The sequence below is a fragment of the Melozone crissalis genome, unplaced genomic scaffold (genome assembly GCF_028551555.1).
Source record: "Melozone crissalis strain CALT ecotype California unplaced genomic scaffold, PUWL_Pcris_2 ptg000019l_1, whole genome shotgun sequence".
Classification (NCBI taxonomy): Eukaryota; Metazoa; Chordata; class Aves; order Passeriformes; family Passerellidae; genus Melozone; species Melozone crissalis.
This window is the reverse complement of record NW_026535797.1, coordinates 6,064,169-6,208,347: the sequence shown is the minus strand read 5'-3', so window position 1 is coordinate 6,208,347 and position 144,179 is coordinate 6,064,169. Positions and strand designations below refer to the sequence as shown.

General features: G+C 41.7%; 2 protein-coding genes across 2 annotated transcripts; both read right to left on the bottom strand.

The window, feature by feature from the left end:
- Positions 1-14,485: 14,485 nt before the first annotated feature.
- On the bottom strand, positions 14,486-15,558 carry PRLHR (prolactin releasing hormone receptor). Its single transcript, XM_054277388.1, has one exon. The coding sequence runs from the start codon at positions 15,541-15,543 to the stop codon at positions 14,509-14,511; it is 1,035 nt and encodes a 344-aa protein (XP_054133363.1). The 5' UTR covers positions 15,544-15,558; the 3' UTR covers positions 14,486-14,508.
- A 57,302-nt stretch (positions 15,559-72,860) lies between these two features.
- CACUL1 (CDK2 associated cullin domain 1) lies at positions 72,861-116,670 on the bottom strand. The gene is made up of 9 exons (XM_054277190.1): positions 116,333-116,670; positions 110,193-110,319; positions 105,873-105,975; positions 97,087-97,182; positions 92,577-92,679; positions 81,449-81,538; positions 78,897-79,035; positions 76,761-76,804; positions 72,861-76,350 (listed from the first exon to the last, which is right to left on the bottom strand). Exons 1-9 carry the CDS (start codon positions 116,592-116,594, stop codon positions 76,310-76,312), a joined length of 1,005 nt encoding a protein of 334 aa, XP_054133165.1. The 5' UTR covers positions 116,595-116,670; the 3' UTR covers positions 72,861-76,309.
- Positions 116,671-144,179: the final 27,509 nt, after the last annotated feature.

Sequence of the window (144,179 nt, the reverse complement as noted above, 5' to 3'; positions counted from 1 at the left end):
CTTTTATCTGACAGAGAGTGGGTTTAGATTAGACATTGCTAAGAATTTCTTCCCTGTGACACTGGTGAGGCCCTGGCACAGGTTGCCAAGGGAAATGTGGGTGCCCCATCCCTGGAAATGCTCGAGGACAGGTTGGACAGGGCTTGGAGCAGCCTGGGATAGTGGAAGGTGTCCCTGCCCATGGCAGGGGGTTGAAATTAGTTGACCTTTAAGGTGTCTCCTAACTCTTTTCATGTTAGAAATTTTAGCAGGCTTCTGATGAACATCTGAAGCAACATAGGGAATGACATTAAAAAAAAACCCAAAATCACACAAACAAACCACTAAAACACAGGCATAGTCCTAGAACTTTGAAAACTAGAAAGTATGATAATTCTTACGGTAGGTTGTTTATGTTGGTGTAAAGTGTTCTTGCTCTGCCAAGCGACAGAACAGAGCCAGTCTGATAGACCTGAACGTTTCCTGCACTTCCATTTACATCAGTGTTTGTGCTTTTGCAAGCACTAAGAGCTGTGTGCAACTGAAAATGCCTTTCCAGGATTATCTCACAGCATCCAGCTCATAGCAGTAGAAGTCTGAAGATTAGTAAAAAACTTAGAGGTCTCTACAAATAATTATTACATTTAGAGTGCTGCCCAGCAGGGGCCACCTAAGGTGACGGTGTTTTTTGGGGTTTTTTCCTGGTAGGAATGGAAGGGCGGTTGAATTTTTGGCTTAGCATCTTTTCAAGTTCATGTAAAGCTTTTATCATCTGGTGGTTGAAGTCGCCCCGGTGGCATCCAGGAGGTGGCAGTGGAGGAGCATCCATCGCTCCACGAACGCGGGGCTCGGGGCTCGCAGTTCGGGAGTCCGGCTTGGGGCAGCTTGGACACATTTGCCAGGTCCTGAATGGCGGAACAAACCGTGCCTGGCTCAGGGAAAAGCAGTACCAGAGAGGGAAATACAGCCCAGGGGTTCTTACGTGTCCCCTACCGAGTGTGTCTTATTTTCTGCTAAAGAAAACAGGATCACATTGATGTCTTTTTATAAATAAACACTAAAAACCCTCCTATTTTGTGTGTTTCAGGGATATTTGGGGTTGCTTTAATTTTCTGTACAGTAGTGCTCAAATGGAAGTTTATTTCTAAAATTTCCCTTTAAAAGGAAGAAAAAGACATTGTTGTGAAAATTGTTGTGAAAATCTTACAAAACCCTCGATTCAATTTAGCTTTTAAAAAGTAGGTGTAGAAATGAAGAAAAAAATGTCATGGGTAAATGAGCAGTGTGAAGCAGGGCAGAACTCTTAGACTCCAGCTCTTTTTTTGAGCAGCACAGGGACACTGACTCCTCAGCACATCACAATCGAAAAACAAGTGCTGGAGAAGATTTTGAAATATAAGAAACAAGTCACAAGTTCTTCAATTTAAAAACAGAGAATTCGCCTACAGAATGCAGTGACAAAATGAGGCTTCTGTCACAAGTATCAAAGAACAACAGGAGCAAGCAGAGTCCAAATTTTGAAAAGTGAAGGAACAGAAAAGGATTTTACAAGTGATATCAGCAGTAGCAAGAAACAATTCTCAATATACTTTGAGAAAGGGAAAGAGACCACACAGGTTATTAGTTCGTCAGCAAATAAAGGGAGGGGTCATCAACAAGTAAAAAACTAGGAAAGCCAAAATTCTCTGTGTCTTTTTTTTGTGTTTTAAAGGGGAAAGATCAAGTGCAAAGGCTTCAAGCAGCAGCAGCAGAGCAGGAGGAAATCCACATGGAAAAGCACAGGGAGGCAAAAGCACACACAGAGAACTGGAAAGTTTCACACTGCCTGAGCCTGATGCATTTCATCCCAAGATGCTGCAGAAGAATATGACAGAATTAATGTCAAAAGCACTTGGGTTATCTTAGGGAAGTCATGGGGTGTAAATAAGCATCAGAAAACTGGAGAGGAGCAAATGTATTCAGTTTCTAAGAATGGAAGGAAAAGATTAATCTAGGATTTGTCTATCAGTCAGCTTGCCTTCAAATGCCAGAAAATCCTGGAAAGCACAAAATCTTTGTGAGCAGTGCAAGAGAGCAAGGCAATGAGGAAAGTCAAAATGGATTTTTCAGCTGCAAATCCTCTCACAGCAAACTCATCTCTTTTTATGAATGGGCCCTGGACCTGGATGGAGAGGAAACAATAAACAGCATCTAAAGTCACAGAATGAGCTTTGATACCTTCTCATTCAAAAGGGGAAAAAGTGGGTTCTGCATCAGACTCTGACATGGCACAGGCTCAAAAGGCTGAAAAACATGCTGGACTGATGAAATGCAGCAATTTTCCTGCAATCCAGGATACTCTTTTCTGAACAAAAGCCATGACATGTGCCTTTAATGGAGTGACATTCATGCAGCACAGCACTCAAACACCCCTTTGAGCCAGAGCATGATGATCCATTGCCTAATGTCCTGTCCTCTCAGAGAGCAATTAAAGGAAATGTTCTGTGAGAGCCACCCCTGCTGGAAGGAGCTGTGATAAAGGAGGGATCTGCCTCCACTAATGGCACTGACTCACTACCCAAAAGCTGAAATCCCTACCTGACCATCAGTAATTAAGGGCCTGACACATTCTAAAATTCCTTTTGCTATAACGGCCAGGACTGAACCTTCCCTCTGAGCTGCACATGAAGCCAGTGCAACATTGATTCAGCACTTTCACAAACATTTTAGCATGGGCACAAAAACCCCAGAACTTTCTGCCATAGCTTGTGAGAGGCAACCTTTACTAGTAAGATTGCTGAATTTTAACATCATTGCTCTTATCTAGTTACATAGAACACAGGCTTAGCAAAAATATCAACCATCACAAACAATGTAACCTGTTATTTACTACAGAAATAGTAAATAAAGTTATTTACTACAGAAATAGCAAATAAATTCTAGAACACAAATCACAGCCTATGTTAATGCAATTCCTGTCTGTGCTGGCAGATTAGGGTTATATTTCTGAAAATATATTAGAAATAAATCACAGAAAAAAAAAAAGAAAAATCCAAATGAAATGTAGTAAATATGAATCTATCAAGTGTGAAGGGACAAAAAAGACTGCCTGAAGTCTCTGTGTGTCCTGCTCATAAAAAGCAATGAGTTGGTAGAGTCACCTTCTTCCTCCTCTGCTGTAAATATTTCATTAATTTGTTTTGCTTGGAGATGTACAAGGGAATTTGCACTAAAGCAGATTAAAAGAGTCAGGAGAACAGGTAGAAAACAGCTTTGGAGAGCAGTGGGGAGACTGGATGTGCTGCTGGGAAACACCAGAAACACCACTGGTGGGAACCAGTGTGGTGCTCCTGTTGAGTCTTGAGGGGTGGAGCAGGGTGGTCCTGCATAAGCACAAAACACATTGTGGAATACACAAGTCCTGTTTTGTTCTTGGATGCAGCCCATTGGTAGGGGGAGTTTTGATTGGGGTTTTTTGTTTGTTTGTTGTTTTTTTTAATTTTAGTGATCCTTCAGTTTTGGGGGTTTCACATTGTCTTCCTGGTAGGGTGAATGTGTAGGATAAAAGTGAGCTTTATGGGTTTGTGCTGCTTTGATTTGCACAGCTCTATTTTGTGTCTATGCCAGCAGACAGAGTTCTGCTGGACAAGCACAGATTTCCTTGGGGATGAGTGCTCCTAGGTGTGCAGGAAGAGGGAGTGGGGGAAAATATAAAAATTTATGATCTCTGAGAAGCTCAGCAGATGAAATAGTTTAAAGCAATGGCAGTAAAATTTCTGAGTGCTGGCAGGGATTTGCATGGTGTGTGCAATGGGCTCCTTGAAGATGTGTGATTGCATCCAGAGGGTGAGGCAGACTTCAGTGGGGACTGCTGGCAGGGAGGGAATTGCAGCATGGCTGGAAAGCCACACAACAGCATTAATGTTCACATTCCCTGTCCCAGGCTTTGCAGGGTCAGCAGGGCTTGGTGGTGAGGCAGTGAGGGGTTTAGAATTAGGAGCTGTCCTGAATTGTCCTTCCTGGCCTAAAGTGGCCTCCTTCTGCAGGTGTGGACCATGCTGGGGAGGGACTCTGAGCTGTCCTGATGGCTTCAGACCCAGAACTGCTCTGTGCTGCCTGGCTGTAGAGCTGGCACCAAGCCACAGTGCAGTCACAAGTGTCACAGCAAACACCTCTGTGTGTTCCCTGTGCCCTCTCTCTGGTACATTCTCTTCTGCAGATTTTGGGTTTTACTTAACATAAATCCTGTATGATTTTACTTCTTGCTGTCCGTTTGACAGTAATGGACCATTAACTAACTGGAGATAAAACTGAAAGCATAAATCCCTCTCCTGTAGGGAATTAGAGAGCAGGTTGAGGATGCAGACTGTGAAAGGCAAGAGTTCACTGTAATCTCAGACAAAACCTGATAACTGTCCCTGCCAGGCATCCCCATCTGTGCCAGGTGAGGAACAGGAAAGCAGAAGCTGAGGTTTGTGCCGCAGCACTGTTGGCATCTGCCAGGGGAAAGCCTTCAGTCCTGATGGTTGTTTGTTTGCCAGGGTCATCCCTGTGAGACAGTGAGGGCAGTCTGGGCTGCTGAGGAGTTATCTGCAGAGACTGGTGCTGTCTCTGGTTGGAAGCTGGGTGTTTTTATCTTTTTTGAGAGAGGGTGAGATGAGAAGACCCAGAGCTTTGCTCATGTCAGAGGTGAGGGAGGAGAAAGCACAAGGAGTGTCTGCCCCAGGGGAGTGCCCAGACTGCTCCCAGCCAGGCAGTGGGATGAGGAGATGATGGGATGAGATGATGAGGCAGCTCTGCAGGCTGGGGTGTACCAAGTCCAGTTCCCAGCCTTTCCCTGGGGTCTCCAGTAATGTAGAAGAGTTCTCTGCTATGTGTCTGTGGGAGTGAGTTTGCTGATGACTCCCTTCACCAGACCTTGAGGTCAGCCCCTACTGATTAAAAAAGTTAATTACCTTCCTCTTGCAGGAATGACTCTGTTTTCAAGGTCTCCCAGGCCATTAATCAAGCATCTTCTTTTGAAGGCAGTTTTAATTAAAAGTAAGTCATCATTAGGGCCAGGTGGCCAAGTCAGAGGGGGATGTCTTCAGAGACCTCACTGGCTCTGTGTGGTGAAGGGAGTGGTTCATGTTTGTGCAGCCCCCACCCACTCCTGGTGGGTTGTGAGTATCCTTTTTTAAGTGTCAAGCTGAATATTTAAACACTGTTTAAAATCTATAATTTATAGGCATATCTTCAGAAGAGTTCAGTCATCTCTTGGTGCTGAGGGTGTCTCTGTAGCCCCCACTTGCTGTGCTTTGGGGTCAGACTCGAGAGAATGACTTAAAATGTCCAAGTTTGTGCCCAAAATTAGATATTTTGTCTTTGATTTAGCATATTTTCAAGTTCATTTAATGTTTTTATTACTACATCTCTCAAGTGCCCTGGTCATGTCCAGGAGGTGGCAGTGGAAGAACATCCATCACTCCACAAGCATGGGGAGCTCACGGTTCACCAAGGGCAGGATCAGGGACTGCTGTACAGCACAGCACAGCAAACAGCTGCAGTTTGGGGAGTTTTAAGAGGTGCCCCCATCTGGGATGCCCCAAGTGCCAGAATCTGTGGCTCCATAGTTAATAGCCTGGAAATGTGTAAGGAAATTTGTTCGTTTGAAAGCCAGGAGGAGAAAAGCTGTGTGTAATTGCAAAGAATTGGATTTCAAAGCAGTTTTAATCATTTTAATTACTCAAATGAGTAAAGCATCTGCATATCAAATCCACTACAACTGACTAAAGAACATACAGGATTCTCAGAGTGAAGCAAAGTAAACAGAATAGTGCCAACATCATGCTTTAAATTCATATTTGTTAATGATTAACATTGACATTTGTTAATATTAATGTAGCCCCCTTTTTAACTGGGATAACTGCCTCCCTGGAAATGCACAAGGAGGTATTGGAGAACTGGAAAGTTTTACACTGCCTCAGCCTGATGCATTTCATCCCAAAATACTGCAGAAAAATATGACAGGATTAATGTCAAAAGCACTTGGGGTTATTTTAGGGAAGTCATGGGGTGTAAATAAGCATCTGAAGACTAGAAAGGAGCAAATATATTCCGTTTCTAAGAATGGAAGGAAAAGACCAATCAAGGATTTGTCCATCAGTCAGCTTACCTTCAACTGCCAAAAAAATCTTGGAAACCACAAAATCTTTGTGAGCAATTAAAGAAAACAAGGCAATGAATCAAAAGGATTTTCCTACTTTAAATCCTCTCAGAACAAACTCAGTTCTCTTTTGAATGGGCCTTGGCCAGGACAGAGAGGAAACAATAAACTGCATTTAAAGTCACAGAAATAACTTTGCTACCTTCTCATTCAAAAGGGAGAAAGTAATTAGTATAGATTGGTCTCCTTGCTCAGGCACATCCCAGGTTTGCAAACAGGGGACACATGGCATGGTCTGAAGCTTGTGTGGTCCTCACCTGCCTGTTTCAGACAGCCAGGGCAAGAGGAAATAGGTGAGGTAATATCAACAGGAGCAAGAGACCCACTTGGAACCAAAAAAGGGGATAATAAATCCATGGGAATGAAACCTGAAACTTTTTTAGAAAGAACATAGCAACTGTGGACAGCATTTTAGGACTCTGAGAGAAATAGAGAGTCTAGAATAAGCAGAATATCAAATTCTTCATGTACCCACAAATATTTTTTATCTATTTTCATTAATTCTTTTTCTGCATTAATTTTCCAGAGAGATTAGGAAAGACTTTTTTACTCTGTTGTAATAGGCTGCTTTATTAGTATCAGATACTTATTTTAATCACTGTCTTGCATATGTGAGCTCTGCTTGGCTTCGTGTAATTGCGTCTCCTGATGACACAGCCTTGGGAAACTTCTTGTTTAATGAGCTGAACCCTCTCTAAAGCACCCCCACCCACCCCAGCCTGCAGCAGCACTGTCAGTTTTTGGCAGGGGGGGCGTGTGTGTGTTTAAAGGCTCTGCCTGCTGGGCTGGGGGCAACTGATGGTGGTGGAAGGACACCATGTTCATCAGAGGCTGAGTTCTGCTGGGAAATGGGATGTAAGGGATGCTGGAGGTTGGGAAAACAGGTTTTGTTTCTCTAATGAGGAGAGAATTAGTGAGAAAACAGCTGACTAGCAGGTTCCAGGGGAACAAGGAATAATTTACAAGAATATTTTGGTGAATAAAGACCTAGACACTTTATCAAGTGTTTTAATGCTGAATGCTGAAGGGAAAATTATATTAATTTCTTGTGAAGAGGTGGTGCTTGATAAACCTACTAGCTCCAATTCAGAGTTTAGTTTTTGCTGTATATTAGGATGATAATTTCATGTATTTGTGCTTAGCCTCATGGTTTGTGCCACATGGACTCCAATCTCCCAGAGCTGTTAGCAGGAGATAGATCTGGGATTCTTCCTCCTCCTAGAAACTGTACAAAATGTGTGGAGGGAGGAGCTGCTGCATTCTACGGGCTTCTGATCCAGAGGGGGAACAAAACAAAGTTTTTCTAATTCCCAAAAGGGAACTTGGGAATATTTTCTAATGTGAAACAGGTTGGAACTTCCCTTGTATTCTATTTCCCCTCTGTAGTTTAGAGTAATCTGTAGAGTTTGCCATTTCTGCAACTATTTTTAAATAGGTGAATCGTGAAACTCACTGTAGCTCTATATTACCTTTTATCCACCTCATTGAGTCTCAATATTTGAATGTAAATAGCTTCAGATTTAGAAAGCTGTACTGACATTCTTCATTTAGTTTTCATTCACAACTGTTAAAAATTTTAACACCATTCTTGTTTCAATCCAGCCTTCTCCAAACCCACCTTCCATCCCTGTTTTTAAATACCTCATGTGAGAGCTGGAACAGAAAGTGCTTGCCTAATTATCCCTATTTTCAACACTGTAAATTAAGCTGTTTATGTGAACAGTTTCTTCATTTAGCAATAAGCAAGGAATGTTAAGAACTGTGAAATAATGCAAATTTTGTCAGACACTGTACACAAGGTTTTTTGGGGGGTAAGCACTGTTTGGAACAGTGCTTTCCACAATGCCTTAAAAGCAAAAAAACCCATATTTTTGTCACTAGAGCAAAACACAGGTCTTCAAAATCTTCACATTGTCTGTGTTGTTGTCAGAATTTTGACAGGTGATGATTTGCTTTTCCTCTGTCCTCAGCCTGTGACAGTTTTCCGAGAGGAGGCAGTATCAAAGCAATCTAGAATTAGCTGTGACAAGTGACAATTGCATGGGAGGCACAAAAGGCTTTTACAATTAGACATTATTTTATGCAACAGACATTAATACATGTTTTAATGAAGGAGTGATTCACAATGATAATATTATTGACTTGTTAAGATTAAACAGGTTTGCCATATGCTAAGTGCTTCAGATGGTTTCAAATTTATCTTTATTTTTTAATCTATGCATTTTAACAGATGTTGCACTTTAAAATGATCCAATAATCAAGGGGAAATCATTCCAAAGCTGAGTGATAAATTTGTCATGTAATTATTTGAAATACCTTGTATGTATTATATATAGGTTATTTAGCTCATACCTAGCTCCTGCACTTGATATTTTTTGTCATCTTACTTCCTCCAGAGTTTCATCCAGTAGCTGAGGAGTGGGTTGGTTGAACATTTGCCTTGGAACTCCATCCCTAAACTTTCTTTTTTTTAATTAAAAAACCCTTTCACAAGTGCATCTGCCCTCAACTCCTGTGCCTCTGGACTGTACAGAAATGGGATGTTCCTGCTTTTTTCTGGCTTGCCCCTGTTGCACTGAGGGAGTGAGGGGAGTGAAGAAGAATACCACAAAGCAAATACACTGAGCTGACACACCACAGGTGAGGGACCCTGCCCTCAGAAGGATTGAGTGGCTCCTACATTAGTACAGGAGCAGCCTCTGAGTGGTTACATATTCACCCTTTAGCTGGTTATTGATAGCTTGAAGAGCAGAAATTTGGTTTTTTGCTTTCTTTCCTGCCCTGCCTCCAGGAGCCCACGATGGGGTTGGTTCACAGCACAGTCTGTTCCTTCTCCTTCCCACTCCCGAGCACAGCAGGTCACAAACCCATCTGTGGCTGGTGGCAGCCTGGGACAGTGCACCACGGCTCCCATGTCGTTTGCTCTCACTTTTTCACCTGTCTTGTGGTTGTGATGGAGTAAACAAACACATCTCCAGTGGCTGGGAAGCTCTAGGAAGAGAGACAACACCTCGAGCTGATCATCCTCCCCAGAGCAGAGCTGCCCTGGGCTGAGCTGTCACCTTGTGCTGATGCTGGGGAGAAGCTGAGCTGCACTGGGAGATGCCCAGCCCCAGCTCCTCACAAAGCACAGCACTAAAACCACTCCTGCTGCTGGGAGCCACCAGCTGCCTTTCCAGCATGTTTTCTGGAGACCCAGAGCTGTGCTCAGCAGGAGAGGCAGAGATCATGTCCACATTCAAAGCTGCAAGCTTCTCCTTCCAGTCCTCCTGCTGCTGCTTGGCTCCAGTGCCTCATGGAAATGTAGGAATTGTAGGAAGTGTAGGTGTAGAGATTTTTGGCATCATCTCCTTCTGGATATTCCCTGCAGAAATTTAAAAAAAACAAAACAAAACCAAAATGACAACAAAAACAAACAAGCAAACAAACAAAACCCAACAAAAACAAAGAACCACAGGAAAATTACAATGGGATAATTAACATAAGATGCAAAGGATGGAGAGCCCAGTCAGTTTCAAATAGGTAGCAGTGATCTCAAATTGATTTCCAATGGACTGGAGACATGAATCAGGGAGCTCTTGAGTGGGTGCTTTATTATTTGTATAAATTACTAACTTCATTGACTTAATTTGGCAAAGCAAGCTGTAGAAAGGGAAAGGTAATCCCATCTGATTCTTGGGGAAGAAAGTAAATTTATAGATCCTAAAGGGACATAACACCCAATGAGATACATTTGAGCTTCATGCCCTTTACCTCTCACATTTTGCCCTGTAGGGAGGCAGCCTGACTATCAATTAGTTAGTTCTGAATCATTTAGGTGGGAAAACACCTCTAAGATCATCAAGCCCATCCCTTAATCCAACATTGCCAAGACCACCACTAAACCACGTCCCCAGGTGCCTCATCTACACATCTTTTAAATCCTTCCAAGGATGGTGAGTCCCCCATTGCCCTGGACACCCTGTTCCAATGCCTGACCAGCCATTTGGAGAAGAATTTTTTCCTAATATCCAATCCCTGTGTAATCCTGTGTGGGTTCCTAAAAGACAGAGTGCTTAGATATCTTTTTCTTCCCCAGGGAGCAATGAGAAAATGCCAATATTCCTGATTTCAGGTGGCATCAACCTTGAGGGTCCAGCTTCCACTGAGTAGCTGATCAATGGCTTCAAAAGTCTATGGGAGAGTTAAGAGAGCAGGGAGCAGAGAAATAAATAATACAAAATTTTATTGAGATCAGCCTGGGGAAGCCTGTCCCATCTGCTTATGTCACTACACAGTAAGAATGGACTTCAAACCTGCTCTTGAGACAGGGATTGTGGAAATGATTTCCAAAGGAAAAGTCCCATTAGTATAGGATGGATACCTCAGATGCATCTGCAGCTCCTCTCTGGGACTTTCAGTGAAGCATCTTGTTGCTGTGGAGGTAAATCAGGTGCAAAGGATCAGAGTTAGTGATGGTTGTGACCCAAAATGAGGTCACTGAGCATGGGGAGAGTGTTTACTTGAGGTAAACACAAGAGCCAGAGCTGCAAGTGTCACGCCAGGTCAGCTGAAAGTCCACACAGCAAATGGTTCAGTTCAGAGCCTGTGTGCCTTGCAGAAAGATTAGAGAAGAGGATATTCTTCATTTTAAGAAACCCTTTTTCCCTTTAGAAAGCTCTCCCTCTCTGTATGCCTTCCATGAGGCAGAAATGTTTGCTTTCACCCTTGAGCAACCTTTTCTCCAGGGTAAAGAAGAGGAATGTGATTATTTTTTCCTGAGAAAAGAAAAGCAGTGAGAGGGCTTTTCTTTTCTCAGGAAGGGCTGAAGGTAAAAGTTTGCACTACATTTCTTCATGCAGAAATGGCCAAGATGGCAGTGGCTTTACCAACAGAGTATTGTTTTTGTCTTTACCTTCTTCTCATCTGGTGGGGAGATTGATTGATTGATGCATTGTGCAGTTCTCTCTTTCAGACTTTTTTATCTCCAGATGCAGGTGTACCATTTTCAGCTTCTGTCACCTTAAACAACTAATTACAACTTACCATTGACACCTCAACAAGGAAAATTTGCTGAATTAAAGCTGTTCAGAGCACCTGTTGTCCAGCAGGTATGAAAACCCCCAGGTCTCCCCAGTCCATCTGTCAGCTGTGAAAGGCTCACCCTGCTCCTGTGAGTGATGCCCTTATGGCAGGAGCTGCTTTTTCCCCTCAGATAAACTGACATTCCCCAAACATGGTACAAATATAACTCAGAGTTTTCTGCTGTCAAGAACAAGGAACATTTATTTAAAGCAATGCATTGCACAGACAAGTTGGTTTTTGGTGACTGTTCTGAGTGGATATCCCTGAGGTGGGGGAAAGACCAACTCTACCTGACCCTAAGTGAGGTTTTATTGTTTTTCTTTGGCTGCCTGATCTCAGCTTTAGTGAGCTTTGGTCACTTTATAATCTAATTCCTGATCAAACACTGGCTTACTTTTCTATGTGTTTCATGAGTACATTGCCTTTTAATGCCAGCCCCACTCTAGACCACAGGGAGTGGTTTATCTTTGATCAAGCACTAGTGTAGTTAATAGGTTTATCAAGTTTTGAGCCGAGCTACTCTATAAAATAAAAACATGCCATGATTTCTTAAACTGCAATTAAAAAATATAACACCAAAAATGCCTCAGTGATGAGCCCTGGTCCCTCCAAGAACTGCAGAAGTTCCCTGGAGAGGGGTGGAGATTAGCAAACACGTTTCACATGACAGCTTTCAATATATTTATTTGAATAACTGGATTACAGAAGTGCATCAACGTGCCTCTAAATCTCATTACTGTTTATTACTCTGGATATCAGACAAAACAATAATTAAATTGGGCAGAGATTCTTGGGGCTCAGTTAACAGTTAATGGGAGTTCAGTGAATGTGGCTGTTCTTTGTTTTCTGCCCTATGGAAACCCCAGACCTCAAGCTCAGGACTGGACCTCCTTTGTGGAGGGAAAACCTGGAAAAATGGCATTACAGGACCACTGAGGTGGACCAAGGGGGGCTGTGGAAGACAGAGAAGGATTTTCAGGAGCCCACAGCTGGGGAATGCAGATAATTTCAGGGTGCATCTGAAGACCTGCTTGTGAGGAGGGCCTGAAATGAGAGCAGGCTCTGAGCTTTCTGCTGCAAATTCCCATCCTGACAGAACCAGGGCATGTACAGGTTAAACCAGCTCTTAGATGAGGGTGCCAGCTGTGCTGGGCATCTCCAGGAGCTGCCAGACCCTGGCACTGCTCTGAGAGCAGCTCCAGAGGCAGCCTGAAGAGAGATTGCATTTTTCACTGTGGGAACAATCTGTGCACTGAGCAGCTCTTCATTTCTGTCTCAAGGAAAAGCAAATAGAGAGAGAAATCCTTGTTTGCTTCATGCAGCTCTTGGCAGTCGCCATCCCCAGTCATTATCGTTCAAGAGAACATGAACAAGTCAAACTGCAGTGATGGCAAATGAGGGGAAAATATGAAATGTAAGGAGGAAAAGATCCCAGGACTGCTGTGGTTTGGAAGTCTGGGAGGACTCCACTGGGCTTTGAATCTCTCTGGGTGACAGCACTGTCTGTATTTAGTGCAGGAGGTTGTAGACATTATGAGCCACAATCAATGTTAATTGACCTTTACAAACTGAAAAATTAGCAGTTTGAATTTACTTCATTTCACAGAAGAAAAATCTCTGAAAATCAGGATTTTTTGTTATTTGAACCTGCTTTCTGCGTTGTTGTTTCAGTGCTGTCTTGGTGTCCTGCTCTCTGTACTCTTTAAAAGAGTCCTGAAAATGAGATTGAAAAGCTTTTAAAATTAGGTTGGTTTGTTTAGAAGTGGTCTTTTTGCCTTTTCAAAGTGACCAGTTATTCCAGTAACTTACTATTTTGGGCTTCAAGGAAAAACAATTTCCTGAAATTCAGCAAAAGCAAAACATTCTTTAGAAGGTCACTCAAATCTTTAAATAGAGGTAAGAAAGGCAGGCACACATAATCAGAGAGTGAATGCAAGTAATACCCAATTTAAATGGACCTTCATTCAGTGTCTCTGTAATCAGCTTTTAATGTCCTCATTACCAGCAGTAAAACAACTTGAGATTGTAGCAAGTTTGTGAAATGGGATTTCAAATATTTTCCCAACACTTTTCACAGGATGTGCATACTGATCCAGGGGGTTTTTTATCAGATTAATTTTACTGAAGCACGATGAGCAAAATGATTTTCACAGATTCACAATAGGATCATATTTACAAACTAAAGCAGCCATCCTCTCTCTCCCCCTCCCCTCCTGTCCATTTTCATTGCCCCCAGCAGAGAAGTCTCTGTGCAGGTAAGGTCAGAGAAATGTCCTTGCTGACCATGGCCAGAGCTACCCCTGGACTGTGCTGCTTTTTTGGCTGATGGCAGTTCAGTGCCAGGAAGTTTCTCGTGCTATCCCCAATTGCAGCTGAGCAGGCTGGAAGAAACCTCTCAGAACTTTGTCCTGTGCACTTAACTGTTATACCAGATATTTTCAGGGAAGAACACACTAGAAACCACTAGGCTGATTATAGCTTCTAACTCCCTTTGAAAGGTGAATGTCAAAGGAAATTTTTTCTTCCCAAAAGACTCTCCAGAGTAGAGTGTCTGCCCCTCCTCTGTGTTTGGCAGCTCTTTCTTTGACTGGCCATGCAATGCTCATGCTTGGCTCAATATCCACAGCCCCTTCTGTGTCCTGGGGCACCTCCAGAAGGGCAGTGCCAAAGGCTCTGGCTCTCTCTGGAGATCAAAGCTGATGGCAGCATTGGCACATGTCAAAATCAGCTCCTCAAGGAATGATGAATTCATCTCAGTGCTGTCAAGGCTGTGAGGACAACACAGCTGACTTGCAGTAGGGTCAGCGAATTGGGGCTGCATGAGGAAATGGCCCTAACCCAAAAAGGACTACAGGAATGCTGTGAGTCCTCTACCCTAGAGCCTGTGCTAAGGAATGGACTCTGGGCAGACACACAGATTTAATTTCTACCCAATCCAAAACACTCCCTCTTTGAGGTATTTAGCTTTCCTATTCATCCTTGCTTCTCTTTGTCCCCCAAACCCATGTCTGTACTGACAGTAATATCCAACACAGCTAGGAAGGATCCCTGTATCTTATTGTGCTTACATCTCCTTGGCTTCTAACTCCAATCAAAGCAATAAAGATATTATTGAGGCATGACATCTGCCTGCCATTCTCCATTAGAAGTGGAGGTGCACATGGGACTTGTGTTGCTATAATTGAGCCCTGAGGGCAAATGTCAGGAATGAGGACTAATTAAAAGCGGAAAAGACTTACAACGTTCACGCACAAAGGAGGTGCACTCCCACCAGCTCTCATTTACAGCACCACACTGGCCATAATGCAGTTTGTAGCGGGTCCAATTTTCTTCTTCCTCCAGGCGAACATTTTTTTCAGCTCTCCCCTGAAGCTGTCATGGAGCCAGGCATAGAGAAAGGCATTGGTACAAGCAGACATCATTGCAAACCAGTGGCACAGCAGCTGGATGAAGTTGAAGTACTGCTTGTCAATCAAGCTGATGTCAATGTCCTTTATCATGTTGAAGATGTGCAGGGGCAGCCAACAGACTCCAAAGGCTGCCACCACTAAGACCAGCAAGCGAAAAGTCTTCCTCCTCCTGGCTCTGTCCCACTCAGCTTGGCCCTGGGTGACGTTGCCTGGGACTACACGGTTCTTCAGCTTGACTGAGATCCTCAGGTAGGACAGGGAGATGACAGCCAGAGGCAATACATAGGTGATGATGAGGGTGCTGTAGGCGTAAGCCAAGCGATCTCTCTTCATGTGGAACCAAAACTCCTCGCAGATGGAGAAGTCCAGCTCCGGGAACTCGGCGTGGTAGGTGTGCACCAAGGCTGGGGCAGCCAAAGTGCAGCTCAGCAACCAAATAGCAGCCAGGATGTAAGCACAGATGGGGATGGTGAGCCTCCTGCGGAAGGGGTACACCGTGGCACAGTACCTGTCCACAGCTATGACGGTCAGGGTGAACACAGACACAAACACCGTGACAGGTTGCATCAGGAAAACAAAGTAGCACATGAAGCGCCCGTAAACCCAGCCCCGGGGCTCAAAGGCGTAGGCCAGGGTCAGGGGCACACAGGTGGCACACATGAGCATGTCTGAGAAAGCCAGATTGCCTACCAGAAAGTTGGTGACGTTGTGCATTTTTTTTGTCTTGCAGATGACATAGATGAGAAGGTAATTCCCGATGACACCAATAAAAACCACCAGCGAGTAGCAGGGGATGATGAGTGGCTTGAAGGACTGAACGAACTGGAGCCCTGAGAATAAATTGCTGGTGTTGCTGTGAATCGCAGAGAGGAAGCTTTGGGAGGTTAAATTGTCCGAATTCATCATTTTCCTCCTTTTGTTGTCTGCCGTCAGCTGAGTGAAGTAGTTAGCACTGCGCTGCTCCTGCACTCAATCAGGGGGGATAAGGGATGGATCACTGCCTGTCCAGAGGTTGCCACATGGATAGCAAACAAGCATCTGGAAATGTAAAAGGTGAACTTGTAACCCTCGAGAGGCAGCTTTCAGCAAATCCTAAGAAAAATCAAATACAACCAATTTCCATTAAAGTCCTCCTGTATTTACTATTAAATCTAGCTTTTGACAGCATGCCACTTAATAAACATTTAATACAGTGAGTACTTACTGCTGGGGGTTTTTAATCCCATATGATTTTCCTGTGGATGCCAAGAAGTGCCCTAGATGTCTGTCTTCTGCAAATCCAGGAGCGTGTATGTGTGTGTGTGTGTCAGAGAGAGAGAGAGAGAGAGAGAGAGAGAATATATGAGTGAGAAAGAGGGCGATGTGCATTTACAAGCTAAGTGGAGATCACTGTTTTTAAACAGTCTTCACTACTAGGTCATGACAGATTTATGTATAAGCTTTTATCCCCATTGGCTGCCCTGAGTATTACGTTGGTCTTTGTGTGTTTTTTACTGATAGTAATTAGTTCTAGAATATCCTTTCAAAAATTCCCCTTTCCTTCCAGTGCATCTATAATTGCCCCTCACATCTAAAAATCAATTTACTTTCATTAACATGAACCTGCACAGTATCTAATCCTAGATCAGCTTTTCCAGAGCCACCAGAGTGTCCAAAAATACTACCTGTAATTTTGTTGCTATAATATGACGGTAAAATAGAATTTTAATCACATGCTGAAGGCAAATAAATGTTTATACCACTAGAGGGTCTCAGCTATGTACCTGTGAATGAAGTTAGGATTAGAAATGTGCATTTATCTTGTAGCACAAAGGATCTTATTTTACTTAAATTTATTTTCTACTAGTGCTACAATGTTTACTCACCCACTATGGCTATTTTCAGTAGGATTTACACATCTTTAAAAGTAAACAAACATGTGTGAGCATCTCAAAGGAAATATTAGCATCCAAATAAGTTAGATGTGTTTACCTGCAGAGAACTACAGCAAACTTCCACTATTATTTCAGCTACCTAAAAATATTTGGGGTGTTTCTTCATTCCTGTGTTAGATTCGTTAACCTTTTCTATACCAGACAACAGGTGCTAACTGGTCTGTAAAACAATCTATAGTTGTTTTGCTTGGTTCAGATATTAGAAAGCAGAAAACTCAGGATAAGTGCTTACAGAACATTTAATTAGACATCCCCAAATCCAGTATAGGAGAGGGACCTGAGGGGAGAGGTTGCAGAGAGGCAAGGAAATAGGAAATTCCTCCTGCTGTCACCACCCAGTGCAACCACACTGCTTGGTGATAAGCAGCATGTTCAGAATTCCTAAAACCCATCAATTCACTAGCTCCATTTAATGGGGGAGGAAAGCATGGCCTAGTTTAAAGTAGGATTGCAGTAAGCTTTGTATATGGCCCCTTGAAGCAGACAAAACATAGAAAAATGAAGGGGGGCACACGTAAAAGGCTTTCATACTGCCCACATCCCTTCATACTGCCCACATCCCTTCATACTGCCCACATCCTACTGGAATGACAAGGCTTATGCCTTGGAAAGAAGCTCACAATAATATCATTGCACATGAACTAATTGAAAATTTCATTTTTAACTAAGTGAATTTTTTGTTTCATTCCCAAGAGCTGCAGAGTAGATCCTGTAAATATTGTATTCCTATCAGAAAAAGGCTTATTCTTCACTATGTGAGAAAAATCGAACACAGTATCATCTCAAGAAGCCTTCAAGGTCACCTTAATGCTCAGGTCACAAAACCAACCTTATATATTCTTTTATTTCAAGCTGTACCAGGCAATGTTCCTGCATTTTCCCTTGTCTTTAAATTTATTTTTTTCACCTCTGAAACCAGTAACCGATACACCTTTTGTTTGAAGGCTCCCACCTATTTCTCTTAGTGATTTTCTGTTTGTTTTGGCTTCAGGCAGAAAATGTCTTCAGTTCTGCTGTATGCCACAGTCAAGGTCTGGAAAGATAATATTTAATAAGGGCTTGAATAGAAAAAGTATTCCAGCAATTTATCCCAAGGAAATCTTTTCTCCTTCTAAAACGACAAATATTAATTTTGTTTAGAATTTCCAAGGCTATCTGACAGAGTCCTTCCTGAACAGACTCTAAGTCCTTTTCACATGCAGAATTTCCTCATTAAAAGAGAAAAGGTCACAGAAACTGCATTACTGTCATATTAGAGCTATTTTGACATTCCAAGTGTGTAAGGGTGTCACGCACAGGAATGATGATGAGTGTCTGGTTAAGCCCTGGTTGTCCTTGATGTTATGTTATATTTAGAGCCAGACCAACACTTCACAGAAATGTTTCACAGCTGAACTTTCATAATCTCTTATGGTAACCTGTCCAGCTCCCCAAAGAAACTGAGTACAAACATCGGAAGTTGCTTTAAGCTTTACAAACCAAAACATTTTCTTCTGCCATTCAAGTCTCACAGTTTCAGCTGTTAGTTTTCCATGCTCCTGTTTATTTGCCTCTTTTTTTTTCCCATAAACCACAACTTTTTTATGCATCACAGATCTACTTTAACAATTCTTTCACATTCTTCCAGGAATGGTCTGTGCAGAACAGCCCAGGTAATACTTGCAGAGCCTATAAAAAACAATGATTTGCATATTTTGAATGATGTCAGGATTGGGGTTCCTTTACCAAGTTCTTCTTTTGGCCAGCCAGGGAACAAGATTTTATTTCAGACAACAATTTCAAGTCAGGGAAGTTTGTCCTTCACCCATTTAAGCATGTAAATACATCCTGTCTGTCCCTATGAGAAATCACAGTCCCTAAATTCTAAGAACCATGTTTACAGTTTTTTTGTTTGTTTGTTGTTTTGGGGATTTTTTTTGTTGGCTAGGAGTTTTCTAGTTGTTTCTACTGGTTTTCTCAAATTCAATGCATCAAACTGTGCATAAGCACAGGATTTAGATTAAAATAATTTACTATAGATGAAAAAGAGTACATAAAGTGGAAGTCCTGTAGTCTGATAGCAGTTTTATAATAGGTTTTAGACTAGATTTACGGACAGAAGAAAGGACAGAAGGGAGAGAGTAGACAGAATAGGACACTAAAGGAAGATTTTGTGAAACTATCTTTCCATCTATGTTGTTAAAATTATTTTCTCTGTATAGAATATGTAGCAGTTTTCAGTTTGGGTTTGTGTAACTGATGAGAAGTTATCATCTATATCAGAGGAAATATCCTAAGAACTGTGAGGCAGGCAAAGAACAGCAGCACCTACAAAGAAATTGGACCAGAAGAGCTATTTGTGGTGCTCAAGAACCTTTTTTAGGATTGACCAGCCTTGGCAGCTCTTTTCATTTTACCATGTTAACACAAAAGTAGGACTGCACCAAGTAAATTTGGTAGAAACACCAAGTTTGGAATCAGAGACAACATAGCAGATGACAGCACAATTAAGCAGTGAGACTTTGAAAGCCTAAGGGAGAATAAAAGAAAAACCTGTTATAAAAGACAAAATCAAGTTCACCATAATAATAATTTTCACTGTGGCTTAGGACATAGCAAATTGTGTTATGGGTCTACTGAAAGGAGCAGGCAGTGCATTTGAAATGCAAACAAAAGAAAATCTGCTGCTCTGTGAGAGTTCTCAGGCTGAATTCACCTCTACTTTCTACAACCTCTGGACAATTTTGTTGCTATAAGTGTCTATTCACCAGGGCAGAATTGCACTGTATTCTTTAAAAGCACCGGGGAGGATAGTAAACTACAGGGCAGGAAAACACATATTTAGAGAAAGGAATAATGAAAGAACAAATTCACTTTGGGCAAATTTAGGATGGAAAGTAGAACACTTCTAGGTTGGAGGGCAACAAATTTCCCCTTGTATTTGCTTGCCTTTTGAACAACCAGTGTATTATGGGAGATAAAAACATCCATGGGGACTGATTTCTTTCATGGGGAATAGGTTTCAGGAAGTTCCTTTCCATCCTTCATCAACACAGGCTTCAGACTGTTCTCACTCCACTATTTGAAAATATCTCCACTATCGCCTTTTTCAGCAGTGTTCCCATTGATAATAGGAAGATAGAATTCAAAAGATAGAATTAAAATTTATATTCCTGCACACCCCCATGCATGGGCACAGCTCACACTCAGTCTTATTATGTTTGTAGCATTCTTTGTCATTTTTCAGTGGGGAGGTTGTTGCACTAGTGCCTGTGAAGATCTACTAGAACAGCACTTAAATATTTGCCAGACAGACTTTTCCTTTTGCTGGTCTCAGCACCTGCTCAGAGCAGCTGATTTACAAATCAGACAGAAAGGCAGGGTCAGCACTGTTACTGTAAAATCATTTCAGCCACAAGGCTCTTCAGTCAGTACAATCACTGATTCTTCTTTATCTGATCTGCCTTCCTACAAAATTACTGCCAAGAGACTTGATACAAGCAGACCTGATTCCCCCACGTCCCCAAACCCTTAATATTTTCTTTCTCAGCCAAACCCATGCAGGAACTAATGACCAAGAAAAGCTGATTTTTTGTTTCTCAAAACAAAAAATGTGTGTTTGTGCAGTTGCTGGGGGAGGAGGGGGTTGGTATTTTTTTAATTTCAAAGTAAGCACAGGAGACATAGGTTGAACATTAGGATGACTAAAGAGGTATTTGTGTTTAATATGTTGCTTGAGCATGCTAAAGTAGAATTTTGCTGAAAAATAGGGTCTGACTAACAAACCTGACAATCTCTGAGTTGACTGGACAGACAGTAATAGAATTTCAGATTTTTACTACAGATTCTTCTGTAAATCCATGACTGAAATGGACTCATATCATGTTACAGTAAGAGATAGCTGTTGTCTTCAGCATTCCCATGGATAGGACTAGGAAACAAGCAAACAAGCAAACAGACAAATCCCTGGGGCAAAATCTTTAGGAATATCAGAGCTAGAAGTTTTCTTTTTCATCTTTAATGTAATATTAGGCAATGCTGCTGACACATTGTGGTAAAATGCTGTTTTGTTTTTATAGCTCAGTCAGAACTCACCTGGGAAAAGGTATCTGAATGTCTCTAATCTAAAGGCTGTTACAAGGAAGAATAAAAATGGAAAAGTATGCAGGCAGATTTGCATACCCATCAGATCCAATTCCTACCTCTCCAGAAAAACTGGCATTTCTGCTCTGCTCCCAGGTCCTGAAGGGATGCACAAAGCAATACAAACATGTGCCCCAAGCCAGAGCAGACCGTGGGAATTGGCTGCCACAAACATCTGCAGATTGATGCTAAGCCCTAGAGAAATTTTGTTTTCCAGCTGTTCCCTGCAGCCCTGAAGAGCCGGGAGTCAGGATCCCTGCACATCCCAGGGTCCTGCAGGCTGTTCAGCCTGGGGCAGCCAAAGGTTGCTAAAAAACCCCAATAGCTGGGGCTTTAGGGGACAAAACGCTGCCCTGCCTACGGCACTGCTTTGCAGCACCACGGAGAAACACCTGTCCCTCTGCAGCACCCTGGGTGTCAGTGGAGAGGGGCTTGAACGCCTCCAGGAGGTTTCCCGGAGGCTGCAGTACCAGGGACAGCGGGGCAGCACCTCGGACAGAGGGACTCCAGGACGACGGACAGCGACACCTCCAGGACCATGGACAGCGACACCTCCAGAACCACGGACAGCGACACCTCCAGGACCACGGACAGCGCCCGCAGAGCCGCAGCTTCACCCCAGGGTTGCAGAAACCCAGGGCACCACAGGGAATATTTCTCTGTCTGCCCTGGGGTGCCCTGACCCCCAAGGGAGCACTGACTTTGACCCTCTTTCATGGAGAAAGTTTCTGAGACTTCACAATAGACTAGAATTCACAAAAATATGAACTAGATTATAGAGAGTAGTGTTGGTGTATCACTTGGTGAGAAACTTAGGTTTTAGGATTTTTAGTATGTTGTGGATGGAAGCAAGATGGAGGGTATTGTCCTAAATTTCTTCTTCATGCTTCTTCTTCCTTCTTCTCCATGGGTTTGGGTGGCACTCTGTAATTGGGCAGAGGAGTCCCCATTGTTGGCTCTGTGGAATCAGTTATTGAGTTAAAAAGAAAATTAATCTAGGTGTCAGTTCTTAATTGGATAGTTTATTCTTAAAAGACTTTGTAACAAGAGATTGTTGGCCATTTTGTGCCTTCTAACTAAAAGCTGCCAAACTCACAGTAGTGGGACTGTTTTACTGGTAAGAAATAATAAACACCTGAGTCTGAACATGAATTGCTGTCTCAGTCCAGACTCAGAAAAACCAGCGACTGGTACCCCCACACTGGGTGAGCTCATGTCCCTCTCCATGTGATAAGGCAGGACAGCCCATAGCACCCCTGAAAGGCTCATTTATCAGCACTGCTTCCAGCTCAAATCCAACAGCCCCTATCAGGTACTGTGAGGAAAAACAGCTCTATCCCAGCAAAACCCAGCACACTGCACCATCCCAAAATTTTCATTTACCCTGGTGATGGGTAAAGGACAGAAGAGATCAACAGCTACCTGATGTTCTTTAGCAATCATGTTGCCATGAGCAAACTTGCTGATTTCATGGAACAATGAGTTCAATTAATATTTGTCAAATAGAAATGAAAAAAACCCAGAGGACCAACATCATTCCAGCTACCCTATGTTGTTTATAAAAAGTAATAAAATCCAACTTCCATTTAATTAACTGTCCCACTAACAACAATCTGCCTGGGAGCTTTAAAAGCTCTTAATACTGAAGGTTTGTCTAGAGGACTGTCATCTAGTTTGATTATAGTTTGCATAATAATGTTATGTAGAGATAAGAACACTATTTAGAATTGAGTTGTTCTGCTCTCTCATGCAAATTCCTGTTTATAGAAAAAAAAAAAAAAAAAAGAGAGAAAGAGGATAAGAGAGATTGGACTTTTATAACCTACATTATCAGAATAAAATTTAACAGAACTTCTAATGAAGGTTTATGCATGTTTTCAGTATGGTTACATTAATAAGGAAAGGATGTTTTAAACAATAAAATAAAACTTTTTATAGCATCTTCACAGCCAGGCTGTTTTATGATCATCTCCCCTCAAAATGTAGAGATCTATATTTGCTCTCAGGACTATTCCCTCACTCTGTGTGTATGTGTATTGATCCTTCCTACCTACCTGCACTTCAGCACCTGGGTTTATTCTCTTTCTTTGTCTGCATTTCTCTCCCACAGTAGAATTTGGTTTTTTATTTTTCTCTGCTCACAGCAGTCATTAAAGGCCTTTACTGTCAGATGAGTAAAATAAGTCAAGAAGGATAAATGTGGAAGGCATTAGAGGAACACAGATGAATGATCACTCCATGATGACTCCTACTTCCATGACTTGCCCCCACACACCACTTTTGCTGTTTATTCTTTCTTGCTATTCTGATGTGTATAGCTGGTTAAAAATGGCAATATTACTGACTAAAGATTCTCTTCCTGTGAAAACCAATGTGAATTTTGCTGCAGACTTCAACAATATCCAGTTTCTTCCATGCCCTTTTCTTTAACATATTTCCTTTTGAATGTTTCTCTCCAGCTCTGCCAGCTTCCTCAATTTTTTATTGAACACAGGAAGTTTGAAACCACAAAGACCATCAGATTTCCCATACTGTGACTCCTTCTGTCTCACCTTTTTCAACCTCTCCTTTGTCCTTTGGATACTCTTCCACTCTTTAATGAGTCTTACTGAGTCTTACCAAGAAGGAATCCAGCCTTATCTGCAGAGTTCCTCAGCTCATGTTTGTAAGTGCTATTATTCTCATGGATGCTCTCCCATTACCTGATTGCCCTTAGATTAAGAGTTTAATCTCATAGTAGCTTTCCCCTAACGTTTTCCTAAAGAATTGTGGGTTTTTTTTATTTTGTGACAGCATTTGTGATGGGAGAATAGTTCTTACCCATGGGCTCTGTCAAGTGCATGAGCAGCACTAAGAGTCATGGTTTAGCTCTGATTTTATGAACACTCTTGTTTCAACTGAATGCACTGATTGGACTCCCATCAATTAGAAGACTTCAATATGCAGTTGCTGCTATAAATACCTATCCCATAATGTATCCATCTTTCCATGGGTATTTTTATTTAGAAGAATGAATTTGTTTTACTTTGCAAGATTTCTAAGTGTTTTTTATTCATGGTCATTCATTTCAGGGCTGGATGTGACCACCCTCTGACGATGATGAATTATAGTGAAATCATACTCATCAAATAAAGCAGTTGGGAGACTTAACCTGGAAAATTATTTTGCCAAAAACTTGCAGTTAAGAACTGTAATGTCAAAATAACAAATGGATGAGAGCTTGGCTGAAATCTGTGAGGTCCAGCATGCCCCAGGTGTTTAAAATTCTTACATCACTTTACATATATTTTGTTTCATCATGGCAGCAAAATAAATCTTTCCTATTAAGAAACATAAGTGTTGTTCCAGACATTTCATTCCCAGTAGTAGTGACTCATGAGAGCCATATCCTAATTAGAGTAATCTAAAAAAGCCCCATAAAAATTATCTGCTGCTTGTTATTTAGGACTCATTTATTATTTTAACCCTATTGCTCAAGTAGTTCTCCAGGTGTGCAGAGGGACTTGCAATAGGACAAGGCAAGACGTGCACAAACAGAAGACAACTTAATCACTGCAAATGGAACAAGCCCAGAAACTGACAGCATTTTAAACACGACAATGAACAGGTCTTTCTGACACCAAGCAAAGATCACTGTCAACTCCTCTCCAGGGAGGATGAATCTGAGGCTGGGTAATTTTTACCCTGGAGCAGGATAGAAATTCCTGGTAGAACTGACAAGGGAATCCAGATCTGCTGATGTCTTATGTAGGCAAACCACCTTTCCCTACTACTATGTGAGGTGTCATCACTCAAGAGGAACACGAAGATAAAAATTTCTAATTAACCATTCTCCCTTTCTCCTGTTTCTTTTTCAACATTCTAAAGCCAGGTTTGAGCAGACAAAATCAAAATACACAGCTCTAGGCAACAAACTGCTCCAAAGCCTCTTCTGAAGATGCCCAAATTATTGTACTTTCAAAAAGGCCAAAATTCTTTTCTATATCAATAATGGTTCCTATTTTTGTTCTAGTAGGAAAAAGAGCTTTTAAGCCTGGCTACAGTTTTACTCAGCAAAACTATTATACAATATTCTGTCTAATAGAAAATGAAGACGGAAAAAAGCCCTGCTGAATTCTTGCCTCTCAATTATACTTTTAGAGCACTGAAATATTATTCCTATTCTTTCGAAAGCTTGGAGAGAAGTGGTGTACCTCAAAAACAGTAAAAAAAGCATTGTTATGGGGAATGATTATATAAGATGTATACTTAAAAGCTCAGAAGGACTGAAGTACCTGTATTTATTTAAGCTTTTCTTTCTTTCTTTGTTGTTGTTCCCATTGGGTATTTTAATTGAAAAATACACAAGAGCTTCTGAAATATTCAGGAAGACATGCCATCAAATGGTAACTTTTTTTATTCTGTGGAATCCTGAAGGAACAGCAGCAGTCTGATTCCATATTGAAGGAAGTGAAACAGGAGGAGTTGTGGGATGACACTGCCATTGACACAGAGGTTTTCGGTGAGGCCATAGGTCACAACTTTTGAAACAGAGTGAAAGGCAGATCTCAAGCCAGAAGAAATCAAGAGAGCTAGTGGACCAATAGACCAGCGCTCACACCAGCTGTTTTAGAGTGAAGATCTCATTTTTCAGGGTACAGTTTGTAAAATCTCAACCTTTGTTCTAATTGATAGTGAAAATTAGGAGCTTTGAAATTATTCTTAAACCATTTTTTCTCCACTTCCCCTGAAGCACGTTACCCCACAAATCTCCAGTGAAGTCAGCAGCTCAAAGGAATGTGCTTCAAATCTCTTCATTTGTATCCTTGGGAAAATGGAGCTGCCATGAGTCTGGAGTATGAATACCTGGGGTGTATTCCTCAGCCAATAACTTCCTGCATCTACACAGACTCAAAATCCTTTTTTAAACTGAAAACTCCATCTTTGCCATAGGTGCAATAATAACCCCCCTGCACCCTGGCTTTAAATATTCAAGGCTGTAATTCCCCTTCGCATGACCTCTGAACCAAACCTACACAGCCCTGGGTTCACACCTCACTTCATGACAGAAAGTTTTAACAAATTAAATGAAACCTCAATAGCCGAAAGCAAGACAAAGGCATCTTTTAACCATCAAATTAGCTGGAGGGAAGAGCTGGAACTGCTTTCAGTCAGGAAAGAAGGGGAAATCATTAAAGGAAATCATCCCCTTTTCTTTCCCCAAGTAATTAGAAGAACCATCTGTATGTTCATTTCACTACAGTGAAGGGTATGGATTAGCATTTCAGAGAGATTTGAGTTCAACCAGCAATACTTTGATGTGTTAAAGTGAATGATGGTAAAATTTCTAAGGCTTTCAATGTTATACAAGTTAAAAAGGATACGCATGTCACTTTCCAGTCATTCTTTTTAAATTACTATTGAGCAGAGCCAAATTTACATTCAGAGAATTTTCCTTTTATCTCCAAAAGCATATTTAAAAAATAATATGTTCCCATTAAAAGAAATGTATTGTTTACAGAATACCCAGCTATAACCCTTTGGATCTGTAGACTTTACAGCAAGCACTGACAGAATGAAATGAAAATTGTACAAAAGGCTGATAAAAAGAATCCAGATGTAAAAAAAGCTAAATAAACCTTTTAATTATGACTGCTTTTACTCAATGGGAAAAGTAACCTTTCAGATATTTCTTTGGTTATTTACAAAGGCATAGCAAAATTTCAGGCACGAAATCATAAAAAACTAAAGCACACTGAAAAGTGAAAATTAAAAAGTTCTACAGGCTTGGTTTCACATATATAAAACAACAATCTCTGGCGTGGGACCAGCTCTGGTTAATCTGGAGACAAATCTTTCCCACTATTAGTTATCCAAGCACTATAGAAATCTGCACTTGACCCGAGGCAGAATGGAAATTATAAGATAATATAATAGACCCTACAGACCCCATAGATAAAAGGCCATGGGATGTCTAAATTGTTCAATCAAGACCCCTCCATGATTGAAATAAAGTCCTATGGATAAGTGAAGCTGAATTCAGATTTCCCAAGATCCCTTGTTCCCATCCAGTTCTCTTAATATACTTGTTCAGGTCATTACACAAGGTTCTGTCTATTTATTTACCAAGAAATGGTAAACTCCAGCTCCATCAAGCTTAGAATTGCCCTCCATGAGCCCAAGTCTTCCCTCATCATCCATCATAATAACTAACCAGTTAAATGAAAATAAAAATGCACATTTGAGGGAAAAGAGCTTTGAGACTTGTCCACATCTTTGAAATTCCCAGCCACATCAAGAAAAAATAGCATCTTTTCCCTTGAAACAAAATGAAATTTCCAAGTAAAACCACAATACTCTAGGTCTGGGCATTGCAAAACTCTAACAGCTCTCACCATGTCTTACAGAAATAATTAGGGAGGGGTCTCAACCCCCCACTACAAATCTCTGCAATATCTTTGCTCCATAAAAGAGAACAGAATATGGAGGATGTTTTGTCCAAATGGCAACAGTTCAAAGCAAGAAGAATCGCAGGGGAAGATAGAAGAAATTTATTTTGCTGCATTAATTTTATAAAAGAGCTGATGTCATGGTGTCATTTTACCACCATGTCAAGTCTTGTTCCTGGGTTCTACAGGCCAAGGATTTTACCAAGACAATATTAAAATGAGGTGGCTATAGATTAATTAAATTTCAATTAAATGCTGCATTGTGGCATATCGACCTGATTGAATTTGAACACGCACACATACCCAAAAAGAAATTATAATCTGTAATGCCTCTCAGTGTCCATGAGTCATAATAAAGAGTTCTCTGCTAAAATAGATGTCCACTAATACACTATGATATTGTGGCAGAGGTTCACAAGGGCTGAATTTATTCCAGTGACCTGTATCTCCCTGGGGTCTGCCAAATGTGACATTGAGAGAAGGTAGTTAAAAAGAAGCAAAATTCATCTATTGATGTGTTTGGAACCCAAATTTATCAGTCAACCTAATAAAATAGGTTTTTCTTAATTCTGGGGGTTTTTTTCCTATTCTGTTAAAAATAATTTCTTTAAAACTTAATAAGTTTCATGGTTCTATTCTCTGATTAACACACTTGATTCAATTACTCAGACACTCTTTAACACACTTTATACTGTACATCATGTAACTTCAACCTCAAAAGGGTCAAGAAGGTCACATCTGAATGAGCAGAGTACAATAATTTAGTATAGCCACAGTGCCTGCCCACACAAAATACCCCATTACCAATCGAGTAGTTTCCCTTCTGTCCCATTTCCCTCTGAAATTAATGCTGCTTGACTACGATGAATCACAGTAGACAGTGCCCCATTATCAGCAAAAGTAGTCTATAATTCATAATAAAGCCATTTTTGACCCACTTGAAATGCTTTTTGCACTTAGTTATTCTTTCCTTTTTCCACATTCAGCATGAGTTGCCTCTATCCAGTCTAGCAGCTTGGTTGCTGTGCACAGACTTATTTCACAGCACTGAAATTACCCAGTGCTCCAAAGCTACCAAAATGCTGCAGGAGGAAGAAGAGATGAGAGGAGCAGAGACCAGATGAAAAACATGCTTCATGTCACTGGGGCTTGCAGGAGACATCCACAGGCATTTGTTAAATGTGAGAGGGGAACAAAGCTCTGAGAGCCTGAAATGCAAAGGCTGGGACATCTGCACGTCCTTGCCATGGAAAAGGAACATCCAAGCTGGGTGAGGGATTTGTAGGTACCAGATTGTCAAACACTTTGTCCGTGAAAATGAGAGGTCTAGAAGGCTCTGCAGAGGAGTGTCTTTGGTACAAATGAGAGGGCAGAAGAAGGTGTGAGGATTCCCTTAATTTTCACTACACCAGACTGATAAAATCTTCCAAGTCATCTACCAGGGCCACAGCCTTGCTGTTTATAGCCACCATCACCCTGAGAGCACAGCTGGAAACAGCCTGAATCAGCTGCCACAAAGGGCTGCAGCTCAGTGGCTCCCAGAGCCTGAATGTGTGGCAATTATCCAACTGGGGAGTCTAAAATTATTCGGGACATTAACTCCAGCCAAAGAAAGAGTTATCCTGCTGTAAGGCTCCTGAGGGGAGGCTCAAGCTGCTGGAAGGGTATTTTTGGCACCAGGCAGGCATAATGTGGTCTGCACTGTCCCCACACATGTTGAGGTTCTTGGAGTCTTCTTTTTTAGTGATCTTCTGTCACTTAACTTAGGGTCCTCATTATCACAGACATCTAATAAGTTGCTCTATAAAAAAAAGAATTACCAAATCCTGCTCACATAGATAGATCTCTTCAATTTCACACACCACAGCAGCTGTCTCAAAACTCATGTCCTTTATGACCTTCTCATTGTTGAGCCAAACCACATTGTTTTGGCTCCCCATTAAAAGCTCCAACTGGTGAGGACTCACTGGCACTGGGAACTCTCACAGTAAAGTTAATATTAGTGATGGAGATGAAAAGACACTGAATAACAAACTCTGCTGTGGAACTCATTTGTTAACCAGATTTTTGCCAGGTTTTCTAATCCCAAAGTAACACAATCTGTCACAGGAACTCCCTTCAACTCCAACACACAAACAGCTGGTAAAATTTACAAGTCAATAAAAGTTTGGTGTTGAAAATTTGATATTTCTGCCCAAAATTATGATGCATAATTATTTTATACAGATATTATCCATTATCTATTATCTATCATCTATCATCTATCATCTATCATCTATCATCTGTCATCTATCATCTATCGTGTACATGGTTACTACATGTACAGAGTTACAATATCCACACACTGAAAAGAGAAAAAAATACAGAAACTAAACAATAAGTGATGTAGATAATTTTGGGTGGCAAAGAGGCACAGTGGTGAGTCAAAAAAAGGTCTATGAGAAGGATCATGAAGAGTAATGCAGTTAATGGAATATATAAATTATTATTCATATGCCATATATAAAGTATGACTCACACATGCTTTCAATACTTCCATAATTTGAGCTCATGTCTCATTAGGAATATGATTCAGGTATATAAATGAGACTTCAAAGATTTTAATGTGGGAGGAGAGAAATAGTCCCATAACAGCAGGTTGAAGAGGCAAATTGTGACTCTCAAATGAGGTGTGGCAAGGTAATGACAAGCCACCACTGGCCAAACCTTTCCCCTTTAATAATGTTGTGATTTTTGGAGTCACAAACTAAGTTTGTGATTAAATTAATTTTAATTTTGTAGCAGAAGAATTGCAGCACTAGGTTGATGTATCTACTCCAGCAGCCCATCTCTCGTACTGACTTTTGGGAGAAGGAAAAGGAGAAGAGAAAAAGGATATGTTGATAACTTCCCTGTAAAAAACCTTCCAGTGATGAACATTCCACGTTCCTCTAAGGCAATGGTTTAATCCAGAGAGATTTGTTCCATGGGGTTTTCTCCCACAGATTTCTCTGGGTTTTATTCATCCATATTCAAAACAAACTACCAAAAACTTGCCACGTTTTCACTTTGCAACTTTGGGTTTTAAGCTGACCACCTGATGGATAACTTTATGGTTTGTTTCCTAGTTTCTGCTGCCTCAAGATCTAACACATAGTTTGTTTGCTACACAAAGTTATCCACTAGGCAATAGGCTTAAAACCAAAGCCATGCGATTAAAATTTGGCACTTTTTTGGTAGGCTTCGTCTCTAAATTCCTGCCTTCTTTCACCAACAGAAAAAGCCAAAAAAAATTATTCTTGAGCACTGTCAAAGATGCAATTTGAACTCCCAAACAGGAGCGTATAGACCTACATACCAGGCATTTCTGCAGAATTAGAAAAAAATAATGTTTTGATGTTGAAAATTGATCAGCATAACAGATATAACATGAAAAACAGATATCTAGTAGTGAAATTTTAACAAGCTTTTGTTCTCCATCCCTTCCTCAGCAATTTTCTCCTGCCTTCATTAGTTAATTCATTCTGCCTGAAGCAGTAAGCTTCTTATGCTTAAGAAAAAACCAGAAAACCAGTAACTCAAGAGACCCTCAGAAGCTTTGATCATTTATTCACTCATGCTAACCTACAAATCTTGCCTTTTTCCACTTCGAAAACTCTTGCTGTAAATTCCTGTGGGAGTCTCACACTCTGCTGCTGGGGTCCTTCCAGGTGAACTTCTTGTAAACATTTTCAATCCCAGGTTGCTGCAGAGAGTTCTCCAAAGCAGCTGAATGCCACAGAATAAACACATTAACCAGAGAGTCAGAGCTCCTCCTGATCATTAAGATACCAAAGATGTGAATAAGTTCAGCATTTTTGACTTGTAATTTCTCTCCCTCTGCAAAAACCAGTAGAAGGCAGCCCTGAAACTGTGTTGAGCTGGAAAGTTACTCACCAATGTTACCCCAGCACTAAATTACCAGGAGTCTCATCCAAAATCAATGGCAGTGTTCATTTCTTCATAAAGTGATCACTCATCATTTTTCCTCCAGTAAATTTATTAAGTCGTGGTTCAGTAATTAGGAGCATCTTGTATCTATTATTCATCTTTTAAAGATCAGATGTTAAATCTCAGATGAAAAGAAACTTAATATTTTTGAGAACTCCTGGCATATGATCTGGAAACAATATTGATTTAGTTAGCCTGGTTAGTGTTAACAGCAATAAATACTACTGGGAAAACAGAAAATAAGTTTAAAAACATTTCTTCCTTTTCCAAGTAATAAACTGCATCATTGATCTTTTTCTTCAAGTGCTATCTACATGAGATTCACACATTTCCCAGCAGAGCCACTGCTTTCAAATTAGGCAATTTATTGGAATTTAATTTGTAATTTAAAACTATTCATAACAGCATTAGGATTATTTTATTTACTGGATGACTGGAAAGTTAATACTGCAATGATGAGTGTCTCAAACTGTTTACAGAATAATAAACATGCTGCAAAAGTCTGAATGTAACTGTCTTAAAATACATTTCCAACATCTCCAAGATTTATTTGTGATATCAGTCTATTAAAACATCAGATTGAGGCCAATTGAGGAGAGCAGCATTAGGAATCAGAAATTCCTCTGTTGTCCTTATTATACCTTTGCTTGAACCTAAAGAGAAAGCTGTCTTGTAAGGTATTTTAAACATACAGAGTGCCTCAGGCACTTAGCCCTACAGCCATTAATCACAGAATATTCTATTCTGAAGTACTAAAAGAACAAGGATTTATTAGTACTTTATTCTGAGGATGTACAGGAGTGACTTTGCTTGGGAAGCCAGCACTCCAGATCCTCTCATAAACCCACCCAAACAGCATCTGACCTTTCAAATATGTGTGCTTTGCTAAAGGTTACACATTCTGACCTGTCAGTGGAGAGGAATTTGACTGACTCAGCACTTGAATTCCAAATCTTTGAAAATCACCTTCCTTTTCTACATTCAATCTCCCTGCCAGCTCATGGTGACTGCATGACGAGTGTACAGCTCGATGGAACAGTGGAATAATGGTTTATGTTGAAAGGCACTTAAAGATCACCTTGTTACAAGCCCCTCACATGGGCAGGAACCAGGAACACCTTCCACCTGACCAGGCTGATCAGGGCCCCATACAACTTGGTGTCAAACATTCCCATCCTTCAAAGCCTCCCAGCTCTGGTGCTGTGCTCAGCTCTGTTAGAAGCAGGGGAGAATTTTTCTCTTTTGACATTACAATCATGTCCAGACCCAAATTTCCAAAAGCCTGTGCTGAGCTAACCATCCAACCAGTTGTAATGTCACAGCTGCCATTAGAGCTCAGAAGCTGTTTTCCTTGGAAATGCAGAATTCCCCTAAATAGCAGATCCAGCTGATGTAGCTCCCAGTTCCAGCAATATTCCTGCCCCTCAGGTCACCTGCTGGAAGTGTTTGGGCAGGTGTCCAGTGAGCTGGGTGGGGAAACTGATCTCATTGAAAAAAAACAGTGTCAAAAACAAAATTATTAATAACTGTGGTTGGTTCACAGGCTGTTCTCAAAGCATTGCATCTCTGACTCACACCAGAGGGGCTGGAGCTGGACAGACCATGACCCTGACACCATCCCTTGTGCAGAAAACATGTGGGTGTATGCAAAGCCACAAAAATCCAGGGTGCTCACAGTTCTGGTAGAGGTCTCCAGACTGAAATTCAGAAGATTCTATTAACAGCTCACTGGCTCCCATGAAGAGCTTATTTAACCAGATTATTTGCCCCCACTGCCCACATTTCCGTGTTCACATATTTATCTTCTCCCTGCACGTATCCTATCCCTTCCCAATGGGTCCAGCTAATTTTTGCAACATCCCACATGCACACATATTTTTCAGCAACTGGCAGCCAGATCCACATGACTCATGCTCAGAAATTATCTTTTCCTACAAAGCTCCAAGGGCACAGAATTCCAGCTGTCTCCTAACAACCGGCCCCGTTGTCGATCCCTCTGGTAAGTGCTTGCTTCAGTCATACATGTGGCAATTAGTGGTGATGGAGAAAGAGCCTTTAATGCACAATTCCCAGCTGTGAGCAGAGTGATTCTGCCTCTTGGCTGAGCTTATTGACACTCTGCTCGTTTCCCTCTCCACACATGGGAATGGAGAAGGAGATGAGGGCTGTGTTAAGGATTCAGCACAGGCTCGATGCTGTTTGCAGCAGAGATTCAGCGAGGCCACAGCAATATTCATCTGGTTCCACGTGACTAAATCACTGTATAGGTAAATAAATATGATCTTATAAGCTTCCCAGAGGAAGCATTCTGAAAAGTAGAGGTAATACAGAGCTACTATGTCTGCAGGGAGTAAAGTTCTGCCTGTTAATGAGACAACTAAGAAACAGGAAAACCTTTTTTGTGTGTGCATGACACAAAATAATTTCTAATTCTTCTCTCTCCCCCTCTCCTCCCAGCTCATCAGCACTCAGAAATAAGAGGAACTTCTAGGAAGGTTTTTCAGACCCTTTTGTCAGACAACAAATATTTTTTTTTTTTTTTCCTCCAAGGCATTGTCTTCCCCAAGGCTGTGCAGGACAGCAAGAACTGGTTGTAATTGCAGAGGGAACAATCAGCCATGCAGAATTTCTGTCCTCCCACTAGTCATGGCCACACTGAGCCATGCTGGGCTCTGCACCAGCCACACTCTGCACCCACCTTTGATCACACAAAGGGGCCTTCACAAAGGTTGATGGGGCAACCCACAGTTTGCAGAGAATCAGCACAGAGCAGACATCAAAGGGCACACAGCAGTGTCCCATTGAAAAAGTCTTGTCCCATAAGGGAGGAACCAGATTTACCAATATGCAGCCTTGAACAATCAATAGAAATCCTTTGAACAGTTTGATCTGAAGTTCAATGATTGCACTGGATGATTTATTTTTCTAATACTTTACACATTAGCCTGTCATCATTATTTTTTTAAGCCCTGGCTGCCCTGTGTAACAATCAGATTTAATGGGTACAATCAGGTATAAAAAGGACGTTCATTTCCTCAAAAAATGTCACTAAGGATTTAAAGTGTCCTTGAATAAAAATAAAAAAAAAAACAAAACAAAACAAACAAACAAACAGAAAAGTAAATAAAAAGAGGAAGTGATTACAGTTGCACTTTAAAAATATAATCCTATTGACATCCATAGAAATTAAATCAAATGGAGAACACTGAAATGAAAATTACCCTTTCATCTACACAAATTATTGGAAAGCAGTTAGACAAGGTGATTGTTATGCAAATGTAGATCCAATGCAATCACAAGGCCTGGGAGTATTTTCCAAGAAGGCATGTTAACTCTTTCTAACACATTATTTCTGCTTTGTGCAGAAGCCCTTGAGTCTGGCTTTTCTAATCATCCCATCTTGAGCAGAAATATTTACAGTTATGAGCATTCACACACAAATATATCTGATGTTTTTCATGAGTTACAAATGCGGTTGATGAAGAAATGGGTGTTAATGTATATAAGGTTTTATAAAGCATTTAGCGGCATATGGCACTTGGATTAAAAAAGCAGAATATACACAAAAGCAATATATTGCAGAAAGTGAGCTCAGATGTAGCTGACATATACTTGAGACAGTAAGAGGTTATCACAACATCTCTGGGGAAAGGTTTATGCAGTTGTTTCCTAAAATAAAATTTTGTTTTATAAGAGTCACAAGGGATAGGTTTGTACCTATAAGTTTGTACCAACATTTATAGCACCATTGCTGGGTGCTGGATATTTTTGGGGCTATTTGCTCTCTCTCAGTTTCTCCACACCCTCTAAAAAACACCAGAAAACAAAATACTCTGTAGTTGCTTTTCCTAGAATTCACTGTTGTCAGGAAAGCCTCAAGGGACCTCAATATGAGTGCATGCAAGAGGAGGTTAAAAGGTGAAGATGTTCTAATTCATGCAGACATGATGGGAACATCTGGTAATGGAGGGACTATTAATCAGCAAAAAGCATAATGAGAGCTGAAGGCCAAAGCTGGAGCTGGATAAATTGAAGCTAAAAATAAGGCACAAAACATCAGGTATGGAGTTTATTGGGCATTGGAGAAACGTTCCGAGAATATGGGTGTTTTGTTGCTCAAAGTCTTCCTAAATAAGATTTAAGAGCTTGTTGACTTTCTAGAAGAAATTCTGCTCCTCACTAATGGTTTACAGGCTTTAAGTTATGACTGAGGCTGCTTGTGCCACACACAGCATCCAATTATGCAGAGAAAGTTCCCCTTTCCTGAGGAAAATGCACTCCTGTGGAAGTGAGGGGAGGATAAATTGCTGCATTAAGAGTTAAACCCTGCTTTGCTGTCTGAGGCACATGCCCTTCTTCCTTGCCTGGGATTTGATTGTGCATCTTGCAAAAGAACTTCTCTTTAAAGCCATGGGCAGAGATGCTCATGAGCCACATGCTACATCCCTGGGTTGCAGGGACACGAATTTCAGATTGGAATAAATGGATCTGGAACAAAATGGAACAAAAATGGAAATGGAACAAAAACCCAGGAGTGAGATTAATTTAAACTACAGGGACAGAAGCTGAGCGTTTCCTAAACAAAAAGCTGCTCTTGGACCAAATATTGACACATTTAAAAGCTAGACAGAAGGAATCCAAGAGCACTGAGCGTGTTCATTGTACTTGCTAAAGGCAAGCCTCACTCCTCATGCTATTTTAATCAGGCAGCAGTACACAGAATTAAGACACAATTCTCCCACCAGACTGTCTCTTCTCTGTGTGCCTCTGCTTCTGCTCCATCTGTAACTCTTCCCACCATAAAGAGAAATTGCCACACAGCAGAGGAATGATGCAGATTTTATTTTAAGGTGAGGGAAGGCAAGAATTCCAGCTCCATATGAGCTAAACAAGGGATCTGGTCCCACTCTGAGGGATGATCATGAAAATGCTCCTGCTGCTGACAGCACACTGTGTATCTGACCTGCACTGCTGTACCATTATTTTAAATGCAACATATCTGAAACAGCAATGAAAATTATGTGCCAAGTTCAGTTTAGCACTCCAGTTTGGTTTTTGTTTTGTTTCAACACCAGTTGTTAAAAAAAAAATGTAATTTTTCCAACCCATTGAATTTATTCCTTGAATGCCATCCTAGAGGGGAGTTAGAACTGTGTGAAAGCCTTAAATGGATCCATAGTTAGCCAAAATAAAAGCTCTGTAACATAAAACATGTGCAATTCTTTTTATTAGTATTAAAAAATAATTTTTGCTTTCTGTCTGTTGCACACCTACTCAAATCCCAGTGCCTGAACCTTCACAAAGGGGTCCATAGTCAGTTTTGAGGCAGGAAATTAAAAAATCTCTTAAAACTTGGCCTAGGATGAACTTTATACGAAAAAAAAAGAAAAAAGAAAAAAAAAGAGGTGTTTGATTGGAGTAAAACAAAAAAGAATCTACAAAAATTTCATTTTGGGCCATGTTTTGCCCATCTGGGGTTACTTCAACTTTTCATCCAACATCAAAATATAACATGTCAGTATGAAAAGCCGAGATTGCTTTTTGAGAAAAAAAACACAGCAACATGAAAATTACCTATGTGCACAACTTTGGAGTGAAGCTTTTTCAAAATACTGAGGAAAAGCAGGTTTTTAACATTCCTTCTCCTTCTCTTCCCCTCTGGCAGAATCTGTTTCCTAAATTCAATTGAAATTCACAAGTAATTTCTCTCCTCCCTACGTTCTCAAGAAACCCTCCAGTCTTGTGAATCTGCTACTCACAAAACAGACTTGAAAGACATAAAATGTGTAGGAGTTGCTGCTGCTCAGAGCTGAAATAACATAAACAGGAAGAAGTTACATAAATGAAGGGAAATTACTTTTCCCATGGTCGGGTAATCATAGGAAAAGGGGAAGGATTTTTCAGCTAAAAGAGGAGAGATTTAGATGAGATGTTGGGAGGAAATTCTTTACTCAGCAGTGAGGCACTGGCACAGGTTGCCCAGGGAAGCTGTGGATGCCCCATCCCTGGAAGTGTTCCAGACAAGGCTGGATGGGGCTTGGAGCAAATTGGGATAGGGCAAGATGTCCTTGCCCATGGCAGGGGGTGAAATGAGATGATCTTTGAGATTCTGTGATGACTAGGATCTCCTCAATGTAGTAATCCAAATAAAAGCCCAAGTGTTCTCCTGATGGGGTTTGAGCCCTCAGCCAGGGGTTTCCAACTGGGTTTTGTTAGATGGTCTCATGGAACACAGGATCAGGGTGGAACATCCTCTCCTTTCCCATTCCTCCTGACACTTTTTTCAGTGTTATAAAAGAAAGGACATCTGTAACACCAGAAAGGGGGAGATGGAGGGAAGTGGCTCCATCCTCACAGCTACACCTCCTCACCCTCCTGGCAGCCTCCCCTCAAGATGATGGCCATCAGTACACTCTGTGCCCATCCATATAAACAGATCTACTGCCCATAAGCAGTAAATCATGCTGAGGCAGGAGCTGGGACAGTGAGTTTGATGTCTGAGTTCATGTTCCTGAATTAACTTTGATATTCCCTGGGGCTGCCATGCCTGCAGAGCCACGGCGCCACCGGGATAATGACTCTGCTCCATGCTCCTGGTGACCAAACCCCACTGCCTGGGGCAGCCTGACAGAGCCCTGCTGAGGTCAGCAGAGCTGGGCTGACCATCTGATCTCCTGCCTGCAGTTCTGTGCCTGCAGATCAAGGGTTGTACCCTCAGACCGCTGCCAAGTGTTTCCCTGGTGAGCAGATCCCTCCCATCATGAGCCCACGTCTCAAACAGGTCACTGCAAGCCTCTGAAAGGAGCAAGAAAATCACACCAGCAATGCCAAGTAAGAAGAGGAAATGCCATATAGCCACCTGCAAAAAATAAAATAAAAATTTTTTAAAAAATTGTATTTTCAATCAAGGAGCACAGTAAATTCTGAAATTAAGTGGATTCATCCTGTCCAGACTGCTGCTCTTCTCAGAAGGTGGCAATGCAGCCCAGACCACACTAAAGCAGCAGCTGGGCCACACTGGGGTTTGCAGTGCCCAGTGCCAGGTGGCAAACACAAGCAGCAAAAAGCCCAGCTGTCCCCTAATCGTTGACTGATAGTTTTATTTCATAAAAGAGACTAAATGAAATTCTCTTCCAAGTAAGTCCAACTGATGTGGCAAGGAGTGACCTTGGGGAGGGCTTTAGACTGCTAGAGGGTAAAAAGTGCTTGTTGACATTTTTCAGAGCAATGATGCCAGAAATCTGGCTCTCACCTAAACAGAAATTGTAGTCCAAAGTATCTGTAGTCCAAAAAAATTTGTATTCTGACTGAAAGATGAAAGCCACACAAATCTGAAATATTCTTCCAGGCTACTCCCTGCCAGTTTAAATTTAGGACTTAAAAGGGAATCTGAGGTACTTCTCCATGCTAATTAATTGAGCCCCCTTCAATAAATAGATTCAGCTAAATATTAAGAACGTGTACAATTTCTGTCCGTGTCCCTCTTCCAGAGGCTCTGGTTCAAAATCAACAGCTTCAAGAGGAGCCTCACGAGCTTGCAATTGAATAATTCTGGTGACAATTCAATGATAACATGGTCCTGTCCTCCAGCAGGGGGGAAGGCTCAGCAATAAAACCTGAAATAATGACTTTGCTTTGGTTGTTCTGGGTGTCCTGCCCTACACAAATTAAAAAGGGAAGCCACAGTGGCATTAGGGGTGCACCACAGGAGGCCAGAGCAAACTGACTACTGGTTGTCCTCCTGTTTCTCCTCCAGTTCTCAAACCTGTTAATTTTCTACTCTGTGAGCTGAACACAGGGTTACACAGGAATTCAACTTGAAGCAAGGTTGTCTCGTGCAGAACCTCATCTTCAATGGGAAATAATTCAGGGCCTAAAGAATTATTCCAATCATTTTAAAACAAAGTAAAGAATATGGAGGATTTGGGAAAATATTTGTTTTGTCAGTATTTGGCTGCTATGACAAGATTTCAAAGGAAAAGTTGTGAAAATCCTTGATTGTTTCAACTGCAATCCATTTCCATACATCACTTGCAAAGCACCTGGGTCTACCCCACAACCTGGGTTTCTAATTTGTGGGACACTTACAAAATAAATCCCCCTGGCAATTTAAAATCTGGCAGGAATAACCTGGTGTTTTCCAGGATTATGACAGAAGGAAGTGCAATAGGGAAATTGTTCATCAGCAAAATGACAACAGCTGGCCAATTTTGCTGCTGAATGTATATCAGCACTGCTGGCCATTGTCAGACAGACTGCAAAGAGTGAGTGGAGGCTCTTTTTAAATGTGGTCAGTTTCCACTGGCAACCAATGGAGCAAAAGGACAATCAGATTTAATCAATTGATCTCCATGCGCCATGTTCAAAGAAGTTTTCTTTAAAAGATTCAAGTGACAAAAGGAGGGAGAGAAAAGTCAAGCAACAAACTGTAATGGTTCTCATTAATGGCTATGAATCAACTGCTTCATAGTTTAATTTTGTTAGGAACTTCTGAGCTTTTCATATTTCATCAGATAAAACCTTCTTTTTCCAAGTGAAGCCACAAAACATAAATGCAAGTTCCAACCCCTTTGTTTGGAGCTGATTTTTCAACTCAATTTTCCCTAGAATTGCTAATAATCAAAATACCTTTTCCTGTCTAAAATGCCATCTGCATTTTTCTTAAATAACTCTTTATATATGAATCATCTGTATTTTTACGCTGCTGCCGAAACGACGCAAAAACCTTCCACCCAAATTGGAAATGCAACGGGGCTGGATGACATTTGCAAAGAACACTTTCTCAGAATAACCTAACCTTTAACAAGTGCATTTTCCATATATTTATTAATGTCAGTAGGAGAACAAAATGTTCTGGAATAAAATATTTACGGAATTTCTGTGTCTTTGTTGCGTGGGGCTCCTGGTTCCAAGAACCACTCAGAGGCTTTTAAACTGTTCACCATGTCACTCCTGTCAAGTGGCACTTTTCAAGTGCTGAGCTCTCTGCTCTTTTTTTTCCCCCCTGTGCATTAATGTGCACTGGCATCATGTTTCCTTGAAATGTAAAAGTGACTTGTAACAGCACCACAGAACACATCCACCTCGCAGACCTTACATTACTCTTGCTTGATTTAATTTTTAAACAGACCTAAATCTCTGTATATCCTGTTCAGACTCCTCAGCTTCCAGTTCAGTGTGTTTAAGGCAGCTCCTGACTCACAGCCAGCATGGAACCAATCATCTTATTCTCTCTTCCATACTGCTTTTCTATTTTTATATTTCTCCACCTTGTATTAAGCCTTGTGTTCTTTGTTAATTTTGCCTGTTCATTAGCAAACAGGCACACACACAGTGGTGTTTCTTTCTGCAGGAGCTGTAACATGCTCTGATGCCCTCATGTCCCAGTAGCATTTTTGTGAGTGTGGTGTTTCTCCAGGTGTATTTTACTCCATTCCTGAGCAATGCCCAGCCAGTTTGTTATGAGGAATGTGAGTAGAAAGGGAGATCCTTGCACATCCATCCTGGATTTGTTTTACTTGCTTCCCTCTGATTTCCCCTGTTATTTTCTTTCTTTTTTTTTTTTTTTCTGTTTTCTTCCATAATTCCTTTTAAGCCGTTTCACAAATGCACACTTCAATAGTCAAACGTATTTCTTCATAGCTCTGAGGAGGAAAGAACATAAAGCAAACAAAACACTTGCCCTTTGATGAGAGAAAAGTTTGTCTCATGTTTTCCAAGCCACCACCTTGTGATGAGATTTCAGCAGCTGGGAATTTGACATGATAGCCTAAAGTGGGAGTAGGATGTGCTCTGCCAGCCCACACTGTTCTCAGAGCCTGCAAACCAGTTCCAGTTCCTCTTTGAAGCAGATCTGTCATTCCAAGTGTTTGTCAATATTCAGAGCCTTTCCTCAGCAGTTGCACAATTCCTCACTTTCAGTGAGGAGGTTGAAATGTTGGTAAACAGGTTGAGGAAGGTGTAAGATAATAAAAAGATCAGACTGAACCAAGATTACACTGCATTAAGGAGGAATGTGAAATTATTCTTTGTGATTTTTTTCAGTGAAACAATGAACCAATCCAGATTTCTGCATTCTCAGGAAAGACACTAATTCTCTGCTGGACTGAGAGTGAGATGTGGTACACATGAAAAGCAGGTCAGGAAAGCATTAATTACACTGCAAAGTACTGGTAAAAACATCCTTTCCAACACTCATATCTGGTAAGAGAGCAAGAAAGGAGATCAGAGTTCAAGCAGGATTTTAATTAGACACCTTGCTTGCTGTGGTGTGTCAGACACATGGTAAGAAGAAATTTTCTCATCTGCAGCCATGCTCTACACAGCACTTTGTTTCCTCTAGCATGTGAAGCAAAGTGAAAATTTTCCAGGATAGAAATCCATTTTAATTTAGGTGAAATGTACATTTTTGAGTTGAGTCTGTGGTTAGAAATCGTATTTATTTAGCCAGACTGCAAGGCCTAAGCTCAGTGAAGTTACTTCAGCGAAGGACAGAGATAAAGGGAGGGGAGACAGAAGATGATAGAGAGAGACAGGGACTGCTGTAAGGGCAAGTCGACCTGACCTCAGAATTCTTTCTGATAAAAAGGAACTAGTGGTAAAAGTCACAAGAAACCCATAAAAATGAATATGTATGAACCTGTTGTGAAACTGTATGCATATGTATCTGAGAGGGGGACAAAAGGAGATCTGGAGTTCTCAGAGGTACACATGCCTTTTTGAGGAGAGTTTTCTCCGCATGTGTCCGGTGCCGTAAATAAACATACCGCGCTTTACAACTTTTATAAAGTTGTGAGGTTTCTTCTTTTCTCCGCAAAACACATGTTAGAAGCTGGCCTGGTGCAGAGGGAAGCTGGCACAGAAATACAAACAGGTAACAGCACAGAGGCTCTCAGGACAGACACTGACATTGCCTTTCCCCACAATGGGCACAGCCAGAAGTCACCTCCCTTTTGGGGACAGCATTTCCATTTGTTTTGGATCCTGGCAAAGCTCATCCCCCAGGTTTACAGTGCTTTGGCACAAGGTAAACAAGCCCAAAGGTGAAAATAGAGGTGTTAGAGCTGGACCTCAGGGGCAGGAGCAGCACCTGCAAGGCCACAGCACAGGCAGGAAGATGCTCTAGCAATAAGGTTTCATATCCTGGTTTCTTCTCTCATACTAATTAATTTTTCACTCTGAGAAGGAAGGACTATTCATTTTATAAGATTACAACAGATCAATAAGGGGAAGCTATGATTCATTCAATACTTGGCAACAGATTAAATAAAAAGCATCATTCTGGGTCTGCTCTAAAGTAAAAAAATTAAAAGATAAAAGTAGATGTCTAGGGAGATATAAAATCACAGCAGTTTTCCTCCCTTTCCTCCTTTTCTGTCTCATTAAAACAGAAATTACAAATGGTTTTATTATCCTGTGTTCAGCGGACAAGCATCATGATGGTGAACAGTAAAGCCGTTTTTTAAATGAAACTCATGCAACTGCAAGAATACAAATGTAAAAGTGAAGCAAAGAAAACTTTTAGGAGAAGATAGTTATATTCTACCTAAGTCTCAAAACATTGCTGGCTGAGTCACTAAAGATTTACTGAGTCACTGGGATTTACCAGAGAGGGAGGCAGCTCTCCAAAGCATTTTACTGCTCTGTATTTTGCAAACCAGAAGGAGGCAGCTCTCCAAAGTGTTTTACAGGTCTGTATTTTGCAAACCACAAGGCAGATTTGCTGCTCCTCTCATGTGCTGTCCTTCAGCCAACCCTGTTGCCAAATCCACTACACAACAATTTGTCAGGGACTTGAAGTTGTTGCAGCTTTTTCATGCTTGTTGGAGAGATTATCAAACAGATATCCTGTCAATCTGCTGACTGCTCAGAATTTTGGGTAACAGAGAACCCTTTCTGGAAATATGTGTGGTTTGATGAGCTAAATACCTTATCAAATAGGGGACTGTATTTGCAGGTGGTTTGTTTAGCTAGAGGAGACAGAAATTTTCCATTTCCAAAGTCAGGAGGTTGCTCTTGATCTTCTCCACTCCACACAACTCACATCCACAAGACAGAGCATACTGAAAGAGGAATATGACAGTGAATATTTCTGAATTATAATAATTAGGCTCTGGCTGTTTTCATTATCCTCTGATGGGGATAGAAACCAATCACACTCAATTTTAAGCATAATGAAAGACATTCTTCTTGTTCATGGCAATGACTTTTAAAATGTGCCTTGCACTGGGGTATAGAAATATTAGAAATGTTCTTGCTTCTGTGAGGAGCCAAGTATTGTGCAAGAAAATATTGAATTTCAGTCATTAATTACATTCTGCCAAATTCAGCTGTGGTTTTCCTGAAATGCCAGCAGTTGTTTCAGCTTGTTTTTATGGCTCTGCCTCAAAGCCCTTTAAAATGGATCAAAATCTCTCCATTGACTTCAAGTGGTGTAAAAGCTGATCCTCACTGTCTTGGAGACTGCTGGGAAAAGAAGAAAGGAACCAAGAATTCTTTTACTCACAGAGGAATAGAAATGAGAGCTTTGGAGTACAGCATTCATTAAAGCATCAGTTAAAAATAAATGAAATTACTACTACTGCTACAAAGACAGAAAATACCTGAAAAATCTTCTCTGGACCTCAAAACAGTCTGAGGATTTTCTGTTAGCTTTGCTGTCCAAAGCCAACTGGAAATGTGTTCTCTTTTCCTGCAACTGAGGCAAAATTATGTCTCATCAAAATGTTCTGCAGGTGGTAGATTTCTTTTCAACAGTAATTTCAGGAGAGAACTGAAACAGTTTAATTTTTTTTAAAAATGCTACTTGGTGCTTTATGGGAATGGAACTTTGGCTTCTTCACACTTCCAGCCTCCTATTAGAAAAAGCACCAGCCAGACCTGGAAAAACCTGCAGGTAAAGGAATGTGATCCTGGTGCTGTAAGCAGACCTGAAGAACCAGGATAAAGGAATAAAAAAAATCAAACAGGCAAACAAAAAAAAAATTAAAAGTAACCAAAGAAGTAGATTTTGGGCAAACCAGTGGAACCAAAAGTCCTGGGAGCTGCAGGGGAATCGTGTCTCTGGAGGCTGGGCTGCTGTGAGCCCCAGCAGAGCAGAGCAGAGCTGGAGCTGCCTCTGGGCTCTGTGCCCCTCAGGGCTCTCTCTGCTCCCATTTCAGATGCACTCTGAGAGCTTTGGAAACAGCTCTGAGGAAAAACCAAACCCTTATTCTAACGAGCAGCCTCGTATGAAAGACATGCTAATTCACTTTTAATTGTAATGTTGACTTTAAATGTGGGACTTGGATTGCATGAACAGATATCCAGATATCTGAGCAAACCCATGCAGGCTGCAGGATCCCTCTGTGACAATCAGCATGTGCTGCTGTGTGACCCAGGAGCCTGCACACATCTCTTGGATCTGTGAATCCATGTCCAGCTGAGCATGAAGGAATTCTGCAGTGAAACCTGCCTGGGAGAGCAACTTTGGGCAATTCATGGAGAAATTTGTTTTCTGTAACTTTTTGTCTATGTACTCGCCCCTCCTTGATAGAGTGAAAATAGCTGTGGGGGGAAAAAAAGAGTGCAGCAGCACAGGCACTTGGTAGGGATTCCAGAAAAAAAACCACAGAATTCAGGGAATGAAGAATAAATTCTTTTTGCTGTATCCACAGCAGAGGCAAAAAGAAGCCAACAGCAGAAAGGATTCCTGGAATGTGAGGAGAAGGCACATGAATAAACAATGTGTGGTTTTTGACTCCTTGGAGCCCTGAGACCTGTGGCCAAGAATCTTTCAGAGCAATCAAGAAGAAGTTCATGCCATTGTTTTGATTTAGATGTGAATGTCTGGATTTTGAATGCTGCAGAAAGCCCAGGGGTCTGTTGCCTCTACTGACACAAATCTGTGCTGAATGTCCATGGCCCAAGCTCTGAGAATGGGTCCATAAATTGCAGGGGTCTCCCCACAGAAGTTTTGTTTGGAGGGTGAGAAGACACCATTTCCTTGCAGAGGTGACAGAAGTGATGCCTGCAAGGAGATTAAGATGCCAAAGAGGTGCTGCTGCAATTATTTAAAACTGTAATAGACTGACCATGGCTGAGTGGGGAAAAATCAACAGTTAAAGTGATATAGGGATGTTCTTCATGAGAACTTTCCTCAGTACTCATCTTCCTTGGGGCTTTATGACAAAATACACCAAAGTGATAGAACAGTGGTACAAAACTCATCGAGCATGACCACGATTTTAAGAGCAGGAACTGTAATTGGTTGTGCCTCTTGGCTTGATTAAACATCACCACATTGTTAGCACCTTAATAAGCAGAAAGCAAAAAAAAATTTACAATTTCACATTATGTGCGCTTGTTTATAGCAGTTGTCTCACCAGCACACCTGGGAACAGATGTGCCACACTGAGACTGATAATCTCTGTGCCTGCTGCCTGGGATGTTAAAACTGGCCTGGTGGATCAGGTGGCTCAATCTGAATTATTGAAGCTGCCAATGAATGCCATAAATCTGTAAAATAATACTCCTGGAGGTTAGAGTTTATCAGCTTCAGGTTTGCCTGAACTGGGAGCAGCCTCTGACACCATCAAACACATCACTACACTCTGTACAGAACACAGAACTACAGAGCACAAGACTGTAAATAACTCTTTCCAAAATCAATTATAATTACACATTTGAGCCAAACATTTACTCCTGCAGTTGGGAAGGGAAGGGATTAGCCTTTCCCAGTGCCAGGAGTTTGCCTTGCATTTAAGAAATAGCACAGCTCCAGTGAATTACGAGCTTGGTGCAGCACCATGTGGGGGTTGAGAGTCAAATTTATTGATGTTCACCCATGGAGTCACTCCTGTCACCAAACAAAATGAGAAATTCTGCCCTTCAGTTTAAGCAGGAATTCCTAATTCTAACCATTCCTAATTCCTAATCCAGGCAGAGTTCTTCCCCTGCACAGGAGACACATTTCTAAGATGGCACCTACAGCAGCTTGAGGGATATTTCATAGCCAGGCTATTACAGTCTTTGGAATAGAAATAACATTAACATTGGTCATTTGGTTATTAACAAAGCCTGCACAAGTTCAGGCATTGCAGAGGAGCATTAGAAACCAGCCAGGGTGGGAGAAAAATATATAGAAATACACTGAGGTAGATGTAGATTGTTATAGATAAGAACTTATATAGATATAAATGTATATATATATAGATGATATAGATATAGATGATATAGATATAGATATAGATATAGATATAGATATAGATATAGATATATTAGATAGATAGATAGATAAGACAGATATAGATGGGATAGATATAGATAGCAGCTCCTGATATAGAAAGAAACTCTTTCCAACACATCATTGCAGATTCTGGGTGGAGGAAGCAGACTGGCTCACCAAAAATCTTTTCTAATGCCAGCCTCAAGAGTTTGACTTTACAGTCCTTGTACAATGGCTTCCCAAATCATATGCTTGACAAGCTTTCTTGGGAAATGTATCATGCTGCATTTTCCAGCCTTAGGGATCCCATGCTGAGGTCAAACTGTGTATTGTGCATTCCTCTGGCTCAAACTTGGGGTGCACAAAGTCCCATCCCTGATGACACCAGCTTTAGCAGCTTTTATTTTGTAATTAATTGCTCTACTCACAGTGCTTAGCTGCTAGTTTGGGGATGGAGCTATTTTTAAAATCAGCCAATATTCAATAATAACCTTTTAAAATTCTATTTGAAGTAGCAGAGTAATTCACCTTCTTCTATTTTTTAAATCCCACTTGCAAGCCTTCACCTGTCTGATGCAGAAGCTGGAGGTTGTTTGTTGTTCAAGTTAATCTCAGAAACTCAGGTAATCAAGTTCCCACAGCACTGAGTACAGCCAAGGAGATTTACAGAGATAATTTAAAGGCACCATGCTGATCTGTTATAAAATCCAGGCTGTCAGGAGTTCAGAAATTAAATCAACAAGAGAAATCACTAGGACTTCAGCAGATCCTTTAAATTAATCTGATACATTAAAAGATGCCCTAGACATGAACTTTTATTGCAAAATTTGAAACCCGTACACTGCAGAAACATTAACAACCATTGGAACATGTCTAATTTTAATATTTTAGCCACTGTAGCAATCACAAATAAACACCTGCAATGACAGTGGTTCTATAACAACAACATCCCAGGGACATTGAACATTATTTATGACAGAGGGATGGAACCAGATTGTTTGATTAATGTCTGCAGAGTCATTTCTGCACTTTACACCCCTCTTGGAGCACAAACAAGCTTTCTGAGGCTGCATGCTTGGGACACTCCAGGGCCTGATTTGCAGGATGCTGAACACCCACATGCACCACTGTAGTCCACTGTAGGGCCACCTAATTCCTTGCAACATCCCCCCTTTAGCTCCTTGGTTGTGTTTTCCTTCCTCGGATTCCATTCGGCACTGGAGCAAGGGCAAGAAGAGCAAGGATTTTGAGAAAAGAATAAGCTGAAAAAGCAGAGTCTCTCTCATCTCCAATGCCCCTTTTCTCTAATTTATTCTTACTCTGTTTTCCTAATCCTGCTGCCCAAAGGAAATGATAAAAAACCCAAATTAGCAGTGGACACATCCACATGACTTCTGCAGCAGGGAAAAGCCCAGTGGTTTCTAATGATGTCCAGAGAGCCCCTGTGCCTCTGGACATGAGGAGGATGAATCTTTTGAATGAAGATGATGCTTTTTACACTAAGAGCTGAACCGTTGGCCCCTCATCATCTCCCAGAGAGGCTGTGGAGCTCCCATCCCTGGAGGTGCCATCCCTGGGAATGGTGAAGGCCAGGCTGGATGAGCCTGCCCAGGCTGTCCCTGCCATGGCAGGGGTGGAACCAGAGGATCTTCAAAGTCCTGCTGGTCCAACACAAGCAGAGGACCAGGTGATGAACTTTGATACCTGACCTGCTGAAGATTATCTGGACACAAGCAGTTAATCCCTCAGGTCAATTGTTACACCTCTTAAAATGTTGTAGCCCAGATTTCCCTCAGCTGATGGCACAAGCTGGGATTCCCACCAACAGCTTTCAGCACAGGGGTGTGGGTGCAGCCAGCAATGCAAACAGGAGCTGATCCAAACAAATCAGGAGACAGCTCTTCACAAGTCATGTACCATCCATAATTGTTCACGATAAAATAGTATACTATTATTATTATTATTAATATTATTATTATTATTGTTATTGTTATAAATAATTATAAATTGTGAATATAAATTTAATAATTATTATATAATTATTATCATAATTTTATAATTGCTTCTTACAAATTTATAACTTTAATTAATGTATTATTGAATTAATAAATATTACTAAATTTATAACTATTTATTTTAAATACTAGAATATTTATATACTTTAACTATAACATATTAAATACTATTAAATGTATTAATTTGTTTAATTACTTATTATAAAATATAAATATTTTTATAATTTTATTATATTATAATAATAATTTTATATATAATCAGTAAAGGCTTCATTGAACACCTACAGGCAGGTACTAGAGTGGCTCACAAGAACCAGCAAGGTTGATTTTTAGGTCCAGGGATTCAAGGTGGTGGAGTCAAATCAAGAGAGTGCAGCAGTGAAACCACTGAAATTGTGCATAAATCACTGCAGGCAAAGCAATCACTAGAAAGGAAAACAATATCCTGAAAATAAAATACCCCAGATAAGAAAACATAAATGCAAGTAGAAAAATCCAACCCAGCCTTGCATATCAGGGCTGTATTAACAAGTTTGCTTTCCAGAGATCAAAGCACCCTGATCCTTCTCCCAGGTCAGTCCTTACAGACAGAACAGGAGGATTTCCCTAAGTCGGGTAAGTAAGAGAAAAGAGACAGCAGTAGAAGTCATATTTACATTTCTCTGTCTAAATTCCTCACTGTTTTCAAGCATTTTGAGATTTGCAGTTCAAGATCTGTTCTCCACCCAACTTTTCACAGGCAGTTCTTGTGCAGCCAACTTGTTTTAGTCCTAGCTGAAAATTATAAGAATTCTTTTGCCAAAACCATGTTTCTCTGGGGATCATTCTTGCTCAAACATGTTTGTCTCTAAGCCTCACATTTAACCATGCTGGCAAGAGTGTAGGTCAGAGATGCACTAAGTTTCTTTATAAAAAACTAAAAAAAAATATTTTCCTAAGGGAATACTTATGTGGAATTTGTATATTTATATTATTTTGTACTTTGCACTTTATTAAGTGGATTGGATTTTTATATTCTGCACTTTTATATTCTGCACTTTATTAGGTGGATTGGATTTATTAAGAAATAATAAATGTTCGAAGAGTCATTTCTGAGTCTTTTCAATCACCTGTCCCATCCAACACACCTGGAGTCCATGGAAGCAGCTACAGAGCCTGAAGTACCACAGCAAGACGGATCATTGTGGGTTTTTTTTATTTCTGAATAAATGTGACAAATGGTTGGACTGGTCTGCCAAGGTTTGTCTTGTAGGGTGCGACTCCTCCAGTGAGGATCTGGATGAATCCAGATGTGGCAGCAATATGGTTAATCCAGTAGCCATAACAACCATAATCCTCACTGCAGGACTCTCAAAACTTGTCCTGCTCCTATTTCTTCCTAAAAACACTTCAGCTCAAGGAAGACTGGGGTTTGCTGAGGTTTGGAGAGCACAGATGAGTACAAATTAAAAGGAGGAGGGTGAGTGAGGTGGGAATTAAAAGAGGATAATGAACAAATTATCAGGGTACAAAGGGCTGTAAAATATCAGAACAAAGCACATCCTTTGGTGCTGCAGCAAAGGAGATATTAAATACCCCAGGAGGCATGTTGGAACACCTAAAGGAACAGCTTAGCAAGTCAGGTACTTTTCTGTTAAATCACCTTGTCATGTTTACAGCTCCCCAAAGCCCTCCTTAGATATGATAATAGGAGTCTACTAGTCTGACTTTGTCATTTTAATTAAAAGCTCTATTCCTCATGGCAGGAGCAAGTGAAAAAAAATACAGTTCCCACTGCAAGCCCATGGAAAATATGAAAAAATATTAAAATATATAAAAAATTTAAAATTAAAAAATACAAAAAATATATTAAAATACAAAAAATAAAGTTGGAAGCCTAGGGATTGGTCTGGCCTATGTTCCATATGTAAACATCCATAATTCACCTTCAAAAACAGAATCTAATGGCAGAATCACTTTACTAATGTGGAAAAAAAAAACCCCAACCATGAATACTTTTTCACCTCTCAGAAAACTTTTGTTTTTCTCTCTAGAAGATTTTTCATCGAGAAATTTTCAAGGTTTCCACCATTAAAAATCAACTGGAGCTGCCAATTTTATAAGTTTTCACTAGTTTGAAATTTGTTTTCAGAATTTTGTTCTGTTTGAAACTCTCACATTTTAGCCAAACTGTGAGTTATCCATTAAAGAGAAAATCAGAAAATCCAGCTCCCAGTCTGTTCCATTAAGGCAGGTGACAGCAGAATATAATAGCTTGAGTCCATATCCTTACATTTCTGAAGCAAGCCCAAAGCCACAGATTGCCAGGCACAGCAGATGCATCACACTGCCACCAAACTCATTCCCACTGTCTGGATCACAGCTCCTACAACTTCATTCCCTCTTTCTCAAACCTGGAGAACTCCCTCAATAGTCACAAAACCCAGTTTGCACCTATTTAAAAAAAAACCAAAAGTCACTTTGGCACACAAAATGGGGGAGGACAAACCTTATCAGTCATTAAAAATATCATTTTCCAAAGCGATTGCTGACAGCTGATGCTGCCCTTTCAGAGGGCAGAGATATTACATATAATAATAATAACAACTACCATATAACTTCCATATAATAAGAATAACTACCAGGTACACTCCTGTCTTGCTGTGTTACCAACAATCCTGGTCCTTTTTGGTGCACACAGACAGACTGGAGTATTTTCAGGTGATTTTTCTTTATCCAGCAGAGCTGTTCCATTGTCCCCAGAGTGCTCTGTGAGCCTGTCGGGCTGTCATTGTCATCCAGCAGTGGGTCAAGAACATTCTCAAGGGAGAAATCAACTGAGATCAACAACAGCTCTGGCTGAGAGGGGTGCTAGGATGGTTTTGTGCAGTAAAATTCTCCGTCTGCAGAGGACAAAGGGCAGCTCACACCCTGCAATGTTTCTGCTGCTTGGAAAATCAGGATGTGCAGACCCTGCATCTTCAGGCCAGGCTGTGGATGCTGCACCTTGAGATGAGGGACAGAGGGCAGGTGGGGACAAAGGCACAGACACAAACACCTTTTCCAAGAAGAAGAGTTCAAACATGAACACTGGAGCAGTAACCACACAAACATCCTTCTCTAGCCAGCACAGCCCATGACTTGCACTCCAGATACAGACATGCATTTCCTAGAGAAAGCTGGAAGAAAAGATCCATCAGCATCATTCCCTTGTCCCTTGAGCTATCCATAAACACTCATGCTCTTTATTAATTCATTTCCTTTGTTGTTATTTATTTAAACTTTATTTCACTCTGATTTCAGATGTTACTGCACAGCAAACCTCTTCCCACAAATCTGTTGGTTTCCTTAGTGCGCAGTAAAACCCTTAAATAAAACATTTAATGAGAAAATAACAGTAATAATGGAAAATTAATTAAGATAACCTCAAAAATCATACAGCACTATGTGTAGGTATGAAATGAGTTCAGATATAGGCTGGGATTTTTGAAGAAGGCTGTCACCTGTAGGCAAGCAAATCTGCCTGCCTTGGATCAAATTCCCTGGGGGGTTTAAAGTGGGTAGGTCAGTTTCTCCATCACGTGTTTTTCCAGTAAACACTCCGTTTTTTGTAATAAAAATTAAGCCTAATTGAAAAGCAAGCTCAAATATGCTTATGAGATGAAAGTCTTATGTGACAGTGTTCACAGGGATTTTAGGATGAGGGAAGAGATGAGGATCCGACTCCATGTTTCAGAAGGCTTGATTTATTACTTTATGATATATATTACATTAAAATTATACTAAAATAATAGAAGAAAAGGTTCTCATCAGAAGGCTAGCTAAGAATAGAAAAGAAAGAATGATAACAAAGGTTTGTGGCTTGGCTCTCTAAGCCAGGTGTGCTGTGATTGGTCATTAATTACAAACAAGAACATGAGACCAATCACAGATGCACCTGTTGCATTCCACAGCAGCAGATAATCAATGTTTACACATTTTGTTCCTGAGACCTGCAGGAGAAACCTGCATCACTCTGAGAAATGCAAATCCCTGTCCATGGAGCAAGCCTCAGGTGGCTGCCAGAGGGTTCCATGACACCTTCAGGGGTGTGTGGTGCCCTCACCAGCCTGCAGCAGCCCTGCTGTCCAAGGGCCAGGGCAGCACCAGCCCAGCTTTGCTCCCAGGGGAGGAGCAGGAGTGTGGAATCACCTCTGGAATGGGGGGTTTCAATCTTTGCACTTTTCTACTGCTCAGATCTCCAGGGAAGAACACAAGCCCCACAAAGCTTTGCTGCCTCTTGTTCAGGAAGGCACTGCTGTCCCACAGGGCTTGCCCACTCCCTGTAAAGAGAATATTAACAAAATCTGGCATTAGACTGCAAGAAATTAATTCATTTCAGCACCTTGAGTAAGAGCTTTATCTCTCTTCTGAGAGCACAGGAGGGAGAAGCACAATTTGCTTTCTGATGTTACATCAATCTTGTTTGACCAAGCAGTTGTGGAGACACCTAGAAATGAAGTCTGTGCCTGCAAACACCATGCAAGAGAATATCTATTTACACCTTGACAGCATGAAGAACTAAGACATTTTTATGGGAGGAGATAGTAGAAATCCTTGGAGAAATCCAGAGACTAGATTTTTAGGCTTGGAAAAAAAGCCTTGGAGGAAGAGCTAGGAAATGTTTCAGCAAGGTTATGAAATCTTTCAGAGTGGTCCTTTGAAGTCCCCCCAGGGATGGTGACCGCTTTAATGCCCTGTTCCAGTGCTTTACAACCCTTTCAATGAAGAAATTTTTCCTGCTACCCAATCCAAACCTCCCTTGTCACAACTTGAGGCCATTTCTCGTCCTGTCACCTGTGACTGACCTGCACCTCACTGCAGACCCCTTCCAGGCAGTTATGACAGCCAGTGGCATAACCCTTTTTTTGCATTATAGATCCTTTTTATTCACTCTTGGCACTGCCAACACTCACTGGCAGAACAATAACACAGCCAGACAGGAAAATAAATATCTAAGAGTTGCAGGTGCAATAGAAAACCCACTGAAGTTTGAAATTAGTGCTGCATTCACTCACTGGAACCCAAAGAGAGCACTGAATTTATAAGTTTCTGTTTTCATAAGAGCTGTTCATTAAAATGAAGATCACATAGTTTGGAAGTGCTCTATGATAAACAGATCAGGATTTATGACATGGTATCTAATTTTCAGCCAGCTGTGGAAGCCAAAACACTGGAGGTTTAAGAGTGACTGCAGGGAATGCTGAGGGCTGTGGGTTTGGGGTTTTAACAAATGCTTTCACCATCACAGCCCCTTCAATACCCAATTCTCACCATCTCCATTGTCTTTATTACAGAATTTGCTAAATCAAATGGACAAATGGACATAAAAAATCCTTAGGTCCAGGCTGGGCACTGCAAGTTTCTCCTTCCCCCATTAGTCAGAATTATCTATAGTCAGGCTTTCCTCACATTTCAGGATATTTATTTTTTAATTAATCCAGCAGGTGTTGTGAAAATAATTATGAATAGCAAATGGCTTCATGGAACCAATTTGGCTCCCTCAAGGGCCAGAGCAGATTGAACCCAGCCTGGAGAAACCTTCCTCCAGCACTGTGAGCCACAGCAACAGGAATTAAACATCCTGCTCCAGATTGCCCTTGGTGCCCAGCAAGGCAGGCACCCACACATATCACACAGTGTTCTTCTTTCCAGATGTTCTTTTATTTCCCTGTAATTGATTTTCAGAGTGATGATGAGGGCAGGAAGCTGTTCCAGGGTGCACTTGGAATAACAGAAGCACCAAGGAATGGATCTTATAACCTCTATTTTCAATAACCTTCATGCTCAGCACATGGAGAGCTGAGCTGGGCTTTGTTGGGGGTTCTTCAATTTGCATACTCTATTATAGATTTTAAAATCAAAAGCAGAAACTCAATGGACCCTCTTCAACCTATGGGTGGACAATTAAATAATCCCAAGGATTCTGCCAGGAAGTGAACTTGTCACATGCAGCACCCTGCTGCCTTTTTCTACTTTCATTTCTATTGAAGCTGCAGGTTCCTTTAATTATCTAAGTGAATAACTTAATGATAAATTCCATTCCATCTCTGACAGCTGAATAATTCAGGAGAATTTTAATAGGGAACAATAAAACATTCACTTTGGTTCCATCTCATCTTTAATTAAGTCAGTTCTGGAAAGATCCAAGTTCTAAAGGTCATTGAAAGATGTTGGCAAATTCATCAACTATATTAAAATCTAGGGAAAAAAATAAAAATACATAGGTTCAGTTTCAAGGCTCTAAGGTAACTTTAAAGGAAACTGTATTTTGTCATGACCAAAGGATGTCCATATATTATTTTGAAATGTAAAAACTACATAAAGTTAATTGTAAAATGAATACTTCTATTCTTAAGTTGCACTTGCAATAAATTTGCTTTAGCCAAAGTACATGATGTTGTTTTTCAATTAGTGACCAAAACTTCATAAATAATGGTTTTTTTCAGGGTTTGGGGGTGAACTTTGGAAAACAAAGTTCATGTCCAAACAAATAAAACAAGAAAGTTTTGTTTTCAAGACATCACTGCGACAAGCAAACAAAAGAATTCTGCTTGGAGTCAGCCTGCAAAATTGTTTGGCTTGAAAGGCTGTTAAAACCCATTTACTGACATTGACTGTTGGATCAAAGTTTAAATAAGGGAAACTGTTCAATGAAAGTCAACAATTCAAACAAAAAAGCAGTCAGTGCTTCCAAATAACAGTGATTAGTTTTTCCCCCCGGCTGAAACAATTCAGAAACCTTTCTCCAAATCCAGTGTACATTGATTTTTTGGGGTCAGTTCCCTCTGTTGAACCCTTCACCAGATCAAGTTAAAAACTGGCAAGCCATAGGAGTCTCCTGCAATCATTAAACAGATTATTAAAATATTCATCTGCTGCTCAGTGGGGTTGTTACAGAGGTAATCTAACAGGGATGCACTCCTGGCTGAGCAGAATTTAGGTAATGACAAGAATTCATGAAAATAAATGAATATATTTAGAATGACTTTATAACTATATATATATGGGAGACATTCACTGCACCCATATATACACTTTTATGAGAGGAGATGGTAGAAATCATAGAATGGGACTGCACTTAGCAAAAATCTTCTGGAATCACATTTTCAGCCTAAATGGATTAGTACCTAAATGCATTACCTTCTTAGCTCAGACTGGACAGGAGCAGAGCTGCTGTCCCACAGGAAAATTCATCATCCCAAATCATCTCATCAGCCAGGAGCAAGACAGAGCGCAGATCTCAGAGCAAAGGCATCTGTACAGCATTCCAAGAACTGGTTTGTGCCTGACTTCAGGCCTGATGCTCACTCCCCTGTTTCCAGATGAAGCAAGTTTCCAGCAGCTAAACAAGCCCTGGCTGATTTCCTGCTGTTGTGGAAATTGACTCTGTATCCTCATGCCTGGTGAAAATGTATTTTCTCCTTGTGACAACCCGAAGTCGGGGAAGGTCATTTACAAGTAATGGTGATTTAATATAAAAATGAAAGCAAATCTTGCAGTGAATTTGCGTAATTTGGGGGTTGGGGATTTCCAGCCTGTTCCAAGAAGCAAGATTCCATGTAAATTCCAGTTAAGACAAGATTCCCCATCACCAGTGCCATCCAAAAACCACTCAGGATTAGGAGCAGAGCAGTGCCTGGAAAGCAAACGTGGCTGATGAGCATTGCCTGGTGATTTCCAAATCACCTCATCTGCCTCTCCAGCAGGAGCCTGCATGCCAAACTGGGGGCCATTTATCACCCTGCAGGTGTTCACCTGCCTTCTCCCTTGGATGGAGGGGTGCTGGATCCAGCAGGGACTGTGCACCAGCCCCACCCTGCACAGGAGCAGCTGCTGTCACCACAGAGGTGGCTGTGACTGCTGTCACCAAGAAGGTGAGCTGCTGTCACTGTCATATTTTCTGGAAAAATCCCCTCGCCCAGGATTCTTTTCCTGGGAAGCCAAGAAGCCTCAGAGAAAAAGGAAAACAATCATTATCTCATTTGCTTCTCCTGTGTTTTGCTGCTTTGGAATGTTGTTTGGACACTGTTGTTGTTTGGAGGTGGTTGTTTAATTGGTTTCATGTGAATTGTTTTAACTTAATGACCAGTAAGGGTCCAGCCGTGTTGGGACTCTGGAAGGAGTCACGAGTTTTCATTATTATCTTTTAGCTTTCTTTAAGTATCCTTTCTGTATTCGTTAGTATAGTATAGTTTAGTATTCTTTAATATAATATAGTATCATAAAATAATAAATTAGCATTCTGAGAGCATGGAGTCAGATTCATTCCTTCCTTTGTCTGGGAATCCTGTAAATACAAGAGCTGCTGTCACCATGAAGGTGACTGTGCCTGTTGTCACCACAGAGGTGACAGTGACTGTTGCCACCACAAAGGTGAGCTGCTTTCTGCTTCCACAAGGGCAGGCCCATAGGCACAAGCCAGCAGCACAAATCCCTCCCTCTTCTCTGTTGTTCACCCCCTTTTTTGGGAGCTAACTCCATTCTGCAATGTGGTCTAGAGAGAATCTGCCCTCTGCACCCACTGCTGAGAGACAAGGGCTTGCTCACATCACCACAAAGCCAAGGAACAAAATCCCCAGTCAGACCCCAAGCAGCAGGTGGGTGGTGTTAGCCAAGGCTGGAAATGTAATGCCATCCTGCCACTTCAGCAATTCCACAGGAGGAGTAGAAGCTGGAGATGTCTCTTTTGGACAGATAAAGAGTCAAGAGGCAGCAGAAGCTCCCCCAGGTTGCTGGGTTGTCCCTGTGCAGGAGGAGAGGATGGGTCTCACGGTGCAGGCACAGCTCCTTGGGGCACTCCAGAAGGGAGGGACTGATTGTGCCAGAGCCTGCAGGGATGGGGATCCCCATTCCCCCACCCAGCTCCCACCCATCCCCATGGCCCCAGGGAGGAACTGCTCCTCCCAGAGCAGTCTGGTGCCACCATTGGATGCTCTGTGCTGATCTGTCAGATCAGCCACGGGCACACCACAGGCAAACCTGGGTGATGATTTATGCACAGCTGCACCACCTCATTTCCACAGACCTGTGTGGCTGCAGGGTCAAATTAGGAAAAAAAGCTCTTTGCATGCAAGATTCCCCAGGTGTGTGTACAGACAAGACAAGAGAGCACTCAGGACAGCCAAGCAACTGGAACAGTCCACAAGAAATGCAGAAGGGATGAGACTGAAATGAGATGCAAAGCAAAATAATAAATCTGTACAACTTCTCCTGGTGGGATTTACAGAAATACCAATTTGTCTTGCTTTCAGACTGAGATATTTCTTACTGTCAGAGGCCATAGCTTTTTTTTTGTTTGTTTTTAATAGGACCGGGGTTTTGGGTTTTTTTTTAATGCCTACAAATCCAGACATACATTTTAGTGCAAGATATGTTCCAAACATTTTGTGGACTTGGACCATCACCTCAGAATCAGGGAGCAGTTCACTATCTCAAGTCTTCCTGCTTGAAAATGCTTTCCCTGACACATGAAGGGCAGCAGTCAAACTCACTGCTTGGATTTGGAGACCCCACTCAGGGGCTCCTCCAGTATTTGTGCTGTCTTCAGATGAAGGAAGGAAAGATGAATTTGACTCCATGTTCTCAGAAGGCTATTATATTATATTATATTATATTATATTATATTATATTATATTGATGCTTACTGAATGCTAGAAAGATAATAATGAAAACTCCTGACTCTTTCAAGAGTCTCAACACAGCTTGGCACTGATTGGTCATTAAGTCAAAACAATTCACAGCAGAATCCAATGGAACAATCACCTGTGGGTAAACAATCTCCAAACACATTCCACATGAGCACAACACAGGAGAAGCACATGAGATAAGAATTGTTTTCCTTTTCTCTGAGGCTTCTCAGCTTCCCAGGAGAAAAATCCTGGGCAAAGGGATTTTTTCAGAGAATGTGGATGCCACATTCCAGTTTTTCTTGGCTTGCTTTGCTAGGGAGAAAAGCACAGCATCAATATTAGGCCAGACTTTGATTTCTGAGATGTGTCATCTCTTTGGCACAAGCTGATGTTCTCATATTGAGGGTGAGCAGATGATCCTCTCAAATACAAAGAACAAGCCCATGGAACCTGGGGGCTGACCTGGGGCTTTGCTTTGAGCCTGGTTGCATTCCCCAGCTCAGCAAACAGCACACCTTGAATGCACTTTTGCAGTTTCTCAAGAGCTCACAGAGCAGTGCAGCCCTGGATGGGAGGGAGAGACAGATGCAGTCATTGCCCATTTGTTTTCCCCCTGCAGTTTACAGCAGATGCCTGGAAGGAAAGCACAAATCCAACCTGATGTATTTCATTCCCCTCCACACCCAGAGTTCACTGTTTGCTCACTTTGGTTGCCCTGAGTGTTTCCCCCTCTCTTGAGGAATCCTCTCTAAAATGCAGGTGAATAAACCCCATAAATCCCCTCCTCCCAACAGAGCCAGGGCAGGCAGTGGTCACAGATTGCTGCTGGCATTGCCTCCTTCCCCTGCTGCACCCCCTGGATCTGCAGGAGCCTCCCCAGGTGCTGAGCACCTCTCCAGGGCTGCACCCAGGGCAGGGCAGCAGGTCTCCAGCTCAGGAAAGCTCTGCAGACTTCACAGAGTGCAGAGGGCTTCCTACTGAAAGGAGGGAGTGATGACAAACCTGTCCCCAAGTGTCACAGCCCAGAGAAACACCTCAGGGCAGGAGACAGACCCTGACAGAGTCTTCACATCCCCCATTCCCAGCACAGGGACAGCTGAGCTGGCTCACAGGGCTCATGCCATGGCTGACTTCATTCCCCAGGATGTTCATTTTGAAGGCAGTGGTACCAGAGCTTGACTCCATCAGTGCCACTGTTGCTGTTGAGGTGGTCACAACACAAAGCAGAGACAACAAGCAGTCTCAGATAGCAACTCTTTATCATTGAACATGGCTGACTTTTTATACACTTTCGAATTTTTTATGCTTCTTCTACTTTAACTATTAGCTACAATAAGTCAACATAACGCTATTAGTAAAAAGTTATAGTGACTTCAACTAACTTTCTAAAAATACTTTGTCCAGCTGCAAAGTTCTCTTATCTTTCTTTTAGTCTCCTTAATTACAGCCTTACAGAGAGCTCTTTATCAGCTTCTTCTTGCTTCTCAGCTTCTTCTCACTCCTTTAGCTAACAAGCTCACTGTTAGCCTCTTCCACATGCCACCAGGCTGGGTCTGGCCACATCCACTGGGTAGTGCCACTGTAAATGTCAGAGCATCCATCTTCCCCCTCAGCCCTGCATTCCCAGCCAGGTGCAACGGGCTGAGCTCATCTCCTGCACCTCAGGGACAGAATTATCAGCACCAGCATCAGTAACAGGAAGTTCTCCTCAAAGGATCAACACCTGATTCCACAGCAGCCTCACCCTGTGACACAGCTCGTTAATTGGGGTTCACATGATGGCTGTGGGAGTGTCACTGCTCATGTGAACCTGTGCAGGAACCTGCAGCTTGCCAGCTCTGGAGCTCACCAAAGGGCTCTCACAGGCGTTTTTAACTAAAGCATCTCTGGCTCCTCTCGGAAATGTTTTCCTTCATTAGGATCTGTGGGCAGGACCAGGCTCAGCTGTGGGTGATCTCTGCCTTGCCTTGCCTGCCCCACTGGGCTGGGGGATGTGTTAAAGCCCAAGGACTGGGTTTGCCACAGCAAATCTGTTCCCCAGACCAGTTCATAAACCAGAGTCACACAGAACCCATGGTGGAGCAGGGGATGAACACACAGGGGTTCCTGAAACACCCTCACAGCAAGGTCTGCAGCTGGCTGAGGTACAACTTGGCAAAAGATGGAATTCTCAACAATGAGCCAGTCTAGACATGGAGACATCTGCCTGTGTCACCTGTGACCCTCCCAGCAGCTCCTTCCTGCAGTTCATATTGTGAAAAGAAATTGCTCGTAATTTGTCCAGCTTCACCTCTAATCAGTCCCCCTCTCTCTCACTTATGAAAAAAGCCCTATTATCACCAAGAATCATCTCCAAGGGCTTCGCTTGCTCTAATCAAGTCAGTATCTCCATCAGATAAACAGGCAGGTCTGCTTGACTCTTCCAGGCTGTTTCCTTGTGTTCTTTTCTGCCCACACTTGACATTTTCTCCTTCATTTTAAGCACCTGGAGGCTGACCCTGCCCAGGGGTGCTCCCAGCAGCAGCCTGCAATCCCCTCCCTGCTCCCACACACTGCTTCCCTCTGCCAGCCTGGTTTGCCATTGCCATCTACTTTGCATCATGATTAGCGAGACAAAAAAAAAAAAAAAAAATACACCAGCAAAAAAAAAAAAAAAAAAATAATTGCTGAATGGTTCCTGTTCATCTCAGCACCCTTCTCTGCTTTCTAGCAATTCATCTCTGTATTAAAAACAAAGTACTAATGACCATCACCCCATCAGTAATTGCCTTAATCTGATCAAAAATTCCTGCAGTTATCAATCACTACAAGTTCTCATTACCCTTTTCTCTTTCTGCTCTGTTATCCCAGAGGCATCTCCACCACCAACATGAAAAATTTTCTGTTATTCAGAGAGCCTGTTAAGGATCTGTAAATCAGAGCTACCAATTTCCTAAACACGCAGCAAAATCACATTTTTTTTCCTGGTCCCAGAATCAATCACCTCAGAGTGATTCTAGTGATAAATTAAACTTCATATCTTACGTGCAAGACAGTGAAAATTATTGTTTTCCACTTGAATAGATGCACAAAGGGGTGTAAAATCCATTCACATGCCATTCACACAGCAACAGGTATCTCCAAGGACTCCTGCTTTCAATTAATGGCTTGAACAGAATACCCTGGCCAGGCAGAAACAGTGATCCACAAATAACTGCTTTAGTCAAATTGCTGGAAAATTGGAGAAGTTTAGGAATATTTATTTCGGTGAATGTAAACCTGAACAAGGCAGTGTAAGGTGCGAAGCTGTAAATAGCCTTCCCTCAAGCAAAAAATGGAGTATTTTAAGAACTTTTAGGCACGGTGAAGGTGAGGTCTGCAGCATCTGCTGCTCACAGGGCAGGGATGCAGCACCCCCAGCAGTCTGAGCTTCAGGGCCTGTTTGGGATTCTGGAGTCTGTCTTTGCAGAGAAGCAGCTGCCAACAGTAAAAAACAAAGCCCACAGATTTCCCTGTGGCCTGTCCTGAGCATCAGGCACTTGGGCAGGACTTTAGATTTTACCTGGGCTGCAGCAGGGATGAAGGTGTGATGGTGCAGACGAGGGGGAAATGAACACAAACAAAGGAGCTGGTACAGCACAACATCTAAATAGAGACAATGGAAATGAGCCATTCCCAGAGAGCCCAGAAACTGAATCCTGCCATCAAAAGGCATCCCTAATCTCTTAATGCACTAAGGGATTCAGCAGCCCTTGCAATTGCCTAAGCGTTTAAAGGTTAATTGCAAGCAGGATCTTTCAATGAAGTTATGTAGAGAATAAAGGTTTCAGGAAATTCAGCCTCTGTAATTAAGAGATTGATATCACAGATCCACATCTTCCAGAGCTTTGTGCAGGGCCTCACTCTGACTCCTCAGCTTTTCCCTGGGATTCAGAGCAGCACAAATAAGTACATGTCTCACAAATAAGTACACATCTCTGTGAGGCTGGAGGCTTCAAAATCCAGCTGATCATTTCTTCTGGGTCCAATCAATAAACCCAGGGCTATACTGGAAGTCTCCAGTCATTTCTTTAAAACTCCTCGGTGAACAATAGCACCTCAGATACAAACATTATAATTTTCTTTCTTGTGGCCTTTTTGTTAAGAGTTTTACTTTTGCTTCTCCTGCAGACATTCAAATTCCCACAGTGACCCATAAAGGGATGCCATGAAAAGCTCTAGGATGGGGTGCTGTAGCCATGATATTTTCTGAAAAATCCCTTTGCCAGGATTTTTCTCCTGAGAAGCTGAGAGGCCTCAGGAACAAAATGTAAACAATGATTATCTGCTGCTGTGGAATGCAACAGGTGCATCTGTGATTGGTATCATGTTATTATTTCTAATTAATGGCCAATCACAGTCAGCTGGCTTGGACTCTCTGGTCAGTCACAAGATTTTATTATCATTCCATTCCTTTCTATTCCTTTCAAGCCTTCTGATTAAATCCTTTCTCTATTCTTTTAGTATAGCTTTAGTATATCATTTTCTTTTAATATATATAATAAAATAATAAATCAAGCCTTCTGAAACACGGAGTCAAGATTCTCCTCTCTTCTCTCCTCCTGGGACCCCTGCGAACACCACCACAGGGTGCTGCTTCTCTCTGCAGCAAAAAGGAACTTGTTTTGTTCACTTGTGGCAGTAAAAGGCTTCATCACACCTATATCTTTGTGTTTCCTGGGTGACTGCTACAAGGGCCTTGCCTGGGATTAAGGAAGTGGGGAAGATGTGAAAAAGCTTCTGGATGTGACAGCAGAAATGGCTGGAGGTGAAAGATAGGAGTGTGAGAAGTGATGAGACAGACAGCAGGGAAATGAAGGACTGTGTTCAGGGGTAGTGGAAGGGGAGTTATGTGAGGAACAGCCAAATTTGACATAATTGAGGGCCTGAGCTCCTGGTGGAGCAGAGGCAGCATTGCCCAGGTGATCAATCACATCTGTGCCTTCGGCTGCAGAGCTGGCACTGACATCCACAAGCAGAGCTGGGTAACAATTGCATGGCCCAGCCCTGCCAGAATCAGCTCCTTCATTTAGTGCTCAGCCCATTTCATACCCGGGGTGTTCTGAGAAAAGTGTTTAGGAGCAAAGCAGACAAAGCCCACATCATCTGTCTGCTTGAAAAAAACAGAAAATACTCTCTTAATCAACTGGTGTCTCATGGCTCTAAGGCTCCTTCTTTGGGACAGTGATTTTCCTCATGGAACAAGGTGAGAACAGGCTGACATGTGGGGCTGGTACCCCAGACTCAGAATTTATTCTTTCTGGATCAATCTCTTTCTCAAGCCCAAGTCCATTTAAAGAGCAAAAAGAGATGCCCCAGAAGAGAAACAAGGAAAGCCCTCAGGCAAGCATACAGGATCATCAGGACTAAGCTGGAGCACTTAAAGCCCAGATTTTCCCCTGCTGCCTTTACACAAATGCCTATCAGGAGACCAGAGAGGTGCTGGATGCTCCATCCCTGAAACATTCCAGGCCAGGCTGGATGAGGCACAACTTCAGCAGTCCACATCATTACTGGGGTTTCATTAGCAGGGCTGCTAATGAGAAATGGGGTTGAGATACAAGTGAGCATTTTCCTCCCAGGGAGAACAAATTGACCAATACTAAAAGAAGGAGTAAAAATCACAATGTGGGTTCTGTGCCATCTGGGCAGTTTCCACAGAGAACATGTCTGGAGTCCTGGATGAATCCACCTGGCTGCTGGTCAGAGAATGTGCTGCAAGGTGCATTTGTACCTTCATGTTTCAGTTTTAAGGTGCTCCCTAAGCTCAGAATTTGGGGCTGATGGGCGAGAAGGGAGCACAGTCCAGGCTCTCCAAACCTGGCAGCAGCCACTGCTTTCAGACTGAGCGGAAAGATTCACATCCTGCACAGCCTCACTTGCCAGGAGCAGCAGAACTCCACAGGCAGGCAAAGGTGAGCCTCAAACTTCATCCCCACGAGATGAAAAATCAACAAGAGCTCATACAATCTTGCCCTGGCAGAAAGAACAGCAAAACAAGCAGCCCTTGGCAGGCAGGGGAATGCTCTGTAATGCACCTCTGGAAAGTGCCCTGCAGTGGTACTGACACCACCTGCCCGGCTCAATAACTGCCTCAGAACACAGAGCAGCCAGGGGAAGGTCAGGTGGAAATTAGATTCCAAAAGAGACAGTGCACATTTAAAATTCTCCAGCCTCGGGAGGACAGAATTGAGTTGTTTATTCAGGAGGAAGCATGTCTGGCTAACATTGAGTTTGGATTTAATTGGCGCTGATGAACAATAAAGTTGCAAACTCCTTTCACCAGTGCATGAATGTGCAGAAAACAACCTGCCACAGGACATGACAGAGGAAATGCTGTCCTTCAGCATCCTGCAGCCTCCTGCCATGTGAATCACAGCCCATTTAACAGTGACATGGATGCTGGGCTGCTCAGGGGAGGGAGAGGCAGCTCTGACCATTAGACACCAGCCAACATCATTAGAGTCAATTACCCCATTAGCACTGAAACAGAGCTGATACGTGCACGGGGAGCCTCAATGCTCTTCAAGCGCTGCTTTCAACTGGAGATCAAAAACGGGCCCAGGAAAACATCCAGCTGCTTCCAGCCAGCACTCAGCACCCGACAGCATTGGGGCCCTAATTAGGATTTAATAAGCTGGTAATTGTAATGGCAGCGGTCTCATTAGCCTGATAGCTCATTACTGTGAGCACAGATCAAGTTGAGAAAGCCAGTCAACCTTGCAAGGCTTTCCAAACAAGCAGACAAGAGCTGATTAAAGCAAGCGCCGCTTTTGAGGCAGCTCCTAATGAAAAGTCCAAATTCATGGCCAATGGGAAACCAAGAGTAATTTGTGTCACTCTTTCAAAGAACACCTTTAGTGAGAGGCATGGGACCAGGAAGTTTGTTAATACTAAATAAATGGCCAAAATAAAAAGGAAGAATCTGTAGTCAGCGCTACAAAACAAGGAGCGCCAAAGTGGAACAATGCTTGCCCCAAAGACAGCCCAGGGAAATTCCTAATGAGTGCCCAGGGTAAAATCCCCAAAGCAGACCAACACATTTCTGAATCTCAAAGAATTTCATGTGCCTTGGTTACTCTCTGTGTTTATTGAAGGCGTCACTTCAGGTGCACACTTGGGCACTGCTCCGTAGCAGGTGAAATCACCCAGTTTTCACTGCATCATTGAGAGTGTCTTTGACCAAATGTCTGTCTGCTGACTCTCCTCTGCCTCTGTTTGTGCAAGATCATAGCTAAGGGTCCAAAATAAAGCCATGCATTTATCATTAACAGAAATGCAATGTGTTTTTATAAGTACTTTTGATTTCAGGAATTTAGATAAAAAGTTAGACTATTTCATGAACAAAATTGGAGCACAGATGCCATCTCATGCTGGGTAACCCCCTAGAAACCAATCAATCAAGAACTTCTCAATGCAAATCAAAAAGCCTTTAGGCTCTGTTGCTCACCTTTATTCCAATCAAAAACATTAAGTTTACTGAGGCCAGGATTTTGCAGCAAGTCATTTTACACCACCTTTTCATCTCAAGAGAGCAACATGAGCAGAGAGTTGGTAAAAGGAATTCAAAATAATCAATTTGTTAAAAATGAATATCAAAGTGGCTTCATGAAAATCAAATATCTAACAAAAAAAAAAAAAACATTTCTGAGCTTAATTTCTAAGTAACCAACTAGACAGTTTTAAAGTTTCTGTGAGTGGTTACCAAGGCAGAGACATGTAAAAAATCTTATACAGGAGGGAATTGAAGGATTAACCTTTTTTCTTTATTTTTGTGAAAATAAGCCTGCAGAACAAATCTTTATATGGGCTGCCTTTCAGTCATAAAATACCTTGGCCTGCCACAGAGAGAAAATGGTGCTCTTACCCTCGTGGGTAATTTTGGGATGGCAGAGGATGGGTTTGCACAGAGGCCCTGGAGCAGCAGCCACCCCATGGGCTGTCACTGGGGCAGCCGTTCCCTCCCTGTTCACAAAAGCAATGAGGTTCATGGCCACCAAAAATGGAGGAATCCCTCAGGAGCCTGAAAATGAGATTTTTTAAGCAGTTGAGGGGAGTTCTTTACTATGCTGATATTAGCACTAATATTTCCAAGAGCCACGAGCTGGTGTTACCTGATCCTGCAGGAAGCTGGCGCAGGGAGGGCACAGAGCAGGAATCCTCTCCCTTGCCTGGTTTTGTGTCTTTCAGCATCAGGAAATGTGTTCCTTTGTGGGAAAACCCTCAGTGAGTTTTGATAAGTGACTTTATGGCATTACCATAAAGGGGCCTTTTGTTCCAGTCCCAAGGTCTCCTTTCCTTCCCCTAAAATGAGATTTCTCCTGGTGTAACTCAATGACCTCCACTAAGCAGAGCTATTCACTAACATCAAAATTCATCTCATTGCTAGAGTAATGCAATTTATGGACAATTCAAAAAAGCATTCAGCACTTACAATTAGGACATAATTTCGAGTTTGAAAAGAACCCAAATAACTATTCCTGCTTTTCCTCACACAGCTTACTGGTCTGACAGTCCCTTGCAAAACAAATCCTTCTGGAGTGATCGAGTAGGGAAGTCCTGGTCTTTTCTAATGGCATTTTGAGTAACATTGTGTTGCTACCCATAGAACCCACAGGTTTCCCTATATTTACCCAGAGGCCAGGCAGCTCTGGTATCTGATGGAAAAATCTATCTATCTATCTATCTATCTATCTATCTATCTATCTATCTATCATCTTTCTATTTCTATCTATCTCTATCTCTATCTCTATCTATCTCTCTATCTATATCTATCTATCTATCTATCTATCCATCCATCCATCCAAGGAACGGCCCAAAGAGCACCAGGGAATCGGTGTTTGGCAGATATTGCAGCCTGAGCACTTGCATGGCCACTGGTGTGTTTTCCTCAGCTGTTTTGGTGCTGCCATCCCTCAAGAGCTGTGAGCAGAGCCATTTCCTCAGGGAAAGCCTTTCCAGCCCTCCACCACCAAGGCTCAGACAACTCTGCAGGCAAACTGAGCCCTCAGCATTTCCTTTACCATTCCTTGGTGAAGGAAATGGTCTTTAATGAACTCTCTGAGGCCTCAGCAGACTGTAATAAATTGTGTAATTTATTGCCTAGGCAGGCTCTGTATGGATCTTTCACATGTCCCAGTTTTACAGAACATCCCTGTTTGCTTTGTGCATAATTTAAAGAGCAGCTGAGTGCTGTTTCCTTCCTTGTGCAAGGCTGGATGCAGCCACATGTCTGAGCACTTCCCTGCACAAACAGCTCAGCTCAAAACTGCAGAATTTGGTGTTTTGCAGGGAAGTCCCTGCCCAGTTTAGCAGGGGCAGAGCTTCACTCTGTGTCTGTACCCCTGGAATCCTTCACCACTGGTTTTTGTCACCTCGTTTCACTGTTTTCCTTACAACCACTTCATTTTGTGGTGCCAGGTTTGTTCTATGGTTTAAAGGAAGTTAAAATATATTTTCTTACTAAAATATGGACAAGAAACGAACCCCTGACATGCTGAAGCAATGGCCAGCACTGCCAGCTGGCCAGACACATCCATGCTTGGCACAGATGTCCCCAAAGAGCACCACCCAGTGTTTTTCAGTAATCAGGCAGATTACTGAAATTTGGGTGTTTTTATCTCTTCAACTTCCAGGAATTCTCCACCAAGTGGGAATAAGCCTTTCTGACAGCTCTGAGTCAGAGTGAAAGGCAGAAAAAGTGACAGGTTTCTATGACTTGAGAATAAAACCAGAGAGAACACATCTGCAGCTTCATACATATTGAAGTAGGCTACCGAAAAAAGTGACAGCAAAAGAAAATCATAAAATGTCGGAACCTACAAATCAGGAGAACCTGACTGACAGCACAGCAACAACTAGAGAATAACAGACTAGAAGTGCTGGTAGAAAATTTAAATATATTTAAATGAATTCCCCCATTCCCGAGAAAGCAATTATGTTGACGCTAGAAGTACCTAAGATTTCAATCTGTTTTGAAATATCAAGCTGTCAATATTTTCATCCATTTTGCAAATAACCATTAAGGGGAATTAAAATGCAACATTGCTCAAGGACTGCCAGTACATCATGCACACAGGAGAGAGATTAAAGCTGCCTTGACAGCCGCAGCCTCACCCAGCTGCAGCAGTGCTGCCCACCCAGAGCAGCACTCAAGGACAGAAGCGTGGAGAGAAAAGGATGCAGATACCTCAAACATGGTGTAAAGGCTCTCCAGAGCACATCTGGAGAGCCAGAAGCACAGATTAGGATTATTAAACCCAGACGATTTCAGGTCATGATGTTTCTCCTCAGAAAAATGCAGACTGTCTAGGTGCACTGCTGTTCTTCCTGAACTAAGCAGTTCTGTCCTGTCCCGCCTTTCTTCTCCAAGCATCTGCTTTTGGAGACACACAAAGTAGCCCAGACTGTGCCCTGGCTAGGGGGTGAAGATGGGGATTTGAAGGTGTCCAGCATGATCCAGCCAGAAGACACTGGACAGCTGAAATAGAGACAATAGGTGAAAACCACATGAAAAGTTACAAATTTCAGACACAACTCAGGCAACACACTGCAAAGCTAAAAAATGCTGAAATTGTGCCTGTTGGGGCACACACAAGTTTTGCACAGTCTCAGTTTGTGGTCAGAGATGAGCTCTCCCAAGTGGTGAAGTGCTTCCTCCATTCTGCTCATGAGTTGACATGACCCAGGACTTTTTAAATCATCTCTTTATGACTGAAAATTCTCAGAGATTAATATTGAGAGCCAAGGCTGTTGTTTGAAATTTATCTAGCCAAGAGAAGAATTATTTCTTCTGCATGAATATCCTTCTTTTGCTTTAAATTCAGTTTATTAGCCTTAATTTGACTGATGAAAAATCAAATAAGTCACATGGTTCAATTAAAAGCAGCCAGACATGTTGGGCTTTTTCCTGTGCATATGTAGCCTACAAACAAAGAGAATAATATAATAATGGCCAAAGCATTTGTTTGTATTCAACAGAAGAAGAATTCATCAGACTAAAGCAATCTTGAGCTAAGTCACTCTGAGGATGCAAACCAGCAGAAAGTCAAATTAGCTCCCCTAGGAACTAAACTTCAAATGTGATTTCAGGATGCTTTTAAAAATCAAGAGCTCTTGAAATACTTTATATACAACCAAAAACTGGCTGCAAAGCAGCTGAATCAGCTGAAGTGTGGCTTGTCCTGCCCTGGGAATGGTTGAAATGAGCACAAGCACCATTTGGGGGTACAATGACCCCCTGCCCTCCCCAGCACACAGCTCCCAGCCAGGCTGGGCAATCCTCCTCTCCCCAGAACACTTCTATCAGCACACAGCTCCAAACTCTGCAACACATGGAAAAATGCCCTAAACCAGCCTGGGGCAGTCCCTGCTGCTCTGGCAGGACAAGGTTTTGTAGTTTGCCCAGGTTGATTCAGCTTCCTGCTCCTTTCTTCCGGAAAGCCCACGGGAGAGTGGTGTTATTATAGAATAATAGACTGGTTTGGGTTAGAAGGGATCTGAAAACCCATCTCCTGCCACCCCTGCCATGGCAGGGACACCTTCCACTGTCCCAGGCTGCTCCCAGCCCTGTCCAGCCCGGCCTTGGGCACTGCCAGGGATCCAGGGGCAGCCACAGCTGCTCTGGGCACCTGTGCCAGTGCTTTACTACCCTGAGTAAAGCAGGGTATTAGAATTTCTTTCTAATATCTAACCTGCTCTCTCACAGCTTAAAGCCATTTTCTGCTCACTTACACAAATACAGAGCAAAGGATAATCTTTTGTTTCCCCTTTATTATGCAAACCACCTCCCATCCCTGAAGGTTAGCCCAGGGCATGCACACACTGCCATTACACCTGTAATTAAAAACCTTCCTGCAGCACATGTGGCCCAGGGACCACTGTGCACCCAGCCCTGCACAGCTGAGCACAGACCCTCCCTGCCCAGCCCACCCAGGATTTGGATTTTTCCAGGATTTGGAAACAGGAAGCCACAAGTTTGATTTCTTACAGAGCCCAGAGATGATTTAGCTCAGGAGGGTCTTTGGTCAATGTGCCTCAAAGGTTATTCCTGACATTTACAGATCACTGACTGTGGCTTATTTAAAGTGACAATCAGAGAAGCAAGGGTGTCAACGAGGCACTGAAGGTCAGTGTAGATGAAACAGCAGCAATGTGGATGTGAGACCTCAGCCAGAACCACTGGGGCTGCTGCACAGCTCTGCTCAGTCTCCTTCACTCAGCTTGGACCTTCAGGTGCCAGGAGACCCTCCCAGGATGAGCAGCTGTGCTGGCAAGCTGACAAGAGGACCTGGCAAGTTATAAATTTATCAGTCCAAGTTCAGAGAGTTTACAGCAGATACTCTTTGCTAAATAGAGCAGATGAAATATCATGCTAAAATTTTTCTTGTTTCCTTTTCCCCAAGGAAATCCCCAATTCATCAGCAGGGGCAGAGTGTGACACCACAAATTTCCACCTGAACTTTTGTCTCCTGTGATGTGAGAGTTCAGACCCTTAGGTCTGCCCAGCAATTCCTATAATGGAGAAGCTTTTCCACACAAATGGGAAGCTGCACAGCAGGAACTGACTGTGCTCCCAGCAGAAAGAGGTCAGCACCACATTCCCACAGAGCTGGGGTCCCGCTCATTGCAGTGCTCACAATAAGCTGACAAGGGGGTGAATAGTGAGACATGAAGTTCACGTGTCATCATCACCCAGGGAAGTGCAGAACTTTGGCTACAAAGAGCTACAGGACTTCATTTCACTCAGCAAGGGGGATGAGAGCTCCAAACACATCTGATTGCAGTGACTTACAGAGAGAGGCACTGGGAAAATGTGATCCTAATTCTGCTTTCACAAGGAGGAGCTGCTGCTGCCCACAAATGGCATCCTGGCACTGTAACAGCTGTAAGAAGGGTTTGCTTGATATACAGCAGCTAGTCAGAAAAGGCAAATTCAATGCTGGGAATTATTAAGAAAGAAATAATAAAACATAATTATGCCAGAGCATGAACAAACTGAAGTGCAGTTTTTCATTCCATGTCACAGTGCCAGAGGGAAACAAGCATGGAAGCAGGATTTCACTTTATGGGTGTCTCTCCCCTGCATATCTGTAACTATGGCACTCTCTGAAGCAGATCAGAGCCATAGCTGGCAAGCACATTTCACTTGAATCTGTATTCAGAAGTTGTAACTGAGGGAACAAATAGGATAATGAGATTATTTCCAAAACAAGTGGATAATCACCAGGTATGATGCATCTCTGCATTTTAAGGGCAATGATTATTTTACAGCTTGGATGGAATTCTGCCTCAGACCCATTCCAACAGACATCCAAACTGTGCACCTGAAACAACTGAGGCTGCCTCAGCAACTGGGAACAGCAGGTGCCTGCTCAATAAAGCCTTAATACAGAAGCAATTAAGAAAAAGAACCAAGCAGGTCTGTTTTCCTTCTGCTCTTGTACAGGTAGGACTGGTCCTGGCTGCCAAGTTCTGCTTCCAGCTCCTTCCACGAGGTGGGTTCAAGTACCATGGCCATTAACTGAGACCTCAAACCAGAAATCTGAGAGCACATCCATTTACTGATGGGTGGTACCTGGTGGTGAAGTCTTATTTTCACCTTGACCACACAGGGAATTTGAGTCAGATTTCAAGCCCTGAATGTCACTGCTCAGGCACTCCTGCCACAGGAACAGGCAGCTGCAGAGCTAAGAGGTGAGCTTACAGTCCATGAACTCTCCCATGGTGGCTGTGTAGAGGCATTTGGGAAGTTTGCTGGCAGTGCCACTCACTCCATGGTCACTGGATGCTCCCACAGAACAGCAGTGTGACACCCACCCCAGGGACCACCTCAGCAGAGCCTTCAGACCTATCCCATAATGGAACAGGAGCTCTCATCCTGGCAATGCACCTCGTGCACAGGGCAGCATCTCCCAACCACCCTGAGATATTAATGAATGAACTGATCTCTGTACAAAACCATCCAGCTCACTGATAAATGGCCAGTGGTGCAAACCATGAGTAATAACAAAAAAAATATCCACTGCTCTATAACAGAGGCCCAGGTCATCACTGAAACTGGAACAGCTCCTCGTAAGGAACACTAATTGAAAAACAATACTAATGAGGCAATAAGTGCCATTACTAAATCCACTCTGTTGCCATCATTAGGCAAGTCAACATTCCTGTTCTGTGCTAATTAGGTCAGATAGCAGGAGCTCAGAAAGATGAACATTAACCAAGTGTATCTGGAGCATTCCAGAGACAGCCAGAAGGGATTTCTGAGTACTCATTGCCTATGGAATTTTGGAATCCCCTTAACAAGTCATTCCTGTTAGATCAAGATACATTGGTTTAATCCTATCCCTCACTCTCTCTAGCAAAGCACACAGCACTCCATCAAGGAGTTTCCAGCTGAGGCCAAATCAGCAAGTTTGCCCTGTTTTGCTCATGCAGCAACGTTGATTTTCTGTCCTTCCTGATGGACAGGGGACAACTTCCCCCCACAAGTGACTCTGGGCCCCATTTGAAGCCACTCTATTTCAGTGCTACAAGGGTTACATTTAGATTCTCCAGCGTTTTTCTTTTAAAGTATCTTGTTGGGCCAGTATCACACTGACTTGTGCTAAATTTACAAAGTAAATTCCCATGGCTTGTAACTACTGGAATGACACCTGCCAGAATAAATCCATACCTGGTTCATGCCTGCCATGATTACTCATACCTGAGGTTTGTAAGCTACCAAAAACATTCTCATTTATCCCAGATGAAATCCAGGATAGTTGCAGTCAACTGACCCGAACCTTGTGCATGTCAAGGCATCACACAAAAATAAAAAACAAAACAAACCCAACATTCTTTGTTTTCTCTCTGCTGGAATTGGGTTGATGACAGGAGTCAAATTCAAGTGGTTGTTTTTTATTCCATAGTTCTACAGAATATTCCTTCCACTAGGGTTGTCACAGTGTACATGAGAAACATTTTTCAGTCACTCAAAACATGCCCTTTGTAGTTCTTGGGGGTTTTGTTTGGTTTTTGTAATTTTTAGAAAGTGAATAATCATGTCAGGGACAAATTAAAAGGGATGAATTTGCCTGATCACACTTCTATCAAATGACAGGAGTCAAAAACTTCAATGCATTAATCTGTAAACATTTCCCCAACAACTGCAGGAAGGAGATGCAGCTGAAGAAGAGTTGGGTACTTACTTGGTTAGACCCCCAACCCCATCATTTGTACCAAAGACCATCCTTACCATGTATCAAAGACTGTCAACCATTAGTCAGCATGCTGAATTCAAATATTTCAACTTCTCAAATAAAGAAATGAAATTAATCTAAAAATATTTTAATGTAGCAAGCTTGGCTATAGAACCAGTGCAACATAAAGAGGACACCCATTGTATAACCAACTTCACTGCTTAACAAAGTAAGCTACAGATGCAACAGATTCATCACAAGTTATTTGGTTAAATTAAATACTGAAGTTAGAATCATGCTGTTGGTAATTCTGGTTTTACAGTACCGATGCTCAAGTTGGCTGAGTTAGTTTGACTGTAAGTAAAATGCAAGTTTACAGAGAAACAAAATAATTTAGTATAGTATCCTGTATTCTGTTCCATGCTCAGTCACAATGGTAATGTCTTCAACAGATAAACAACATTTCAGCATTATGTAAATAATGCCAAAACATACAGGAATTGTAATGCCAAATTTACAACATAATACAGTGCTTAACAAACAGATTCCTCAGGCATGGGGGCAGTGGTGACAATGCTAAACAGGACTAGAAGCATCCAAGCCCCACTCAGTGCACACACAGTGGACCACACTGACAGGAATGCTTTACCTTTTGATGGAATTGTCACTCTAGGAGTTTGTGTCCCAAACATAATGCAATGGAAAAGGAATGTTAAACCTTTGCCTCAGACTTGAAGCAAAAGCACTGCATGTTATTTAGTAACCTGAAGCAGTAAAACCACTTTAAGACCAGAGAAAAACTGTGACCACTTGACAGAGATGGCAGAGCTTGGTTACTGTACTGTGTGAACCAGGATGGTAATGAAGTTGTAAACAAATTTAACCAAATTAGGTTAATGCATCTATTCTTAACTCAAGAATATTGCCATTTCAGCAGACAGTGATTTTTAAAGCTAAGGACACTATCAGAGGTTTTATTTTTGTTTAAAGCCAAGACTTTAAAAACCTGGAAGATGGCAAATTATTTTTGTTCCTTATTAGCCTTCATTATCTTCTCCACAGCACATTTCAACAAAATTTTCAAACCCCCTGATTTTATCTAATTCTGCTCCAACTGAAGCGGCTGGTAGCAAAGTTGAAGCAGACACTACCAACACCTGAAAATCCCTTTCAGAGAGGCTTGGTTTACACCACTGGGGATGAGTTCAGATTGCTGGCATTGCTCTACACTGAACACAAAACACTGAAGCATTTAGGTCTTACTTGAAAAAGAAACACTTCCTCAAAATTAAACAGGCTTTGCAAATATGCAAAGAAAGACACAGGAAAATCGTATTTGAATCTCTCAATCCCAGCAGTGTCAAACTCATTCTTCCTCCCCACCCTCCATCACAAATCACATTGCCAAAGTGGCTGGTGAGACACTGATGGAATTAAATCCTCTAACATAAAGCCTGGATACAAAACAAAAAGAAACTTTGTCCCTGCCGCATCTATTTTTTTCTTTTTTTCTTGCATTTTGTAATGAACCCATACAAGCATGAAAGGAGTTGTGTTGGCATTTTTGTCTTGTTTTTTAAAACAGGCATAAGAGTTGTGCCAGACAAAACTGAACAAACTTTTATTTCATTCAGAAAGATTTTTTTTTATATTACCAACGTATTTCTCTTCATAACTAAAGGTGATAAAAAATAAATCCATAGTAATGAAAAAAAAAACCCAAACCCTGTAATCAAACTGCTTTTTCAAGTATGTTTCTCCCCTCATGAAAGAGCTGCATTAGCCATACTGCTGATTAAAACCCACATGACAACGAGCAGACTTAGCCCCTAGGCCCAGATGCCCTGGAGACGGGCTCAGCTGGATCTCCAGGACACAAAACTGGAGGCAGGAGCCAGATGGGCACATGCACACTTGACATCACTCCTGAAATCCCTGATTCTGACTACACCCACTGTCCCAGCTCCATCACATCCCCCCAGCAGGAGATATGGCACAGGAGCCACACAGTGATGTTGGACAGGTACCATTGCTCAGCCCAGTGCAAATCTTGTGCTGATGGAGATGCACTTTGCAGAGCCACCAGACTGGAGAGTTTTGCCCACAATGTTCTTACAGAGCACAAAACAAACCACATCCTGGTATTTTGTTCAGTCTGGAATTCTCATCTTCATCTATTGCAATTATGGAATTACAGAATCACAGAATAGTCTGAGTTGGAAGGGACAAGGATCATCCAGTCCAACTCCTGAGGCCAATGAAATATCAGTGAGGGAGATTCTGCAAGAGTTGGTCCCTGCATTAAACACTTAATACACGTGAAAAAGAACTGGGGACAATCCTCCAAGTCACTATTAGTGATGGTGATGGGTTCAACTTTCCTTCCTTCCTCCTCATTTTCACTTCCTATTAATGCAAGAGAAAAGTGCAACTTTGCAGCATGTTTGTTCACATCAAGTTTTTCCTCAAGAACACATTTTGCAGTAACAAAATATGGTCTATAAAGTCGCAAAGTGCACAAGCTGAAGGCACAGAGTACAAACACATAGGAAAACAGATTTCAAAATACCAAATAACAAAAAAAGAGATAAAAGAAAAATCTGGAATTCAAAACTCCCTGACAGAAGATACATTTATATGGGACCAACTTTTGAAAGGTGACAGGTTTTAAACTAACAAACAAATACTGCAAAATAATGAAACTTTATTCTTATTATTTAAGTAGAAGCTCCAGAAAATAACTTGAAGTTTAAAATCTAATACACTGACATGTTAACTAGTTTTAAGAATGTCCTTAATATTAAGAAAAGAGTGCAAAAAGGATTCTTCCATTCTAATGCTTTTGGAAGCTGCTGATTTTGGCTGCCCATTCCCACTTTGAAAGGATTGTTTTTCAAGGTGCATTCCTCACAAAGGTCACAGAAGAAGAGCTTGTTGATAGACCAGACCAAGGAATTTGTCTTTCAGTCATTCCAACTATAGCAGCAACTGACATTTTAATATATAAAGAAGAAAGTCCAAAACTCTTCTTTGAGGCATGGTTTGTGTCAGAGCTTGAGTATCAGCAGTTGCCACAAAGGAGGCTCCAGATATCACCTGTGCTCCTCCAGTGTCTGTTCTGGCTAGGAATAGAAGCTGATCCAGTATATTCACTATCTGTATCCCCTGGAGCTTGCACAAGCTGATGAGCCATCTGAAATTATAGAAAAAGTTAAGAAATTCTCTCATGTTAAACTTCCACATTACATCCCTCAAAACACAGCAGTGCCTGCAAAACATTCACACAGAAATGTCCACTCAGTCATTTCAGCCTGCAGTAAGAGTTCATCATAAAACAGTGACATTTTATGGCAGGGAATAAAGTGAACATACTCAGCTGAAAGCACATGAGGAAACTTGGTGGTAAGAGGGCCATAAAATGAGCAGAAGTTAACAACAGTACCAGAACAGATTCCATTCTCCGATGGCTCCATATCCAAGCAGCTTGTATTATTTCTCCATGTGGAGATGCAGCCTCTGACACCTCTCCCCACCCTGAGAACCCAGAATTCCAGCAGGAGCTGTCTGCCCAAGCTGTGAGGGCAGGGCTGGATCTGTACTTACTGTAAGTTAACTCTTCTCCAGCTCTCTTGCGTGACTGGTCACCTCTGTGGGAGAAGGCAAAGAAAGATTTTTTCATGATAACCTCAATTAAAGATCTCCCTCATCCTTTGTACCTTCAAAGGTCCCTATCAACCTCAAACATCCTGTGATCTTCAAAAACAACAGTGAAACACCTCAGCACAATCAGCAGCTTCTAGAGATTTAGGAAAAAAATGCAAACATAGTAATACTAATACTACTACTCAATTTACTGAAAGTGTAAGCTAGATTTCATAGATTTAATCAGCTCATTCCTTAGGCTTGATCTCATAGGATAATTTTTTACAAAATGAAGATGAGGAAAAAATATTCATATGCAGTTGGAACTTAAAACACGCATAAAATTGTTTTCCTCACTTTGAACTGCTCAACCAAACTTTATAGAACTATGTGAAAAAACTCTGCATCTGTCAGTCTAAAAAAATGCTCCTGAATCTTACAGATTCTAAGCAAGTCTGAGCTGACAACACTTGCTCTTTAAGCAGAAGATTTTAGCACTTAATGGTGTTGATAAGCTGTTGTTCTTCAACTAGAAGCTGATGTGCAATTACTGCTGCTGAATACACCTCACTGTGCTGTGTTCCTCATGGTTATTGCTTTCAATCTTACTAATTCTGTAGGTGGCTGATAATAGTTCTGCTTACAAATGCATTTCACCAGTCTCACACTGCTTAGAGAACTAAACGTGACATTTCGAGTACTACCTGTCTATATCCACAAAAACAACTGGTTTGAAAAATATTTTTCTTTTGTTACCTGGAAATGAGAGACTTGGCTGTCAAGTTCTTTGGCTGGTTCTGGAAGGATGAGAGACTGTGGGAAAGGCTGGGAAGGGCAGTAAGGGACACTGACCAATGCAAGGCAAAATGCATTTCAGAAAACCAGTTGGTTTTGTGGATATAGACTGTTAGTATTGAAATGTCACATTTAGCTCTCTAAGCAATGTGAAACTGGTGAAATGCACTTGTAAGCAGAACTATTATCAGCCACCTACAGAATTAGTAAGACTGAAAGTCTGACAACACCAAATTGTTCCCTTTTCTGTTTTGTTCTGTACATTACATTCTTTTGTCAGCATTACATGCCTACTCAGTTACAGAGTCTCACACTTCTATTTCTTGGGACAAATGCACTGCTTTTCTCAGCCCAGAGTCTGATGGTTTTATTATGATGCTTATCTCTCAAAACATTCTTTTCCTCAACAGCCAGCCTTTATAAGGAAAGAGTCTGCACCACATCATTTGCATTTTGGGTCAATGGTACAGCTCTGCAGCTCAATAATTTACCAAGCTGTGAAGAGAGAGATGACCTTTGAGGAAAACCTTGGGGTATGAAATCAAGAAATACACCCAGCACTAAACATACCCACATCTAGGGGATGTTCAACTACAGGGCCAGACTCTCAGCATTGCCCAGGTAATAAGGGAAAATGAAGATGTTTTCTCTTTATGAAGAAATGAACCTCTTGGGAGTAGAGCATGAGGCTTCCCCAGCCTGATCTTATATTGTGAGAGTACTGCAGAAATGGTGAAAAGTGCTGTGCCTTTGGGCAGAAAAATAGAAGAGCACAGAGCAACAGGCACTGCCCAGAGGGAACAATTTACATTTGAACATTTTTGCTGTGTTTTTTACTGTTTGTTCCTCCCCCTTTCCCCCCTCCCTGATTCAATACTCAGATGGGAAATGTCTATTTAAAATAAATACCTTGCCTGTATAAATAACTCTGAAAGTGGAGTAAGGAGAAAACTGACATTTCCAGAAGCACCATGAATAAAAGAGAGCTTATAGAAAATAAACAGCCAAAGTAAAGGTTGAAGTTGAACAGAACCATGATCATGCAGTAGAAGCACAACCAAAACCCAGGGATGCATGAACTGCAAGCAACCTGATCAAAAAATGTCAAACCTTACAATTATCTATTTATTAGGTACCATCTGCAGGGCTGTTAGTGCTCAAAAGACATTGAAAATCAGGCCATATTTCAGATATTGAATTGTGAAGGTTCTCCATTAACTCTTAAATTATTTTGTCAGTATTTTTAGGTGTATCCATTGTTATCTGTCTTGCACAATCACTACTAAAGATTAATATTATTACCTAGTAAATCCATTCTGAATAAGCTCTCTTTGAAGTTTCTGGTCTTGAGCAGCATATTCCTGAAGCTCAGATTCCACAGCAGGGGGTAGAATATTTGGGATGAATTTAGAAAATAAAGCTGGTGCCATCTGTACCCATTCTGTAAGAAGAGAGAAAGCAATAACAAAATAAATGGAAGAGATATTTTGTGACATTTTTACTGTTTGACAAATGCAACTTTATTTTGAATAGATATTAGGATCTTGAATTTTAAAAAAAAGGAAAAAAGAAACCAAATCCACAGAAACCATGCCTTAAAGCAGAACAAATAATGAGACTGTTGAAATCAGATGTTTACATGTAGATAGAAGAATTACTGTTTTTCTCAACCTCATCATCAAACTGAAATTCAGTTCTTGCTGCATCTCACAGGACCCGCTGAGTCCCTGGACATTCTTAAGGACAGGCAAGTGTTGATCAGCAAACTCACTTGGATAATTAGATAATGATTGTAACACTGTACTCCAGGAAATCTATCCCCAGAATGTACCCTTCTCTCTCCTGAGCCTTATTTCTAAAAATGACAGCAGTATCATCATACAGCCCTACTCCTCCATCCCCAGTTCAAAGGAATTCATGCATTTCTCTCACTGATCTTCCAAAGCTTAGACAAACACTTCTTTAATGTTGATAATATAAGTCTAACCTGTACTAGTTCAGCTTCAGGACAGAAATGTGATTTAATTTCACTACACTGAACACTGTTTTACAGGAGCAAGACAATTTACCTTGAAGTTGCTTCAAGACTTTAAGATTAAGCAAGGGATGAGAATTGGGTTTACAGCAACTATATACCAAGTTCTGAGAAAAATAAACAGCCCTCAACTATTTCTGCAACCAGATTTTCCACAGGCTGTAGAGGTTACCTGAAATTTGATTTTTACTTAGAAAAAAGGGACATTTTAAAATTCACTGAGAAACATAACAGGTTTTTATACAATTCCCACAGTCCTGCAAACCAACTGAGGGAGCATTTGACCCCCTCATACAAAGCAGTGATAGAAAGTTTAAAAAGAACAGAGTACTGAGTCAGTAAGTCCTTTAAAAAGGACTCAGTACTGAGCTGGGATTAAAAGAGAGTTTGGAAGTGTGACAGCTGTTAGGAACTTTCAAGCTGAGGAGGAAACAAAGGAAGAGAGTGAGAAGGGAAGCCCCTGGGTGCCATGCAGGGCACTCAGACACCCCCAGGCTGCTCCAATCCCCAGCACCTTCCCCTGGCCCCAGTTACCTGCTCACCAGTCCCACCAGACACCAATGGAGCAACCCCACAGGGAAAGTGAGCAGCACTGCCTCAGAGGGACCCCTGCTCTGACTGATTCAGAATTAATCCCCAAGAACCAGGATCACCAAACAGCCTTTTACACCAAGAAGTCTATCCTGGGCTCTTCAACTACTCAAAATCTGGTCAGTCCCATGGTACCAACCCAAAGCAGTGCCTGCTGTGCTGTGGATAGCAAGACAGGGATCATCTGAAATGGAGAACTGTGAAATCACAAGTCCATCACCTACAATATGAAGTGTGGTAAAAGAACAACCACCCTGAATTGCTTTTAAAAGAGCAATACTTTTACACTTATTATATACACCCTTTCTATCTTTGGTCCTGAACATTTTCTAAAACTGAAATTAGCATTGCCTTAAAATTGATGAACTATGTCCACTTTGCTGATGTAAAAATAATCTTTGTTTACAGAAAGTGCATTTTGTACATGTAGAGTCCATTACATTCCTGGTTTGTACACATGGTAAATACTGCACTAAAGCTTTTTTTAAGGGATTTCCATTCTCATTTCTATTTCCATAAATGGGGACTGCAAAAACAGACTGAAGCTCAGGCACAATCCTCTCAGGCATGCCACAGTAAGAAACTGTAAGTACTGTAAAAGGAAGGGAAACAGGTACCATTTATTTATGGATATTGTGAACACTTCCTGATTCTAATAACTTCTCAAATACAGGGTGAGGCTCTCCTCAGTTCTCCAAAACTTGGAAGATTCTTGTACAAAATTGATTAAAGTCTGCAACACCATTTTCCTTTCAATATAATTGTTATAGCATAAGATGCCACAATGTATTCAAAAGTTAAATGAAGCTCTTCTATGAAATAATACCAACAAATCAATGGCTTCATAAAAGAAACAGTCAATCATTCACCTCAAGCCAAAGATCTGGTTGTTTGAAGAGTGACTCTCAATACAACTTTCACCATTTCAATACCATGATTGACCCATTAACATCCTTCTTTCCTTATTTCTGCAGAAAAGGAATGGATCTTCCCTTTGTCTACAGAACAGAGGGCTGGGTTGTTTTTTTTAATTATTTGGTATTCACACAGTACCTTGCCCAGGTGACAGACAGGCAACAAGAGGGTTCCAGGGTGGAACTGAGCATTATGATGCACAAAACACAACAGACTCTGATTGTTAACTGTGCATTAGCTAGAGAGCAGACACATTTTGGCAAACAAATGACAAACACAGGATGAGATCAGCACAAACGTTTTTCCATTTTACCTGGTCGTAGTGTATACAGGCCTTTCACAATGTTTGCCATGGTTGAAGGAGTTATCTGAAACGGTGTTGACTGAGCTTCCAAAAGTAAAGCTGAAACAAAATTAACACAATCAGCAACTTGTCCAACCAAGAAATACAGGCTCTGACACACAGATTCTTTTAATAAAAAAAATATAGTAATTGTGCTTTTTCTGACACCTGATGCCCTCACAAAGAAAACAGACAAATATCTGATTTCAACTTATTCTCAAGAGTAATAAAACATCACCTCTAGACAGAAGTATCCTGCTCAAATTATGTATAGTGAAAATGTGTTATAACTTCTTTTTCATTCATTGGAGTTAGCAGAGGTTCAGCAAAAACAAGCAGGTGATGGCTTTGAGTATTCACACATAGAACTGAAGCAAACTCATACCAAGTGTGTCAAACACCTGTAGATCCACAAATCTTTACAGCATTTAGAATCATGCACACAAAACTAAGATGGATTGAAAGTCTATGCACTAGTAGTACAAAAACTATAAACATCCAAAAAGAAAAGTTGCTTTAAACACAAGTAAATAACTGCACCTTCCTCTTGAGGGAAAACCTGCCAATAGCACATTCACTATTTATGTTGTGATGTGCAGGTTTTTATCCTTGTTTGTGTTTACATGAGCTTTGTAATCTGAATTACAGAAACACACACACAAAAAAGAAGGAAATTAAGAAAGTGTAAACCAACTGCTACATCTTGATTTTTATTTCTCTACCAAGCAGGTGAGCACCTTTCTGTGCCCATCCCAGCAGGAGAAATGACTCTTAGAACTCTACCCAAGGGACATGTCTCTTGGGCTCCCATTGGAGAAGCTCTGCTTTTTAAGCTTCACAGCATCTCCAGTTCTGGCTTCAGCATCTGCCTCTAAAACACTTAAATAGCAAGAAAAATCTTCAGTAGCGTGTTTTTTCTTCTCTTTCTGAAACTATTTAAGTGGCTCATGTCATAAGGAAATGAAAACAAAGTACTTTTTTTAACCTTCAAGTAATCAAAGTTGTTATATTTAACTATTATGGATGAATTTGTTTTACAAAGAGACATCTTAAAAGTTCTTGCTCATTTCAGCAGAAGCCTTGAGGGTATGAGAGCCTGTGATTTGTTCTGTAATGACATATTTACAGCCCCTTTCCTAAAGGTTTGTCAAACAGCCTCTTGGCAGCCAAGAAAGCTGGAAATCACAGAATTAAAATGGGCATAGTGACAGTAATGCACAATCCAAACAATCTGTGTGCATATATAAATACTTCTATCTTTAATTAGACTGTGGCCACTTCAGCCTAAGCATCACCAATAGATTTGCAGAATATCCAAAGAACTGTGAATTTATTCTTCATATGTAGACATTAAATTACACAAAACAAATTAATTAAAACAAAAAAAATCTTCATTGCTGCAGCTTCAGAAATTAACATTTCTTATCTTGCTTTCTGCAAATGCTGAAATGCTGAAATTCTGCAAATGCATCACCTGCTACAATGCCGATTTAAATCACTCACTCCTGATTTACAGTCAATAAATACAACCATGATAGTATTAAGTTCAACAAGATAACAAAGTAATGGCATGTATTTCCTGATTCTCATTAAAGAAAATTAAAGAATATCCAGCTCAATAAGCAGCATGAACAGTATGAAATAACTAATACAGTATGAACTAACCCAGCTTGTCCAAAAGCTGAACATCAAGCCTCAAAAAATGAATGGCACTGCTGTAGGATTTGTGTTTTCAGAATGATTTCCATAAGAGCAAACAAGACTCCTCACTGGATAGAAGCAAAATATCTCAATGTAAATTTAAAGACAAAGTTGTAAACTAATATGCAAAGATGTAAAACTTCTTTGCACATGAATTCCTCTTCAGTTTTGCAATGAAACAAATGTAGACATTCATTCAATCCTGTATTACTTCTTGAGAGGCTCACTCAAGGAACAGAAACAGCTCTGCCAAACACACTGAAATTATCTCTGTTGTTATTTTACAACCTTACAAAACACTAACAAATACTAAGGCTTTGAGCTTGCTTTATTAGAATAATTAGTCAGAGTCTGCACAGAAATTGCACAGACTCCTTGTACCCACTCCCAGAACTGCACCTGCAGCATTTACAAAGATAGAGGAGGGAGAGGCAAAATAAAGCTGAACCTCAGCTGAATGAGGGTGGTAATGGCACCGTGATACCATCTGACCACCTCCACAGTGCTCACAAATTAGCACCACATTCTACAGACTGACATGCAAACAAGTTAATTAACCTGGAAAGAGTCTGGAAAATAACTCCTGGCAGAACCAAAGAAGAGAAGTGTGGGTTCCCATGATGACAAATATTAAATGCAGAAAGATATAAAATATTTTGAAATATTCTTGAACACAATACCCCAAATGGCCTCAAGGATTCTTGAGAACAGTGAATGAACAGTATTGGAATAAGTGAGGTGTGAAGCTGCAGCACTTCAGTACTGCAGTAACCAGGTACCCCAATACTGGTACTCTGCAGTAACCAGGTTACCCCAATACTGCACAGCAGCACTGGAGAACCACAGCCCTTGATGAACATTTAATCCACTCCTAATTACAGTGAGGCACCTGGGGCAAGATCCAGCAGCCCAGTAATTCCAGGAGTAGCAGATGATATCTCACCAAGCTGACATTCACTTGTTCATAACTCAAGACTGACTTGCAGAAACTAAGGTTTAGTTGTTGCTAAAAGCTTTTTTTATCCTTCAACATTCTCTTGAAAATAGATTTATTTTACTTGCTGAAGATGTAACTTTTCTGGCAGAACAGTGAAACTTCTGCAACAAGGGCTTTTTTCCTCCCCCTGTGGTAATCTAACAGAATTTCTAAGTAAGCTATTTTAACAAATCATACCTAGGTGTGACTTAGGCAGATATGTTCAAAGTTGTAACTACTCAACCATGCAATCTAAAAAAATTAGAAACCATATTCCCACTAAAAGCAACCCCAGCAGCTTCCACACCAAGGCATTAGTCAGCTGTGCTCTCCAGTCTCCAACAGCAGCAGAACCCATTGCTTAACACAAATGCAGGAGATCTTTGTCCTGCTGCACAACCTGGGCTTTTCAGGACTTAATTCCACTGTGTATGCAATGTCTGTATTATTGTGCAGAGTGACAACTTCAGTATTTCAGGGAATTGAGCCCTTACAAAAGTGCAGAGCATTTCTGCCTTCTTGGGAAGTTCTGCAAGTCTCATGGAGTCAAATCTACAGTAGGATAAATTATCTTTCTTTCCCTCAGCCAAATAATTCAGGGTCCATCTGACCACACAAACACTTCCACTTCACTGTGATAAAATCCCATTCACCCAGAAGATGGTTCCTTTATCCCAGTCCATGCAAAGCTCTGGATTGAACCCCAATGCCAACAGCAATTAAACAGGGAGGGAACTGCCACAGCTGGCAGCCAAAATGCAGCTGGAAGGTTTTGTTGTTGCCATTTTGGGCTGTGGTTTTCTGCAGGCTGGTCAGGTTTTTGTGTTTGTTTTTTATTGTTGTTATTTGGCATTTCTGGTTTGTTTTTTGTTTGTTTTTATCTGCTCCCTATTTTATTATTAAATTGTCTGATGCAACTTGATCATATATTACCTTTTCACTTCTTCAGTTCCTCCATGTTAATTACTGATCTAGAACTTCAAAAGCCTTTTGAATGAAAGCTGACTTTCTCTTTGACTTAACTCTCACATTAGCAGTTATATCAAACTCCTCATGATGCAGGGGTTTTATCTTCCTTTAAACAGAACTAAAAATAAATTTTTACCAACTTAAATTGGTTGTAAGTTTGTAATGAATTAAAATGTAGATCAGAAAAAAAAATTTAAAAATTTTATTACTGTGCACTTGCCACTAGGCATTTAATAAAGCCACAGCTTACTTTAAAAATATTCATTACATAGACCAAAAGCTTTACTGAGTACACAGTAAAAAGGCTACAAAATAAAAATTCCCAGTCTTAATCACATGGAAAATATTCAGTGCTGTAAAAAGAATAAATATGAAAAACAAAGCTATAAATGTAGACATATATGCTTTTGGACTTGTGTAATTGGAAAACAGGGTGGTATATTCACATTAATAATTTTATGAGGTCTTATTGAAATTGGAATATTATTCCTATTTCTTTGCCAAGGAGCTAGACTAACCATGGCGGTCATTACCTGAGACTGTATTTTCCAACTTAATTTGAGGTGCTGCAACTCAATCAACATGAAACAAGGAAAATAAGAAATGTAGCTGCAAGTTTTTAAACTGACCTAGAGTTCTTTCATGAAAAGTTTAGTTCAGAGACAAAATTTGCATGTAGATTGTTATTTAAAGAATTTGAATGTGTTCTACAATACTTGGTAACAACCCAGACTGCTTCCAGTATTGTTACAACATAATTATTTAGTCCTTAGCTGTCAATTACAGTTGTGACTTCAATATTAGTGATGGGCCCCTTGAACTGCTGAGCATGTAAATATTGATTATTCCATCAGATCTACAGAGCACAGAGGGGATAAAACATTAACAGCTACAAAAGCTCTCTTAGTTATTCCTGCAGAGTGTAAAGGTGTCTGCTGAGGTCTAAGAAAAGGTGACATTAATGTGACAGAAGTTTTGAAGGAATGGTTGACTTTCCTGCAGCAGCAGCATCCCAGCACACTCCCCGTGGCTGGAAAAGAAGTGGAACAATACTGCAGCTGATTTTCACTATCCCTTATCTGTGTCTATCAATATTTGGAATAAAAGAAGGAAAGAGTACACTAAAGGTTAGAATTGGAAACTTGAAGTGATTGAACTATTTGCCAACATAAAATAAGTTAGAAATGAAATACTGAAATTCACACATGTACATGCGTAAAATTTTTATAATTATTTTTAATTAAGAACTTCAGAATAATTGCATCCCTTCCCTACATCTCAAAAAAGGACTTTTTATGCTACAGAACCCTCTTGCCCCCACATCAATTACTGTCAGAAGCTGGAACCTCAACACCTTCATAGCTGAGGAAAAGAGTATATTAGCTTTTCGTTTCAGAGGAATTCCAACAGAAATCACCCTGGTTTAGTCTGGCACAACCTGTATTGTGTTAATACCAGTTAACTGGTATTTTCTACTAGTCTTCCACTATCTTTCTTCATTTTTAAGGTCCTGAGGAAGAAACCTGATTTTATTTTAACCTACCATGACACATGCTAATTCTAAGGACAAAGCTACTCCACAGGCCAGTCATTCTGCCTTTGTTACTTTTTCTTTTTCAAAGAAATCTCCATTTTTTGGGTCTCATTCTTAAACTTAAAAGCAAGAAATACAGTTTATGAACATGGCAGAGTAGAGTTGTGCAGATTTTCTTCTGCATACTAACTTTTCAGAGTTTAAGGACAAAGCAAAGCAGTGTCTAGAGGCTAACATCTAATATATTGCAGAAGGAAAGGGCCTCAGTAATCAAAAAAGACATTTTTAAAACACATTGTTTCTGTCATCACAGCAGTCACCCTGAATCCCAAACCAAAAAGAATAATGATTCCAAACTCCTGAGGGCAGATTCTATATTAAAGCTTTAGTTCAGATTAGAAATGTGATTTTGAAGCAAATTCACTGATCATCCCCACACTGCTGCTCCTTGGCTGGTATGACAGAGCTGTCTTGGAGCATATTACTTTAATTCCTTTTGGGCAAGATTAAACCAGATGTGCTCAAACTGCTACTCCCTGGGACTCTGTCCAAAGGAGCAGACATGAACAAGGAGGAAATAAAACTCTCAAAAAAGAAGGGAGAGGTCAGCACTGGGTCCTCAACACCAACAGGGAGGCATTGCATATCTGCTCCCCTTACACCACCCCACTTATTGATGCAGACAGAGCCTAAATCATGCAATGAAACCCCAGCTCTTCCTACAGGGCCCAAACCTTTCAGATAAAAGCTCATGGTTCTGCTGCACCAAACCTATAATGATGCTCCAGGCACTGCTGTCAAAAGCAGCTCAGGACAGACATTCAAGAACAAGATCATTTTCCTTCTGAAACAGTCATTAAATGTGACAAGGAAATGAGAAGCACAAAGAACAACTTTGTCAATGTCAGCAGCATGCAGAAAGGCTGGGGGCAATGCAAGAAGCTGAGGCACCATGAGAGTGTTAATTCCCCTTGTCAGGCATTTCTCTGCAGTTTGTGCATCAAGGCAGTAACAGGTTGCTTCTCATGTGCAGATTGTTTGAGACAGGTGACAAAATTGAGGGAGAGGGAAGAAATGCCACCTCAAACAGGGTGAATGTCAATTCAAGCCATCATTTTCTTGTCTATCTGTGCCAAAGGGTGAGGCAAGGGGAGTGAATAAAAGCACACATCAAAACAAACCCTGTGGTCTCTGTTGTAGCTGTAGAGTCAGGCCATGAACTTGGCATCAATCACAATCCTTCCCTCAGCCTTTTGCACTGCTCCTCTCAAACAGAGCTCTGTATTCACAAACAAAAGCTGGACATGGCACTTATTAATGAAAGGCATTCTGTCAAAGCAGCACAGAGCTGAAGAGATGAGGAGGATCCCCTGCTTCACTGACCTCAACAAGCTTTGGGAGGTCAGCACAGCAAAACACAGCTGCTAAACACACAGGACTGGGTGCCCACAGAGCAACAAACACCTCTCCTGAGGCACTACACAGCAACAGGAGAATCCCTGCTCAGGCAGCATCCTCCCTGCTGCATTCATCAGCTTCTAGCAGATATAAATAGATCCATTCTCTATAATTCTGCATTGCATTTCTACCTGCTGAATAAAAAAGCTGAATAATTTCATTGTTAAATAGCTGTTAATGTTTGACTTAACTTTTCTGGCACTTTGTAGAAAGTAGTAATGCATTGGAAATATCTTTCCTGCTTTTTTCTTTATAAAAGCTTTTCCAACATAAACAGCCCTTCTATTGAACTTTACTACACCTCCAACAAAAAAAAATAAAGAAAATGGAACAACAAGATCTCTTCCCCTCACTGACTCCAAGTGACCTAACTAGAAAAAAACAAAGCTGCCATATGTAAAATCTTCAGAGAAAAGACTTCCTCTGTAACTAATGAGAAACTGAAAACATAATGAAATGGGCTGTGAGTGGTCTCTCTCCTCCTGACTTCTTTCAAAGAACTTTTTCTTGGAGACCATGAGAAAAACTTCTACTTTAACAAACATATGTGATGTATTTTTACACTGGGTTTTAGCTCTGAACTCACACAGGCACTGACATAAAGACTTACATTCTGCAACTGCCCACACACAGTAACCACTCAGTGTGCTCAGGCTTCAGTGGCTAATTCTGTAATTACCCCAGGCAACAAGAACAAAATCAGAAGGGCTGCACAAAGATATTTTCCCTCTGATAAAAGTCACCTGCCTTCCCAGTTGAATAACTACTGTATAAAAGTGCAGGCAGATGTTTTTTTTGGGAAGACCCAACTTGTACTGAATGATCTGTACCAGCACATTGCTCTTTCAAGCAAAAGACATTTACTGAACTCAAAACAGGAACATGTAAGGCAAGAAACAGCCCTACACACACAAATATAAATGATTGAAGTACTAAAACAAGGAATTAGGAGAAGGAAGGAGGGGAAAACTGTCCTCTAAAACAGCTTTCACCTCCATGACCAGCTTAACTTTCTGTTGCCTTTTTTTTAGTATGGGAACATCATCGACCTCCCAGAGCAGGATTACAGTCTAGCATTCACCTCCCTTTCCTCAGTTTTCAGGAAGAGAACAGGAATGCTTGCAAACTCTTGTAATTTAAACCCAAATGATCTCTCCACCAAGGAGACACAACACTATGCTCTTAATGGCTTTTCCTCTTTTGTTAGATTCAAAAGCAAGCTTGGTTTGGGCACTAAGCTGCCAATATCCACAAGGAGAAGAATTGCAGTTGCTAACAAATACTCTGCCATTGAATTTTACCTACTGCAAGTACCAGCAGTAGAGAGTTTCAGGAGCTGCTATTCACTTTCACACAGTAATTGCCATTTTTCTAGACAAGAATAAACAGGCAGGATGTTTCCAGGGCACAGACATTACATTGCAGCACTATCAGAAGAGACAATGGCTGCATAAGGAGAAAATAAACCTATTTCTGAGTTTTTCTGCTTACAAGTCACCTCATGCAGGACTGTAGCAGGAACAAAAACTACATTCTCCACCACCCCTTTCCCTGGTGACATGGGGATATTATCTGCACCTTCTCCCCCTCCCACACTCATTTCTGAAGCTGCCTGTAAATAAGATGCTGTATCTTTGCTTGTTACATTCAGTTAAGCAGTTCTGCACACAGCACCTCTCCCAAGCCATTGAAAGCAGCAGTCTTATCAGCAAGAGCCAGCTTTGGCTTTGTAAAGAAAACAATCAGGTTATATTCACTTAGTTCAAATGTACCCACTTTAATTTGAAGAGCACTGACTTGATAAATGTGTGAGTGTAAAAGTGTTTCACAAACAGCTGTGTTCATGGATCTGTGTATTGTGGGGTTTTATTATGTATTTACTTTAACTAATGAGAAGTCCTCCAGATAGTCAAGTGCTTTTAAAAAAAATCATCTATCAAACCCCAAATGGAAGCAAATTGGTACAGGAAAAATTTGCCAAAGTAATGTTCACTTAGGGAATATTCCCACACCTTGATCACTCTAATTTTTGCAACCAAGTGCTCAGAGAAGTGCTCCCAGCACAGGGACAGGCGTTGATCTTGCACCTTCCCGCCCCCAGCAGGCAGAGCAGGAATGAGGGGACAGCCTGGGGGAATCTGAGTGAGATCCAATGCCAAGGGAGAGACTGGGCCTGCACCGCTCTTCTGGCTTCTCCCCCCTCTCTTTCTGGAGTAGAGCAGGATTTTTTTCAAAAATCAAATGAACCTGAAATGTACTTACAGTCCTTCCTGAACACAGCTTCAAACAGAAATGTCAGCTTCCAGGCTCTGAGAGAATGACAAGGTACTATAAACAAAACCCACTTTGTACAAACATAGCAACAAATTTCAGGAGAGAGAGCAGATGTTACTCTGACTCTCCAAGTCTAGATCACAAATGGATTAAACCAATTTTGTAATGTGATTTTACCTTCAAACAGAGGGAAGGCATGCTTCCTCTCACTAAAGCTGCAGTTGCAGCATCTCTTTACAAAACAGCCCCAGGATTCCATTTCTCCATACCAATCACAATTTCCTTTACTTTAATTTCCAAAGTATCCCCCTCCACATTTGTACTCTTTTCTCCTCACAACAGAGAAACATTTTTTTGCTGAACCAAATCTGTATCAAATATCAGCAGAGCACCACACACTGACATTGAGAAGCAAAGTAACAAACACTGACTTGCATTCTATTTTCATAGAGCCCTTACATTTCCAAAGAGCAAGATACTATTCATCTATTTTGGTTTGAATTTCAGGAAGCTAGAAAAAACAGCTGAGAAAGACAGAAAAAAATACAATACTAGAAGTTTTTCAGCATATCTGCAGTACTACATCATGTGCAATGTATCTTCAATTATTTGCCAATAACCTGTTAGCAAATTTAAAATTTTATTTAGGCATACTTTAACTCAATTTATAGATCCTCTTATCCAAGATTTAATTAAATCAGATCACAGCTAGGAGTTCATGCCTGTCAGTATTTATCATCTTACTTAGGAGGGAGATAAAACCCAAATAACTTAGCTTTAATAAACTGATGGTCAGACTGAATTGAACCCAAGGAAATGAACCTCTTGCCCATTAAACAAGTGACTTCATATACAGCAACACAAACAGCTTACCTTTATTTTTCCCTTTTTTTTTTTTTTCATTTTACTTCTGCATTTAACAGAGCTGGAGAAAAGTATTTCTGATTCCACACACACAAAACACCATAGGTCTTTTCCTTTCAACAGTTCATCAGCAATTTCTACTTGATTCTGCTATTATCACTGCAGAAAGTTAATTACTTAGCAGCAACACATCTGACATCACCTTTGTCAGAGGTTTATCCACTGTTACACCTTTGCCTTGCCACTGGAAAAAAAATTCTTTGCCTGAAAAATGCCCATGTTTTAAGGCAATCATCAGCTAAATTTTCCATGACCTTGTTGCAGCAATCATCTTACCAGGTTTCATACCAGTAATTCTCTTTAGCACAAAATAAAGCATCAGGCCCATGGCTGGGCATTTCTCATTGTTCTGCTATTTTTAAGGTGATGTGATCTGCTCCTAGTGTCGCTTTTCCAGATGGCAAGACTTCATCATAGCTGATGATCTCCCATCCCTGTCGGGTGCCAGGCTCCCTGCAAGGTCACTCTGGTCACCCATCCCTCAGCCAGGAATTCTCCTCTCAGTGAGCCTGAAACAACAGCCCAACTCCTTTCCCCAGCCCTTGCCTGGAAAGAGCAGGGCATTGCTACCCAAGCAAAGACAAAAGGAGCATTCCCACTGCTCCAGTGCTTGGCCAGCTGCCCTTCTGAGGGGCCAGGCAGGCCAGCAGCAGCTCCCTGTGCCCACACAAACCCTGCCAGGGGTACCAGGTTTCACACAAACACCGTGGCTCACCACAGGAGTCACACTTCCCCTTCAGTGCTCCTGTGGCTGTCACTTGCAGCACATGACATTTGCATTAACCCATTAACCCAAGAGACAAACTGCTGGCAGCATTCTGCAGCTCACACCCACAGCAGCACTCCAGCACACCATGGCAATAACCACAGAGGTGGCACAGCTCTTTGACCACACCACCTTCTTAATGACACCTGTCAGTATTTTGGTAATGAAGTTGAAAAGTAGCAGCATAAACAACAGAACAATAAAATGCTCGTTTTGCCATAATCACAAGTCACAAGGGAAAATAAATATTGGATCTCCCAGATCTCAAGCAAAACATTACTTCATACAAAGTCAGATTTCTGAAATAAATAAGCTGAGGTGTGTCACATTTCCTCATGCCTCAAAGTATTGAGGTTTATGAATATTTGGCATTTTATCCCTTTTTGCTGTGGATCTCCACAGTATCTGAAAGCACTGGTATCTTTTGCTGTGGATCTCCACAGTATCTGAAGCCTGTCTCTTTCCATTTTAAGACAAATCCAGCAGCTGTACTTACGCATTAGGTTGTAAATGTGCTTTTCTGCAACATGTTCCGTAAACAGCTTTATAAGGTCATCTTTTAAGTCTCTGTTTAGCTTGGTTTCTATGTAAAATTTATTCTGGAAAACAAGACAGAAGTTTTCAAGTTTGTTTCTCATAACAGCAAAAAAAGGAAACTTATTTTTTCTCCCTGAATAAAACCAGTTCAGAATATGAAAGCTGTAGAATATTTCACCTGTAAAGTGTTTCCTTGGTGACTGCATTTAAACTAAATAGAACATTTCTGTACAACAAAAAAACATGGGTGACAAACCTACTTACATACAGCCATACATATGTACTTTATTTTCTGTATCTACAGCTATACCCCATACTGATCCAGACTGGAGAGCCTGTATACAGAACACTTCATTTTAGAACTTCAATTCTATTAGCACCAAAATACAGCTGGACATGAAATTTGCAACAAAAGAAAATATTTTTTTCCAATAACTAACCATTAAAATAGATGGGTTACAATAATAAAACATCAGCACAACTATCCACTTCTGTGGTTCATTGACAATCTCAGAGGACAGCTAGTCAGAATGAATCAGCTGTGGAAATAAGTGATGCATACAAAACTACACATAAGTGAACTACATTAAATTTTTAGGATTCTATTACTTTGACCAATTCAGCATTAATAAAGAATTCATCTCTTTGAGGGAAATTCAAAGATAATTCTATTCATGAGTTCCTCCAGGGTCCCAAGACCTCATGTACTATTTGGTATCAATGTTCCATTTTCTGCAATTAATAGCAAGATTTCTTCTGTGTGTCTTATTCATAGACGTGCTTTAAAAGCTGGGGGGAAAAATTTGCTTCAAGATAAATCTCCTCACATTAAAAAGCTAACTTGGAAGTGGAACAGCTGAATTAACTAATTTGGACAAATGGCGTAAAAGAGTTAAACAGACAATCTAACAGAAAATCAACTCAAAAATAATCCACAGGAACACTTATCTGAGAGATTTACTAGAAGAAAACCTTAAGGGAGAAGGTTTTTCCATGCTTTTAAATCAAGTTTTTCTCCTATTCACTAAAGGATTTAACAAAACCAGAACTCTCAGAACACAGAGCAATCTTCATGTTTTTGTGTGAAACCCATTCTCTGAGCCATTACCAGAACTACAAACACACCATAACAATCTGTCCAGACAGAAACCCTTAAACCTGTGAGAGAACATTCACCAGCAGTTATTTACTTTTAATAAAGATTGCCTGGTAGAACAAAGGCAATACATATATTCTGAGGGCTGAATATATGTCCCTATTGTAGTTTAAGTTTGTTGCAGTGATGGACAACAGTCTTAAAAAGATGTTTTCATTAAATTTACAAAACTTGCTGCTGGTGGTTGCCTCTGCTACCCTGAATTTATCCTCCCTGTAGAAGTTTAATCAGGGACTAGGACTCAGTTGTTTCCCCTCACCTGGGCTGTGAACAGAGATTGAGGGAAAGGCTCTGCAGACAGAACATCCTAATTAAAAACAGACTCACTTATTGGTAATGCTTTTGGTGAATGGTGAATTTCCATTGCAACAGAAACGCACAGTAATTAAAGATACACTTCAAGGAAATGTTAAGCTACACACCACACTACAGCCTTTCACCAGAACATTTTCCTAAACCAGTTTGCACAAGATGTGCAAATTATGATGCTTTGTTTTGCTCAGGGGCTGGAAAGCCTAAACTTTTAATTCTAGTAATTTCGTTACTAGAAAAGCAACAAAAAACCCCACAACCCAGCAGTTACCAGACAGTACAAACCCAGAAGAAATGTAAAATACTCTTCACATTTGCTTACTTGGAAACACCTTTCCAAAAAGATGTACCACTTTTGTGAGCTTAAATAGACAGTGAAAAAGCATCTAACTGAAGTACTTCATTTCCAACCCACAGTGCTGAAAGGAGAGAGCAGAAGAGCTGGCACCTCCCTCCCTCTTGTTAGGGGTAAATCAGGAAGATTTTCTATATAACTTGTCACTACCAGTGATAAATTATACACCGTGCCAGTATTTCTTGAAAAAAAAGTCACATAAAGGTCTAACTGACATGTAAAAAGGTAAGCAGATGTGAGGAACTGAGAAGGTCAGGTATGATACAAACACTAATTCTACAAAAGACCTTATGATAAAGCAATCTGGCAAATCTGACAAGATAAAACTCAATTAATATTAAGAGGAGATCAGTAAGTACTTGAAAGAAGAAAACACAGAACATAGGTGTGCTTATCACATCATGCTCACATATATTTGTGTATAGACACACACAAAATGCCCTCTAGCTGATAAGCAACAAAATGCAATATCACTCAGTAAGGATAACAATATTTTAGAGGCAATGAAAAAATTTTAACCATCCCAAAAGCACAGTGCTCACAAATGTTAGGCTCATGTAACATGACAACAGATTTTCAGCTATATCTCAAAGTAAAATGAAAAAATGAGATTCTATAAGAAAAATATATCATCAAAATTTTATATTTTATTCAAATGGAAATATTTTTTCATTCATGTGTGTAGCACACTGTGATATGTACAATCTGTAAGCACCTAGAAAAATCTCACTTAAATTTACAAAACAGTTTTCTGCAAGGAACAAAGCACTGTGTATGAAGCTGACTTCCAGTTTTGTTTGCTTCACCTTCAGTTACATCCCTGAACTACTGAAGGAGCCTAAACCCACAGAATCTCAGAGGGTCATTTGGCCTCTGTGCTTTTCTGATAAATCTGCTGCAGCAGCCTAAGACTGAAAAAATCCATCACCATGTGAAAAAACAAAGTGCTCTCAGCAAAAGAAGGAAGAAGAAAACTCCCTCAGTAGCAAGGTCAGTCCTCTCAGCCACCCCTCTTGATAAGCCTGGAACCACTCCTTGGTCACCATACACACCCAAGGTAAGAAATCACCTTTCCTGCTTTGGTATGGATCAGGAAAGAAAAATGCTGCTGCTGCTTTTAGGACACACAAGAATAAGACAAAGTATGATATCATATTCCAGTTCTACATAAAAACTTTAGTTTTTCCTCAGCTTCATAGATTTTAAAAATATTTAAATGCATATTAAAAGTTTTCCTAAGCAGCAATATAATTATCCTTTCAGAACAAAGTCCTCAAGAGCAACTCAACAGCCTTGGAAACCCCTGATTAAAGCAATCACAGAAATGGAAAGCTTCTCCTCACCTCTGACATAAAGGCAGAGTTTAACAACTTGGTCCACTTCAAAATGCTTTGAAAAGTATCTATTAAAGGAACTGCAGAGCTGTAATTTAGACTGTAATTAGGCTTTCACCTCCTGCAGTTGTTTTTCAATTGTACTTTTGGACCAGAGAGAGGAAACTGTTGTTGCTGTATGAGAAAACTTGGTTAGACACTATAATGTAAGATTTTAAGAGTAACTGTACATTAAAGTACTTCCAAGTGCACACAGAAAAAAACTAAGAAACATATTTTTCACCCTGACTTCTCTAGCCACATTTCCCACATCGTGCACAACACTGAAATTATTTCAGTGAAAAAGTGTGACAGCTAATTTGCCATCAGCCTTCTAAACCAGCTGAGCCAAGTCAGCGCTGCTTTTGGCAGCAGGAGGAACTGCCAGGTAACAGAACCAGATAAAAGAGCAGACTAGAAGACACCAAGCTCAAGAAAGGCAAATTCCTCTTTTAATGCAACAAATCTGTATGGTAACAATGCCAAAATACTGTAGCAAGTTACTGAAATTCACTGAGACACAGGAGAGCCTCCTAAAGGCTTCCCAAACTCTGTGAAATTACCAATGAGAAAAACTTTGAAGAGTTTGAGGTTTATTTAATCTTTTTTTATTTTTCTTTTTTTCATTTCTAAGTGATGCCAAAACAAAGACAGTTTCTGGGAGAAGGACAAATTTCAAGCTTAAGTCATTAATTACCTCTAAAAAAAAGTTTTGGTACTTTGACAAAAAGGATGCAAATTATTGGTTTGTGAACCATTCCAAGTACACCTGACAGTGCTATGAACATTATTTTGGCTTCCTCCATCCAACACTCTGAATTGCTTTATCAAATGATGAAGACATTTCCAAGCCACTTTTCTTCCTGTCTTTTTTGAATCTGTACTATCTGAAAGCAAAAAATAATCATCTCCACAACCTGCCCAAACTAAGAAGCCAAAATTTAACAAGTCAATAAATGATGTCTGTACAAAAAGATATCCATAATGAACTATTTGAGATGGCTTTTTTCCATTTAAAATCAAAACCATGCTCCCCACTCCCAGGAAAGAAGTATTAGGGCAAATCTCAAACTGCAAAACTCTGCATTTAAAAAGCATGGCTTCCCCTTTCTCCCCCCATACAATTTGATCAGTATTGTTAGGCACCAAAACTAGGCACAAATCTTAAGTTTTACATGTCAGAAGTTATTATAGCTACATTTTATCCTTTTCATTTTCAGTTAGTATCTCGTGTATGGACATATTTATTTGAAAAGAATTTTCTAAAACTTACCATATATATGAAAAGAGGCACAATGCTCTGCAATGCTCCCATATACTGTCCAAGAGCTACGTTAAATCTTTCAATATAGAGATCTGGAGGGCTGGCCTGCAAGAAACCGTAAAAGTCAGGTTGGAATTTGAACAAGAGAAAGATCTGGAACAGCATGGGCTATGCTTTCATAGCAAACTCAAACAACTACAAAGGATTTGATACACTAGGATCACACAAAGCAAGCCACACATCATTCCAGAGTTTCTGCTCTAACTCCCTCCAGCAAAACCAATCTCTCTTTATTAACTAGGTTTTCCTAGGACTATACATCAGGGCCCAGCACAAGGTCCATTCAACAAGAAATACAGTGAGCCTGTAACAAGCTGACATTTAGCATATGCAAATAAAAACATTGCTTTTTAAAGAACAGAGGTTTGTTTTGAAAGCACCAGCTGTCATGCCTAGAATCCATAACCAAATGTGCACAAGTGCTGCAGAGAGTGCTCCCACCCCCCTGAGCTTTCATTCCACCAGAGCAGGGTGGCATTAAGCTTTGCAGCATTGCTCCAGGGAATGCTGCCCTCCACAGAAAACCTTTCTAAGTCACTGCTGGGTTATCTCAGGTTCAGCTCCACAAAGAAGCAACATCTTCAGAGAGAATTCTGCATTCAGGGCTCATGCTCCAGGTTAGGCCTGTGGAAATCCAGCCGTGCTCCAGCACACAGCATCCCCTGGAGTCTCAGCCTAAACCTGGCTACACAAAACCTGAATGGTTATTTTATGGCTACAATACCCTATTTCCCAAAGAAGGGGATAAGGCACTTAAAAGAGCAGCAGGTGAAGTTAAATTGAGAGGAGAACCAGAAGAACAGGAAGCACCAAGCACTGTTTCTGGTACAATATCCATTTGGAGGCCTGCAGGGGAGCTGCACTGGAGCATTCAGGAGTGCACTTGGATACCCACAGCTGCAAGTGGAGCTACAGCAATGTCTTCCTCTACTATCCACTTCTCCACCCCAATCCTCCCCCTTACACTGCCCTACCTCTGGCCCAACCCCTCTTTGGTCTTTCCAGAGGGGCTGGGTGGCTGCCTGAGCTCCTACTGCTCACATATACAGATACACCTACACAAACCCAAGGGCAAAGTGTTGCTTGCCAATGAGAAGCAAAACTTCTCTTCCCCTGCACTGATTTCCCCTCTGACAGCACCAAGCCAAGAGAAGATGCAGAATACAGCAGTAACTGGGACTTTGCAAGAAAACAAGTTCAAAGATTTCCCTAAAGCCAAAGCATCTGTGTCACAAGGAACACTCAAGGCTTAGCTGCACCTTGACCACCTTATCAGAACTTAAAGCCATCTTCACATTTTTCAGCTTTTGTATGGACATTCACCAGCAGCCCTAAGAGAAAAGTCAAAATTTATGCTGATATTTTGCTCTATGAAGTATTCTAAATTTATTACTTTTTTCCCACCTTAAAATAGCTTCTTTTGCCTCCCTTCTTAATATGCTTAATGAACACGTGGGTAATTTTCACAGCAAACACCAACAGAGCAGACAGTTCAGAAAGGAAAGCAAAACTGGCAAAGGAAGAAAGAGTGTTATTCCATATGCAGTTGCCAAAGGCTATATATAGTTATTCCTCATTTTGATCATAAGGTTTTAATCTTATTGCAAATGCAGTTCTCAGAGGTGGCCAAACAAATTTTAGTTCAAAAATGCCAACAACATATAAAAGTGGCTATGAGCTCCAAGGACTCCCTTTCATATATAGCTACATATACAATTTGTTGCAAATAACATGCAATGAAATCTGCATTCTAAGCAGTATGTATTCCTGCTTCACTCCTTTTCAACCTCAACTTTAAATATGGTTATACCCTCTGATTTGTATACAGCTTCTAAGATTAAAGAAAAAGGAAAATTCTACTTGCAAGAACACGTCAGACAAAAGGAGACCATAGGCTGACACAGGGCACCACTCTTCTCTCACTGATAGATTGCCATTTTCATTAAAAAAACAAAACAATAATAAAGCCAACAAGAAAAACTACAGTCAGAAGCTGTCTGGGCAGTGGAGATTTGATCCCAGGCAATGTGTGCAGCCAGCCTGGCACACTTTTGACAGGGGATATAAGCACTGATATCTTTTTTTCCCCTCTGCAGATGGGAACTCTGCTAGCTCAGCTCCCAAAGGTGTCACAGGAAGGGAGGCTGTTCATGAGAATGCCCTCAGGAGCCTCTCAGGGAAGGATACCTGGGAGCTGTCAACCCTTTGCCTTGCAGTCAAGTGGAAAACAACTGCTCTGGATAAAGACAAAGCTAAGAGAGGCTGATGGCTTCAGAGAAGTGTCTCACTAGTGTCAGGCAAGTACCAGGCCTTGGTTTTAACCTCTGCAATGCAGAAATTATGGTGCTGGCTGCTTTATCAGCATGGCATGTCACTTTTCTGTTTAATTCTCCTGATAGTGTTTCATGCCAAGCCCAAATAGCCAAGACAGTAACAGCAATGGACAACAACAAAAAAAAATAGCAAGACTGACAATCAAACCCTGCTCAACTAAAGCTTGACTTGTAAACTACCAAAATACCCAAGCCAAAGAGAAATCAATAATGGTATTTTCACAGCTCATCTATGAATTACTGTAATCTGTGTGGGGAAAACAGAACCATCTGTTTTCTGTTCATCACAGTGTTACTGTACAGCTGCACCAAACTGCCAGGCTGAAATCAATTATTTGCTTCAGCACAGGATCTTTCTCCACATCTCTACACTGACATTTACAGGACAGTAACTGGAGCTGGAACAGTTTTATATAAACTATTTGAGTTTTGTAAACTAAAAAGCAGCACATGGCAACAAATTCAAGAGTAAATAGAAGTTGGTAAGATTTTTATATTAAGTGGCCATCAAACAGCCCAACTTGCATTTAAAATCTATATTTATTCAGATATAGCTATTACAAGAAAAAAAAAAAAAAAAAAAAAACTGCTTTGGCTGACACTTTTTATTCCTGGTCCTAGTCCAAAAAAAGAGAATGCATACATTCAGCTGTTTAAATTACAAGGGATGGGGCAGAATTAAGCCTGACATTTACTTCTTACAACTCCCCAGCAACTATTAAGTGTTTCAACCCACTCCTATCTTACCTGAGGGATGTATTACAGAAGGTATTCAAATATACAAAATGCACACTCCTAGCTTAAGGTTTTCCAGGAAAGAAGAGAATCCCTCATTCCTTCACTCCTCATCCTGAATCAAACTGTCAATTCAGGGGGTTGGGGATGGTATTTTTTTTAAGTTTGTTGGTTTTTTGGATTGTTTGATTGATTGAGGGTTTTAAAAAAACACTCAATACAGGCAGACAGTTTAAATCCTCTACTACATTTGCTCTTATCTACCACTTGTAGGGTTAAGAACAGGTTTCCAGCAACAATTGTATTGTGTGTCTGTTAACAGGAGCATTGAATGCTTGGCTGGATTTCTCAAACTGATGCAGTTGCATTTGCTTAACATCTTCAGCTTGGTTGTGAGCCAACTGCTTCTTAGAATAAAATACTATGGCTGCTGTTTAAAAGCTGATGTTCAAGACACAATTTCATCTCCGTACACACCACAGTGGACATCTCAGCACCAACAGAAATGAGAAGTAACAAGAAAACACATTTGGGAATGGATTACATACAAGACACAGTCAAACAAAACAAGCAGCTGGAGATCCTAGGCACTAAATTACCCTGTCCTTATCTGAAATCTAATATCCAGGCATTTCAAGGCACTTGTGGGCAAGAAACTATGCATCTCAAAAAGATACGGATTTTTTGAGCTTGAAAACCAGTCTCAATATCATTCATAAACTGAACATATGAAATCAGAAGGCAGCTGCTGGCTCAAAACAACTCACAAACAGCTCACAAGAAAGAAAGAGAGAAGCAGTTCTGTGCTTGAGGAACACAAAGTTAATCTGTTTCTGAAGAGTTGTCTGGCACAACCAGCAGTATGTGTAGTGGAGCTTACATTCATTCCTATGGTGAATGGGCAGCTCCATTTTCCTGGGAATATGCTCCCTGCCAAAATGCCAGCACATATGCTGCAGCATCCCTCCCACGCCTGCCAAGTGAAAAGGGAGAATGGCTGTGACTACACAAATTAACCTGTTATTCATGTAAGTGGTCTGAATCTTCTAAACTACTCATTGTTCTTTCTCAAGAAAATATAATTTGTTTACCTTGCTTTGCAATGTAGGTGATGCCCAGGTCTACCTCACTAGACATTGGTATTAAAACCTTTTCCAAAAAACAGACATCAAACCAAAGCACAACTGATTCAAAGACTGTGTCTTCCTAGCCAAGCCTGCACTCAAACCTGTTCAAAGCCTCATGACATTTTCTCATGTAACTGTCTCACAGCAGGTTAGCAGCTGTGGGCCATGTTGCATTTCCATTCTGCATGCTAGTAAAACAAAAAGACATTGTATCTAAAGACCATCAAAACTGTGCAGCAGTAAGAAACCTTCAGAAGTTTTTCTATCTATTAAATACAGATTCATTTGTGCTGTACTTGTATCCTTCTGTAATTGCACCAAGGTCTGCAGCCCCAGTGCAGTGTGACAAAACAGATAAACAGAGCTGCAGAGATAAACAAGCCTTTCCAAAAAGCTGCAGACAAGAGTGCTCCTCTCAGCTTAACTTGCTGATGGTTGTGTCACTTTTAATGGCAATTCTGGCAATATGGCCACCCCTACTACTTCAAGTCAAAAGCCATCTTTTTGATGTCCACACACAGAGATACAAACACTTATAACACTTCTGGTTTCAACCATCTGAGTTCAAATCATCCATGTCAGCTGATTCAGTTCAGTGAATCTCACAGCAATAAATTCACTTTAATATTAAATCTGCTTTTGCTGATACCTTTACCAGGGTTCTTTGAGCACCTTAAAGCCCTCACTCAGGACACCTGACTCCCATACACATTCTCCCAAGGAAACAGCAAGCGGGACAATACTTTCATACCCTGCACTGACTGGTTTGAGAGCCAAGACAAAAGGCTGAGAAGTCGTAAGGATTAATATCAGGCAGGAAACCTGTCTGGCATTGCACAACAAAGACTATAAACCTGCAGGTCCTGGGGGCCAAACAGCAGACATGTAAATCATCTACAACACCAGTGACTCCTCAGTGCAATCATGTTCATTATTAAAAAATATAATTCATCATCATAAAAACCCACCACAAACAGAAAACAACAGATCCCCTTTTTTCTCTCCTCTAGATAAATAAAAGGTGGAACATGACAAATAAATGGTTTTCAGCCCTCAATCATTTCAAAAAGGAAGCACTGAGTTTATTCTAACTAAAAGGAAAATATTGCACTGCACCTGTACAAAAAAGCTACATTTGTAACAAGGAGGCTCAAAGCCACAGCACATTTTGATTGTCAATGCTCTGAGTACTTTCCAGCATCTTTTGCTGAAGTGCTAATGGGTAAAGTGCTTGATTTTAAATTACTTTATCAGAGTGCATAAGAATAAATTAAGCCAGAAACCCCAGTGCCTAATGCAAATAGAGTTTTAGTCATTTTAAAGAGATGTATTTAATTTGAAAGCATATGTTTGTGTATCCACCCTACCTCATACATCTGAATGACTCAGCAATTACCCACAAAAGCAGATGACATTATTTTAAACCACAACATAATGAACCATGTCCATTACCAGTGAAATGTTTCCAAATAAAGCATCTTAGAAAAATCACCTGCATGCTACAGGCTTCACAGACCTCAAGACAACAGGAAACAAGTTAATTTGTGTTTTCTGCAGCAACACGTTATTTTTTTTAAGCTGAAAAAATCCAAAATTCCAATCAGCTTAGGAATTATGGAGATTGAATTCTCAATTACTGAAAGTCCACATGGTAAAACTCTGTCTTAACTAATGCAGAGAAGCTAGTCAGACATCAGCTGCAGGAAAGGACAGCAATCCTTGCTGTGAGTCTCTCCACAGCAGCCTGAAGAGGGGATCATTAACTGGCTGATACAGTAATGAGGGAGCTGGAAATGGCTTTGCATCCAGGAGGCCCCAGATCAGCCTGGTGACAAGCAATTCATCCCCTCTAAATGTACCATTACCAGGCACTGCTCACTGCTCTTCACCCCATGTCCAACAGGCAGAAATGCACCAGCCCAGCCACATCTCCTTGTGGCCTCTGACACTGGCAGTAACTCTCTCAAGCTGAAAAGCTGTGAAACAATCCCTCAGGAACACAGGGCAACAAACACCAACACCACACAAGCTGTGCTGCAGTGTGGAAAAGCAGAAGTCACACAGAATAACCAGGGTTTGTTCTGAGTGTCCCAGCACAGGACACAGGAGTGTCCATCACTGCTGACTCCAGCTGTGGCCAGGCAAGCACAGGGCTACACACACAGGGAGGGGGACAATAAATATATTTATAGGGAGTTTCTGCAGTGAATGCCCCAAAGAGAGAAACCAAAGTCCATTAAGACTAAATTCATGCAAGAGCAGGTCTGACCAGTCCCCTGAGGTGCTCCCACTTTTACTGTTTGGTATCTGGGTTTTACGGGTTTGGCTGTTGATGAGTGGTTCCTGTAGGAGACAGCTTGCTCTGGCATGTTGGTTACATGCAGACACTGCAGCCCACTTGCCATTTAAATGTTACACTGCTATGCAAAGAAAGTGCTGCCCTGTCCAGAGAAAGACATTGCATTTTCTGCCATTTCAGTTTCTATAACCATCTGTTTCCTTACACACATCAACATTCCTTCTTCTACCTTTACATCTCTGAACATTAAAAACCAACAACTTGCATCAAGTCATAGCTTGCCAAATAAACAAAACTCTTAAATACTGTTGGCAGGTGAATGAGATTATGTCAAAAAGCAAAAAACCACAAATTGTGCATTAAAAGGATTCACATATATATAAAGGATTCACATATATAGGTTTTTTCATTGTTGGCCTGTGGGAACCAGAAACTTCTAAGCAACCAACATTTACAAATTAATTTGCTATTGTTGCTAGAGTAAAGATCTAGAACTGCATTTTCAACATAAATTTCAGGTGACTGAATGTCACCAAAATGTACTAAGATCAAAGAAGTATCAGAGTAATAAAACATATCGTAGTAATTTCTTAAGAGCAGATTTCACAACCCACAGCTAAAACACTTTCTTTACAGAATAATTTTTTGAGGCACATGAGAGTTTTACCTCCAGCAGCTCAAAAAGATCCATGTGTCATCCAAAAGCCAAGTCATGCTCACACATCAGACAAAACCCACATGATGCACTCAAGGATGGTATTGTGTTATATTACAGGTGTGTCTAACCCACATAAGGAAGCTTTTGCAAGGCTAAGATTGCATTAAACAGTTGTCTTAATTATTCTTTTAACAAGCTGATTTTCAGAAGGCAGCCTTGTTTTTACACAGAATTATTTAAGCTTGTATGTGCTAAAGCAAACTCTAAAATCAGCTACCTCAGTTTTAGGACTCAGAAGAGAAGAGTCAAGGATTAGCAAGTAAAGAATCTGGAGTATTCCCAAATTCAAATCAAACTAAAGCCATGGATTACTATGAGATATATCAGAAGAACTGGCCAAACCTGTATAGCTGAAATGATTCATAGTTCTCACAAACAGAAGAAAAAAGGCTGCACCAGCTCAGCAGAACCAAGGGAAGGCTTTATTTTAAATACTACATTCACCAGCTTCAAGCAATTTTTACAGAACACCGAGGCTGTCACTCCATGAGGAATAAAGAGACCATAAAAGAGAAAAGAAGAAAGAACCTAGCAAATACCATGCCTATTAAATTTCTTGTAAGGAAAGCCACAAGAGGAAAACAGTGCAACAAAAAGGACATCAGAGAGATCACAGTGCTATATATTTTGGGAATGCATGTTCAGCCAGAAATATCTGATGCAGTTAAAGTATTAAGACTGTTTTGAGCTGACCTAAATTAGTTATCAATGTGTTAGAAGCACTGAAGAAGCTGCTGTAGTTTAGGCTTTCCTTGTATTTGGCTTCTCTACCTCATGCACTGCAAATCAGTACAGAACTCAAACATCAGCTATGGAAGTGAAAAAAGCTTCAGGGAAAAAAATATCAACCAGTGCTGCTGCTGCTACAACAATGACAATTTCAAGTACATATCTGGAGATTCTAGTCTAAAAGGAATGTTCAACAAGGTACATATGTGAAAACAACCATGGATGCACAGGTAAGATGCAGAGAAGGATAGGGGTATACAAACTGTATCTATCAGGACTACTGTAAACCACTGACATCTACAGATAGGCAAGAAAAATGCAGAATAAGCTATAACAGAACTCTGTATGCATTAATTCTTAACTTCTACTTCACAATCTATATTTAATTCACTTAGATTTTTTCCTTTAGATTTTCCCTTTTGTGCTGCTTTTGGTTGCACAAGAACCATAAACAGTTCATACACATTTACACAGGAATGGCAGACATTTATCTCATGTGCTCAGATCACTTTGACTGAGGTATTTACATCCCAGATGACACTTAAGATTTCCCATTCTCCATTTTTTCATTCTATATCATATATTTATGTTTAGCCAGTGCTCTCCATGTGGTTGAGATCTCCAAGGTCTGGTAGTGCCAAAGCTTTGGATCTAGCAGTTGGTTTTCAGTTGACAATTTTTTAACTTAATGTAAATCAGTCATAATAACAATCCCCTCCGTGGGCCACCTACATACTGCTCTGATAAAATCACAGATCCCAGGAAAGAGAGAAGTAGATTGTGCAGTTTCTTACCTGCAGCTCCTTTGAGACTCTCTCTAAGTGGTTAGTTATCTTTTTTATTAGGTCACTATACATCTGTTCCGAATGCTGCTGGCATACACACTTATACACACAACTGCAGAAACAAATATAGGAACAAACAATCAACTTACAACAGTTTGCAATGAAGGGTAACACACTTCAAAACATTCTGTTCAAGTTTTAATTTAGAGGATTAGAGAGTTAATTGAATGATTGTTGAACTTTTAAATACAGTTCTAAGGCTGGAATGAGCTCCAGCAGGCTCTTAGGGCTCCCTGGAGGCTGCAGGGTGTCCATCCCATTCCCCCTCCCCAACTTCATTTTAACTTACAATGAGCTCTCTTACAGTGCACTTCCAAACAGCCAGGACATTTCTGTCAACAGCACACTCCTACTTCTGCTTTTACCTCTCCTTTCTGAATAAAGTCTCCATTAAAATAAGCAGGTTTAACAATTCTGTGAATATTCTAGGGCAAAAACCCTCACTAAAAGAAGGGGAATGCTAACAAGTATCATAGAAGTAGCATGAAAACCATGGTAGTGTTAAAAAGAAATGACAAAAGTTCTACAATTACAGACCCAACCATGCTTCTCCATTCTTTCTTCATTTTTTTCTTAAATTCTAAGAAAATTCTACAATTTCATAATGAAGAAAGATGCAGAAAAAGGGCTATAAAAATAATTCTGCATTCTATGGCTTTGCTGTGTTATGTCTGGTCTTCAGTGCCACTTTTGATTCCTAAGAACACTTTATTGCTTTCATATTGCAATTTAACATGTGCAAAACAAGGCTATTCATTGAAGACATATTTACACAAGTTGTAAAACAAATACATTTATTATTTTCAGCAAGATGTTATTGGAGTAGTCATCACTGTCAGGACTAACACCAACATTCATCTGTACCAAGCAGCTTTTACTCCTCAGTCAGCATTTCAAAATGTGTCTGCCAAATGCAAGAGCCCCAGGGAGACTTCACCTGGTATCCTGGGCAAGTCACATCTCTGTTCTGTTCTGCTCCCCTCTCCACTCCTCTGCACCAAGAACAAGCAATTTAGGCAAAGACTGATCTTAGGACATGGGCAAACAAATGATTTCCAGGGAGATCCAGACCCCAGCCTTGAATTCTGCAGGCTTTACATGGCCCCAAAAGCCCAAATGGGGCTTTGGGACAGCCACAGTGTATCTCTGTAGGGGAACTATGGCTCTCCAATTCTCTACTGACAAGGTGGCACAAAAACAGGCAAACCACAAAGATGGCAAAAGTCTGCTTATTTGGTAAACTATGTTATTTGTTAAAAACCAAAAGACAACCTACACTTCTCACGTTATTATATTTTAAAAATACTGAGCATATCTAGTTTGCTATTATTTATATATTATTTATATTATATATTATTATTAGTGAAGGTCATTCTTTTTCTTTCATATCAAGTCCACCAATAGCAGATCCTATATTGAAACAAGCAACTGCAAAAGATATTTTGGTATAATGCTTTTAGCTAAGAGCAAAAATACCAGTTTGGTTTGGATCAAAGAGAGAAACACTGATAAGAAAAGTGAGACTGATTTTTGTGATCTCTTACAAAATCAGCCAGCTGGGTAACCCCAGCAGATGGCCACCCATTTGTTTGCTGCACAGCTAACCAGTACACAGGCACTTCCACAAGCTGACTGCTTTATTTGTATGCAACAAACTGATATTTAAAGAACACTTCTCCTTAGTGTTACACACACTATTGCTGCCTCTATTTCTGCAACATGTTCTGTAGTCAAACACCAGTCTTCCCATGTACACACAGGGTGTGTTTACATTTGATTTGAACACTTCTACTTAGAGGTTCCTTTTCCTTCTGAGATCCTGTTTTCAGTTCCTGACTGTGGGCTAATTCTGTGAATCATCCTTGCCCTGATGTTACCCAAAAGAAGTCACAAGCTTGTTAGTTCTTTAACACAACCAAACACTTTAGGAAAAGGAAATCCCAAAAAGCACATGAAGAGGGCAAGCAGTGGATGAATATCCAAGCTCTCCTGAGGAACAGAAAGCTGCACTGCACCTGGGAGGCAGTGAAGGCTTCCAGAAATACAACTTAGCCTCTCATGTTTTCCTCATCTCAAACCTTCCTTCACACCTCTCTGTCAATTCATCCAACCCTTTTATGACCGGAAGTGACTCTGCACAGGCAGGCTTTGGACTCAGCTGAAAACAAACACTAATGACACTTTGATAGTTTACAGATAAACTGCTCCATGGTAAATATCTGCATACACACCTTGGAATTTATCTCCCAGCTCTCACTGCTGGGGAGTAAACACCTACAGCTATCACTGACCATGTCAAATACAGCAAATACCCAAATATTTGGGGATCTAATAATGTATTTGAGTTTGCATTATAGAAAACTCAATTTAGTCAGCACAAAGATGACCAAGAATACTACTGGATTTTCATGTCAGTTTCCCTGTAAAGAAAAAAAATACATACATGTAGCTGTTTGAACCACTTCAAGAAACATTCCACTTTTCAGACTAAAGAACTGGCTCAGAAGCAGAGAAGATCTAAACTCCAAGTCTGCTACAGATTCTCAAAAATACTCCAAGCAAACATCCCTATTAAATTCACTTCTTTTTAAATATCAATTATCCTTCCCTTGTCAATCTATCTTGTCTAGATTCTCAATCAAAGGAACAGTCTAAAAATATTTTAAAAAAACACCAAAATCAATCTCCTGGTTGGAAGAGACTGTGGCAGAGTAATTACAACCCCAGACACAATTTTTAAAGGAAAACTGACACACCAGCTTTACCATTAACACCAAACTATGGAAAATCTTTAGCTTTGGTAATAGTAAAATATATGCAACAGATATCCATGCATCATTACAGTCCTGCACCAAGTGCCCCAGATGTACAAGGCTTATCCAGGAGAAACTCAAAACCCAGTATTCCTTCAGTAAATAAAACTTTTGAGGAGTAGAAAGATGACAAGGATGAAGTCTAGCTATCTGCAAACCATAACTAGGTATAATTAAACAATTAACTTTGCACACCTACTCATGATCAGAGATCACTTTTGAGAGATCTCTTACTGCAGACTGTTTGCACATTGGGGATTTCAAGCTGGGAAAGGATTCTGATTACTTCCACTAAAGCTGGCTCTCTTAATTCAAACAGCCATCTCAATTATTTATACACATGATGATTGATCTCTGAGTCCTGATCAAAGCAGTTCCAAAAGTTTACAGGGGAAAGAAGAAGTTTCTTGAGTTTTCGATGTGAACTAAGGGGCAAAACTGAACAGTTGCCTTAATCCAAAGTATTAAACTGCAGAGTGGCTAAAAGGAAGTGGCCATGAGATAACAGAGCTGAAAGTCTCTAAAACCAGCCATCAGTGACTGGAGCTGGCAGCATTATTCCACACAAGGCAACACTCTGGTGAAGAAAAGCAAGACAGCAGTGGCACAGTTGTGCAAGGGCCAGGGGTTTTAGCAGCATCCTGGGCAGTAAATCCAGAGCAGTCACCCCTTTCCATCCTGTTCACCAACACCCTGAATATCTGCCACCCACCGAACAAGCATCTCCATTTTAGTTCATCTCTTAAGGAACTGCCAGGTCTCCAGAGCATTTAGCACTTTGGTTTGGAGCAGCAGTGTCATGGGGGAGCAAACCCTCCACCATCCCCAGCACTGAGCACTGGTGTAGCCTGAAGGCAGTTCTGCTGTGTGATTAGACCCCTTTCAAACCAAACTGCAGCTCCAAGACTGCCCAAGCTTCTCCAGACAAGAATGGAGATCCAAAGGAGTGTCCTTCAAACTGCCTGGCACTTGGCAAGGGGAGAACACACCAAAACACCTCAGGGAAAACACACAAATGTCAATTTACATCAAAGGACCTTGGCACCAGGTGCTTCTATTTCCTTCTGCACATCAACCACACCAAATTGGTTCCTATTAGCTATCACAAAGAAGCCTTCTGATACATTAAATCAACTGCTTACCATGCCAATTTCTTTGGAGAAAAGGATGTTGAGTCTTTAATACATTTCCTAGGACACTACACTAAGCAACTGTGATGGGTTTATTTTAATGTTAGTGTTTTCAGCACTTCTGTATTTTAATTCTTTAGCATTTATTCCTGTTAACATGGAGATATATACCTATTATTCACTCTAATCATTTAAACAGTACTTTATTTCACATAACTTTCCAATTTGTCTCCCCAAAATATGACATATGCATAAACAACAAAATCAAATAACCATTTCCTTTTAAAGACAAAATAAGTTAAGCAGCATTTAAAGTATTTCCTTACCTGTATATTTGTTCATAGGAGATAGGGATGTAGTCACCAGGACTCTGAGTTAAAAGCTGATCTATGGCACTGTCCAACTTTGGCCAATATGTGCTCTTATAGTCTTCAATTGTTATAACATTCATTACTACAAGAAAAAGACAAGAATAGATTTAGTAACTTCACCTAAAAGACCAGAAACAAATGAACACACTGTGATTTCAGATCACACCAAGAACAAGGCCAAAAAAACACCTCACTTCCACCAAAACAACCTCATCTAAAACTAAAGCCCAGATTTGAATTTGTACCTCTGTATTTACAAAAATAAAATCAGAAAACCTGCCAAATCAGCGCTTTGGTATTTCCCTGGGGCCTAAGTAGCATGGAAAAGCAAACTCCTGGGAGTTGTAACATGAAAATATAACAATAAAAATTTATAAAAAGATTAGTTCAGACTAATAAATTATGAAACTTTGTGGCAGTTCAGAACCAATCAGTAACGTGGCATCTTCACATTCATGAGGACAAGCTCTGGCCAAGACTGGTAGGTTTGGAATATTCCTTCCCAGCTGATGTGTTCATTTCACAAGTCCCAGGTGGGACCAGCAGCTTCCTTGGTCTAAAAGATCTCTGCCTTCCTCTGCCTTCAAGTGCAGTTAGGCTTCCAGGCAACTTTTCTGAATCTGCATTACAGTTCCCCCCTAGCAGGGACAATTACTGCAGATAAGGATCACCAGAGGGAAGAACAGGAGGTGTTTAAATTAGGGTTCCCACTGCTCCCTGGCCTTCCTCCTGAGCTTCCCAACTGCACCCTCCTGCACCAGTGACTCAGGGCACCCTCCCAGCCACGGGAGGGTTTGGACTTCTCTCTTTTCAGGGAGGATTTCTGAACCATCCAACCACTTGTGGCTCAGTTCCAACATGTTCACACCCTCCCTTCAGGGCCTTACTCGCAGCACTTCCTCCCTGCCCTGTCACACCACCACAGCTTCACAGCACCCACTCAAAAAGCCCTCAGCAACCACCAGCACCTCAGTCAAATCTGTGATTTGAATCCAAGCAATGAAATCAAAGCAAATCTATCAAAACAAAAAAGGATCAAAACTATCCAGCCTAGAAAATCTAGAATAACTTCTTCATTTGAACTCCACTAAATGGAACAGAGAATAAAGATACTTCTCACCCCACACAGACCATTTTAGACACAACACTGGAAAGAAATCTTTTGGTTAGCAATGAATTTTAAATATGCATTTAAATGTAGATTCACTGATGGGTTTGAGAAGCAATATTTTTGAAAGGTATTTTCAAAGGGATTGAAAGGAGCTGAGTGAGTGCATCACTTTTGGCAGCATTATAAGGAACAATTGTAAGGAAATTGGCAAAACAGTTATGAGTATCATGAGGAAAATAAAAGATTGTAAAGAGAACACGGAATAGAGAGAGGTGTGAGACAAGGAGGTGTTGGAACTCTATCTGTAGGAGCAAGTATTACAGATCTGTGTGCTGTGTTAGGGTATTTCAGCCAGAAACTCTGCTTAGAGGAGCATGTTAGTGCAGCACTCCTGCACCTCTTCTGCAGCCATTGGTGCCCTCTTGCTTCACAGCTGTTACAGAATCAGATCTAGCTAACCTAGAAGTGCCTGAGCAGTGACCAGGTCCCCTCTACCTGGGCTGCAGGACACTGCCCCAGGAGCCCAGGCTGCAGTCTGGAAGGCCATCACTGTTTGCCAGCGAGAGAGCCAAGGTCACAGGGCAGCTACACAGCCACCAGCAGTTCAGTTAACAAATCCAGCAAAGTCAGCTTCCCCCTGAAAGAGCAGCCATGCACTGAGCAACAGCAGAGCACCTCCCTGGCAGTGAACTCAGCCCCTGTTCCCTGCCCTGCAATGCCTTGTTGGAGCTCTCATCCCCTACAGAGCCACACTCCAGGCAGGTGTTCTCAGCAGCAGCACCTTTACTATTCCTGCTTATACCCTGCAGCAAAACCTGAGCTTGTTTTACTTTGCTACCCCAAAAAAGATGGGCCTCCACAGAACCACTCTGTTCCACAGAAAATATGAAGCTGAAGTCAGCATAAACACTAGACCAAGTCTTGCTTTTAAGATTTCAATGTATAATCACACCCACATCTGGTTTAACATATTAAATGAGCCCTATTAATTTGAAAGAAAATAGTCAAGTAAGATAATTTTAACAGGCTGTTAAAATAATTTTAACAAGCTGTTGAGATATTAATTTTTTACAATATGGAAAAAGAAAGCAGCAGCAGACAGGAAGGTCTGCCCATTAGACATGCTGCACAGGTAAAGGACAAAACACTTTTACAAAAAGCCCCATGAGACTTGCATAGAAAAGTCTGCATAGAAAATGTACTGATAAATTCACAGTAACATTCCAGAAAAGCTTCATTCTCATTCAAAAGTCTCTTACAAGTACTATGTAATTTGATTTCCACACTTCAGTTCTGAAACTAAGCCAACCACAATACTTACATAGCTAAAAGTCCAAGACTACAAACAGAACAATCACTATTTTTATTCTTCTAATCCAGTAAACAAAGTACTTTAAAATTTTAATAACTATCACAAGTTAGTAATGTCCTTTTTCTCCTGGCAGCTCTTACACACACACAGGTGAAGGGTGGCCTGAAGCCCCTCCAAGCTACAAACTCTGCAAGAACAGGGCTGAGACCAGCAAGGAAGGAATCAGATCCTTAGCAAGGAAAGACAGACTGCCCTTTAATTTTTTATTTTTCTCTCTTTTTAGGATGTCATGCTTAAATGCTTATCCCTACAACAGGTGTCCAAGATTTAAAAGAATTTGCCCAAGAGCTCCCATCCCCAAACTGCAATTTAGTTGGTTTCTGGGAAGTGACACTGATATTTTGTAAGAAAGCATGCTAGAATGCTGGATTTTATCCAACCCCAGCAAAGCTGGAGGGTGGGGCTGGGAGAGAAATCAGTCCAATAGAATCGAAAGAAGTCAGTATTTTCCAGAGAATTCAGCATTTTCTAGAAAATTATTAAAGACTTCACAAGTAAATCTTGAGCAACAACTGCTGCTTTTCCATTACAAAAAAAAAAAAAAAAAGTTCAAAAAGAAAACTTTAGGTGAAATGCAGCAGTGAAACTATTTTAGTAAAAAAGAATATGCATGAGCTATCATAACCTAGATATATCAGTATTACAGTCATAATGGAACTGCTTCAACTACAAAATTCTTTGATATCAACTTCAATGAAAAGAATGGCAAAACCCACTAAGACTGAAAAAAAAAACCCACAAAAAATATAGCCCATCAAGAGTAGGTACACATACCCCATGAAACTGGCAATAAAACCTTACACACACTCACTTTCTCAAATCTGTAGCTAAAAAGCAAGAGACAGAGCAGGATGGCTGAACCAACCTACTGCCAAGTATGCAGACAGCACTCTGACAATTATCTGTCATTTATTCTGGCACTAAAAAGTAAAGAAAGCAACAAAGCATCTTCCAGAAACTGCATTTCACCTCAGCAAGTGAGATACATGAAACTTTACTGCTCAATTAGCAGTGCACCCTACAATGCTCAGCATTTTGCTGAAGTGTACAAACTCTTCAGGCAGCTGTCCAAGAGTCACGTACAGACTGTGGCCCTGTGCTTTCCTGTTTCTCAGCCCCCATGTGCATGTTTTCACAAGAGATTTTGCTCTGCCCCCCCTGACTGACACATCCCAGCACACATTAGCAAATTTATGAGTTTGCCCCGTGGTTGGCTTCCAGTTCTATTTTTATAACCTGTTTCTCAGCCTGCATGAAGGCTGGGTAGTAAAAGTAACTTTTTCTCCATCAGACCATGTGCCCACGCAGCCATGCACACACACTGCACTGAGCAAGGTTATGCAACAGGGAAGGCAGCAGATCCAGGGGATGTGCCAGGGCACACAGCCACATGTGCCTGTCCCAAATGGCACTGGCATCAACATTTATAACCACCCCCTCTTGAAAAGGAGAAAAGAAACAAAATGGAAACTCTTCATTGCTCACCTCAATCAGGTTATGCTGCAATTATCATTATGGAACAGTTCTTAAATACTAAACATTCTTCACCTTCTTTTCTCCCTCATGAACTTTGAAAAATACTCTTCCCAACACTACTGCTTTATCAATCCACAGCTATGACTGAAGCTGATCAACTGTAAATATTTAGTTTTAATTTACTACAACATAGAAGTTTTTCTTAAGTTGCTTTAAGTAGAAGAAAAGCTATCATAGAAAAACTATTAAATGAACTATGCATTATTCTAATTTTAGCTTTTACCAAAATCTCAAGGAGGGAGAACTGGATTTAGCCTCTTTGAAGGACAGCAAGGCAGGAGCTGTTGCTCATCCAGCTGCAGAACTGCCTCATGCAGCAGAGAACAGAACTTTTCCATCCAGCTTGGGACTGGCAAACTTCTCCACACATGCTCTGCCATTAGTGGGACAGAGCAGGCAGGAGGGATCCAGCACACACTGATTCCCTCCTAGGAAACACTTATATCCAAAGAGACCCCTCTCCCTTTTTCTATGGGTGAAAATTAAACCAAGGTGATCAAGGGATCCTCTGTCAGAGCCAGGATAAGAACAGGCAGGAGCCCACCTCAGATCCTTGAGGTTCTCAGGCAATACCACTTCACTGGACTTGTTCTGTTCACCTACATGTACCATCACAGCTGTCCACTACACAAGGATGTGGAAAAGGTCTAATGAACTTCACTTAGAGAATTCCCTATTTTCCAGGAAAATAATTTAAAAAAAAATAAATTAGTGAAATATTATGTTGGGATATCAGTGCTGGAGAAGTGAAAACAAGAACTCCAAAACCACACCCTAAGCAAAATCATGCTCTGCTGCTGCTTCTCCCCCTCAGACATAAATTGTGGATTAGCTGGAAAATCACCTTCCCACTTGCTGGAAACAGCTTGAAAATCATTTTCATTCTGAAACACAAAGAAAAACTGAGATTCTGAATGTCTGGAGCAGGACTTCAAGAGCCTAGTTTAGCAAGGTCGAATGACATCTCATTTCAGCTGTCTCCAGGGTTTAGAAGCCACCCCAAGGTACCTGGAGACCTGACAAGCAAGGCAGGAAAAGTGCCAGGGAGCTCACAGAGCCTGGGAGTCTTAACTTCAAAGCAGCCAGCCCTGGCCATGTGCCACAAAAGCCAGGCTTACCCAAGAAGCAGGAATCCAGAAGCCTGAACTTTGAGCTTTTGATCACCCCTGGACATGGACAGGTGAGAGAGCACTGGGGAAAGCAGGGAGGACACACAAAGTGCATTTCCCATCTAAATTTTGTCGTGGCAATCACACAGCTGCACTTCCAGGAATGCTTTTTACTACCCAAGCCCCAGTTTTCCAACTGTCCATGAGAAAAAAAAAAAAAAGGCGTATTTTGCCAAGAAAGGTGACTTTTAGAAATAAAAGTGGAACTGAAATGTACAGCAAAAAATCTTCCGTTCCTTAGATCTTGACATAGAAAAAAATAGGGAGAAAATGCCATTTTTGTTAGAAGCTACACACAAAGGTCATTTTGGAAATCCCAAGGCCAGGATGGATGGAGCTCTGAACAACCTAGTCTAGAGGAAGGTGCTCTACTCAAGCAGGGGGCTTTGAACAATATGGTCTTTAAGGTCCCTTCCAACCCAAACCATTCTCTGATGTTATCATTCTATTTTTGGGGCTAACTTGGGCAAACTAACCCTTTGCAGACACTCATCCCTTCCGGGACATCACGACCCTTGCAGGGGCTCTGCCCACAGCTGGCAGCAGCAATCCCAAACAGGCTTCTAATTCACCTCTAGGTTTTTCTAGGCTGAGAGACAAAGTGTATAGGAAGGTCTGAGCTAAAGGGCTTCAGAAGCAGCAGCGGCCCAGAGCCCTGCCCACGCTCACAGTCCCAGCTCTACAGCCACAGCCACCGTGACAGCAAAGCAGAAGTTGGGGCGCTATGCGAGCAAAGGCTGTTTTCGCCTTCCAAGGTGCCTTAACCCGTCTGACTTCGCTCCGAGAACCTCTCGAGGCGAGACTCGGGTCTAGGTAGGAAAGAGCCGAGCCCCAGAGGGGAGCGGGGCCAGAGGGTTCAGCACAGCAGCAGGCGGGGCCCCCCCGTGCCCAGGCCCGGCTCACTCACGGAACTTGGAGGTCGAGGCGCTGATGTTGATGGCGGCGATGGCGCCGGCCGCCCCCACCCTGCCGGCGGCAGCCCCCGGCTCGCAGCCCCGCAGCCCCGCTCCGTTGTGCTCGGGCCCCGCGGGGCGCGGCGGCCCGGCCGGCGGCAGCAGCCGCTCGCCGAGCAGGTGCCGCCCGTAACCGCCCGCGCCCCAGTTGTTGTGGTTCTGGTCGTCCATCATGGCCTCGCCGCCGCCTTCCTCTTCCATGCTCTCCTCCTCCATGGCGGGCGCCTGGCTGCGGGAGCGGGGCGGGATCAGCGCCCGCCGCCCATCGCCGCCGCCTCAGGCCCGGCGGGGCTCGGCGGGCTCGGCCCGGGCCCCAGCCCAGCTCCGGCCGCGCCGCGCGACACTTCGCGCCGGGCGGAAAGCGGCAGCCGCGCCAGGCGGCACCGCCGCGGGGCATGCTGGGGGATGTAGTCCTGCGGGGCGGAGCGACTGCCGGGGCGCGGAAAGAGGCGCGGCCGGCGTGGGGTCCGTCCTTGCCCCTGACCGCGCCCGGGGTTCGCTCTTCGCGGTTCCCCGAGGGCCGGGAGGGTTCGTCTGCAGCGGGGAGGCTCCGGCAGGGCCCGCGCCGAGAGCGGGCCCCGTGCCCACAGCGCCCCCTGGCGGGAGCGCGGCGGCCGTGAGGGGCCCGCTCAGGAAAAGGCACGGAACACGGTCGAGATGTCGCTTGTCACACCCTGTCCCCGCTCCTCGGCACCACCGCCACCCTGCGAGGTGTCCCTGCCCATGAGGGGCTTGGAAACAAACCATCCTTAAAGTCCCTTCCAGCCCAGACTGTTCCTGTGAAGTTCCTGCACAGCGCTGCTCCCTTCCATTCTCCTGTTAATAAGGGGAATAACCTGCACAAATAATGCATAATCCCGTTTGCAATAAACAATATAACAATTAAAAAGTATTTTTTATTATGCTCTTCGCCAAAACTGTAGTTATAGGACAAGGAGTAATGGATAAAAATTGAAAGAGGGGAAATTTAGGTCAGATATTAGGAAGAAATGCTTTTTGTGAGTGTGGTGAGACACTGGAACAGGTTGCCCACAGAAATCATGGATTCCCCATCCCTGGCAGTGTCCAGGGACACTTTGGAAGAGCCTTGAGCAGCTTGGTCTAATGGAAGATGTCCCTGTCCATGGCAGCAGGTTTGGGAGTAGATGATCCTTCAGGTCCCTCCCCACGCCTTCACATTCCATGATCCTGTGATAATATTGTCTACTTGCCTTCAAGTACATTACTTTAAGTTTTATTTTCATTTTCACCTGGGCACTGTGAAAAATGTAGATAAAATCAAAGGTGGGCCCTCTTTCCAAAATGTCATAAAAGGTGAAATGCACACCATCTTTTTTCCAAGTAGAAACACCAGGTTCTATTTTAGCATGAAACAAAGTTGTTCTGTTTTAGAAGAGCAGAAGATGCTGCTGATTTCACAGCAGTGTGGAACCAACTCAAGTTGCTTTGATAAAGGCAGGTGATGAAAACAGTTTGTCCCTATTGCGGGGGGGATACATTTTTGAACTAAGTACATTTAGTTCATAGTTGAACTAAGTACATTTAGTTCTGAGAACATTTTTGAACTGAGAGTATTTTCCTTAGCTGTAAAATCACACCTTGAACATCAATGCTCTGCTCAAACCAGCAGACGTTTCTCTCCATTTTCCATCTTGGTAAACCCCAACCAGCCACAATTTGGTCTCAGAGTCCAAAAGCTGATTTGGCACATCATGCATAGATCTCAGATTACAGCTTCAGCAAATTCACAGGCCTGCTCTGGCTGCTGGTTTATTTCTATCCACACCTGGAAAGAGAACAGACAGGACATTTTTGTTCACTCTGCTGCAACCTGTGTTTAGTGAATTGGATGTGCAGTGTGATGCAGGTATCAGTAGAGTCATTTATAATGGATGTTAAACTTGGAAAGCAAAAGCAGCAAACCATTTCCAGCTCAGCTAAGTGTTGATAACCACACAGAAAAATAAATGGAGTTTGCATATCTTCACTGCTTCGCGGAAGGCATGTTTGTGTTCTCAGCCCTCAGAGCAACTCCACTGTAGCCTCCCACTCATCTGCTCTTGCTGATCTCAGGAGTGGGGCTCTGATTGTTTGCCAGTGTTTAAAAACATCACGAGCTGAGGAGGAATCAGAAACTCACTCTTATCAGCAGAGTTTTATCTTTGTTTTACTCATTTCAAAAGTGCTTATGCTAACATCTAAGAGCAGTGGACAAATACAGCATTTTTCAGTTCTAGAATTACTGCTTTTCATGTTCAGTTCCAAAATGTCTTCTTTTCTCTTTCATACTCTCTCACTGCCCACACCTATTTCTGCAGCCGTCTCTGTAATTTACTGAACAGCTGAGGTTTGGTTTGTTTTGGTTTGGGTTGGGTTGGTTTGGGTTGATTTGGGTGGGTTTGGGTTGGTTTGGGTTGAGTTGGTTTGGGTTGGGTTGGATTGGTTTGGTTTGAGTTGGGTTGGGTTGTGTTGTTTGGGTTTGGTTTGGTTTGGGCTGGGTTGGTTTGGGTTGTTTGGGTTTGGTTTGGTTTGGGCTGGGTTGGTTTGGTTTTGTTTGGTTCGGTTCAGTTTGGGTTGGTTTGGTTTGTTTTAGTTTGGTTTGTTTTAGTTTGGTTTGGTTTGCTGGCTGAGGGTTTTTGCCACAATCTTTAAAGGTACTTTGCCCTTCTAATTCCTTCTCACAACGTTCCATTCACTGTGACTACACTCACTGCACTTCCTTGTGGCAGGAATCCAGGAAAGCTTAGGAAATACTTCACTGCCTTGTGCAAGCAGGCAGCTCATCTTACCAACCAAACAAGAAGCCCTTTCTTGCCTCCCATAAGGCAAAGAACAAGCTGCAACAGCCATCCATGGCTCTCACACTATTCCAAACACGCCTGCACGCTGATAAAGGCACTATCAAAGGGCTCATCACTGCAGCAGCACTTGTTTTTGCACAGAGACTTCTCTGCACCGCTTCCTTTTTTCCTCGTCAGCATGTGAAAATTCGACTCGGGCTTTAAATACTGCCTTGGCAAAGTTAGGGTTTTGAAATACCATAACTATAATTATTTTCGCTGTTAGTTGAGAATACCACATAAAAATTCAGTTCTGACAAGACCTGAGGATCCTCACGTCTCTGTAACATCCCCAGAGACTTGAGGCTTGTCTCTATTGTAACGAGCTCATCAGTAGACTGCAGCAATTTTGATGACAAAGTAACATGCAGATGTCACACTTTCATTTCAGTCTCCAGGATCTGCATGTAATTACCCAGACAAGTATCAGAAGTGGTTTTTACATCTTCATCATATCTTTTTTCTCTTTCTTTTTTTTTTTTTAATTTTTTTTTTCTGGCTCACAACTTCTGATAACCAGGTCACAGCCACAAGCTTTGCTACAAATTTAAATTTCCTAACAGTACCTGTCCATGGAAAGTGTGAGGCATTAAAGAAATATTTTCTACACAGAACTTCACAGAAATGAGACTACAAGGAAGCTTTTCCTTCCAGGTTCTCAGAAGCAGACTGGGACACTTGCTGGATGTTTCCTCTTGTGTAATTTGATGAACATTTGTATCAATCAGATAAGGGAATTTTGTTTTTCTCATCTATTTGTGTTTATAAAGCAGAATTATTAGGTAGCCCAGAAGAGCTGTTTCTGCACTCTGTGTCCCAGCTGGGTATATATAGGTAGCAGTTAAATGATATATGGGTAGCAGTTAAATGATATATGAGGCATGTTGGGAAAAGATGTGTGTGTTTTGGTTTTTTTTCTGCTACTGGTAATAAACATTATGACATGGATACAATTCTTATTTCAAAAGACATTTCTTCCTGATTTCCCAAGCACCAATCCCACTGCAGTCAGTAGGAAAGCTTTCATTGATTTCAATGGGATTTCAATCAAGCCCTAACACAGCGTGTAAAATGCTTTTCAGATTTATAGCTCTGGTTCTGAAAACCAAATTTAAAAAAAAAAAATAATAATTCCAACCAGAAAGAAAAATTATCGCTAGGCAGAGCCTTAAATAGCAGTGTGTCAGGAGGAGCACACAACACAGCTCCTTCAATGCTTAATAAGACAGCCCCTTGCTGAGAGCTGGCAGAGAGCAGATAAACCTACAAGGAAGTTTAGGTGCTCGTTATTTTTGAGACATATTTTGACAATTGAGGATTTTCTCAGGCACAGGGGACTGAAAGTCCCATGGCAGACTGGCAATTTGTGGCATACCTCTTTCAACAGCAACTCCCACTTTGGGCAAGCTGATCAGTGTAAAGTTTTCCTGAAAATGTGCCAGTTATGGGATGGAGAGACCATCCTTGGTGTTTCTTGCCTACATGTAATTTGTGAACACTGACTATATACAGTCTCTCATTTCATGATATCTCAGGTGGTGTCTGCCTAAGCAAGGAAAAAAATAGAAAAACACATTTTATGTGAAAAGTCTTTGGGAAGTAAAGGTTGGTAACATGTTTGACCAGCACTATCAATTTCTGAGCTTGATGGAAAGTGTCAGAGCACAAGCAGAAATCACCTGCCTGAAGAGGAATAATTCTTGCCATCTTCCACAGGCAGAAGTTCCATTGTGAACAAAGGAAATTCCAGCTAATCCCCGCCAAGACAGCAGGAGTGTGCTCATGCCAGGTGCCAGCAGAGTGCCTTTGGTGGAGAAGAGAAGCACACAGGCAGGGAGCAGAACAGCCAGGGAACAGCAGGGAACAGCAGGGTAGATGTGAGCTCTGATCAAAGCTGAACACAGGTACTCCAGGCATGTCTGTCCTTTCCCTGTGCTGTCCCGCATAGCTGCTTTGCAGGGCAGAACATAAATACAGAGTCAAATCAGATCATATTCTCCTGAAATGAGCTAAAGGATCACTCCATAGTCTAATCCTGGTACCCTGGGTGCAAAAACTCAGCTTGATAATTTGCACTTGGGCTACATGGGATAGTTTTAAATAAGGCCCAAGTGTGTCCCTGCTTCTGTCCTTCAGCAAGGCTGTGTTCCTACTTCTCAGCCTTACAAAGAGGATAGGACTCAGAGCTGTGTGAAAATGTTTAAAATGAAAATGTATATTCAAACCAGCTCTCCTCTCTCTGTCTGAATGCTCTCACCAGCAAGATATTAAGAGCACAATGACTACAGGAGAATATGCACTGAAATTTTTCCAGTTTCCCCACTAGTGGTCCCATTCCCTGCACCATCTGTGCCGGGTGTGAGGGCCCTGAGTACACTAATTTACCCTAATTAACAAGACCAGCCTCACTTAGATTCTCATAAAACCAGTGCCCTGTTTAAGCTCAGAGCTTAAGGTTCACTCCATACCTGCCCTATGCTGTGTATGCCCTGTCACCTTTCTCTGCCAAGTCCAGACATGTTCCTCCCTCATAAATTATTTAACAAGATTATCTCAAGGTCTCTGTCACCAAGTTCCTGCAAATGGGAAGAGCTCAGTGTTTGGCCCATGGGAGCAGAGGACAAGAGAGCCCTGCCCAGCCGTGTCCCCTGGGGCAGAGCCACCCTGAGCACCTCTGGATACTCTGTCACATCAGTCAGGCACGTAAATCAGTGTCCTGAGCCCAGCCCTGAGGGCTGCAGGGTGGGAGGTGTGTGTACCCTGTAAAAGAGGACTATGTTTTGCTCTTGCACCAAGACAAAACACAATTCTTTTAGCGTAATTGCACTACAAGCACATTTGTGTTAATGCTTCTAACTACAGGCATGACCAGACTATTCTGTCCCATAAGCCAATATTAAAGGGTCTCATGTTAATTAATAAAATATATTGCGTGCTATTCATTAGTAACCTCATTTTGGCTGTTTTCTGGGCCTTTGGTCAGCCAGTCATTTATCAATGAGGGCAATGAGGCTGGTGAGGGGCTGGGAACACAAACCCTGTGAGGAGCCCCTGAGGGAGCTGGGGGTGCTCAGCCTGGAGAAAAGGAGACTCAGGGCTGCCCCCATCACTCTCACAGCTCCTGAAAGGTGCCTGTGCTCAGCTGGGGCTGGGGTCTTTCTGCAGAAGCACTGACACAGCCAGAGCACACAGCCTCAAGGGAAATACAGGCTGGATATCAGGAAAAAGATTTTCACAGAAAGGGGATAAAGTTCTGGAATGGCTGCCCAGGGAGGTGGTGGAGTCCCCATCCCTGTGTGTGTTTAACAAAGCCTGGATGTGGCACTGGGGGCCAGGGTTGAGTTGAGGGGTTGGGGCTGGGCTGGACTCGATGGTCTTGAAGGTCCCTTCCAACCCAGTGATTCTGTGATTCTGTGAATTCTGTGAATCTGGATGACACTGAGTCAGTGCAAGCAACAGAAAGGACTCTGAAAATGTGCTCAGTGCTGTTTCCCAGCCTGGCATTAGCTCCCCACAGCTGGCACCACAGGAATGGGAAGGTCATCCAGCACGTGGGTACATCCAGCAACAGGCAGAATTTGGAAATAAACACAAAAGCTTCAGCTTTATTAATGCAAAAGGAAGAAACAAAACAGCATGTAAATTTTCTGCTGTTTCATCATGTTTTCTCATCTGACTTGCTCCATTATCTCCAAATAATCTTCTGCTGAGCCTCTGCCTCCACTCGGGTGTGCAATCTCTTGTAAGATCTGTAAAAGCGACCCATTTATCAAAAGCAAAAAGCAAACTCTAGACTTCCCAGTATAGATTTTGTTTATTTTGTCATTAAGCATTTAATTTCTTTCTCAGAATGTATTCAGAGAGTATGTGAGAGTCTGTGAAAACTTTCGTTCCAGTAAAATAAGGTGCATTAGTGCATGCATTAAGTCATTAAGTGACATTTTCAGAGAATCTCACAAAGTTTTTGAGCTCTAATCTTAAATTCATGTTTTCCTTTCCAGTTTTTTTCACTGAGAATGCAAATATAAGGATGTGTTGGGTAAAAAAGCAGGAGAACTGTGGTCATTTGAAAAAAAAGAAAAGTATTTTGATATTATCTGATATCAATAGGATTCTCTTAGTAGTCAGGAACCTTTTTTTAAAGGGATGTTATCAACATATTTATGTATGAAGCTTAGGAAATATTTGTGACTTTTTCATTATAAGAGTGAATAGAGTGAAAACTTTCCTTCCTCCTAGACTTCAGGCTGGTAAGTATAAAAGTAGAAATGTGCCTGTAACCGAGAGCCATCTATGCAACAAAACATTCTGGTCTGATTTCTCCTAAATGAAAATAAAAAGCTGAGCATTGTCAGCTCTCACCCTGCAGAGCCAGCTGTAACTGGCCTAGAGGTGGAGCCAGACATCTGCAGGGCTCAACACTGAGCAGCAGACGTTTTCTGAGCAATAACACAGGAAAACAGAAATAGTAATAATGTAAGTCAGGGATTTGCTTCAGTAATGGCTCTGTGGGTGTGATACATCCTCACCAATAGTGAGCAGCAGATTACTGGAAGGTTTAGGATATAGCTGTGATAGCCACAATGGAATTTCTCAGGGGAAAATGTGGGAAGGGAGCCTGGGGGAAAAAAGAATCTCTGCACAAATGAAAACCATACATAAAGGAGAAGAGAACAAGCAGCACCTTCCTCACAGAGCAATGTTTTGCTGCCCTGCCATGCAGAGCCCTGCTGCTGATTACTGTCTTGCACAATCTTTAGGTGTCAAGCAGCAATTCTCTTGCTATTTCAAGAACAGGCCTTTCTAGGACTGTTTAATCAGATAGTAGGGAAGCTTTCTTCATTACATCTTTCACTGGCTTTCACATCTAAGGCACTCTGGAAAATAATTTGCACAGCACTTATCTGGGCTGGCATAAGCTACCATTGTGCAGCAACAAAAGAGTGGGTGCCCAGTCTTTGTTTTTTATCATATACTGGGTATCGACTTCCTCATTATTTGTATTTTCTCAGGAAATGGAAAAAGAGCATCCATAGTTCCTCCTGCTGGAAGATGATGCATGAATTCATCATGCCTTCAGTTTTAAACCTGTCTGTTCTATTTCCAGGGCTGTAAGAGAGGAGATACTGGTCCATTAAAACTTTTTCCCCTGTAAGTTGTCACGGTGGGGAAGGCTTTAAAGAGATTTTTTTTTAATTTTTTAAAGCAGTTTTTTTGTCTGGTTTCAATTTAATACTCTCAAAGGAAGGCTCGCCCATGTATTCTGTGGGACCTGCTGCTGCTTCCCACTTTCCATTCTGCATTGTCCAGATTTGACACCTGCTCTGGTTCAATCCAAAATCTCTGCTGGCCAAACTAATGTCCCCTTTGTAAAACACTTCAGGGTGAAAGGAATTACACAAATGCAAGAGGTTTTAGAGACAAGGTTAAACACAGAAATAAAAAATGCAAGGGATTTTCATGCGTTGTTATTCAAGGATCAAAGGCACACAAATGCCAGCCTCTAGCCCTCATGATTACTGCTCTTCCTAGCACAGCAAGTGGCCTTATCTTAATCAAACTTCTCTATCAGTGCTCCAGCCTCATCCTCTTCAGCCTGCCCAGAGCTCTGGCATCATCCACCACCCACAACCTTGTCTTGTCTGGCTTCTTTGCTCAGTACTCTCTAATTTTCTTCCTACTTCTTCAGTTATTTCTTCCCTTCAGCCTCTCCTCCGCCGCCCATGTTGTGTTTGTATCCCTGCCTTAACTTTCTCTCCTCCCTTCCTTCCTGGCAGCAGTACAACCTCAGCACATCAAAAACCTCAAAGACATCTTTAACTCTCCCTCTGGACTCACAGCCTTATCTCCATCCCTCCTCTTCCTCGGGCACAGTCCCATCACCCCAGCTGGCTGCTGCCCTGGCCTGGCCCTTCTTGGGAAGTGCTTCAGGAGACATTTTGGCATCCACCCTCTCTTCATCCCCCAAAGGTGCAGGTTCTTTCCTCTCTTACAGTGCCCTATTTTTTTTTTTTTTTCACTTCCCCCTAAAAGACATGGTTATGTTCCCCCCTTATCCATCAAACCTAAACCATCTCAGACCCCTCTTGGGTTTCTGGACCCTCTTCTCCATTGCATCAAACAGGAGCTTCACTTTCAAGGTTCTTTATGATGCAGTTCTTGTCTTTCATTAAGTGTCAGGAAACCAACTCCGTCCTCTAATCCATTCAGGATAAAAGCCCTTATCTCCCACTTGTTAAAACACTCACTTAGGCACCTTTGTGCTTTTTCCCAGGCAGCCCTAAGTATCTGTGAAACTATCCTCATTATCCTCCTAATTCTCCCGTGGCATTACGTCAATAACATCCCTAAGTGTTCGGCTGTGGGTTTGCTGCAGCCCTGTGACTCAGAGCGGCTCATGTGTCCTCCTGCCTCCCTCCCTGTCTGTATCCATTCATTAATTGTCTGATAGTGAGGTCTGGGAAGGACAGACATCTCCTTTCTCTTCCACTGTGAGGTCCTGATCCCTGACCAGCTGCTGGATTACACCAGTAAGGGAATTAATTAATCCACAGCCTTTTCCCATCAAAATTATGCTTCAATATTTTATTTTATTTTATTTTATTTTATTTTTTATTTTATTTTTTTTATTTTATTTTTTATTTCTAGTAGCAGATTTGTCCCAAATTCACCACAGACTGGAGGAATTTAGATGCAGATGACACACATAACACTACATAATAAAAGAAAACAATGAACTAGCAAGATCATAGATGAGCATTATTGAAAAGTAATTCTGACTTCATGCCAGAATGAAAGAAAAAAATAAATGTGGAGTTCCTGGCAGCATATCAGCAGAAAAGATAAGAAAAGGCAGAAGCATTCCTAGGAGGTTTTTTCTTTGTGCCATGCTTTAAATTCACACCTTTTCTTCTATCAACTATTTGTAGAAGTGGTAGAACTTATCCGGAAATAAGAATACCAGAAGAGGGCTTTTAAAGGAGTCTGGGACTAAAGCACTTTATAATTGCCATCTTCTGATGTTACAAATAAATATCTACTCCAATCCTGGTTTTTTGGTTTTTCCACGGTAATAAGTGGCATTTACAGATTCTGCCTCAGGTCAATCAGTTTCTCTGCTCTTGCCACACCCTCTTGCAAGCTGCTCCTTCTCTGCTTCAAGCCTGATTCACCAGGACAGATTTTATCCCTAAATCAAAGACCTATCCACTTGGCTTCATCCATGTCTCCTAGAAGTGAAAGCAGAATTCAAAGAAAATACTCTTTTATATTCATGTGGTCAGAACTGTTCTGTTTTGCTGTTAGACAACAATTTCTAAGCCATAAATCTTTTCCAGGAGAACTTTTGCTGGCAGAATTATAGTGGCAGCAGAGCCAGCATAGCATTCCTAATTCCAAACACCACCAGTCTGACATATGCTTAAGTCTAGAACAGAGGGGCTAAGCTTTTAAATAGCTTAATTCATTGCTGCAATTTCTTTAATAAATATCAGCTGAAAATGTCATGCAGGATCAAAACCATCGTGGAGGTGCTGCAAAGCAACACAGTGAATGGAAAGCAATGCAGGAGGAAAGAGAAACAAAATAAGCTTTATTTACAGTAAATGAAAGGGAGGGGGAAAAATAATATCACTTCATTTTATGTGTGTTCATTAGTGTGGCTAAAGGCGTGTGGAAATTTCACTGCAAAACTCACTGCTGCAGTGCATAATTAATGAAAACAGAAAAGGGGCTACTCTACTGTTACAGAAAAAGTCTCAGCTGAATCTAAGCACCTTTCATAGACTTTTCCTTCATGCATTCTCTGATGAGGTACAATGAGAATTAATACATTACAGGTGGACATTTATCTACTACTTTATGGAAGAAGTTAACATCTATGTGAAAAAATAAAACAAAGAAAATAAAACCCACAAAACCTAAATAAATAAATCACTGTAGAGGAACTAACAGAATCAGACAAAGCAAATTAAATGCTTAGAAATCTTAAATAACTAGCTTAAATAAAAGAGGTTGCAAATAGCCTGTCATATGTGTTACTTTCACAGACAGAAATTGCTTTAAGTTCTCTTTAAATGTTTCTTCTGTAAGTGAAACAGGTAAAGAAAAGCCCATATGACAAAAATAAGGGGAATTAGGTCAGCTTCTGAACTCATCCATCAGTGAAATGCAGCACATCTCCAGCTCATACAATTCCAAAATCATTTAAAGTGATTGTTTTCAAGTCAATCTTCTATCACCCACCTTTCTTTTTGCCAGAGGCCAGAAATAGCACCTCATAATTTATCTTCTGTGTCAAGCTTTGCAGCAGCTACCCCCTTCTGAGCCACTGAACTCAGTTTGCTGCATCTGTTTTCAATATACACACTGGAACCACATTTTCTCTCTTGCATTCACCTGTCAGATGTGGTTTAGGAGAACAGGCTTCAGATCCTGCTAAGAAATACTATATCCACAAGCCTCAGAGCTCAGAATTCAGTGTTTGTGAACTCTTGAAAAGCTTAGGAACTTCAACTCATTGCAATGAACTAAAGCCGCTAATTGTGGGCTGGATGCCAGAGACAAATTGGCTGATGATTTTTAAATTTATAAAACTGGAAGCTGCCTTGGACTCAAACAGTCAAAATTTCCACCTAAATAAATGCTGAAAGCTTCTGTATTCTTTTCCCAAACACTTTGCATTGTGAGCAGTCTGGGACACTCACCCCAGATAAGTCAGGAGCTCCTGGAGCTTTTCTTGGTTCACAGCTCAGGCTATGAAGCCCCTCCATGTGCTGGCTCTGTGGAGATCAGGCTCAGCCATGACGAGCCCTTTTCCCTCTCCACCTTGCCCTTGATGCTCTGCTTTTACCAGAAGTAAAACTTGGCTGCACAGATAAAAGCAAAGGCACTTTGGGCAGCTCTGGGCAGTCAGGAGAGGGATGTGCCACAGCTTGCGCTTGCCATTCAGCACATCCTTCCTTTCAGGAAAGCTGGTTACAGGATCCCAGTGTGCCCAGGCTGCTTGTGCACAAGCTCTTCCTTCTATGCAACTTGCCAGAAAGTCTCCCTGGCTCTCCACATTGCCCTGATGGAATTCAGCCTGATCCAGCAGGAGCAGCACTGGTGGAAGGGACCACAACACTCAGGCCATTTATCATCTGCTGCAGGAGTCTGTTGGAAACACATGCCCAGTCCCAGGCAGGGCCCTGCTGTACCAAGCACCAGAGAGGAGAGCCATCTGGCAGCTCTGCTCTGCACAAGTCTCTGCTCTGCACAATTTACTGAGCAGATGTTGGGCAGAATAGAAATCCAGACAGCAGGAGGAGGCTCCTGAAGCTGAACCTCACTGTGCCAGTTTATTTGTGTGATTCCACACCCTCACTGCTCCGAAAACAGAGATTCACAATTCCTCTATGAGTGTGCGCAGCAAGACTCAAGTAAATGGCAAATAGCATGTGGCAGTTCAAGTCCCTTTGTGTTGGTGTCTGCTTCTTCATCTTTAAAAAGCAGAAGCAGCAGCCATTCTGAGCTGGAATACAACCAGCTTTGGGTTGAAAAGGGAAGAATTCCCTTTAAGAGGTCAATATTCAACCTCAGCTTTGTTCACTGAATAGCAAGAATTATGTTTGAAAGGTATGTCCCTTTGAGCAGACTCTGAATAGGAAAAAACTATAGGAGACTGCACGTTTTTACAAAGAGAGGATGTGCTCTTCCCCATTTACTGATCCAATGCTAAAAGAGCTCAGAAAACACCTCCTGCAGGTGCCAGGCTTTGAGAACAAAACAAAACAAAAAAAGAAAAATGGATATTCTGGTAACTATGGAGAGCCAAAAAAAAACCCCGACGTTTTTCTAGGTCACTGAAAGCAGGCAGAACACAGAAAGTGTTTTCTATTGCCACTCCACTCTCCCCTGTGCTCCTCACAAACATAAATAGTTCTGTGATTCATTGCAAAGCTGTTCTTCCCTTACTGAATTTGAAAGAGACTATAATTGCTTTTTCCATACACCAGTAATGATGACAGGGACCAAGATGCTTTTTTGACATAAAATGGTATGTCATTCATTAAAATTACTAATGCCTGAGTGGGAAGTTTTCAGCAGAAGTGTCATCTTCTCAGAACATGCATTGAAAGGAAATCAGACAAACAGAAGTTTTCTCCTCTTACTCTTGCACAACACATCAGCCTCGTTTGCAGCTTAACAAAACCTGTCTGCATGTTCTCATAGGAGCTGTGGGTTTGTTAAAACAGCAGCCCAGAGCTGATGTTAAAAAATTAATTCTCTGTTATTCAAATTGTGACCAAATCTGTTCCTAGTGAAATTTTAATCTTTTGTAGTTCTTTGCTGTGGTGGAATTCACAGGGGTCCCAGGATGAGAGAAGATATGAGAATCTTGACTCCATGTTTCAGAAGGCTGATTTATTATTTTATTATATATATTATATTAAAACTATACTAAAAGAATAGAAGAAAGGATTCCATCAGAATGCTTGAAAGGAAAGGAATGGAATGATAACAAAAGCTCGTGACTCTCAGATAGTCCAAGCCAGCTGACTGTGATTGTCCATTAATTAGAAGCAACCACATAAGACCAATCAAAGATGCACCTGTTGCATTCCACAGCAGCAGATAATTTTTGGTTTTCTTTTCCTCTGAAGCTTCTCAGCTTCTCAGGAGAAAAAAAGTCCTAGCAAAAGGATTTTTCATAAAACATGCCTGCGATACTTTGCATTCTAAGTTTGTGGGTTTAGATAACTTTTGAATTAACATACACCATTTGTTACAGCACTTCCATCAGCAAATGGAAAGCTGTATTAGATTTAAGGGATTTCTTTCAATGGGAAGGAGATATGGCCAGTGAAGGGAGCGTCACCACCCAGCGAAGCAGCCTGGCTTCCCATGCAGTTGTCCTTCCCAGCTTTAAAACCTCACAGAAGATCTCTCCAGGGATCACCTCCCCACCACTGCCTGGTGCCCAGTGTCACCAGCAGACCTGCCAGACCTCAGTGGGTTCATCCCAGGAGAACTTGTATCTCATGGAAACCCAGCGCTCTCGTGTGACAAAGATAACAGTGTGCCCTTGGTCAGCAGCAATTTGTTCTCTGTCTGTCAGCTCATTCCCTGCAAGGACCCAGTGCCCACCATGCAGGGCTGGGAGATAAAGGTGAAACATGCCCTTTTAGCTGGGAGCAGAGGCAGAGTGACATCCCTTTGCCTGTGATGCTCCTCGCTGTACAGCGAACGCAACACATCAATTGCTGATGCTATCAAAGGAAATAGCATTGCCAGCCACGTGGGAAATATGTCAGCAAAACAAATGGATTCAAATAAACAGCAGCAGAAGGCACATAGCAATATTGATTCATGGCTTTTTATCCTCTGTCCTTTTGAAATGGTCCCTTTCCAGCACTCAGGCTGCTGTGATAAATACCTCCTCCCCCTCCTGCATGCTTGACTACTGAGAATACATTTTGTGCCATTTTTTTTTTTTTTTTTTTTGAGCAGAGAGGAAAAAAATAAAAGGATGAAAAAAGAAAAAGACACCTACACTTTGTAGTGATTCTGGTTTTGAGCCATTAGCTTGCCCTGCAGTATCAAGCATAGCTTTGAACCTCTCCCTAATACAACAATGGCTGATTTGTATCAAGGAGCTTCTCAGTAAAGGCAAGGCATTTGAGAAAAACACTGAATTGTGTGTCATTAAAAAAAAGGTTAGCAGTAGAAATACATCAAAGGAAGCAAGATCAAAATTACTGTAAAGTGAGCAATTGAAGCAACTGGAAAAGTCCTTCCCATTCAGACAGGTCACCTATTCAAGTCCAGCCTGAATCAAAAGTGAAAATGAGTCTTCTGTAGCTTTGGAGAAATGAGATGAGGGGTCTCTCTACTGGGTTTCATTTGAAAGACAGCCCCATTGCAAAATCAGCTGCTGTCAGTTTTAGCAAAGGACAGGGCAAGCTTGTAGGTTTGGGTAATTCCAATTATTTGAAACAAAAATATTATGCTATTTTTTAAATAAACACCACCACCAGAAGAACTTTTTTTTCCACCTCACCATAAAAACACAGGGGAAAAAAAAAGTGCAAATGGTGTTTGTTAGCTCCTGGTTTATGAATGAACAGGAGTAAAGCCAAAGCTCAGGCAATGTCTGAGAGCTGCGAGCTTCCAAAAAACCCCATGGTGAGGGTCTCAGCTGCACAGGATTGTCAGCCACCAGCAGAAGTGACATCTCCTGCTCTCCTGTGCCAGCTCCAGGGACAGACAACTTGCTTTGGGGCTTGCAGACAAACAGGATTACAGGAGAGTCATCAATGCCAAAATAAAATGAAACAATTGAGGAACACCAAGAAAGCTTTAACCCCTGTCCTTCAGCATACCTAATGCCCTGGTATCTTGAGCAGAGCAATGCTGCCAGTTCAAGTCTTGCCTGTCCCCCACACAAGATAATCTGTCTTTGAAGTGGAGGCAGCAGAGAGACATTGCTGATCCAATCCCTGTACCCTGAGTGCGCTGCTCAAAGGCTGCATGGGTACAGGAGGAGAAAAAAACCCTTGTAAACCCAAGGAACAGCTCAGGTTACCCTGGCTGGCACTGATCCTGTGACAGGACAGTCCTTCCTGCTCATTCTAATGGCACACCTCACTAAAACCCCCTCCTTGAGCTCTGGGGCCCATGGCCCAAAGCACAGTCCTTGGGCAGGAATGTGGGGTTTTTAGTGACTTGTTCTGCTAAATGATTTGCAAGTGCCTATTCCCCTCCTCCAACCCTAGGCTGTCCTTTTTTACTGCTATAAAAATGTTAGCATGACTGCCTCTGATGAATTTCAGAAGTTTCAACACATAATTTAAAAGCAGAAGTCATTAGCAAGTATCTATTTGATCACTGACAGCTGAAGCAGTGAGAAGAGCTATCATTTAATAACAGTTAAGGTTAAATATATTCCTGTACTTTATCATCATTCACTTTCCCCAAATGCATGACTTCAGGTAGTAAACTCTGAAGAGAAAGACAGTGTGAATTACATTGTGTGGCAGCCAGGCTTTAACCTCAGACCAATCCAAAACAGGAGTCTGACAAACAATTCCAGGGCATCATCATGTGACATTAAAGTCCTCCTAATATCATCCTTTCATGTATGTGATATATTGGAGGCAGCTCTTGGGTAGTTCTTAATGGCCCAGCTGCCAGCACAGTGATGTATGCACTGTGTATTGAGGAAATGAAACAGGAATTATGCACAATGCATCATCTCTCCTGCTGCTGTCGTTGGGCAGGAAGACTGCAGCATCCTGTTGCTTCAAGATAAAAAAGGATCCTCAGTGCTTCATTGATATGGAATAGAACATTTCAGTTGGAAGGGACCTGCAATGATCATCTGGTCCAAATCTGTGCAGGTGCAGCAGACCCAGGAAATGAGGAGACACCAACCTAGAGAGACCAGATCCATTCAGAAAGCCACACTTCGTGTTGTGAAATGCCAGCCTGTGCCTTTCCCAGCTGTGCTCCCAGAAGATTCCCTTTACCAAACTCAGCACATTTCCTCCCTGTTCCCAGCTCTGCTCCATTCCCTATTCCCAGGGTGAAGCTGGGAGAGTAAGGAGCTGGCCACTGCCCCCTGATTCAGAGCCTTCCACACCCTGGAGTGGTTGGAGCAGCTTTTGGATGCTCCAACATCCAGCATTACCCTTCCAGTAAGAGAACTGAAGTCCCTCATACCAGTGTGAGTGTGGTGTATTAAATACCAATCTATAACCCAACATAGCTTCTGCAGGAGACTGCCAGTGCACAATAACAAAGCAAAAATAACAGCTATGTCTGTCCCCTCTGCAGCAGCAGGCAGCTTTTCAGTCCAGCTTTCCTGGGCACTCATTTATAGCAGCACAGAGCAGGTTTCCATCCTCACCATCGCACACTTGAACATAAAATTAGGCTGTCTGGGCAAATGTAATTGTGAGATGCTCTGGTGGGCTGACAGGGGATGGTTTAGGTACTGACAAGCACATCCATGGCACATCCAAGAGCAGGTGATAATCCCAGCTCCAGCCTGCACAGCCCTTGCCAGGTCAGGTCACCTCTTGCAGATTTTCCCTCCCTGGGGAGCAGGTGAGGCAAACTGACTCTTCCCAACAGATTTGTGTCTGTCATTTAGAATCTGTGTTTTTTTATTACAGAGCTGACAAAGTGACAGCAATAATTAATCTTACTCTGTATGGAGTTCATTGATATCAAGAAGAATTAAACTATTGTAATCAAGTTAGCCTGTTGCACATGTGTGAAGCGCTAGAGTTTATCAAATTCTGCAGGCACACAATTTGATTCTGCATAACAAGGGAGGACAATACTGACAAGATAGCAGAGAGCCAGCAATATGATGCAGGATTTCATGAGTGCCTTTCTTAGCTCTTAAAAAGTGCCACACACTTGTCAGCTGTGCAAAGGATGCCATGACATGTTAATGCATGTCATATCCAAATTGTCAAAGCATGCTGCATGCTGGCTCTGTGGGGATGTGCTCTGTGTCCAGATCCACATGTGCCTGCACAGGCTTCTTGAGAGACACCTGAATCCAGCAGCTCCTGGAGCCAAATAAAGGCAGTAAAAGTGCACATCCAAGAAGGTGTGAAAAGATGCTGCCAAGGGGGTGTTGAAATAGAAGCAAAGCTCAACAAGGGCAATTATCTCTGTCTAAGGCTTTTGGTGATCGATGTCAGCTGCTCTCACAGTCAGAGCTGGGAGAACCGCAACATGAATATTTGATTAAATTAGGCCAGCCTGAAGTCTCTGGCAGAGCATGTGATGCTCTATGAGATGGCAGGGTCTCTCCTTCACGATGGATTACATCTTTGTCTTGCCTCACCACTTTCTTCTTCAGCTGAAATGCTTTTAGCATCCTAACAACAGGCACAGCTGGGCAGTGCCAGGGGTATCTGGCACCCAGTGCCAGCTCAGCTCCCTTTCCAGCATGACCCACAAGAACCTGAGGTGCAATTGCTGTGCATGGGCTGAGGGCACAGTCGGCTGAGCTGATCCAGCAATTGCCTGGCTGCAAATCCAGGCAGTCCTGCTCCTCCTCTGCCCCTTTGTCTTGGGGCTGGCCCTTAGACTGACCCCCAACCTCCCTCCAGCTGATTCTATGCTCTAAGCAGGCAGATATCAAATCTGGGGGGGACAAAACCGAGAGAAGCTTCCAGTGGCACAGCCAGCACAAAGCCAAGGGACAAGAACATGAGTGGGGATGCCAGAAGGGAGAAAAAGGCACAACAACCCTGGTGACACTCTGGAATCAGCTCAGCTCTTCCAACAGCCAGAGGAGATGCCGTGTTCAGGAGGAGCAAGTGCTATCAGGCCTTTATTTGATGCACTTCAGGCAGCTGTACAGCCTGGAGATTGCCTCCTCAGAATTTACTAACCCCTTGGCTTTTATTCCCTTCTCACTCATGATGCTCTATCCTAAGCTGGATGATAAATGTCCTGCACTCCATCCTGCTCTTCCTTGCCTTCAGAGAACTGAGCTGCTCTGCACTCCCTGAGGCACTGTGAGCTGTTAACAAATCAAGCTGAATGTTTGCTTGCAAAGCCTAACCTGGAGGGAATGGCTCATTTTCATTAACAGCCTGGTCTATTGTTCAGCACAGATCCTAAACCTGAAAAGGTTGTAACTCAACCTGCCCACTCTGATTCCTATTTAGAGACTTTTCTCCAGAACAGCCAGCACTTTCTGGCATTTCCCCCAGAACAGGAAACTCTGGGTACTTCAAGCAGCTCCACAGACCATCCTGCCAAGCTGCCACCTCTCCCTGGCCCAAAAATGCCTCCTCTAAGAGGGACATGTCCACCTATGCTGCTGACCCCCTGCTCCCCCAGCATGGAAATAGAGCTTTTTGGGGCAAGGAAAGCAAGCAGGAGTGGGTCAGACGGGGAACTGGTTGTTTCCTCCCTAAGGAAGAACTGTGAGGGCTGGAAGAGACCTTCCAGCTTGCTAAGGCTAGCTCCTGCCATCACATACAGCTCTTCTGTGAAAAATGGCACATAAATTGATCAAACTCTCTCCTTAAACTAATTAAGTCTGTTGCAAGGCCACACTCCCCCAATGCCTAAAAGCTCTGTCAGTTCCCAGGCTCTGGTCCTTTATACTCATTTTCTCTCATTTACCTTCTTACAATTCCATTGACCTCATATTATTTAGTGTTTCATTGTGTTCCTCATGTTCCAACACTAACAAAGGAAGTGCAAACACAGGAGAATACATCAAGGAGCAATAGGAAGAATCACAGAGCTTTAATCAATTATGAAAGGGTGGGACAAAAGGTAGAGAATAGCCCAGAGCTGAATATTGCAGTTTTCCATGTAATAAATAAATAAAGAGGAACTAGAGAATTTGACCTATGAGTTTGAAATGAAACAAGATTCTCCCTGCAAATGGAACAGCATTAATAAGATCATAAAATGGCCACTTCTGTGTCAGACGTGTATTAATTGGGCTAAACAAACACAGCTTTGAGGAACCAGCTTTGGGGAAGAAGGAAGACTTGAGAAAAAGAAATTAAATTGTTGGAGAGAGCCGAGGTGGCAAATTTGCTGTTGCTGGAATAACATGGCAGAACTCAGTGAGCAATCCCTGTGAATGAGAGGGGGGAAGATACACCTCCTGTGCTCTGCAGAGGGAAAATGAACATGGAGAGGTCATGTCTTGATGCTAAGCAAGCCGGAGCTTTTAGGGCTGTCTGATTCTCCAAGGTTCAGGAGCTGAGTGGGGCCCAGGTTGGACCCATCCAGAAACATCCTTTACTATGTAAGAGATCATTTCCCTGGAGCAAACAAAGCTTCTCCTTTTGGGTGGTTTGCTCTTTAAAGAAAGCCATTCTCTATTCATGCCTCTCCAATTAACAGCATCCCACTCCCCAAAATTACCAGAATGGACAGCTCTTAAAATAGAGCAGCCTCATTCCACTGAAACTCCCAAATCTATCTTGCTTGGCTTTCAAGATACTCCCTTGCAACACCTCCTCTTTTAATAACCAAGATTCAAAGTTTCCAAAGTCTTTCATGAAAAATCTCCTGTAATGTGTCACATAATTGGATCACGTAATGGCCTTTCAGAGAACATCCTGAACCCAGGCAGTGGAAAACATCTTCACAGGCAAGGAGCAAAGAGGTAACTTAACAAAGAATCATTACAGGAACAATTAGGCTTTCAGCTGGTAACATCAAAGAGTTTATTTATTTGTTACAGGGCTGGAAAATAGACCAGAAAGTGTTATAAAACTTTCCAGCTCGTCTGAGAGTGGGTACAAAAGCTTCATGTGCAGTTATATCACCCTTTCTAAGCTGAAAGCAAATAAAAGCCTGGTGATTAATTCTGTGAGTACAAACCCAGAAGAAGCTGGGGTCTGTGACCACAGTGCATTTAAGAAGCTACAGAGATGTGACTTGGTTTAGAGAAGATCTTGAGAACAAGTCAGAGGTTTTTCCCTTCTCTGTTTAAAAATGTTTGAGCATTTTTGAAGTTGCACTGAAAAACTCAAAGATTGCTCTTTTTTTCCTTAATTTAAAGCACAAAAGCCTAGGGTTTAGTAGCTGCAAGACACTTTTTCCATATTTTTTTCTCAAATAAAAACTGAAGCAATCTGAAAATAAAAGGTATTATTGGTGCAATTTCCATTTTTGTCAAAGCTTTTGCCACTGAAAATTCTGGCAAAGGGGTTTTGTTGCTGCTGACACTACTCCTCCTTTGTAAAATTCAGGTGAATCACTACAGACAGGCACAAGCAACTCTCTTTATTGCACTATAAAGTAGTTTCTTGTTTTGTTTGAAGATACTGCTGGTTTGCTCCAACACAAGAGGTTCAGGATGAAGAGAACAGGGGATCTGACCTTACTCATTCCCAGCACTAGAAGCTGACATGTTTTTTGGGGTTTTTTTTTCCTCTAAAAGCATTCCAGGCCTTTCACATTTTCTGAACAACATATTGTGTTCTGTGTCAAAGAAGTGCTTGGGCCAAGGCAATCCTTTTTAGCTTTTTTTATTTTACACTTCTGTGGGAAGATGAAAAATGTTGGGGGGGGATCAACCCACAAGCATTTTCCTCACAAATTCCTGGTTCACTCAGCAAACCAAAAAAATCAATTCTTCATCCATTCCTAGTGCTCAGGATCACTCAAAGTGAAACACATTCTTTTTCAGTAAGTCATTTCTAATAAAAGGCACAAAACTCAGTGGGCAAATGACTTTTGTGTAGATCTGGAGATACACAAACTGAAATTAAACCAGTGTCCAGCATTTCTTTCTCCCTATAAAAGGCAGATATTGAAGGGGAATTGTTTTCTAGGAGTTTGTGGATGTGTGGGGTAAACTGTTCAATAGGTCCTGTGATGATTTTGTTATTTGTTCAGCATAAATAGCATTTTACTATAGCAATTTCTTTGCAGAGAAAGGTATTGGATGAATTTCAATGAAATATTTTCCTAATCATCACCATTATGAGGTTGTTTAATAAACAAATGATAGCAGGTGAATGGCTCTGCTTTTGATGTCCAATTTTCTTTAAATCCTCTTTTCACAGAAGGGGCTCTTGTATTCATGCAGAGAGAGGGGGAGGCAGCAGAGTGAGCAGATTCCTTGCTGATCTAACATTTTCCTCTCTGCAGCTACCCAATTCCCAGAATGTCTCTGCAATGTAAAATTCTGAGCCTCTACACAGCACCTGTCAGCATGGTGGGGAAGGGACAGTTTGATTTTCACCACGGGGGCCCTCTTGCATTCATCAGAGCACAATTTAACTGTGATACTAAAAACAAAGCAAAGCTTCCCACCACGGAGGGAAAGAGAACTCACTCCTCTCCTGCTTCAGCCCACACCCTTTGTTCAACCAAAAAACACAAGCGTTCCTGTCACCTCTCCAAAGCCCAGGTTTGTTTCATTTGCAAGGGTTTGGAAACTATTTCCACTGTTTTCTCACAGCTGGCCACTGAGGAAGATCTCCAGCACTAACCCAGAAATTCTGAGCACCTCCTGCCCCCACCACATCACATCCCTCACAGCTGCACAGCTCCCAGCAGAACCAATGGCACCCCTGGTTTGTGTCTTTTTCTGCCCACAGTTTCAGGAGACAAAGCACCTGCACAACAGCAGGTTTTGGCAGAGCTGCAGGGTCCCACATCCCGTGCCAGAGTCCTGAAGGCAGCCTCAGTGCTGCTGTGGCCAGGGAGGGGATGCTCAGGGGGCAGAGATGTGGCACCCACCGCACACAGCCACCGCACCTCCCAGGGCCAGCTCCAGACCCAGCTCTGCCTCCTGTGCCCTGCAAGAAGCTTTGGGGCAGCCCAGCTGTTATTTTTGTGTTTGGAAGGTTGAATATTGCCAGCATGGCTGGGGAGGGGTGAGCCAGCTCTGTGAGCAGCACAAGCTGAGGTGGCCACACAGATTGGCCATAGCCCATGGACAGTCTGTGTCCTGGCTGTCTGCAGACCTCTGCCTCCAGAGAGGCTCAGGGACAGCATCCAGACACATTCCCTCCACTTTAGGGTTATATTTGTGCTTCCAGTGTAGCCACATTTCCCTTCACAGGGAAAAGCCAGGCACAATTTCCCAAGAATATCTCTAGGATTCACAGTCTCTGAACCTCAGAGAAAGAAAAAACAATTCTTACCTCATTTACTGCTCCTGTGTTGTTCACAAGTGGAATGCATCATGGAAGACTGTTTACCTGAAAGGAATTGCTAAATGGATTCTGGTTGTTTTGATTCACTGACCAATTGAATCCAGGTGTGTGTCAGGACTGTCAGCTGACAGTCACGAGATTCTGGGCACTTGAGTTGAGTTGGGTGCTTGTGCAGATTCAGTTTGGATGTAGTATAATATAATATAGAATAATATAGTATAATAAAGTGATTATTTGGCCTTCTGATATCAATGGAGTCCTCCTCGTCATTTCTCCCTGCCACGGGGGTCACATTGAATCCTATCCTTCCAGCAATCAATTTCTCATGCCTCCTAGCATTATGAGGTACAGAGCTGGCATGAGAGGGTTAATCCTGGAAGTGTGAGCAGAGATGCACAGGCTGGGAGGGGGCCTGGCCGAGTTTCTTGCTCTAATGCAGTGCACAGTGTGTCCAGCCTGCAGCTCACTCACTCCAGGGCACCACTGCAGCTATACAAAAACCATTTTGACTTTTCTTTACCCACAGGCACACACATACACACTGGGGGTGAGGCTGGAGCTGTAACTCCATGGCATGGCTTTGTCACAGCTGTCACCAGCTCAGGGAAAAGAGCAGTGAAACTCCTCTTCCATTTTGAGCTAACCACTGAGCAGCATGTGAATGTTCTGGGTCAGCATCCCAGGATTTTCCTTTTCCTAGCATGCTGTTCAGCACTCTCCACTCTTTGACATCATGTACAACTTCTATAGCAAGAGAGTGCTTAATGCTCTCTGAAGTAATTTCTTTCTACTTTTATGACTGGAGCCCTGGACAGTCTGTTATGCTCCAACCCTGTGCTATATTTAACTCAACCATCTTGTTCATTCTTCCTCTCATCTGCAGCTTGGCTGAAAGGAAGAAATGCAGCCATGAATAAAATACCAGGAGGAAAGTCAAATTATACAACACCCTTTTAGGCAAATTCCAGCACTTGCAACATTGCCCATTCTGTTTAGAAGGGATGTGCATCCAGCTTACTGCTTGCAGGTGGAATGGGAGAGTTAGGAATTTAGGAGATGGGGCAGAATTTGAAACAGTGGTGAAAAAGCAGTAAAATTACTCCTGCCCTAAGCTGAGCTTGCTTCTGCAAATCAGGGGACAGCAGATGCAATGGCCAATGTATAGATTTCACTTCCAGAGTATAGATTCCCCAAAACACTTCCCAGCAAACTTTGCCTACCACTGTCCAGCCCTGCCCAAGCAAAACTAGCTCAACATGGCATTTGTCACCACTTCCCAAACAAGAAAATTCCATTTGTCTACATTTAGATGCCACAGCACTGTACATAACTCATCCTTTGACATGCTGGTCCTGACACCCTTTCCAAGACAAGCACCTCTCATTTTGTTATATCTGCAGGGTGCAGACACGACAAAATGAAGAGGAAGAATGTGAATTAGAGCTGCCTGGCTCTGGCATTGATCATTTTGATCATATGCTCATCCTGCCTCAGCTGTTTGAGGTGGATACACCCTTCACCATCTCATGCACACAAAAAGAAATTATCCCAATTCACAGCAATCACAGTCCTGCAATGTCTTATGCACAAAAATTAAAAATTTTTGGGTTTTGGGCTTATTTAATACTGCTTCATTCATGTTCAGCAGAAGCATCTTTTCCTGAGGCACATTGGGGAAAAAGAGGACAGATTTTCCAGATATCTGTGCCTAAAATGAACCATCTACCTACATGCAAATACCCATGAATACAAACAATCTGCTCTTCAGAAGTGTGGTAGATTCAGATAATTTTTAATGACCCAGGGGAAAAAGGTGCCAGTTCTGTTTCTGTTCTGTTGGTTTTCTACATATGACATTTTTATTTTCTGTCTCACTGGAGTGCAGACAACAGAGCAGCCCCAGGTTTAGCCTTTGAAATGCTGGTACAGCTGCAGGGTGACAGCTCATGGAGACACCAGCACACACACACACACAACACAAATGTTCAGGGAAGGCTAAATTCACTAAAAAACCTAATGTGCTGGAGGAGTTCATCACATTTTTAAAGTATTTCAATCTGCTCTATTTCATGTGTTTCTCTTGGTCACAGCAAAACCTCATGCAAATCTGCTGCATGTTCCCAGCAATAGAAAGGGCTCACATACACCTTGGCAGCAAAAAACAGATTTCACATTCAGCTTTGAGATTTAAAACCAGCTGGACTCAAAACTCACCTACAAAAAATAAAGACTCTCCATTCCAAATTTGCCAAGCAAGAGCTGCCTCTACACTGAATCTAGACCCTTTTTGACTGTCCCCCAAACCTGGAACTGATGCCAAAACCACAGATGAGACAAAAGCACCAATATTTGTTTAGCAGCCAGTTAAAGGAAGAGCAAACTCATTTCAAACTTCAGATTGGTCTGAAAAATGTCAGCACAGAGGGAAAAGATGAGACAGGAGGAACTGAAGCCTTCAGCCCATGACATCCTGCTCTCAGCAGGGATTTCTGTCACAGACAGATGCTCCATATCCCCAAACCCTCTTAATGACCCAAGTTCCAACCACAGCAGAAATTATTTCCCTGCACCCCTGGCCACAGAGAGGACTGGTGGGTGACAAAGTCCCCAGCCACCAGCCAGGGATCTCTTCCCTATTCCCACTGCCCCTGTGGCAGATAAGGGGGGTATGGAAAGGGCAGATCTCTTGCAGCAGCCAGGAGGGAGGCTGGAGGAAGGCCAATCCCCTCATTGTTCTGTGAGGCTGCTCACAAAGACACTTTTTTTTTGTCTTTTTAATTGTTTTGTGTCCATTTTGTTCCACCAGACCCACTCTAAATAGGCATTTTTTTTTGCCATTAATGAAATCTGCTTCAATTTCAAAAGTTCTGTTTGCTGGCTGTAATCTCAGTCCCAGTCCAATTTAAATATCTGTTGTTTTGGTGGTGGACTTCTGGACCACATCCCTCCAGCTCCATGCCAAAAACATAACGGAGAAAATTTCACCCACCGTTAGGAGCCATCTGCTTCTGCTGCTCTGAAAAGTGAGGCAGATAAGGAGCTGTGTGATACCCATGTAAGGCAATTTGCTGGCCTGTTTATCATACCTGACTCTGGGGTGCACAGCTTTATTTTGATTTGATAAAAAGCAAAGGAGTACAGCTGCAGCACGCTGCTGCTTCGCTGAGCCGACAGATGGGCATCACTGTAAGGAAGCCACATGGCATTTTTTTGTTAAACTCAGCTCATTAGGTTTTATCTGCAATATGTTGCTGTATTGGCAGAAAACCTTTCAGAGAGCAGAAACATTAGCCAAAGTTTGTCAACAGATACAGGGAAGATCCTATTGTGGAAGGATATGTGCTGGGGCAGGGGTGGGCTGTGATTGCTTCTCAATGCTCACAAGTCAACTCTTGAAATGTTTTCCAGCTCTCTCTATAATTTGTGCCATAATGGCAGCTCTGACTTGCATATTAATAGAGCTGCTATTCACAGCTTGTAATTGTTGGGGCATTTCAAGGCAGTTCACAAATCACATTATCTGAATGGGTGCAGGAAGTTTGTCAGCAAAACCTGGGAAGTGGAAAATTTTCATTAATAAAGGAAGATAAATGCCCAAATTCACACAAGAAGCTAGATGCCCAAATTCTTATAATAGTGAATAGTTCATTTCTAAGCTGAGAGCCACAGGCTGTATCATTTTGAGGCAGTTTGGGTTGTAAACAGTTCTTTCCTACCTTGAGGAAAGATAAGTTTAATTCCAGTGGGCCAGTTTAACTCAGAGAAAAATGAAGCCACATTCTGTGTGTTAGCAGATCCAGCTGCAGATTGGCATATGTGAAGGGCAAATCAAATTATTTTCAATTCCCAGAAGAAATACTAGAAAATACTAGAAATAGAATACTAGAAAAGTTCCTCCTTGAGGAAGGAAATTGAATGTGCTGCCTGGTGAGCTCACAGGTATTTCTGCTCACATGGGGTCCCAGCAGCAGCCATTTCACAGACTGGGTCCCTCTGAGGCTTTAGGAGCTCTCTCCTGCCACACAAACATGCACCAAGCCATCCAAAGCCATTCAGGGAGCCAGGGGACAACCACACCTACACCTCAGGCCAGGTCAGGAATGTGCTTTCAAGCCAGCCATTTTTTGTGTCCAGAGAGGTTTCTGGCAGCACCTGCTCTGGGTTCCTCTCAGATGGAGCTAAACCACCTGCAGTAATGCCCCAGCCCTTAGCAGGCACTGAGCTCTCAGGACCAAATTAATCTGAAATATCCCCCCAGAAACACACACAGTGTGGATATCAGGGCTCAGCACCATTTCTCCCTACACATCTCCAACACTGGATACCTTTCTAAAGCAAAAGCATTGAAAAATCTCTCTTGTTTTAATTTACAGGTGGTGAATTTAATTTTATATCGGGGGTTTTCATTTACTTTAAACTCAAACTAAATCAAATTAAACTCAACGAAAATTTAATAACTCCAGCTTAAACCAAAGTGGGAATATCCACTCAGTTTTCTGGTTACTCTAAATTTACCAGTCTAATATAGTACTTTGAATTGAACCACACCAACTCAGAATCTAAATGTAACCTTAGTGTCTGTGAAAGAAAACATTTTTCAGTGATACAGCGAGCTGAGCTATGTTTTCCATTAGTGGAAAATGTGATCACATTCTGAGATACTTTATATTTTTACGCTGGCTTTTATTTTTAGCTGTTTCTGTGTTAGAGCAGTGCCCATTATCTCACTCTAATTAAAGGTCACTGCTCCTGTTACTATCTATAGCTATAAAACTTCATGGTAGGCTGCCATATCTCGACCCAAAATTAATACATGTATTTTATATGGTGCATTTCCCCCTTTCTCCAGCTGTGTGCATGCCACAGATGTTGCAGACATCTTTTTATGAAAATCCTTTCTTAGGATTTTTCCTGCTGAAGCTGAGAGGTTTCAGCAGCAAGATGTAAACAATGGTTATCTGCTGCTGTGGAATGCATCAAGTGTGTTTTTGATTGGGCCATCTTGAATGTTTACAATTAATGGCCAACCACAGACCAGATAGCTTGGGCTCTCTGTCCGAGCCCCAGATCTTTGTTATTCATTCTTTTCCATTCTTAGCTTAGCCTTCTGAGGAAACCCTTCCTTCTATTTCTTTTTAGTATAGTTATAATGTAATATATATTTATATCATAAAATAATAAATCAAGCCTTCTGAACATGGAGTCAACATTCTCGTCTCTTCCCTCATCCAAGAACACCTGTGACCACTGTCACACACAGACACTCCCAGCCATTTTAGGAGCTGTCTGGAAGATGCTGTGGCTGGGTGAGATCA

What these genes read in the sequence shown, in the direction of transcription:
- PRLHR (XM_054277388.1), bottom strand. Translation starts at nt 15,543, where the DNA reads ATGATGAATTCGGACAATTTAACCTCCCAAAGCTTCCTCTCTGCGATT.
- CACUL1 (XM_054277190.1), bottom strand. Translation starts at nt 116,594, where the DNA reads ATGGAGGAGGAGAGCATGGAAGAGGAAGGCGGCGGCGAGGCCATGATG. An exon ending in TCCTATGAACAAATATACAG is followed by an intron (nt 105,976 to 110,192) that starts GTAAGGAAATAC and finishes TTGTTTCTGCAG; the next exon opens with TTGTGTGTATAAGTGTGTAT. An exon ending in GCACATTTACAACCTAATGC is followed by an intron (nt 81,539 to 92,576) that starts GTAAGTACAGCT and finishes ATTTTGTTTCAG; the next exon opens with CTTTACTTTTGGAAGCTCAG.